The sequence below is a fragment of the Ornithodoros turicata genome, chromosome 3 (genome assembly GCF_037126465.1).
Source record: "Ornithodoros turicata isolate Travis chromosome 3, ASM3712646v1, whole genome shotgun sequence".
Lineage (NCBI taxonomy): Eukaryota > Metazoa > Arthropoda > Arachnida > Ixodida > Argasidae > Ornithodoros > Ornithodoros turicata.
The window spans coordinates 75,081,265-75,203,160 of NC_088203.1; the positions used below are offsets into that span (position 1 = coordinate 75,081,265).

A 121,896-nucleotide genomic window follows, 5' to 3' on the forward strand; every position below is an offset into this window, starting at 1 on the left:
TTCTTACACACATACAAATACAGTAGATGTGAAAATATTTAAAGCGTCAGATACAACTGCGAAAGTTATTTGTGATGTTTTTATAAGAGCGAGTATTCACCAAGCGGTTGAAAATCGCTAGCAGGACATAGAAGTACCAAGAACAGAAATCGTAATAAGCACTTACATGTTGTGAAGGTATTCTGTCAATCATCAACACACACCATAAATCCATCCGCAATGAGAAAGTTCATAGAGATGTATCCCCATGTCCGAACAGTGACGACGAAAAAAAATGGCATCAAGCTCTGTTTCGTAGGAGATTTCTAATGCCCGCCCAGCTTGCCTTTCTTGCGTGAAATTCAAGTCCAGCTTCGTTGAGAATCCGTTTTGTCCACTTGCCAAATGCCGACGCCCCTATGCCAGTCGCGTCGAACGAGGGTAACCTTCAAGTAATAACATTTCGAAAGATAATGCAAAAGCTGCTGGAACAGCCGCATGTCAACGTATGTGAGCATCAAAATATATTACATACCGTTGGACAAAGCGCGTGTGGCAAAACACTGACAGCACGATCAACCGTCAACGGCCGCGGTGCCTGCGAGTGCAAGAGTAAAAACATGCAAAGCGGCGTTGAAAAAAATGGGAATGCTTGGCAAATCGACTACTGACCTTAGAGACGGATAAAATCCTCGAAATCAAGCACGAATGACGCCGAGTGCTTATGTATGAGCGACCGCGCACAGCTGACGCTGCAACATTTCGTGAGAGACTGATCATTGATTCGCCGTTGGCGGTCCAGGCGTCCCCTCGCTTCTGGAGGACGCGTCGACATTCATCCACTGATTCTTGTACAGAATGCATTAAAAATGGCTTATAGCAAGGTACCATGGCACATGTACTTTTGAGGATAATACGTTCACAAACATTTGAAATGACGCGAATTATTTTCAGCTCGCACGAGCCACGATGTGGTGCGCCACGGAAACGTATTTCGACGCACCCTCTTGGCGATATCGCGGCCGACGGTCCATCGCCTACTCGGTCGATTTGTTCGGAATGGTTCGGAATAAATTTTAATTTCAAATTTTCATTTGAATTTCACTTGCAATAATTTTGATACGGTTCGTGTGATGAAATTTCATTTGTTTGAATTGGTTTGAATCAGTTCATCCTCAACACGAATGTACAGCGTTCTTCTTAATCATATATTGTCCTAATCATTTTTTCTTTTTTCTGTCAATAAATTCCCCCAATCATATATTCTTACTTAATTTGAGAGAGATAATGTACCGTTGTACTCGACCTCTCGGTCTTCCACCCTGAACCACTCTGGCCTCAAAGTGGGTACATTTCTGACCACTTTGGCCCCTAAGTGGATCCGTTCTTGACCTCCTTGGCTTCTAAGTGGATCAATTCTTCACCACTTTGACCTCAAAATGGATCTGTCCTTTACCACTTTGGCCTTAAGTGGATCCTTCCTTGGCCATTTTAGCCCCAAAGTGGATCTCTGCTTGACCACCTTGGCCTCTCAGTGGATCTGTCTTAAACCCCTTTGGCCTCCAAGTGGATCCTGCTTAAACCATTTTAGCCTTTAAGCGGATCCACTATAACCCACCTCAGCTTCCACTTTGTTTTTCCAACTGGGTCAAGGTCGCGCTGTTCCGCCCAATGTACGCGCCGTGGTGATCGCCCGTCCCTCTTCTTGTGCGCATGCGCTTTGTTAGCGTTACAAAACATTCCATAGATGACGCAGATGTCAGAAGCGTATCAAGAGCCATTTATAGGGAGAGTTTGGCCATTCTCTGATCTTTTTGCAGCCTCGTGGGTGGAGCCTATTTTGACGTCAGAGTCGTCGTTGCGCCGCCCAAAAAGCTTGAATCCAAGCAGAATCCGCTTACCAGCCACCTGGTGCGCACCATATTGATGCTGATATTAACATTGCCTTGAGTTTGAGGAGAAAACACAGGACGAACACAGGACGAGATGAACAGATAGACTCACGAACCAGCAATGAAGCTTCAATACACAAAGGGCAAAGGAGACAGAGTAAAAAGAAAGTGTACACTCCGGCGTCTCCGCGTAGGTGAATATTGCCACGAATCATCATCGAGAAACTTCCAGGGCAGGCACGAAACGGTGCATCTCATCCAGGCGCATGCTGAAGAAGCCAGACACATCGCCTGCTCTCTGAAAAACGCACGTGCTGTTTCTAGACTTTTCGGCGCGACGCTTAAATGCTTGTGCGCTCCAAGCTGGAGGATTCATTCTTTGGACTCAGTTGTGTTCAGAGAGTTATCACTCTTGTGTTTTGCTACCAAGTAGTCTAATAAACCGTTCGCTGTTTATTCGCCGACTCGCCGACCCATTTCGCTTCGTGACATTTCTGGTGGAGGTGCAGGGCATCCCTTGTCCAACGGCCTGGAAGACCAACTGCGACAAAGCAGAAGACAGCTTGGTCTGCCTGCAGAATTCGGTCCATTAGAACCCCCTAAACGCAAGAAGAAGATGACTGCGGAGACCAGTACCCAAGTGGCGCAACCTGTTGCCACCCCTGCACGGTCGACGAAGACATTCAGCAGGGAGTATTACGACGACGTGGACGATTGGGTCGACCACTACGAGCGCATCGCCAAGTTCAACAACTGGAGTGACGACCAGAAGCTCGTCAACGTCTATTTCTCCCTGGAAGGCACCGCGAAGACATGGTTCGAGAACCGGGAGACTTCGCTCACGTCCTGGGACGTCTTCAAAAGCAAACTCCGCGAGGCGTTCGCTTTTCAACAACGAGCTGAACGCGCTGAACATCTGCTCCAGAGACGGATCCAGCTGAAACGAAAGCGTTACAGGCTTCATCGAAGATGTGTTGCGGCTCTTCCGGCGAGCTGACCCCAACGCATCCGAGGAGAGGAAGGTTCAGCGACTCATGAGGGGCGTAAAAGAAGAAATTTTTCGCGCCCTGTCCCGGGATCTACCCGCCACGACCGACGCTTTTCTGGACGAAGCCGTCCGCATTGAGAGGACCCTGCTCTCTCGCGCTACCGTCGACCAACGACACCAGGGCTACGAGGCTTTCTCCACGACCGCTGGCCTCGACGTCGGATCGCTCAGACAGCTGATTCGAGAGGTGGCACGCGAAGAAGTACGAGCTCTCCTCTGTCCTGAGAAGGCTCAAGACCCCTTGTCTTCGATCGGTGCGATCATCAAGGACGAGGTTCAGCAGGCAATCCAGACATCGTCAACCGCCAACCCCGACGCCGAAGTACCGAGAGCAACCTACGCCGCCGCTCTGAGACAGGTGCCACCTACTCGTCCATGACGATCCAAAACACAGCGCGAGGAGACACGACGGAAGAAGAGAGGACAGGACAGGCGCTGACTCCAACGAACAGTTTAATAACACAAAAACCAGTACGCAGGCGCACAGCCGCCAACCCAGTCACCCCACCTTGGTCCAAAAGCCCAAGTCCAGCCAAAAAGTCCAACTGTTCGTTGGAGTCGGCGCCTGTCCTGTCCTCTCTTCTTCCGTTGTGTCTTCTCGCGCTGTGTTTTGGATCTTCATGTATAGTCACCAACGTGCCCAACAGCGAGTCCTCTTGGACCTACTCGTCCGTCTTACTACGGAAACCGTTGGACGCCTCCTCGGCCTGTCCAACCTACTCCCACCGTCCCGCCACACTCTCAGCCGTTTCGCAAAACGGACGTTTGGCGGACTCCTGACTTCAGACCGCTCTGCTACCACTGCGGAGAGGAGAATGGAGTTATCTCTTTTAAAACGCTGGAAACAGCAGAAGACAAGTGGTGGGCACGAATAACCCCGGAGAAACGCGCAAACACGGACGTAATCGCCGTGACGACTCAGCACGTCAACCTGCCTCCCTTGTCGTCAGTCCTTGTGACCGCTACGTGCGACAGAGCACCGACTGGCTGTTTGTTGGCTGAAGGCAGCACGCAAAACTCCTCCTCGAACGAGGAATTGGGATAGCAAGAGGAATTGTGCCCGTAAGAAACGGAATATTCGAACTCCTGGTCACAAATTTTCGCCCGGAGCCACAACACCTGGCGAACCGCAAGAAGATAGCCGTCATCGTAGACCAATACTCCACCACGTATGTTTGCCTGATGGACACTGCTCGGATCGCATCAGGTGTGTCGCGCACACCTGAATGAAGGAGGTGTTTGTGTTCCTGTAGGATTAGTTTCTTCGTGAAGTCATGTGTTTTCGGCAATATAATTGGCTGGTTTTCTGCTGTATCTCCGTCGCTCTCTTGCAGTCTTCCACGTAGCCGTAGGATGCCGTTCGTGTCTATGTAGGGAGCTAAATTATACAGGGGCGATGCCTCGCTAATTTTTCCGGCATGTCTTGAGAGGACGTCGACCCCTTTCGGGAAGCTTTCACGCTGAACTTGTAGAATCCAGTAACTCTCCGCCTCATTCAGTTCTGTTGTAGTGAGAGGTCCCTGTCGCTTTGCTTCCGTACTTCTGCAGTTCGCTGCAAATCGCTTGATCCGTGCTGCTAGCCGAAATACTCTTACCAGAGTGTTGACGTCCCTGATGTGGAACAACGGTGGTACAACTGCCTCAGCTGCCGCGAGACAGTGTAATACTCCTTTCATCTCTTGCTCGACTGCGTCTGTGGAAGGTTCTGGAGCTCTCTCTTCGAGTACTGACCGCGTTTCATTGCTAGAAGATAACCATTTGGGCCCTCGCCACGGGAATGAGTCGATGATCAGTCGTTCCGGTTGCACTCCACGTGTTGTAAGATCTGCGGGGTTCAAATGTCCAGGGCAGAAGCGCCATCTTGAAGGGTCACAAAGAGTCTGAATTTCTGTCACCCGGTTCGCTACAAAAGTTTTCCAACGACTGGCGCTTCCCTTTGTCCAATAGAGAACGACACTGGAATCACTCCAGAAACACCTGACCTCCTCTTCCAGGTGAAGCGCTCGAACCACGTACGTTGTCAATCGTGCCCCCAATAGCGCACCTAGGAGCTCTAATAGCGGTAGCGTAGCGCGCTTCAAAGGGGCGGTCTCTCGATTTGTCCGTACGAAAGTATACGACGGCTCCGTAAGCACGAATGCTTGCATCACAGAAGCAGTGTACGGACAACACTGATGTCGATTCTTCGGGCATCAGAGCTCTCGGTACGCTTATTTTGGATATGTCAGGCACCGCATTGATCCACCGTGACAATTCAACAGCAATTTCATCCGGCAATGGATCATCCCACCTGACGCCTTGCTCCTTCACCTGCTGGAAGATGATCTTTGCCTTGATAGTGAACGGAGCAAGAAAGCCGAATGAATCAAATATTCTCGCAGTTGCTTGCACCAATGACCGTTTTGTATCTCTCATCAGTAGCAAAAATGCCTGAAGAGACTCCATAGAAACCTGAAGAGTATCTTCCTTCGTGTCTCAACAGAGTCCAAGAACTTTAACCGATTGTTGCTGGTGGCCGCACGAAGTGGGTCTTCCTTGCTATGTTTGAATACTTCCTGCAGAGATCATGGATTCGTTGTCCGCTTCCTTAAGTTCATCCCAGCCGCCGTTAGTATTTCGTTTGCCTCGTTGAAGAAACGTTCGGCTTCAGGTGGTGTAGCCACACGCGTCGCAAGGCCGTCCACATAGGAGCTTTCACCGAGTACCTGTGTTAGAGAAGGGTACCATGCGGACATCCTTTCAAGATGGAAACGAAGCGTCGCTGCCATAACAAAGGGGCTCGATGCTGCTCCGAAAGGGATTCTAGTCATCCTCCAAACTTCGATTCCTGGCAGTGGTTCGTTGCGTTTGGCCCGTGCATCATATACCACAGGAATCTGAAGGCATCATGGTCAGTTTCGTCCAAACAAATTTGAAGAAATGCTTTCTCGATGTCAGCAGCGAGTCCTATACTGCTCTTCTGGAATCTGATAAGCATAGCCAGCAACTCAGGGTTCAAATATGGCCCCTTGTCGAGTAAGAGAAGGGAACCCGGTTGCGCTTGAAGACGCATCAAACACGATCCTTATCTTCGTGCTCTGTCTCTCTTGCTTCAAGACTGCACGGTGCGGCATATAATAAGTGACGCCGTCACTTGGCCTTGATAAGTCGACTTGCTCAGCGTGCCCCTCTCTCACGTACTGTCGGATCGCTTTGTCATACTCGAACATAATCTGATCATTCTTTAAGAGCTTCTTCGTTAACGAACGGAGTCTGTCCTTTGCAATGCTCTCGTTGGAAGGTAAGCTTGATCTAGAGGCCTTCCATTCACCTCTTTCATCGTTGATCTGAACTCCTGGAGAACTGTGTCATCGTCGACTGTGATGTCGCTAAGTTGAATGCCGAGATGTTCTAGCTCCCAAAACTTCTTCACCTCCCTTGACAGATGGTAATCTTGCACTTGCTCTTGGATGCCCCCTGGGTCACACATGACTGTGAGATGTCTCCCTCCATATCTCACGCACCTGAGTCGCGAAGCATTCCTACACTCTCTAGATCGAGGGTACTTTATGCCGCAGCGAAAGCATCGTCTTTCTATTTTCAGCTTTTCTTTATTTTCTTGAATAGACAGAGGTTTTGTACAGCCTTCCAGGTCGTGGTCGTTCGATCCACAGAAAACACAAGTCGGTAGTTCTGCACTCACCATAAGAGCGAGACCTGATGGAGTACTCTTCGGATGTAGTTGCTTATCTAGGGGAGGCCGCGATCATTTGGCCGCGATCCGCAAGGGAGATTGGCCAGGGCTAATTCATTATGACATTATTGTGCTAGAGACACTAAGGGCTAGAACCGGTTGGAGCCGGCAACGAATGAAATGAGATTATCTGCGATGACGGGATTCCATTTGCCGGTATGGGACGCACCGAACGAGAGTAATGCGCGTAATGAGAGAGGCACGCTGAGCCTTACCAGTGGAAGGGTGAGGGACTGCAGGCGAAGGCGGCGGTATGTACTACAGTCGAGAACGAAATGTTGGAGGGTTTCGTCGTGACCGCATTCAGGACACCCTGGGGAAGGTTGCACCCCACCGCGATGGAGGTAAAAGTTAAGCGGGAGGGCAAGACACCGAAGACGCGTCAGACAGACTTCTGCACGTCGAGAGCAGCAATAGCTCGGGTTCCAAGCGAAAGAGAGGTGTTCATAGCAGAGGCGGGGAGGAGGCCGAGCAAGGGAGAGATAGCGTCTGTAACGGGCACGGACAACAGCAGCAACCGGCGGGAGGATAGGAAGCACGGGGCAGGACTGGGCCATCTTCGCCAGGGTGTCAGCAGCCTCGTTGAGCGGGAGCCCAGAATGGCCTGGAACCCAGGTGACAATGAGGTGTGATATGTGAGAGGGGGCGAGTGAGGCCAGGACTGGGAACAGTCACGGGAACGCGACAGTCCAAGGCCGATACCACAGATGAGGAGTCGGAGATGAGAAGTGCATGGGTGCATGGGAGACGAAAAAGCGGGGGCACTTTGAGTAGTGCGAGAACCATTGCCAGGAACTCGCCCTCGTAAACTGGTGTATAGTCGGGCAAGCGGATAGGAAAACGTGCGTCAAGTTGTGGGATGACAATGCCCACACCGGCCCGCTCGTCCGAGACAGATGCATCAGTTGCGATGATGAGGTGATCCGAGAACCGAGAGAAATGGCAATTCAACACTGTCTGGGGATGATTCAAGGAGGTGTGCTTCGCGCCGGGACGAAATATATCGAGAACCTGGACGGAAATTGGTACTGAGGGGGGCATAGGTGGGGCAATGTCTACAAGCAAGACGTCCAACGGAGTCAGCAGAAGCTGAGCAAAGAGGAGTTGAGGGATGTTTGATTTCCGCAATCGTCTACACATCCAGGATCGCATATATTTAAGAGAGTCGTTGTGCTCTAAAGCAAGGGGATTCTGCAACAATGAGAGCAGAGTGTTCACAGTTAGCAGGCGGAAGCGATCTTTCAGCGGCAGGACATGGGACTCAAGATACAGAGAATCGTTGGCAGTGAACCTAGGAAGGCCCAGGCATAAGCGTGTCGTCCTTCCTCTCTAATATAAACAATTTCCTCAGCCGGTAGTCTGGAAGATGGGAGAAGATGACACATCCATACTCCAGTATAGGGCGAACGTAACATTTGTATACATAGAGCAACGCATTCCGATGCATACCCACACGGACGCTAGCGCACCGTTGAAGACAGCCTAAGGCAACAGAGGCCCTCTTACTGATGTAATCAACGTGGTGTCCCCAGGTCAAACGGTCGCCGTACCATACACCTAAGTACTTCAGTGTGGTAGTCTGGTCGATGCTCTGGTTGCCGATCATCAGCTCAAGGTGGGGCGTCGCGCCGTGATAGCCAGGAGGAGGGATCAGGAGCACAGAACAGCCCCTGAGGCACGCCCCTGTGCAGGGGCTGGGACGATGAGACAAGGTGCCGGTCTGAGCACTGAAATGACCTCCCAAAGAGGAAGTTACTGACCCATGAGAAGATATACATCGGGTACCAACAGACGCCAACTTTTGCAGCAGTACACGATGCTCAACGCTGTCGTATGCCTGGGCTATGTCCAATGTTACAAGGGCTGAGAACTCACCCATCTCTTGGGCGAAGCTGGCTCTCAAGGTTTAGATGGGCCATCCATACGGAGCACCGCGACCGGAAACCTATTTGGCTGCAGTTGTAGACGCCTGCAGAGTCCACAAAGTCGGATAGTCTGCGATGTATGACCCGCTCTACAGTTTTGCACAGGACAGACGTCAGTGCTATAGGCCGTATGTTGTCGAGAGCCAAACCCTTCGAGGCCAGCTTTTTAAGCAGAACAACTCTGGCAGCCTCCCATGCAGGAGGTATCCACGAGGACTCTAACGAGGTATTAATAATGTCGAGCATGGCACGTGGGTGGGAAGACCACATGGACTTAATTACGCCAGCTGATACGCCATCCGGATCAGGAGCTGTTGCGGGAAGTGCGCACACTATGCAGTCCAACTCAGCCGATGTAACCGCGACGAAGTCAGGGTGCGACGACCCAGGTGAAGGCGGGGTAGGAGGGAGAGGTACTGTGTTTTGAAATCGTGCGGCTGAACCTATGGCCACGTCTTCAAGCCGGTGATGTGCATCTGTGTCGGACAAAACAGCAAGATCGCTGGGAGAGCAGGAGCGTTGGCCGCGAATAAACGCGATATGGCGATGGAGGGCTTTCCGGTGCCTCGGGTGCGACAGAAAGGAGTTGTGACTGTTATGAAATGCTTGTTTTGCAGCAGAAATGGTTCGTTTCAATGAGGCCTTAACAATCTGGTACTTCTTCCAATTAGTGTAGCAGGTGTTGGATAGCAACTGCTTCCAAGCGGTTTTGCGCCGCCGATAATCCATTGTGCATGCGTCGTTCCACCATGGTGCGCAACTGGATGGCGACCGCTTCGTAATTTGAAAAGAGGACTGCTCCATTGCCTGGGATATTGCCGACGCCGAATCCACAGCACGGTCAACCACACAGAGGCTGGTAGCCGCCTGCAGCAACGTAGCCACTTTCTTCTCACGGAGAACACGGTTGCTACGGGGCACAAGCGAAAGGTGCGTGGTCATCGATGCCACTTCAAAATAGGTGGGGAGATGATCACTAGACGTACCAGAAGTCACCGTCATCCACGATGACGAGCGTACATGTGACGAGCACAACGTGAGGTCGAGTACAGATCGGGTGGTTCCTCGTAAGAACGTTGCCAAACCATCATTGGCTATTGACATGTTGTGGCTGCAAATCCAACCCCAGAGTTCGCACCCATGCGAATCGGTTTTGTGACCCCACATGACGTGATGAGAATTGAGGTCGCCCGCCACTACGTAAGGGCCAGATGATTTAGAGACAATCGTGTCAAAGGTTGAGGCTGATTGAAAGCCAGCCGGGCAATAAACGTTTTGTGAAGCACAAGGGCCGGGTTACTGGCATAGTAGCTTGCACCATTAAGGCTTCACAAGCCGGTGTCATGACCTGATGAATAATGGGATGAGTGCACTAGTCTGGAGGAAATGAGAGTCAGCAAGCCACCACCTTTACCAGCGGATCTGTCCAGACGATATACGTGAAAATTGGGAAAAGAGAAGGTTCGGTAAGACGCGAGCCATGTTTCTTGCAGCAAAATAATGTCAGGGGCCAAAGAGGAAATAAGGGTATGCAGGTCAGGGAGAGCAGAGAGTATCGAGTAGCAATTCCACTGCAGGATTCGGAGGTTACCCATCACTAAGAATGGATTCCGCAACCGCTGCAGCAAGGACATCAGTGACAGTATCAAACTTGTTCATGTTGTTATTGCCCTTCCTGTTGCGTTTTCCACCGGGAGTGCCGTGACCAGGTGATGGCGGGGAGACCCCACGCTTGGGGATGGCAGAAACGGAGTCCATTTCAAGATCAGCAGACTCGGCGTCGGTGAGCTGAGGTTGAGGTTGGCTAGGTGCCGGAAGACGAGATGGAGGTGCGTGAGTGGGCATATGCTCAATAGGTTCAGCCGAGGGAATGCTGGTATTATTAGAGGCATGAGGTGCCTCGGCCTCTTGCAAAGGAGGGAAGAAGGACGCAAGCATTGTAATCATCGGACTGATTTCTTCCCTGAGCTTGGCTACAGCAGCTTCCACGGCAGCAGAGATCATCTTCTCCAGGTCGCCATCGACAGGCCTCTGGGCCTTTCGGGCAAAGCTGGGACCACGACCCCTTAGAGCAGCTAGAGCATCATAACGCAAGCAGTGCCGAGAGTCCATAATTTCCAAAAGTAACACCTCTTGGTCACGGGAGCTACAGGTCTCGCAGTCAGCATAGTGAGGATCCCCACATAGGCGGCATTTCAGCTGGGCACCATCAGGGCACGCTAGCTCTTCATGCTTGTGACCACAACGCCTACAACATACATCCGATTTACAGTTCTTGGTCACATGCCCGAAGCGGAAACAGTGTCTGCACTGTACGACCCTGCGATGGAATGCATCAACACGGAAAATGAGAGGCCACGACTTCACCTCAGAAGGGCAAGTATGACTGGCGAACGTGACGATTACCGACTCGGTGGGGACGCGTTTATCATTGTCCAACCTGCTACAGCGGAAGGCTTCCAGAGCACCAACGGAATCGAATAGCTCGATAAGTTCACACGCAGGCAGTATAACGTCAACGCCACGCACCACCCCCTTAACACAGGCAAGATGATGCGGGACGAAAGCTTCGACGGCCAGGCCACCGAAGGAGCGTGTCGTCAGCAAGGTCTGGACAACTGTCAAGTTGCGGGACCTGCAGACGATGCCGTCCCTCTCATATTGACGTACCTCGGAGATGTCGCGGAAATCAGTGGTAACCTGTTCTAAACAGCGAATAAGGACCTTTTGGTTCTTGGAGCGAATGGACGTGCCATTTGTAGGTCTTATTACTACCGGGAGAGATGGTAGTCCATTATCAATGAAGCGATCTAGAGGATATGACGTGATATCGACAGTTAATGACCAGTAATGGTCAGGGTCGCTAATGGGAGGAGGCATCCCCCCTCCTTGGTACGCACTGGCCGTTCCCCCTTACCTCACGCCTATAGACGGTCGTAGCAGGGGCAGCAGACCAAACGAGAGCTTCAGCACCCTCAGGGTACTCCTCCTTCCTTCCTTCACTCCTTTCCTGTAGTGTTCGAACAGCTGGGTCCGAACAAACGTGCAGCTACGGCTCTTGCTCTGTCTCACCTCTCGATGTCGATCCAAGGTCAATGGTCCTCGTCCACCAAGTCCCGTCTAGTCCTTACTTCCGGCCACTACATCCTTTTTCTCACAACCTTCACTTTGTCATCCCCCAGACAGTCACCAAAAAGAGAATAAAACATTTCTAACAGCATATATTATTACGGCCTCCCATGTTGCTACACCTTGCATCATAAAGGCAGTTTTGCTAACCAAAACATGCACAACCAGCCGTGTGCATCCCATCATGTGTACATTCAACATAAATATGGCCTCATGGATTCAGCCGTATGCACACAAAACTACGTGACAGTGCTTCATGCATCTCTCGTGCATGCTCTTTCTTGATGCATCTCTCGTGAAAAATATTTTATTTCCATACTGTGTCATTTGATATTCGTATCTGTTACATGTATTTGCTCCCAGTATACTACTCATTGATTCTGTAAGCAAACGGCAAATTTATGTCCTTCGGAAATAAAAAAGTACATAAAGTGCTGTAGAAAATGGCATATGCTCTTATGATGGTATCACAAGCCATGTCGCCAGGACGACATTTGTTGTTGCTTATAGAAGTGCATATACAATACAAGGTTTTTTTAATATGAGCGACCATATATAACGCAATTTTTCGCTGAAGGTCCCGATACTAAAGCAGCGGTTCCAGAAGCGTGCGACGTAAAATTTAAAAGTAATGCAATTTAATTACTGAGCGTATGCAAATGAGCCGCTCACCACTCAGTTCACGGCCGATGGGTATTTACCAACAAGAAAGTAATTCGGTGGCCCCACCTGTTTACGAACTATTCAACCTGAAGACCTTCGTGAAACACCCGGTAATAAATGCCATCTTAAAATATACCAAGGAAAACGTCTAAAAACACTGGGTGTGGGGTTTCGATTTCATGGATCTAAAGCGAAACGAAAATATGCCACAAAACTGGCGGAACAAAAATGGACCATTCCACCAGGGAGGCGAAGGACACCCCTTGGACGAGCCTATAAATGGACTGGCCAAGGGGTATCCTTCACGCCCCTGGACGTGTCCACTTCATTTCGGTTACCTTGGTTGATCTTGAACGATCTTGGATGTAATCTATATGTACACTACTTGACCACTAAAACAACTTTTTCATGACCTGACGAGAACGACGATTTCATTCGAATAACGCCAAAAGTTTTTACAACGAGGTTACCTGATTGATCTTGTTTGACCCCTAATATAGCCTTGAATTGACATCCCCGTTAGGGGCTACCTGCGTTTAAAAAAATGCAGAATTTGCTATGCAATGCTTTGCTTCAAGTGTCCGCCAGTTTGGAAGTCAACGTGTTTCGCGAGAGCACTTTAAATCTAATCATCTGCTGTATTATAATTTTAAAATTTATTTTTAATGGTTTGCAAAGAAGTCATCTGAGTGATACGAGCTCCTTCGTGGCATTCTCACACACGCTGAGCAAGGTGTCTTCAACGTCTTGAGGACTCCGTGTCCGCAGTCCCAAAATATTCAACTCGAACAACACTCGTCCACAAATTATTTCAGTTTTATTCAAGGTCCACAAGCAGATACTACAATCGGCACAAAAACTAAGACAGAGAAAGAGAAGACCTTTCCTGCCACAAGACGTGCTTGTTCCGTATGATGTCTTCGCTTTTGCCCATATTCTACAGCAACACGAGCAGGATCGTCTAGAGAATGTCAAGGCTGAATATGTGCTCATTTGTAGACGTTTTATTAGCTCTCTAAAAACGCAAAACGTGATTTCAACGGAACACACGTATGAGTCCTAATTGTGTCGACGGTGTCCCCTTCTCCCTAGATCCCACCGCTTAAGGATCACAGTCATAAGCACGCAATACCAGCACTTCTCGGTAACAGTGAAAGGGCGCAGACCAGCTGGTTCATAATGGCAATGAGGAGACCCGAGGAAAATTAACAGACAACAGACAACAATTTCTCAGACACAGCAACGAGTTTTAATGGCACACCACACTTATACACACAAAAGCCTCCGGAGAGGAGGAATAGGCACAAAGGATGGCTTGCTGACGCAATAGACCTCTCCCCGTTTGTAAACAAATGACGTCCTAGCGTTTGACAGCGCCACCAATTTGGTAGAGTTTAGTTATTTATTTATTTATTTACCCTCAGGGTTCTTCATTACAGAGGGGAGTGGGTACTACACTGAAAATAGGCATACACATATATTATACAGAAAAACAAAACAAGCAATGCAGTTGATTCAAATGCTGGTTTCGTGGACAAATAAGCGTATCGTATGGAACAAAGCACATGTACCAAAGCAGGTATAATCAAATACAATATTCACTAAGTGCATTGTTGAAATGTGTGATAGAGCTGATGTTGCAAACAGAGGAAGGAAGGTGGTTCCACCTACGTGCTGTGCGCGGAGTAAATGAATCTGCCAGTGTGTTAGTTGCAGCTATGGGGAACAAACACTTTGTGAGAATGATCTACTCGCAAGGATATATAATGTGCAGAAGAAAGAAGTCCGTTTTTTAGCGACGTGTTGTGATAAAAATTTTTTTGAAACAGACAAACGCTAGAAAAGTCGCGTCGGGACTGTAATGATAAATGATTCTTCATTAGTGTCACGTTGGATGTTCGATGGTAGTCGCACAGAATGAATCGCGCGGCTCGGTTCTGCACTTGCTCTAATGCGTTAATCAGGGTACGGTTACTAGGGCGGCTCCATACAGCTGATGCGTACTCAAGATGGGGTTGGGTCTAGCCAGCTACTTGTACAAGTTTAGTTCCAGGTTACTAGGGACACGAGAGAAGTTACGTTTAAGGTATCCGAGCGTACGATTGGCCTTATTTATAATGTAGCTAACATGTGGTTTCCATGAGAGGTTCGTAGAGGTTATAAGAAGATACCTGCTCATGTGGCACGTTATCAATGCAGTATGGCTCTGCTGGCGACAGTTTACGGGTTATTCTCATGTGTTTACATTTTGCGATATTTAATTCCACTGACCATTTCTGACAACATAGTGAGATCGTTGTTAAGTCGGTCTGAAGCTGTTCAGTGTCATCGGTTGTTTTGATTTCGCCATACACAACGCAGTCGTCGGCGTTGTTGCAACCGAAGGTCCAAATGGTAGCGTGCAGGCAGGGAACCAGGCAGAAGAACGTCTCGGGTAACAAAACAACGTTTAAGCACATGTTGAGGCGATGATGACAGCAGAATGTACGGGTCCTCTGGATCCCGCGCTTAAATATATTACAATCCGGAAGCTGATGTCACAGTAGCTGATTGTATACAAGTCGAGACGTCACCTCCGGTCCAAATAGTGCCTGGGAAAGGGGCCAAAACTATCGTTGTTTCATGTCGTCGTGTTCTGAAGTCTGTAGGTCACGATGCCACTCTGTTATTGTCCGAGCCTTTAAGTTCCGGTTAGGTCCGGCTGGCCGACGGGATGAATAGGTCGGTTATCCGATGGTGACCCGTTTTCCCTAATTGTTGTGCTGCTAAATGTGGAAACGTGTCCACGTGGCACGGCGAATAGAAGCGAGTCGTAACAGCATCTCCGCCGCCGGGCTGGTCATCGCGAGAGGTGCAGTTCCTGTCGGAAGTCTATCAAAAGGCCGAAAATCATAAGGCCGAAAGTCAAAAGGCCGAAAAATTAGAACGCGGAACTATCATAAGGCCGAAAGCCAGAAGGCCGAAAGCCAAAAGGACGAAAATCAGAACACCGAACCGAACACCGAAATAAAACGGCCAAAGGAACAGAAGACCTAGTGTAAGCATTCCTGTGAATGACCACTGAAAAGGAATTGCTCGTTTCATTAAAAAAAAAAAGCAGCGAATTATAACCTCGTGTTGCCAACCTATAACATGTTTACTACAAAGAGGAAGTGTGTGGTAGGTGAATGCCAGTGAATGACTTGTAGAGGAGATGGTGTTTCTCTACATTTGGTAACCCGAACCTGATTGCCACCGTGTACAGTAAACACACAATAACACAGTGGTTCATATCTCCACTTTTCGTTTTTGTTTTCCCCTAAGTTATCGAAAGTACTTTATTAATGCGATGTTCGACGAAACGATTTATTTGCTGTATTAATTCCCAACAAGTTTATTCTATTTAATCTGTTTGGTTTTTTTTTTTTTTTTTTTTTTGTCACAGTTGGAATACCCGGCCAGTTCTTGTATCCTGGGTTCCTCTGTCGGCGTTTCGATAATTCGGTTGTGTGACTTTTCGGCCTTCTGATTTTTCGGTGTTTTGACTTTTCGGCCTTCTGGCTTTCGGCCTTATGATTGTTCGATGTTTTGATTTTTCGGCCTTTTGAGTTTTGGTCTTTTGATAATTCGGCCTTGTGAGTTTCGGCCTTATGATTGCCACCCGTTCCTGTCGCTGCTCCGCTGAGTCGATGAGTAAAGTTCTCTGGAGCATTCTGTTTCCTGCAGTGGCCTTGTCCAGCAGCTCGCACAAGCTTGCAATCTCCGATGAGTTATCTCTGCTGTGGCTGCCTTTCACTGTCTTTCAGACAAGCATGAAGCAAACAAAAGGAAGCACAACGACAGGACAAACATTCATCAAAACAAAGCCCTAGCACAGACGAGTGCCGGTTCTTCCTGTCGTATACCAGGCTTCATTGATATGTGGCAGTACTCGCCCTATAAAACCGCGCAAATCCCAGAATCGTTAATGATTCCCTTCAGTGGGATGTGCAGCCAAACTACAAAATGAAGCATGTTTCTCACACAGTTATTCATGCCATTCTGTCATATGCGAAAATTTATACGATTAAATACATTTTCATATTTACAAATTTTGGAAGCATAACAAGGACTCATCTGTGAAACTAAAAACAGCGACTGAGCCCGTCTACGTTTCCGTTTACTCTTAGCTTTCCTATTTATTGGCTAGTGCTAGATGACCTGACGTATAGGTCAACGTCTTCCGAACATCCTGGCCAGTAATATCCTTGTGTCAGACGTAGCTTTGTCCTACGAACCCCAAAATGCCCTGCGTTAAGGCCACAGTGAGCTAAATGTAGCTGCTCAGCTCGATACTTTTGCGGGACAACCAGCTGGTCAATTCTCTTCCCCTTTCTGCCTTGAAAGCGCCTGTAGAGCAGGCCGGATTTCACGCAAAACGGAATGTTTTTCGCGACTAACCCGTCGCTAACGCCATTGCGCCAATCTTTGAGGGAGGGGTCACTCATCTGCTCTGATATCAACGTTTCTCTATCTAAGTAGTATGGAGGGGGGTCTTATTAACTTGCGGTCCACTTAGAAACCTGGTCCCCTGGGCCCTGCCCTGAGCCCTGCGCGTATTTTTCCCTGCGCGGCGCGTGTGCGGAGGGTTGTCCACGTGAATATCGGCGGGGGGAGGGCTGCGTGCGCGCTTACCCTCTCACATTTTTCAGCCTGGGACGACTTCTTTCGACATTTTTTAGCATTGGCCGATTTGGTTCGCGTATTTTTTCCCGCACCCGGCGGGCGGCGCTCGGGTGGAGGCGCTTACCGGTGGTACGGCGCGTGGCCGGAGGACTGCGTGCGCGTTTACCCTTCAGCCTGGGCTGCCGACTTTCGTCATTTTTCAGCCTGAGTCGACTTGAATCGTAATTTTTTTCCAGCTACAACAGGTGTGCAGTAGGCTGTTTACATGCAAAGGATAGCCGTACACAAAAGCACAAGTGAAAATATATTTATTAAAATCATTAGTGTCAGGAATTATGTTATGACTCTGCCTGAATGGGAAAAACTTAGCCAAAAATCTGAAATAGAAGGAACACAATACACGTAACAAAGAATATACTTATTACAGGTATGATACATTAGCATTGAATAGGTATCACAAATCAAACACAATATTTTATTAACAGTAATCACAAGTTTTCAATGAATCAGAAGTGATAACACACTTAATCGAAGAAGATATTCTTAATCAATATGATTATAAACAAAATTACAAAATGTATTATAAAATTCTAATATTCCTATACGTGAGAACCATCAGTGCAATAGCGGGAAGTTCTGATAGTTGTATGTAGTTAAATGTGAACAGCACAGACCCTGGAAGACTATAGGACACGAACACAAGAGGAAATAAAATCTATACCACTACATTGATTAATCAAAACAACATAGTAACCTATCATTCAGAAAATCAGAAGAAAAAATCAAACTCATCAGAAAATAGACATGTTAAAAATGAACTTCACCACATAGCACGCTCCTAGCCAAGAAACAGAACAAAGAACGACACGAACACAAGAGGAAATAAAATCTATACCACCACAAAGAAGATATTCCTAATCAAAACAACAGAGTAATCTATCATTCAGAAAATCAGAAGAAAAAATCAAACTCATCAGAAAATAGACATGTTAAACTGAACTTCAACACACAGCACGCTCCTAGCCTTCCAAACAGAACAAAGAATGATGCGAACACAAGAGGAAATAAAATCTATACAACTACATTGATTAATCATAACAACATAGTAATCTAACATTCAGAAAATCAGAAGAAAAATCAAACTCATCAGAAAATAGACATGTTAAAAATGAACTTCACCACATAGCACGCTCCTAGCCAACAAACAGAACAAAGAACGACACGAACACAAGAGGAAATAAAATCTATACCACTACATTGTCAAACTCATCAGAAAATAGACATGTTAAAAATGAACTTCACCACATAGCACGCTCCCAGCCAACAAATAGAACAAAGAACGACACGAACACAAGAGGAAATAAAATCTGTACCACTACATTGTCAAACTCATCAGAAAATAGACATGTTAAAAATTAACTTCACCACATAGCACGCTCCCAGCCAACAAACAGAACACGAACGGCAAGAACACAAGAGGAAATAAAATGTATACCACTACATTGTCAAACTCATCAGAAAATAAACATGTTAAAAATTAACTTCACCACATAGCACGCTCCCAGCCAACAGACAGAACAAAGAGCGACACGAACACAAGAGGAAATAAACTCTATACCACTACAAAGAAAATATTCCTGATCAAAACAACAGAGTAATCTATCATTCAGAAAGTCAGAAGAAAAAATCAAACTCATCAGAAAATAGACATGTTAAAAATGAACTTCACCACATAGCACGCTCCCAGCCAACAAACAGAACACAAACGACAAGAACGCAAGAGGAAATAAAATCTATACCACTACAAAAAAGATATTCCTAATCAATATGATGACAATCAAATTACAAATTGTATTATAAAAAGTCTGAGACGTGAGAACCATCTTTGCAATAGCGTGAATATCTGTCATAACATTTCGAGCGCAATAGGGAATCTCAGTTTCATATTCCAACATTACTCAACTTTTAATTCCTTATTAAGTGAACAGCATAGACGTAAGGAAATAACGAGAAACAACACAATCAACAGCTACAATTAATAGAGAGCCAAACCTGCGCACCATCCAACACATAGAGAAATAATAGCTAATCAATCTATCAAAGGCGAAACAGCACCGACTTAACGCTGAAGAACAGAGGAACACGCGGCGACACGTAAACAACAACAGAGGAAAATAATCTATCATTGAACCATCATAAAATCAACCAATATACAATTTTCATTCTAACAAACACTACAAACCTTGATGGAGGTATTCAAGACGTAGCAAATATGCACTATTTTCACTCTTTTCCTCAAAGCCAGGAGACTTTATGTCTCTATCTATGTGACCATAGCACCACGCATGCTTTATCACTCAAAGGGTTAGGGGCTATATTACTTCGTCCAGCAAACGGGACGCTCTAGAGGTCAGATAAGAGAGTTCAAAGGCGATATATTTTATTGTGCAGCGTAAATAGATGTCGATATCACTCGCTGGGGTCACTATCTTTTCGCATCCTTTCCCTGAAACGGAAATCTTTCGTCAAAGTGGTTGACAAGTCGGCTAAGTTTGTAGAGATGCGATATTGTTATTGAAGATGTAGAGAAAGTCCAAATTATTAATCGGTAGCAATGATTTAATTACATCAATTTTTGTAATATCTTGCAATAGAAATTTCTAATGAACCACACAGAAATATCAACAACAACAACATAGATGAATGGATGATGACGATGTGGGATGTTTCCCTGCGTTGAGTGCAGGACCCTACCCCATTCCAAAAAGGTTCACATGGACCGGTAATCCAGAAATATCAAATGTGAAATGCAACTCAGAGTTATGAGGCATTCCAATCTTAGAGATACTTACTTATGTCAATCGAGTGAACAATTGAAGCAAATGTAAGACAATAATTATTTCAGGCAGTAAGTTCGCAACTCAGAGTATCAGACGAGTGAATACTTGAAACAAAGTCAAAACAATAATTCTCGCGACAGGTGGAGATTATAGCATTCTAAACCAGATAATAAAATTTTAATCAATAAAATAAACATAGATATGCTTTTAATTAAGTGTAGATGTGCACTTGAAAACAGAAGAGACAATTGCTCTACATTGAAAAGATGGACAGATTTTGTACTCGATACCATAAGTCATGGGAAGATGTGATAAAAAACTGCTTCGAAAAGGAGGAGCCACGGAACGATTTCATTATCGCTGCATTTCAATACGTCCTAGACATTCGGGGATATGGTACAAACTACAGAACTAAAGCTGCAAGAATTTATATGCCGAATCTACAATACTTATAAAATATCTGCACATCAACGTCGGAAGGGCCACTAGGATTGATGGCGGAGTTTTTGAGATTTGCTAACGAAGAGTTGAAATACACTAGACCAGATGTAATTGTAATCATTGCAATGGGCATTGCCTTCATCAAGAAAGCAGTCGGATCAAATTATCATACTCAAGCGGTCTATATCGCACGTTTCATTACGGATTTGTTGAAATTACACATATCTGAAATGGAAAGTACATAAATTCTTATCACGTGATATGTTCCAATACCACGGCAACGCAATTATCTTCTTCTTCCAGTCTCTGCAACGATGTCGAATCAACAGAAGTTCAATATTGTCGTGCAAGGTCTGATGTATTATCACCTGTTGAAACTCAACAAACATATCAATTGCGGTGGACCACCGGACGATTTTCATCTAATACGCTCTTGTACGCCATTCAAGAATCTTCATACAAAGAAAGGAAACATCAATAAGAGACTGTGCAAGTTCATCGCGACAAAGTGCAAATTGTTGAAGCAATACAAACACGGCGACAACATAGCGCCTGCATTAATCAACGCTGGATTCAAGCGCCCAATAATATAGCATAAACTATTTAATGTCTTCGGAATTCATCAAAGAAGACAACAAACGATCAAAGTTTGAAATAGAACTGTAATTTATTGAAATAAACAAGTGTATAACTGAAACAATAAATGTAATCTTTGTCATCATGAATTCTGCGCATCACAATGAAAACACCTTATGATTAGATTGAAGATCGCTAAGGAAACGAATATTCCACACTTTGTGTAAGAATTCTCATATGGAATGAGACCCGACCACCAAATCGGTTTTACTCGACTGCTCTCTGTACAAGTTCATCACCCGAAGGATAGAATTGCCGGAGAAGGATCGAACATTGAAATTTAGAGACGTGATACATCAGTCTATGGTTACAAAAAAGGATCACTAATCTCATGTGAAAGCTTATCATATTTCTCAATCAGTTGCACTAGCCTAGACATAGTAAAAGAAGAAGAAAAGGCGTCTTTGACAAGCAACTCGATTGGAGTACGGAACAAATAAATAAATATTTTTGTCAGCACAGTTGTCCATTTGTATGACTGGATAGGAAAAATGAGCCGTCCAAGATATGGCAAAACGGGAAATAAGGCAAGATAACTGATCGCGGCGGGATAACTCAAAGCGTTCGCGACACACAGTCATCGACTTTTACAATCGCATTCGGATTCAGTGCATGGGAGATAATACGAAGCCTTCGCGAAAAGCGAATCTATTATCAGATGCCACAATGCAAACGAAAGATTTTACGAGCATGACGTGCAGGCCAAGTCTACATTTCTAATCATGTAGTCTTCGTAACACACGGCACACAAACGTATATGAAATAATTTCCAATTGGCAATCAGATTTTGGGAGCAGCGGATCACACAACAGCCATCAGAAGTGCTTAACCAATATACAATGAAGATGAGCGTTATGCATAAACACAATGGAAGATATGTTATATTAATTATAATAAGCAGATCAGCACAGGTCACACATAAACGTAGATCCAATTCACAAAATATACTAGAGATTTCCAGTAACCATACAGAAAAACTATCACATTATTTTAGTGTCATAGCATCCGGGCACTACAAATGGAAAGGCTATACTTTAATTTTATAAGTCTTTAGCTCATAACATTTTAAAATGCAAATTCCACACTAAAGATCATTTTCTTCTTTAAATTTTCAAAGTCGAAACTGCACGCTATTTCTCGCATTTTTCTAAAGATATAGATTAAAAAGTTGTGCATATACTCACACATACTATGCAAGATATTTGATTGTGGATTAATTGCTAAAATTTATCGGTTCACATTCAGGAGAAGTGGTGACTACCGCACATCAGTAAGGGTTTAATTACAATTTGAACAGGTATTGCGATTTACGATCAGTGTTGTAGAATGTGTAATTTCACAATACGCAAGCTTTAGGTCGCTCACTTTGACGAGCACTCTTTCACGATGTCAGAGAAGTTATTCGAATGGATTGATATTTTCTGTATACACTATAACATAATGCGAATTCTTTATGTCGTGGATATTAAAAGTTAGAATATTTTTCGAACGAAAATTTACTTAAGACTCGAAGAAAGGCTCACCCGCGTCGTCGAAGACGTTTCGGCAACACGCCGGGCCGCGTTTCCCTAATGCCGTACCCGAAACCGAACGCGATTCTGCGCCCGACGCGTTAACGCGGAACCGCACGCGAGCGTGTTGCCGAAACGGGTTCGTCGACGCGGGTGACCCTTTCTTCGAGTCTTAAGTAAATTTTCGTTCGAAAAATATTCGTAACTTTTAATAAATAAAATTAAAGTATGGCCTTTCCATTTGTAGTGCCCGGATGCTATGACACTAAAATAATGTGATAGTTTTTCTGTATGGTTACTGGAAATCTCTAGTATATTTTGTTAATTGGATCTACGTTTATGTGTGACCTGTGCTGATCTGCTTATTATAATTAGGGTTCGTGGTTTTCGGCATTTTCCGAAAAATGCCGGAAAACACCCCCCGAATGATTTTTTTCAGATTCGGAATATTCCGAAAAAATCCGAATTTCTCGTATCCTGACAGCTGCCATTCCTGGAACGGCAAAGAGAAATCCCCTTGGAATCTCCCTTTGTCGACTATTTCTCGAGCGTAGCATTATCTTCGGGCTGTGTTCTTGTTTCGGTTTGTGTTTGTGTGTGTCGGCCGGTGTGTGTTTGTGCGGTCGGTGACCGCCTTTTGGCAGCACACGTACTTAGTGACACACCTACCTTTAGTAAATTTACTATTCAGAACCTTTGTGGTGTGTTGTTGTCGGGTTAAAAAGAGATCATGAGTGTACGGAGCTCCCAAACGGTTTCAAAAGCCGATCGCTCATCCCCTGCCCTAGCCTTCTAGTTAATTTTTGTGTTTTTTGTATTCCTCTATCTACTCCCCTCCAGTTACTACTTGGAGTGACCCCTGTTTCCGTTCCTGAGGCACTTCAAGGCACTTCACTGTATGAGGACATATTCTTATTTGTTCTACGAGATGAATCTCGTATGGATGATATAAAGCGCGAGTTTTTCGAATATGCTGTATGCCCTGCCCCTCAGGTGGATATATCTCCTATTCAGTTTTGAACGACCCGTTCCAGCACATGGCCTTTGTTATCGCAGTGCGCCTTAAGCATACTGGCTATTCCTGTTTCTAGCGCTAATGTTGAGTGCACGTTCTCTAAACTGCGTGTTATTAATCGCAAGGAGCGAGCCGCTATGACAGATGCGAGCATGATGATGTGCGCTTGCATCTATCACAACAAGAGGTAGTCTCCTTGTTTGCTTGTTTGGCACAGGCAATAAAAGATATTGTTAATGAAGCCATGAATCGATTCACTTCGCGCGCAAAATGCGCAAATGCGACTTCATGCGAAATAAATAGATGCCCGTATTCGGGCATTTATTTTTTGGGAGGAATATAGATGCCGAAAAAATCCGATTTATTGTCCCCCATATAAATGCCGATAAACACCCCCCGAATTGGGTCGAAAATAAATGCCGAAAACCACAAACCCTAATTATAATTAATATAACATATATTCCATTGTGTTTATGCATAACGCTCATCTTCATTGTATATTGGTTCAGCACTTCTGATGGCTGTTGTGTGATCCGGTGCTCCCAAAATCTGATTGCCACTTGGAAATTATTTCATATACGTTTGTGCGCCGTGTGTTACGAAGACTACATGATTAGAAATGTAGACTTGGCCTGCACGTCATGCTCGTAAAATCTTTCGTTTGCATTGTGGCATCTGATAATAGATTCGCTTTTCGCGAAGGCTTCGTATTATCTCCCATGCACTGAACCCGAATGCGATTGTAAAAGTCGATGACTGTGTGTCGCGAACGCTTTTCCCGTTTTGCCATATCTTGGACGGCTCATTTTTCCTATCCAGTCATACAAATGGACAACTGTGCTGACAAAAATATTTATTTATTTGTTCCGTACTCCAATCGAATTGCTTGTCAAAGACGCCTTTTCTTCTTCTTTTACTATGTCTAGGCTAGTGCAACTGAGATTTGCACTGCTAGTGCAACTGAGATGAGTTTTCACATGAGATTAGTGATCCTTTTTCGTAATCATAGACTGATGTATCATGTCTCTAAATTTCAATGACCGATCCTTCTCCGGCAATTCTATCCTTCGGGTGATGAACTTGCACAGAGAGTAGTCGAGTAAAACCTAATTGGTGGTCGGGTCTCATTCCATATGAGAATTCTTACACAAATTGTGGAATATTCGTTTCCTTAGCGATCTTCAATCTAATCATAAGGTGTTTTCATTGTGATGCGCAGAATTCATGATGACAAAGATTACATTTATTGTTTCAGTTATACGCTTGTTTATTTCAATACATTACAGTTCTATCTCAAACTTTGAAGTTTTCGTTTGTTGTCTTCTTTGATGAATTACGAAGACATTAAATAGTTTATTCTGATTATTGGGCGCATTGAATCCAGCGTTGATTAATGCAGGCTCTATGTTGTCGCCGTGTTTGTATTGCTTCAACAATTTGCACTTTGTCGCGATGAACTTGCACAGTCTCTTATTGATGTTTCCTTTCTTTGTATGAAGATTCTTGAATGGCGTACAAGAGAGTATTAGATGAAAATCGTCCGGTGGTCCACCGCAATTGATATGTTTGTTGAGTTTCAACAGGTGATAATACATCAGACCTTGCACGACAATATTGAACTTCTGTTGGTTCGACATCGTTGCAGAGACTGGAAGAAGAAGATAATTGCGTTGCCGTGGTATTGGAACATATCACGTGATAAGAATTTATGTACTTTCCACCTCAGATATGTGTAATTTCAACAAATCCGTAATGAAACGTGCGATATAGACCGCTTGTGTATGATAATTTGATCCGACTGCTTTCTTGATGAAGGCAATGCCCATTGCAATGATTACAATTACATCTGGTCTAGTGTATTTCAACTCTTCGTTAGCAAATCTCAAAAACTCCACCATCAATCCTAGTGGCCCTTCCGACGTCGATGTGCAGATATTTTATAAGTATTGTAGATTCGGCATATAAATTCTTGCAGCTTTAGTTCTGTAGTTTGTACCATATCCCCGAATGTCTAGGACGTATTGAAATGCAGCGATAATGAAATCGTTTCGTGGCTCCTCCTTTTCGAAGCAGTTTTTTATCACATCTTCCCATGACTTATGGTATCGAGTACAAAATCTGTCCATCTTTTCAATGTAGAGCAATTGTCTCTTCTGTTTTCAAGTGCACATCTACACTTAATTAAAAGCATATCTATGTTTATTTTCTTGATTAAAATTTTATTATCTGGATTAGAATGCTATAATCTCCACCTGTCGCGAGAATTATTGTTTTGACTTTGTTTCAAGTATTCACTCGTCTGATACTCTATGAGTTGTGAACTTACTGCCTGAAATAATTATTGTCTTGCATTTGCTTCAATTGTTCACTCGATTGACATAAGTAAGTATCTCTAAGATTGTAATGCCTCATAACTCTGAGTTGCATTTCACATTTGATATTTCTGGATTACCGGTCCGTGTGAACCTTTTTGGAATGGGGTAGGGTCCTGCACTCAACGCAGGGAAACATCCCACATCGTCATCATCCATTCATCTATGTTGTTGTTGTTGTTGTTGATATTTCTGTGTGGTTCATTAGAAATTTCTATTGCAAGATATTACAAAAATTGATGTAATTAAATCATTGCTACCAATTAATAATGTGGACTTTCTCTACATCTTCAATAACAATATCGCATCTCTACAAACTTAGCCGACTTGTCACATCTATTTGCGCTGCACAATAAAATATATCGCCTTTGAACTCTCTTATCTGACCTCTAGAGCGTCCCGTTTGCTGGACGAAGTAATATAGCCCCTAACCCTTTGAGTGATAAAGCATGCGTGGTGCTATGGTCACATAGATAGAGACATAAAGTCTCCTGGCTTTGAGGAAAAGAGTGAAAATAGTGCATATTTGCTACGTCTTGAATACCTCCATCAAGGTTCGTAGTGTTTGTTAGAATGAAAATTGTATATTGGTTGATTTTATGATGGTTCAATGATAGATTATTTTCCTCTGTTGTTGTTTACGTGTCGCCGCGTGTTCCTCTGTTCTTCAGTGTTAAGTCTGTGCTATGTCGCCTTTGATAGATTGATTAGCTATTATTTCTCTATGTGTTGGATGGTGCGCAGGTTTGGCTCTCTATTAATTGTAGCTGTTGATTGTGTTGTTTCTCGTTATTTCCTTACGTCTATGCTGTTCACTTAATAAGAAATTAAAAGTTAAGTAATGTTGGAATATGAAACTGAGATTCCCTATTGCGCTCGAAATGTTATGATAGATATTCACGCTATTGCAAAGATGGTTCTCACGTCTCAGACTTTTTATAATACAATTTGTAATTTGATTGTCATCATATTGATTAAGAATATCTTCTTTGTAGTGGTATAGATTTTATTTCCTCTTGTGTTCTTGTCGTTTGTGTTCTGTTTGTTGGCTGGGAGCGTGCTATGTGGTGAAGTTCATTTTTAACATGTCTATTTTCTGATGAGTTTGATTTTTTCTTCTGATTTTCTGAATGATAGATTACTCTGTTGTTTTGATCAGGAATATTTTCTTTGTAGTGGTATAGATTTTATTTCCTCTTGTGTTCGTGTCGCTCTTTGTTCTGTTTGTTGGCTGGGAGCGTGCTATGTGGTGAAGTTAATTTTTAATTATGTTTATTTTCTGATGAGTTTGACAATGTAGTGGTATAGATTTTATTTCCTCTTGTGTTCTTGTCGTTCGTGTTCTGTTTGTTGGCTGGGAGCGTGCTATGTGGTGAAGTTCATTTTTAACATGTCTATTTTCTGATGAGTTTGACAATGTAGTGGTATAGATTTTATTTCCTTTCGTGTTCGTGTCGTTCTTTGTTCTGTTTGTTGGCTAGGAGCGTGCTATGTGGTGAAGTTCATTTTTAACATGTTTATTTTCTGATGAGTTTGACAATGTAGTGGTATAGATTTTATTTCCTCTTGTGTTCGTGTCGTTCTTTGTTCTGTTTGTTGGCTAGGAGCGTGCTATGTGGTGAAGTTCATTTTTAACATGTCTATTTTCTGATGAGTTTGATTTTTTCTTCTGATTTTCTGAATGATAGATTACTATGTTGTTTTGATTAATCAATGTAGTTGTATAGATTTTATTTCCTCTTGTGTTCACGTCGTTCTTTGTTCTGTTTGTTGGCTAGGATCGTGCTATGTGTTGAAGTTCACTTTAACATGTCTATTTTCTGATGAGTTTGATTTTTTCTTCTGATTTTCTGAATGATAGATTACTCTGTTGTTTTGATTAGGAATATCTTCTTTATGGTGGTATAGATTTTATTTCCTCTTGTGTTCGTGTCCTATAGTCTTCCAGGGTCTGTGCTGTTCACATACAACTATCAGAACTTCCCGTTATTGCACTGATGGTTCTCACGTATAGGAATATTAGAATTTTATAATACATTTTGTAATTTTGTTTATAATCATATTGATTAAGAATATCTTCTTTGATTAAGTGTGTTATCACTTCTGATTCATTGAAAACTGGTGATTACTGTTAATAAAAATATTGTGTTTGATTTGTGATACCTATTCAATGCTAATGTATCATACCTGTAATAAGTATATTCTTTGTTACGTGTATTGTGTTCCTTCTATTTCAGATTTTTGGCTAAGTTTTTCCCATTCACGCAGAGTCAAAACATATTCCTAATGACTTTAATAAATATATTTTCACTTGTACTTTGTGTATGGCTATCCTTTGAATGTAAACAGCCTACTGCACACCTGTTGTAGCTGGAAAAATTACGATTCAAGTCGACTCAGGCTGAAAAATGACGAAAGTTGGCGGTCCAGGCTGAAAAATGACGAAAGTCGGCGCCCCAGGCTGAATGGTAAAAGCGCACGCAGCCCTCCGGCCACGTGATGCCCACAAGAGCAGCCCTCCACTCGAGCGCCGCCCACCTGTCGCGGGAAGGAAGTCGGCCCAAGTAGGAAAATTGTGAAAGAAGTCAGCCCAGGGTGAAGGGTAAGCGCGCACGTAGCCCTCCGGTCACGCTCCCCCCACCACAGCAGCCCTCCACCCGAGCACCGCCCACCTGTCACGGGAAGGAATTCGGCCCAAGTATGAAAATGGTGGAGGAAGTCAGCCCAGGGTGAATGGTAAGCGCGCACGCAGCCCTCCGGTCACGCTCCGCCCACCACAGCAACCCTCCTCCCGAGCACCGCCCTGTTACAGGTGGTGAAGGTTTTTTCGGCTGGGTTTTTCTCCTTCACCTGATTGGCATCACAATTCCTAGCACTATTGGCTTTAATAAATATATCTCAACTTGAATGGTATTAATAAATATATTTTCACTTGTCCTCTTTTGTGTATGACCCTTCTTTGCATGTCTCTGCATGTAAACCGCTCACCTGCTGTATCGGAAAAATATGTGAAGTCGGCCAAAGAAGTCTGCCCAGGCTGAAAAATGTGAGAGGGTAAGCGTGCACGCAGCCCTCCCCCGCCGATAATCACGTGGACAACCCTCCGCACACGCGCCGCGCAGGAAAAAATACGCGCAGGGCTCAGGGCAGGGATCCTGTAGTTTCGCCACCATGTAGCCTGGACCCCACCCCCTACTACTAACGTCTCGGGTAACAAAACAACGTTTAAGCACATGTTGAGGCGATGATGACAGCAGAATGTACGGGTCCTCTGGATCCCGCGCTTAAATGTATTACAATCCGGAAGCTGATGTCACAGTAGCTGATTGTATACAAGTCGAGACGTCACCTCCAGTCCAAATAGTGCCTGGGAAAGAGGCCAAACTTTCGTTGTTTCATGTCGTCGTGTTCTGAAGTCTGTAGGTCACGATGCCACTCTGTTATTGTCTGAGCCTCCAAGTTCCGGTTAGGTCCGGCTGGCCGACGGGATGAATAGGTCGGTTATCCGATGGTGACCCGTTTTCCCTAATTGTTGTGCTGCTAAATGTGGAAACGGGTCCACGTGGCACGGCGAATAGAAGCAAGTCGTAACAGCATACAATCTGAGGGACGATTTGACAACGCTAGGTAGATCGTTAATATAGATTAGGAGTTAACAAAGGATCAAGTACAGAACCCTGCGGCCCGCCAGAGGTAACGGGAAGGCAAGATGAACCATGATCATTGATAGATATAAATTGAACGCGGCAGGAAAGAAACTGTTCAATCCATACTAAGATTTTCTTATCAATGCTAAGTTTGCTTAGTTTGTACAGGAGCGGAGAACCTTATCAAATGCTTTAGCGAAATCTAAAAAGACGCAATCTATCTGGGAGCTGTAGTCAAGGGTAAGGGCAAGGTCATGAGTCAGTGAAACTAGTTGCGTAGCACATGAAAAAAAAATACGAAATCCATGCTGGTGAGGACAAAAAAATGAGTGAAAATCCAAGTGATTGACTAAGTGTGAAAATATTACATGTTCGAGAATTTTACATGGCACACTGGACAATGATATAGGCCTGTAACTCAAGGGTGAACTTCTATCTCCGGATTTGTACAGCGGAATCACCTTCCCAACCTTCCAATCGGATGGAACACAACCTTCTTCAAGTGATTGTTGAAAAAGTGTCGAAAGTACAGCGGCTGATTTAAGTGAAGTTGCTTTAAGAAATTTGCTATTGATTCCATCAACGCCTGCAGAGGATGACAGCTTTAACGAGTCAATCACCTCCATAATCCCAACGATGTCAAACACTACGGGATCCATTGGAAGAAGGTTAACTAATATGCTATATGTAGGGTTTGTGGTTTTCGGCATTTATTTTCAACCCAATTCGGGGGTGTTTATCGGCATTTATATGGGGGACTATAAATCGGATTTTTTCGGCATCTATATTCCGCCCAAAAAATAAATGCCCGAATACGGGCATCTATTAATTTCGCATGAAGGAAAGCCTATTTTGCGCGCGAAGTAACAACGAACCGAAAAGAAGTGAATCGATCCATGGTTTCATTAACAATGTCTTTTATTGCCTGTGCCAAACCAGCAAACAAGGAGACTACCACTTGTTGTAATAGATGCAAGCGTACATCATCATGCTCGCATCTGTCATAGCGGCTCGCTCCCTGCGATTAATAACACGCAGTTTAGAGAACGCGCGCTCAACATTAGCGCTAGAAACAGGAATAGCCAGTATGCTTCCCAGTTCCCACATACAGCGCTTCGCTTTATAGCGCTAGAAAATAGCGCTCAAAATCTGGCGCTGTTTTTCTGGTTGCCGTTCTCACATACTACCGAGCACAGAGCGCTATCCTGCTGCAGTCACGGGAGATCTCGTTGCGACGTGATGCACCGGTACCACCGTGATTGTTTATTGTCCGCGCCGGATATCTGTAGCATGAACGCGGATGACACTTTCGATGCTGTGATCGCGATACCGACCTATAGTAACCAAACAGCCATGAATTGGCAGATGCACGGGCAGACGAAACTCGTGGCCATTTTCACGTCGTCGCCTTCCCGCCTTGCTGCTTCGAGTGATCGGAAGCAAAACAAACCCCAGCTTCCACGACGTCACGGCTGAAAGACGCTCACGATTGGTTAACACAGACTCACCGCTCAATATAGCGCTAGAAAAGTTGACCGGGGTTCTGCTTCGACAAGAGTGGTTTTATGGCGGTTCGCAACAATGCGAGGAGGAAAGTATAGCGAAATTTTCTAGCGCTATGTAGGAAAGCGCTGTATGTGGGAACTGGCCTTAAGGCGCACTGCGATAACAAAGGCCATGTTCTGGAACGGGCCGTCCAAAACTAAATAGGAGATATATCCACCTGAGGGGCAGGGCATACAGCATATTCGAAAAACTCGTGCTTTATATCATCCATACGAGATCCATCTCGTAGAACAAATAAGAATAAGTCCTCATACAGTGAAGTTCCTCGAAGTGCCTTGAAGTGCCTCACGAACGGAAACAAGGGTCACTCCAAGTCGTAACTGGAAGGGAGTAGATAGAGGAATACAAAGAACACAAAAATGAACTAGAAGGCTAGGGCAGGGAATGAGTGATCGGCTTTTGAAACCGTTTGGGAGCTCCGTACACTCGTGATCTCTTTTTAACCGGACAACAACAGACCACAAAGGTTCTGAATAGTAAATTCACTAAAGATAGGTGTGTCACTAAGTACGTGTGCTGCCAAAAGGCGGTCACGGACAGCATAACAGAGCTGAGGTCAGGGCACAGCCCGAAGATAATACCACGCTCGAGAAATAGTCGACAACGGGAGATTCCAAAGGGATTTCCCTTTGCGGTTCCAGGAATGGCAGCTGTCAAGATACGAGAAATTCGGATTTTTTCGGAATATTCCGAATCTGAAAAAAATCATTCGGGGGGTGTTTTCCGGCATTTTTCGGAAAATGCCGAAAACCACGAACCCTCTATATGACATATCTACACATGCAATGCGAGAAAACGACTTAGAAAATTGATCATTTAACACGGAAGTGCACTGATCAGGCGGAATATCATCACCACCTGGTTGTTGCAGCTTAACATCATGTTCGCCCCCATCTCTGAAGACACTCCAAAGCTTCTTGGGATTCTCTTTTAGCATAGTCGGCAGAGTTTGCTCGAAGAAAGTATTCTTTTCGTTTAAAACTTCCTCTGTATATTTTTGCTCAGTGTAGTAGAATACGGCCCAACGTTCTGCGTTTGTCTAGACCGCTTAGCGGCGCGAAATAACCTTTTTTTTTTATTATTTCGCAACCTCTTGCGGTGAGTGTTGAACCATGGGGAGTCAGACCGCGAGAAAATTCTGCGTTGCGGAATGTATTTTTCCATGAGAAATTCCACAAAGTTTCTGAAAGCGTTCCAGTTTTCATGTACTGACCGCGTGGGATATATTCGAAGAAAATCCGACGACCATGCTTCAAGCAAGCTGTTGATAGTTGTGAAATCAGCATTCTTGTAATCCCGAATTAACTTTCTCTGCCTTACTGGACGCTGAGTAGACATGTTAAGCTTAAAGTGGAGGAGTTTGTGATCACTAAGACAAGGTAAGCACGTCATAGATGACCACGACCGTCTCTATAATACACGACCATCACACTCGCACCTAGCCCCAGCGCCACTGATGTAGTTTCGCCAAGCGGCCGCCGCGCGTTTGTGGCGCTGAATACGGGACCCTCGGCAGACGACGCATGCTATGCGGATACCGTTGCTGCCGTCATTCGCGTTTGGTTTTTGCTATTTTTCACGCGGTGGACAGTGTTTGTCTCCAGTGCATGGTTTGTGCATGGTGCAGACGTGATGGTGTAGTGCACCGTTCCGCTTTGCAAGCCGAAGAAAGCAGTGTCGAACATTTCATTCGTCAAGTATTTCATTCCACGAGTTCCGCTCAAATGCTGTCTTACTGGAGAAGTGGCTCGAAATATATCGCGGCGTCCTGACACAAGTACATAACTTCATTGCGAATTGCGATTGTTTCATTTCATATAGGGTGCACTTTTTGGATGGCAGTGTGTACCATAAATAGTTTTATCTAATATAGCTGAGTACCTTTTACGCATCTCTCTCTGAAAAAAAAAAAACGTATGGTTTTTTTTTTTTTTTTTTCAGAAACCGTGCCCTGAAACCGTGACAGACGCCACGGAAATAATGAACCGTGGCCTTCGACCAGGGGTGGACATAAATGCACTTTTTGAGTATTTAAATATAAATACAAAATACTTTGTTGAAAGGGGTGTTTAAATACTCTTCATAAATACTTTTCGATAGGAGTATTTAAATGTAAAATATACAGTATTTAAATGCCGTAACTAGTACCATAAATACTGTGATGAAGATGTCATCTGGAATTACAGAAATAACGATGAACATAACAACAAGTCAGCAAGGAAAAATAGCATTTATTTGTTAGATTATCACGGTAATTTTAATATTCAAATATTCAATCAGATTCACAGAGGAGAACAGCATCTTCGCTGGTGCCGATGAGCAAAGGCTTGCATTAAATTTGATGAAGATGCTTCGTACAACAAAGTAATCAGCCGCGAACATTGTCTGCAACAACAGCGAAGAACTCTCCATCTAAAATCGTTTTTCGCCTGCATGCTAGCTCGAACTCTGCGTGTTCTCGGCATTTTGAGCCCGAAGACTTTAGCATCGGCGCAAGGCGCAAAATTCTCGGACGTGGCACCGTGGCTACGGTACCTACGTTTAGTGATCACGAAGTTTACACAGCCTTGCATCTCCCAGGAGTGCAAAACGAACACGAAAAATGCACCAAAAGGTAGCGTCGCAGAAAAGCCACCATCAAGAAAAATTCTCAGAGTGGCTTCTATCCGAACAGCATAATAAAGGTTAGCAGAGCATTGTAATGGCAAACCGCAAAAGAAGAAAAAAAAAGTGTAAAAGTCAAATAAAAAGGGACCAATAAGCGTAATAAATCAAATAATATAAATATAATAAATAATATAAAAATTAATATAAATAATAATAATAAATAATAAAATAAATATAATAAAAGTAAATAAGTAGGAAAACAAAACAAGCAACTGCTGATTTAAAACTGAAGTGCTTGCTTATACAACAAATTCTGTTGGACGTCGTAACAGGTGTCAGTCACCTCTTTGCCAGGAACAGTTTCTTCTTACGGTCGCATTCACCCATTCTCTGTAACTGCCCTGTATGTTAACAAGGAACGCCTCTCACGTGAAACGTAAAGTCTGAACGCTCTTGCGTCTGACAATCATAAACGCATGATAACTGGCTCAACACACAAGGTGCTGCTGCCAAGTTTATGTGTACGATGTACGGCACATAGTGCGCGAGTTTCACAGTTTTACATGCCACCTGCGCTTCAGAGCTCAGCCTATTTCTGAGTATTTAGTTTCAGCACTCTTAGCTCTACATGAACAGAGAGCTGCGACAATACACAAACATGTACGCACGAAGGGTTAACCACAAGGACCACTCATATTGCACACAGCTGAGCTACAACAAACGCTCTTCTGGGTCCCGCAAGTGGCGCCCCTGGCGGGCGCTCCGCGCGTAAATACGGCACTTCCGCTCCTCGAGGCGCGGACGGAAGTCCCATAGGCGAACGGGCGAGTGTTATGGTCGTGTATTATAGAGATGGTCGTGTAGATGACAAGTAAATTGGCGTTGTAGTAAAGACAAGGTCTAATGTTGATGAAGTGACCTCTGTTACCCTAGTTGACTCTTTTACAAGTTGAGTTATATTATAGTCTTAGTTGAGCTGAACTACGCTCGAAGCTAGGGGGCGAACAAGGTCGCGCCCGACAGCCACGATCTTGAGGGGATCACGATGGTCCCTGAAAGGGACGCGACATTCTGTCCTGGTTTTCTTCCAATAGAGCTGTTGCGCTAAAGTTTGAGGATGGCGACTGGAGCGCCACTCTGACCCCTACCATCGGAATGCTACGACACGCGGTCGCTCTCGCCCCGTATGCATAACTGATAGCAACGGGTAGGACGCGTCAAAGAGTGCGCCGTTTTATTTTTATTTTGTCCGAAATCGAACTCTACTCGAATGGAATCGAACTCTACTAAAAATCGCAAACTGCTGTTGTGTCGTACGCAGAGCAGCAAGAAGATGGCTACGGCAAAAACTTGCCCGCCCAAGAAAAGTCCCCGGAAAAAATGTCCCCGACTGGCAGCACTATTCCGAGTGCTGGCGATATGCAGGCGGCTGTATTATCTTTTGTACTCCAGAAATAGCTAATTCTTAAAATATGAAGCCCTGAAATAATTATTCCTGACTGCTGCCGCCTTTTACCGTTTACAGTCATAGACTTACATTGCGGCTATGTAATATCCACGTATAATTATTATTGTGTAACCTGAAGAAGTGCAGTCTCGTGCACGAAAGTCTTGTTACCACATGTAAATAAATAAGTTGCTCCTACCGTTTAATGTCAATCTTTGATCTACTCATCACCGGCAACTTGACATCGCCTATTTTTCTGCCTTCGTATAATTCTTGCAGTAGACAAATATCGGCATCCGTTCTCATGAAATAGAACACAAAAACTTTGACCAGATATGCTTTTCGTTTTCTTGTATTTGCTTTGCAGTTTTCTGCTTTTTATATTAAAAGTCGACTGTGTAGCCGATGCTTCGGATAATTGTCGCTGTGTGACAGTAAGATCTCGAATCTAGGGACGACGAAAACAGACACACACAGACAGAGTTTGGAGACATCTGTATGTGTCTGTTTTCGTCGTCCCCAGTCTCCGGGACTTACTGTCATGAATTACACTCACCAGCTCACTTGTTTTTATCATGATTCTTTCACTGGGTCGTCGTCAGCAGAAACTCCATATATACGTATACGAGGAAAAAATATAGCCGGAGCTCATTGGAGCTCTTACAAACATATACATATACAATATATAGCCTCGTGTATATGTGCACAACCTTTGTTTCTATACGCACTATGAAAAAGTTTGATGTCTGTTTGAACGAGGCGGACATATGATAGCTGAATCCAAATCTAAATAGTCGAGAAGTTCGCTCAGAGGTCCCAGGAAAGAGCAACTATTTGGGTGTTGAACCACAAAACAGTTTGTGTTTCTTTTAGATGTGCCGTTATTATTGTTCAACTATCTTGAATTATAACGGCGAGCGTTTTGTTAAGTCTCCAGTGAATACGATGAGCCCCCTTCGAATTAATCTTTGCCACGTTCTTGTTAAGCCTCATTTTTCTCAGAATGAAATTTATACTTTGGCACCCCCAATGCACCAGAGAAGCACACAAAACACCCTAACAAACAGCATCATTCGCGACATACACGCGTTTCGGCATATGTACATCGTGCCGCGCATTGTACACATGTTTCAGCGACTTTTTTAGAAAGAATTTGTCGATCCTTGTGACTTTTTTCTATCCGGAAAACATATGATAAACGATAACGCCACAGCAAGTTAGCCAGCGTAGACTGAGTGTCGTCTGCTACACTCTTAACTCGGTACCCTTTAGTAAAGGGTAAAAAATCGCAATATTTTACCCTCTATTTCAGAAGCTACCAGGTACCCTCTGAGCAGTACCTTTTATAAAAGTTACAAGGAAACCCACTAATTAGAGGTTACGGCCTTCAATCCTGCCCGTAAAGGTTGCGCCAACGTGCGGCTTTTTATACAGGATGTTCATTTTTATTCGCAACAGAGTAGCGCTCATTTGGCAGGTGGGTTATGTGAATTTTTGCTAATTAATCGATCCGTAGTTACAAACACATGCGTCAGGAAATGTCGGAAATGTTTGTAACTACGGATGGGTTAATTTGCGAAAATTAACATAACCCACGTGTCAAATGAGCGCTGGTGTGATGCGAATAAAAACAAACACCCTGTGCGTGGGATATGGGCAGACATTTACAGAACACACCAAGGTACCAAAATGAACCAGCAGAAAAGGAGATCTTGAACATATGTATATTACAAAAACAGAAGTCTGTCGAGAGGTGACACATTGTGCACAAGTGCGATTCTGATGTGAGGAGAAACCATGGTCGCTTTACCATGTATGTGGAAAAAAGAACTGTCTTCTAAGTGAGAAGCAATGCATAAAAGTGCGAGGAAGCCAGCGAGTCAAAACAACTGACCTATGTTTGCTAAGCTGAACAGACCCAACGAAATGGAGAATTGCAGCAGAAAAAAATTTATTCCACATTCGTGTTGCAGAGGCGAGCGCAAATGGCAATACAGTATTACATAAAACGCACACAACCTTGAGGAATATGAGTGTACAGTAACGCAGGAGACACTACATTACTGCGTTATCAGCGTTGGAGGCGCTCTGGGACGAGTTTGTGAGGTACTGCATTGCGCTGGTGACAGTATGTGAACCTGCATGTGGGATCCTGGGAACAAAAGTTTGGGCAATGAGAGTAACATTTACGGAACCATTCAAATCTGTACAAAGCACAAGGTACAAAGCAGCATAAATGCGGGAAGGCGTTCACTCCGCGATTGAGTCTTGCTCGCAAAATGCACGCCGGTGTATTGACTTGGCGACCAAGTAAGAGCAGAAAAGTAGCAAGCGTAAGTGGCGTTCATATGCAGGACCGCAAAACGCTTGCCATAATCACAACAAACATGCGCTAAGAGCTCTTGCTATCAAAATAACGCACGTACCTAGCACAAAATGTACACTTACCCAGTGTATGAAGTGTGTGAATTAGGGCTGCGGTGGTGACGTCCGTTTTCGGTTATATATTCTTTGCAATCTTCGCACTCACTACACTTTCCCCTGAGAACACCGAAAATATCCTTGTTTGCAAGCGACATCTAGCTTTTCCGTTGTTCCTGACTATGATAAACGCGAGGAAAACCACTGATTAGAACAGATTACACTTGTTAACGGACGGACGACGAGCGTTAAGCGTTTCAAGGAAACCGCTCTCAGTGTGGATAGACCTAGACCAGGCTCGGCTACGCAGCGAAATCGGAAATCTTGGTGGTTGCGGCATTGACCCTTTCCACCCTTTAGAAAGAAACATACTATCAGTATTCCAGACTGCGAACTTATAATCTGTGTTCATACAGCATTGATAACATGTAGTCGACGTATAAATGACGCTGAAACAGATAAAAAATAACAGCGTAGATTCGCAACTGTTATCTCGAATGGGAAGCTGAAACGCGGCATTACGCTGAAAAACAGAAGGAAAACAAACGATAAGAAACTAACAAAGAAATTATCGTTGGAGATTTCGCTTAGAAGTTACAGTGTCGGAGTATATAGAGGGTACATTTATAAGTTACAACAAGCTATTTTTGTTTTTTCCGAGATGTAACTTCTATTCGTGTTGTAAAGACATGACCTTGGTCGCTTTTAACCTCTAAATATACGTTACAGTGGTGTAACCTATAAGAAATCTCGAAATCTACGTCTATATAGAAGTTACATGTTTCTAAAAGTTACAATAAAAGGTACGGGTTTAAGAGTGTAGGGAGCGGCCGTGTGTTGAAACGGTCGCCACTAGCGGCGCTGACCAGACTTGTGCGTAACGCGTTACTAGTAATTGCGTTACTTGTAATCAATTACCTTTTTGAGTAATTTTTCGAGTAATCAGTTAATTTGCTGTCAAAGTAATTCTTCGAGTAATTAATTGCTTTTCTGAGTAATCGATTACTCAGTAATTGATTACTTTTCCGGCAGAGATTAGCTCATCTTTCAGATGTTCTGCCCCAAGTCAAGCCCCTGGTGCCATCAGCCTTTGTTGGGCTGCTCTACTATAGCAAGCGGAGGTCATTGTAATAACGCTCTGGAATTTCAGAGTCTCTCTCCCTAATCTCTTCCTACACCAGAGTGATCGTACCTGAAGCTTTGGAGGTTTAGTGAGTCATGGGGAAGTTCCACGCAATGCTCTTCCACAATCGGGTCAACGTCTTCCCGGTCGTACAGATCTCCTTGTCCTACGTGTTTTTGTTTGTCTTGTTATTTCAGCTGTTCCGCTGTTGAACCTTTTTTTTTCTTTTTTCTGAGGCACACAAAGACGGTTATTATTTGCGTGAATGCAGAGTAACGACCGAAGTAACGCGTTACTTTTCTACTCGTTACTCAATTACATTTGAAGTCGAGTAATTGGTAATGGTAATCAATTACTTTTTCCGCAGAAGTAACGGTAACGGTAATCAATTACTTTTTTCGAGTAACGGGCACAAGTCTGGCGCTGACACACAAGGTTTGCTGCGCCACCTGGCCCAGCGCAACAGGCCTACAGGAGGCGGCGAACAAGTGCCCGTTCGTGGAACCCAGCCCTCCCCTTCCGATTTGTTTCAGTTTCAGTCTGTCTACCAACGTCATGATGACGTTTCTCGGGTAGAGGTCTATTGCCACGCTTAGCTATCTCCAGGGGCTCCACAAGCAACCTACACCGTAAGTCCCTTTCTTTACATGATACATCAGTTTGAGAGAAAATGGGTTCACAACCGTTACATTCACGCAAATGCGGTACCGATTCACTGAAGATGTGGTTCTTTTAGGTTAGGTACATTTAGGTTATGTTCAAGGACTGAGACATTGTTGTCTGTTAAGTTTCCACTGTCTCGGGTCTCCACATTGTCATTACGCGCACTTCTATTCAGGGTTGGCTACCGGAAACAGAAACGAGAAACGGTAATTACCGAAATTCAACAGGAAACGAAAATGGAAACGGAAACAAAATTGTTTTTGTTTCCACTACCAAAAACAGAAACGGAAACTAAATTCAAAAGTGGTAACGTTAACGGAAACCAAATTCGTAGGACGTTCCCTCAGCGTTTTCGCGTTAATATGAAAATTATATATATCCGCACTATTCTTCCAGTCATCATTCATTCATTCATTCGTTTATTTTCTTTCGTGTTGAGCCCACTGCGCAGCAAGATGGACGCGAAAGTTTTGAATGACGTGTTATTTTTGCGCACGAGCCGAGACTTTTGAGACTTAATCCCTATGGGGGTCGATTTTTTCAGGTTATACCTCCAGCCGTTCCATGCACGGAGCTAAACTGCAGTCAGAATATAAGTATGAATATGACACCATTTTCAATTCCCTGCGCCGTTTGGATGAATTTATAGAAATATTCGTTTCTCTGGGTAGGAATACACGAAGTCCTATGGAGAGAAGAAGTAAAGACACACCAAAGCGCTTCCGTGGCGAATGCCCAGCTTGAAAATGGTGTAAAGTCGTGCGGCTCTTTGTTACGATCCTAGCTCAAGTAATCATTTTAGTGTACCCGGTCAAGCTTTTGCGATAACCTTGATAAAATGCTTCAATTTGTCGTCTGCTAGCAAGTACACTGCACAACCTAGAGAGGCATCTACTTGCGGTGTATAAGATTCGTGACGAACTTTGCATTAAAGTCTTTAGTGTTTGTGTTTGATGTGGCTGTCCTTTTGCATCCATTATGTAACTACTCGTAGAATATCTGACATGAAAAAGCCAAATGCCTAAGAGATTAACGATGAAAGATGAAAGTCACTGAAAATCTTTCATTCGCCACTTGTCTATTGAACAATGTCCGAGAAACGTACTACTTCCCTGACGGCACGTCGCAATAGAAAAAGAGAGATTACAATTGCGGCGGTTCCTGCACACCTGCACAGCTGTTCCTCTGGGTGAAAAAAAGGTTAAGGAGGGAGCATGCGTTGTGACTAAACGCCGAGGCCGTATACGGTTGGAGAAGAAATTGCTGAACGTGGAGCACAATGAGGCATGCTCCATCCAGGGCACCGAGAGGCACTGTTACTTAGAGCCTATATCTTCTGTTCAGGCATATGCAGCAAGAACGTCTACTTCCAGTGAAACAAAGACAGTGCACGTACAGCTATTTTTTTTTCTTCCTTGTTTTACTTTCTGTTGTGAGAGAAGCGTGCGCGCGAGACCATAACAAATGGTTTCCAAAGACTATTACGTCGCGTTCTGACGTGCTGTGAGTCAATAGCTATGGTCAGCTGATGCAGTAAGATCCACAGCAAACAGTGGAAGAAAAATGATGATAATGGTACCCCACAAAGCGGATGCAAATGCGTTGACCAAGTTTTTTGCCATTTAAGAATAAATACGCCAGCAGATTTTTAATATGTTATAGGAGATGGTCTGTTCTTGAAATGGTGTGATTTTTTCACTTTCCAGACGACTTCAGGTGTGTGAAAACAATCATAAATGACGGCGAATCTGTTACGAAGCAGCGACTGTGAGTGTTCAGTTGATAGAACTTGGCAGAACAGCAGAAGGCGAAATTCGTCCGAAGGGTGATAATGGTACCTTACAGACGGGATGCAAGTGCGCTGACGAATCTTGTTTTCTCGCGTAAGAACAAATACATCTGTAGATTTTCAAAATGGTAAAGGAGAGGGTCTCTTTTCACAAAAGAGGGTCACAAAGTTATCACTTTTTACTTCCTAGACGACCTCAACTAACGAATGAGCTGCAACGGAGTATGGGGAGGGAAAAAATTCTTTTTTCTCGTTGAAGGAAAAATACACCTGTAGATTTTCATTACAGGAGACGATTTGTTCTACAAATGGCACGATTTGTTTCACTTCCTAGAAGACCTCATGTATGTGAAAATACTATCTGAAAAGTGTCATTTTTTGCGAATTGTGGATATTCACGGTCACTTAGTTAAACAATGAATATAGATCAGCGTCATATTTTTACGTGAAGCTAACCTCCATACAGTAATTTATGAGCATAAATAATATCGGGATCCTTCGAGAATGCTAACTTGCTGAAAATTAATCGCAAACTTGGCCCAAAACGCGCTCCGTTCTGAAACTCTAACCACATCACCAGATTCGTTCTCGTTCCATATGGACTTCGGTAAGGTAGATCGACCCTTCTCCTCTAACACCAGGCAAAGAAAGCGCAGAAATGTCGTCTGTGTGTGTCAGAAGGACGCGTGGAACGGACCACACTTTTTCATGTTTGGGCCAAGTTCGAGGCGCCCCCAATGCTTAAGAAAACGAAATCTTGAGAAAAAAAGTTTATATCCTACATGCACACCCCTAAAGGAATACACACCTTCTTTTTTTTTTCTTTTTTTGAGCAAAATCTAAGCGAGTCGAGCTACACCTCTGGCTGGTTTTGGCTGGAATGACCTACCTGCCATTTGAATTCAGCATGAAAGAGCCGCGATGATATGGCAAGAAAAAAAATACCTCTTTCCCCTGTTGCACCCTGAGAGGTCACGCTTGACAAAATCGCTTACAAAACGGCACTCGCGAAGGCCAAATGGCCAATTTCATTTACTTCGGCGCTTAACGTCATCTGATATAAAGAAAGATATCGAAGATGTCCTAAGCTGATTTTGTAATATGGATATGTGAAATTAAGATCGCGGAGTTTGAGCCCCGTACCTCTTTCCTTTCTTGCACCCTGAGAGGTCGCGTTTGACAAAATCGCTTCCAAAACGGCACTCATCAGGGCGAAATTGCAAATTGCATCAACTTTTGCGCTTGATATGATGTGAAATAAACATAAAATAAAATACAACATGTCCAAAGCGACCGAAACCACTTGTATTATGGTGCCAAAGAGATATTATCAATGGCTATGCTATGGCTATGTCTTCTACTGGGATTTTAACAGAGGCGACCCCAAAGTTTGGAAAAGGCGGTAGCAGAGCCCTTTGAAACGTGCCAACGCGTACCTGTTTCCCCTGTGGCACCTTGAGGGGCAGCGTATGACAAAACAGCCTCCGTGACATGCACTCTGATCAGTGCCAGCCCTCCCCCAACGTTAAGTTACACATTAGTTTTCCTCCTATTCCCTCCCTAATTACTCGCCGCTTGGACAAGGAAACTTCCCCCATCCCCAAGCGTGGGTCTGGGCCCGCCCCCGACTCTGATGGGTCAAATGGACAATGTTATCAAGTTGTACAGTTTAATATAAAAACTATATAAAATATAAAACGGTTTCACATTTATAGTAAACACACAATGTGGCAAAGTTGTCTATTGTGTGAGCACTTTGGAGCTAATAAAGAATGCCCTTCGACTAAAGAAGTCTCAGCGCATGCGTATTACGATAATACTGGGACTTCGTGGAAGTCCGTGGAGCGCCTAGGAAGGTAGTCGTGTCTGGGTCGCATCTTTGAAGGCTCTGGGTGCATCAGGGTTAACACCTACAGGTCGTGCTCCGGTTGGTATGTGGCCTGGAGGACGTACTCAGTCAAAATAGGAGATGACATTTCAAAAATCTGACTTTCTTTGTCAAAAAATTATAGTCTGAACATGGGCATGTGCAAAAATTGACGAAATCCCCTTAGGCGCAATGCATTAAAATTCATTTGGCTAGGGTGCTCTGTTATCGTCTTTCAAGTTTCCAGGGGTGCTTTACATGGTGTTCTTCCGTGTTAGACCGTGACATCTTAAACTTAAATTCTGTTTCGCTGTTATTTGGCATAAACGCAATTTCCCACTGTAAGGCCGCCTTCCCGCATAGCAGCTGAGCATAGCAGCGGAGCACGCCGGCTGAACGGGTGACCGCGAGTGCTGCAAATGAGCCCAGTCCTGAACTGTGCAGTGCGCACTCCAAACGGATTTTGTGCAGCACATAGGTTACGGCATATAAGCCGGCACCAGAGTTAGCAGTCACTTTGCAGTAAAATTGCGGAAATTTTTCTTAGAGTATTGCGTCCGAATACCCCGTAGCCAGATCCCCGCATGCTCTATACGTTATTCCTCTTGTTCTTGCACCTTGTAGGCAACGTAGAATTTTTTTTTTTTTTACATCTTCCAATGATCGAATGTGAAATAAGTGCTGTATTGGCTTAGGTAGTGCGTGACGAAGGCATTGTCAGGACGAGTCCTCCGTACAAGGTACATGAGGCAGCCTATGAAGTTTTGGTAAGCGATGTTCTGGTGGTCGTTTACTTTTGAGGTTGGAGTATACAGCCTAATTTCTCATCTCGCTGACAGGGTTACAGTGGTGTTTTCGCTGGTTTGCAAGTCCTCCATGTGATAGCGCCGCAGTAAGTCTTCCGAGCACTTGCTTTGGTTAGATGGTGATTCCCTTTTTCTGTTTATCACGTGTTAGTCCGATCCCAACTATGTACTTAGGTTCCCTGAGGTCTTTGAGGACGATTTTTTTTTTCAGTTAGGAGCGGTCACTGCGTTTCTCAGGTCCTCTTTGGTGATCGCCATCAACAGTTTATCATTGACATATACGCCGATGATCACTTTGCGTGACGTCGTATTCAATGTGTGAACGTAGTTATCCGATTCAAGTCTCGTATAACCTTGATTTCTCAGTATGCCATCCAGAGTTGTGTACCAAGTTCGTCCAGCTCGCTTCAGGCCGTAAATGGCCTTGTTCAAGTGGCACACTGTTGAGGCACTATCACTGCTTCCAGGAGGTTGTTCCATATAGACTACTTCTTCAACTGGACGTGTCTTTACATACAGCTGTTTCATTACCATTTGTTCCTCATCTGCTACCGACAGTATAGTGTTAGGAGGCAGGTCGATTTCACTGGCGAAACGTACAAAACTAGTCGAGTCCCTGAATTTGCGACCCAAACGTCCCAGACGACGTCCCAAACGACGACGACTCTCGCTTTAAATTTATCGATCTTGCCAGTTTGCCCGGTTTTAGCGCGTACCACCCATTTTGATCTCACAACTTTCATTCGCGGTGGTCGCCTAACAAGTGTCCAGGTTTCCACTTCACGATGAGAGCGAATTTTGTCCTCCATCCACCTCCACTTGTTCCACTTGTGACCCCCGGGAGAACATTCCCTCGTAAATACGCGGCTCTTAAAGTTGCTCTGTGAGTTGGCAGTTTTCTTCGTTGGAATAACTTTTCTTGCTGGGATCCACTCGATCCGGAGGTCTGCGTAGTCTCATCGACCTGCGAGGTGCCCGCATCTTCATCTCCGGGGTCGGAATTTTCGTAACTTGAATTTCTCGATTCGTCGTTCTCACTTAATCAGTTATCAGGTATTTGAACTTCCTGTCCAGGTTCAGCCTGAATTTGTTCCGTGTCAAGAAAGGCCCGTTCGTGTGACTCCCTGGAAGTGCTTTTCGTTGCCGTCTCCTCTGTTATATCTGAGAATGGTAGTATCTTGCAACACTGGAGTGTTTCGCTAGTTACATCTGGGAATTTTCTTATTCTTATTCCAACGAGTGCGCGCTAGAAATGAGAAACTGCGCAACCTCGCGTTGCGTTTATTCACGCTTAAAAAGGAAGACGAATAAACTAGAAACAAAAAAAATAATAGTTAGCTATAGTTGACAACGTGTTAACCAACAGGAGCTATGACGAACTGTTCGACAAAGCCTCGAGTCCTACAGCTGGCTAACCTTTTCAGTGACTTTCATCTTTCATCCGCATCTGTTTTGCCGCAAGGTGCGTTGGGTTACGTGAAAACAAGTTTCGTATTTTGCTCAAGCAAGCCGTGAAGCTGACTTCTCATGACTTGAGGTTCCGTCACAAGCCGTGCAGCACAACAACGGAGCAGGGCGGATTGTTAATTGTGTCGCATTTTAGAAACCCTGTATCTATTCCGCAGAAGACGAGGCTATATTTCTCGCTGAAACGTAAAATTCGCGCAACTTACTGCGCAGGGTACACGAACTATATTTGCGGATTTCGCAGCACCATCAAAATAAGGTTGATCTTTTCTTTTTCATAAGTTTCATTGTCGATAAGTAGTCGACACCAGACTCAAAAAACTTGTCCAATGGCTTGTCCTAGCATTCCCACGTTGCTCTGTATGTATCACTGCCGACGACAACTCCACAATTGTTATTATTAAAAAAAGGATAAGAATCATACCGACACTGTCACAATTCTTTCTTCGCCAGAAAATGCATGCTTCTTCTGTGTGCTCTTCAAAGTGACCTCGACTACTTGATATTCCTACTACGATCTTTCCTCTCCGAAAATCCCCATAATCCCCTCCATTCGCCAAGTTTTTCCAACAGCGTATCAGCAGAAGCCCATTTGGCACCTCTGCAGCGAGAGAAAAACTACAAGTACATTTCAACGAAATGCCATACAGCGCAATAATTTTTACGGATAAAACGAAAACGGTATTGGACTTTCAATCATTTAATCGTAAACTACCGCGCGAGGCTTTAAAATTTTTGAAAGCGCAGCACCCTATCTTAAAACCAAACCTCGCATACTCTCCACAGGCCCTCGCTTTCTCCCGGGAAAACCTTCCCTCCTTTCTACCACGTGACGTCGCCAGAGAGCACAACAGCGCCACCACCATCTTTCCCCTCTCTCTCTACCTCTCTGCTCTAAAACCTCAATCGAACGAACGAGACTGGAGCTTGAACCCCACGCAACGCGAGAAGGCATCGTCATCACGAACGTTTGTGAGACACGGCTGCGAACTGGTTTCAACGTGGAAGAATCATGAAGACCACAACCATCACGGACATCACCGACCGCCACACCACCGTGCGGAAACGATAGGTAAATTATGTGGGTTTAATTTTCCCATGGTGTCTGCCCGGTGACGCTGATATCGACAGGTGGTTTAAAAACAAGGAAAAAAGAGAATGCGGAGAGTGTGCTTGCAACGATTAAGCGTTGACTAACTCAAAAGTAAGCGGCGTCCTTATTAGAGGTGTGCTTGTAATGTTGCCACGCATAGTGTATGAATGATACGTCCTTACAGTGTTCGTGTCCCACTCCCTTTACAGGTTAACGCATTTTTAAGCGTCGCAGGGTATGCTACAGAAAGTTGGGTCGATGCTAATTTGTATAGCTCTAAGAGTGTAAGCAAGGGATGGCACACGCGGAGTACACAGAAGGTAATATAACTGGACCGCTGCCGTGATACACGTTGGCGTTGTACGCCCTTTTCCGTTAAGTGTTCTATTGTGCAGAGGTCACGCACGGTATTACACGGGAAGGAAGGCTAGACGTCTACCTCGTAAAGAGTCCAGGATGTCCACCACTGCTGGAAGCGAAAGAAAGCCTTCCACTTTTGCTAGCGTATTAAGTTTGCGCTAACGAAGGCACTAAAGTGCGCTAACGAAGGCACTTGCGGAAAGTGATTGGGGCGTGCAGAGCGGTCGGCTTCCATGCTCTGTACAGTGTTCTCCAGTTAGCGAGCAAACAATGCGGACCAGACAGACACTGTAAAACATCCGCATCTCGAGAGACCTGATGTTCTGAGGCTGGAACAACATAGAAAGGACAAACACATACAAAGCCTCGAGTCCTACAGCTGGCTAACCTTTTCAGTGACTTTCATCTTTCATCCGCATCTGTTTTGCCGCAAGGTGCGTTGGGTTACGTGAAAACAAGTTTCGTATTTTGCTCAAGCAAGCCGTGAAGCTGACTTCTCATGACTTGAGGTTCCGTCACAAGCCGTGCAGCACAACAACGGAGCAGGGCGGATCGTTAATTGTGTCGCATTTTAGAAACCCTGTATCTATTCCGCAGAAGACGAGGCTATATTTTTCGCTGAAACGTAAAATTCGCGCAACTTATTGCGCAGGGTACACGAACTATATTTGCGGATTTCGCAGCACCATCAAAATAAGGTTGATCTTTTCTTTTTCGCTGAAAAGAGCCTCAGAACCCTTGCAAACCAGAATGAAATATGAACGCAGGTATTCCCGTATTCGCAGCACTCGTGGAAAGCTGCGACTCGCTCTCACTCACTGTAAATCATACTTCGCCGCCACATAAATCCTACTGCGGGAAAGCTCTCTTTTACAGAAGTTCCAGCTCGGCGTTATTTCTATCTTTTGTTTTGTAGCACGCTTTTCGCTTTATAGACTTTCTAAAATGCCTAATTTAGGATTCCGGCATCCTTATATCTGGCACGTATTCTTCCGAAACAACGAGTCTCACTCGTAAGACGCAGACTAACGATGATTTCCCTTACTGTACTGCTCTGGTTGATACGACGAACAGGGCACGTAGTTTTACACCTGCAGCTATTGATTTTATGTTCCCATATTGGGCGCATGGATGTAATAAACTGGTAGAACAAATAAATCTCGAGTTTCAAAACTCGATAGCTGCGCAGAACGTACCTAGTTACTCCACTTAACTTTCGTCGTTTCATGTTCCTGATTAGGAATGAACGAATACAACTACCTCGGTAATGAATGGCGAAACAGGTTGCGCACATGTAAGGTCAAAGCTCGCTCTCCCCGAATCTCTTACGTTATGGTGATTAGAAAAGGCGTTTCGCCCAATTGGTGTGCAGTTCCGCGCCGACCAATTACAAATGCTCCGTCGTGAAGCAACACGCACTTCATTAACTTCTAAATCGACCTGAGCCGAAGTTCACTGCCTGGGGAACACGTTTTTCCTTAACTTTCAGCGTCGCTGAGAGAGAGGAGCTGATCGATTATTCTGGCTAGAGGAACAGTGATTCACAAAAGCTTAATGGAATATTTCTTTCTGCGGCCTCTCGGATATCATTTCTGACTCATTTACCGCGACCCTTATGGAGACCGTGAACTTGTAGCGTCGTTGACGATTGTTTTCTTCATTGATGTGTGCCGTATGAGAATCGATAGCTGAGTTCGAAAGGAGGGACGTGCAGACATACGTGTTGATCTGGGCGCGTTAGTATAATGCGTCCATGGGAATACAGCGCCGTGTCCTGCGCTTCTCTCTTGTCCGCGTTTTTCGCGCTGTACTCCCATGGACACGTGTAGGCATCCGTAACGTCCGTCTGTGCTTCTTAAAAAGAAATTCAACGTGTAGTATCTTTTATGCAAACGATAACGACTAACGATAAAAGTTGTTATGATGCGAATAGGAAGCGAACAGCTATGCAACCGAAGCGAATAAGTTATACACTCAACCGAATACGACGCAGCGTACGTGTTCGGTTCAATGTAAACTATTCGCTACGGTTTCATAGCTTTTCGCTTCCTACTTGCTGCAGTATACAGGGTGTTTCACCAGGCGTGATCGAAAATCATATTTAAAAATCTACTCGCTTTAACATTATGGCATCAACGCTATTTATCTCGGGTGAGATTTTGCCATTACTTCTGAGCACTTTTATCTAGTTTAATTCGCGACCATCGCAAAATACGTTCCCTACTACTTTGGTTATAGCTGGAAAAAAAATGGCGAAAACCGTTTGTTTAGAGGCGCGCAGATAGTCGGCCGAGCACAGTTCTCCGTCGAGGTGCGGTGGAAGAAAAACGGTCACCTGTTCCCTTCCTGTTTCGTTCTCGCTCTTATTTCAGATAACTTAGCGTTGCAACCATGCTGCGTTGGAAACGCAGAACCAGCAGACCAGCTCTAGCTCTACCAGCAGAAGCATATGGTAAAGGAAAAGTGAAAGGACAGGTACAGTCGAACCTCGTTACTATGGCACTCGTTAAAGGGGCACTAAAATGCAAAAAAAAGTTCACTTGAAAATACGTTACACGCTACGTTAATTTCGTATACTTGTTATCATAATTCAAAACTTTGATTCCGTTACGAAGCTACAATCATAATTATACCGGACTGTTTCTTTTTTGGGCGCTTAGCAGTGAACGACGCTTCAGCTCGTGCATCGGTGTTTTTAGTCCGTACTGCGCGTGCACGCGCGTTCCATGCCATGGAGCAGTACCGGTGAAAAACACGGTGCCCATTGCGAAGTGTACTGGCGCCGCTGTCCGAAGGACTTGAAGATAAACGTTGTCAGCGAAACATTCGCGAGAACTGTTGTGGGCTGCAATTCAATCAATCGGTATTGAAAAATACAGCACCATGCCGCGCGTGTACGGAACACTACCATCGGACCCGTTCCAAATCCACACGCCCACGATAGGTATGCGAGCGCTTCTCAAGCTGTCTCATTGGATGCCGCTAATCTTTGCCTCCTGGGCATCCCATTCGTTGCCGCCAAAGACGGCTCTGTTTTCATTGCGTGTATCTTCTAAACGGTAGTGTTGTGTGAACTGATTCCGTTTGAATTGCACTTACTGAAACACGGCCTTTCATTTGAGATCAAGTTGTTTTTGCATTTTAGTGTCCCTTTAATGCGACATCTCCGCTTTATGAGTGATCCTTTCTCTCAGGAACCGTTCCCCCCTCCCAATGGCCTCCGCATATAACCCTTGTTGGTTAATATGACGTTTCATTTATATAACAATGAGCGGTATTTTCCGCGCAACCAGCGGCGACCACTGTACTTTGCCCTCGTTGCTATCACCACTGGTCACTGAACTGGAGATTCTCCTTACCTATAACGGCCAAAACGTTGGACCGCTTTCGGGGTGACTCGTGATACCCCTCTGTCTGATGTGCTAAAAAGAGCACTGACGTCCTTGGTCATATGGTCATACTGACCTGCTGCAGTCATACGGCATTCATCGAATATGTCTCAGAAGAATAGCGCAAACGAACAGAGCTTCGACTGCCAGAATGAAGAAGTGGATACGCGTTAGATTGAGAATTTCACTAAGCAAACGTATTTATCAGACTCTTTCAAACAAATAATGCGTCATACATTCTTTTAAAATGCCTCATTATTCGTATTCTCTTACCAGCATTACGTAACTTTCTACTTTCCGAAGCTTACGTAAAGGGCATCATAAGACGTAGCGTTGGTTAATTGTATAACAATTCGCTTTTTGACCAAAATCCGCGAGACCGGCTTGATCAGATCAAAGAGTTTCGACTCATCGCGACGCATCTTTCGGAGATCTGAGCAGCTCAAAACTACTGTTCTAACTTTTTTTCTTTTTTTATTACCGTTGTAGTAGTGACTATATTTTGCAACAGAGCGGGGGTTACTCCAACATGTACTTTCTGTTTCTCTCAAAACAATAAAAAACGTGAGGTTGACTTTGCAAGTTTCGAAGTTCAATCGGGAAAATTCGATTTCTCGGGAAATAAATTTTATAAAAATGCTCAGAAGTCATGCCACAATCCCCACTCCCGAGATAAATAGCGTTGATCCCAAAATGTTTCGACAAGTAGGTTCTTTAATACAACTTTTTATCTGGTTAGGTCAAACATCCTGTATACAGCACACTTGTGGAATCCGTCTCCATATTCTTTTTTTCTAATTCAACCGCAATCCGATCCAGTACGACACATAAACTTAACGTACTGCATATGCACACGGATCTTCGTATGACGTAGCACACACTGTTTTACGTCTTCTTTTGTGGTGCTTTTGGGATTACTGTATAGCTTCGGAGCTATTCGAATATGTACTGTGGAGGAGAGATCACTTCGATTCGAGATTCGACTATAGAGTTCGATTTTCCGTTTGGAATTGGAACCGAGTATACAATTATTCGCATCGGTATCCGAAAAATTCGAATATTCGCGCAGCCCTAGTGCTTACCGTTATCATTAGCGCCATATCAATATACTACAGAAACCATAATGGAAACCATAATCATCGGATGGCTGCGGAGAGCTACTGAATAACTTTTTTCCCCTCTCTCTCTCTCTTGCGCAATAACCACTACCGCAGCTGACCTGTATCGCGCGAGATAGTTCTTTTATCTGCACACCCTTTCTCAACCCTCTCCCAGAATCTCTTCAACTGGTTCAGGGTGCTCGTATGGGAATGAGTGATGATGAGTGGGTCATCATTCGGTGACGTCGAAAGTTCGCCTCAAGTTGCGCCGCGCCGAGTCCGAAGCAGACAAATGGACCTTTTTCACGAGGCTTCTGCGCATGCTCTGTGACCGTGACGGCGCCGAAGAAGGTTCACTACATATTCAATAGATGGCGTCAATATGGCCTGGCTCTAGCAGGTCCCCCAAGGTCGCCATTTTCCCATGTATTTGTTCCTATCCCGATGCGTGCAATGCCGGAGGCGGCCCTTAGATACCCCATTGTTACCAGACGCTGGCTTGCGTTGGATTGTAGCGCGCTAAAGATCCAGTTGAAGCACAATCCACGCCAGGCCAAGTCACCGAAGGAGAAATGAACGACTGCGCCTGCGGCGCCTGGTACGACAGGTACGCTATGTGATGCACGCAGCCGTGCACTAGATCCTTCCGATCGCTCAACACGTTTAAAAAAAGTTCCCCCAAAAGTGAAACACGACACAGAAAGTTGTTATACGCGTATTATTTGGACGTATAAAGACTAGATTCATTCGCAGAAACAACAAAAACATTTTGCCGCTAAACTTAGCGCGCTGAAGTGATCCGGAACGGCAACAGTGAGGTATCTAGTGGCGGCCTTCTTCGTTGCACGCTTTTCCGAGGTGAGTTTGGGGGACCTGTGCTCTAGAGTCCTCAATTCGGCTCTGCGATACTCGGCTACTTGCGCCGCGCAAGTATCGAGGCACCCTAGCCGGCTGTGCTGTGGCGCGCGCCGATCGTGTTTCGCTGAACAACCGCTAGGATACGAGACTAGAGTAAAAAAGGTCCATTAACAGTGGCAAATCAGACTCTTTCAGAGAGGCCGAGTAGTGCTGACGTCACTTCTTCACGTGGAGAGTCCGCCGCAAGTAGCGCCGCGCCATGTCTGTGGCAGACGAATTTTCGGGACGAAATGATACATCGCGGCTGTTGGCTTCGGTGATGCTATACGTCAAACAGACCCATACGTGGAGATAGGGCTGGGCTTTCAAGGTCACGCCACGACGCAGTACAGCGAAAATATTGTGCATCCTGCTAGACTGCTTCATGGATGAAGCATGGTTCACGGCAAAGCTATGTTTCACTTCCTTCCCGCTTGGTATTGCCAGGAGCGCACATGAGGCGCTGATATTTACATATCTATTTATCTCTCTTGGAAACCGCTCGTGCGCGATTGCAAGCTCGAGACTGCCTACAAAATCACCGCGAGAGCCCTTTTCTTTTTCCTACATAAAAATGTTCCATGCAGCCTGAGCGCACTCCACGAGAGCGTTATCAGGACTGATCGAGGCGTAGTTCCTCCCCTTCGCTCCTAATCCATGAACTTCAAATGCGCACAGAATTGTGTTTTCGAATGGCCCCCATGGAACAGCTCTGCCGCATAACGAACAGGGGACAGACACTTATGGCGTGCAAGAAACAAAAAGTCGATATATCCTTCACTCTCCTTCATTTGGAACTTCCCCTCTCGCGAAGCAGCTAACGCAAATTACCAAACGAAAGACGTAAAATATCACATCAATTACGGTGTCACGGGCCAACGACAGCTTTTCTTTCTTTTTTCTTTTTTTGCGGAACATCTTTCTCGACAGGAGCAACAAATAGATGGAGAATGCTATCATAATACCGTATAATAAGGACGATAACAGATGTGGATAGATCTCGAAAGCGGCCCAAGCGAATCGATAACGATGATCTTATAAGCTTTGGCAGCTTTGATCGTCCGGATCTGATGCCCTCGATAGGACTATCGCTGTTCGAAGCGTAATGATATTTGAACAGCACACGAGACGGTTTCTATGGCAACCGTTCATCAAGGCTTACTGAGGCTACAATCACTTTGGCGCGTTCAATAGTGCTCGCCAGACAGACCGTGATGTTGACATACGCTAAAACAGTCTGGAGGCATCTGCGGGCACGGTCTAATCGCTGATTGGGAAACGCGTATGTGTAGCGAATGTTTGGCAGCCAATAACATGACGCAGGAATTAAGGGATTCGGTACAGCTCTCGACACGGGTGACAGGATAGCATAATGTCGACTGTTAACGCTAGAGTGTGCCATGATTTTATGTGTGACTAAAATAATAAATCGTGCGTTTCTTTTCTAGCCCGACGGTGGATACGCAGGGCTGTTTATAGCGCCTGTATATTGAATTATAGTTATGCGGTCGTAAAAATATCTAATGTTGTGTTCTAGTTGCTTCTAAATGATGTTATAGGGGGTACAGTTATATTCTTCGAAGTAACAAAATTCTTCAATTCTATGTACTTTCACAAAAATCTAGACCAACACATAGTGGATGCTACAGCATCTTCTCGTTGGTGGTAGCTCCGAGGCCACTTGTGAGTTCGAACGTCGAATAACACCGACGGCTGTGATGTCTGAAGTTTTACGTTCGTTTTCAGGCAGGCATTCCTGAAAGATGTCGGTAAAGTTCATCCTGAGATCGGCCCCGAACGCATACCAATTCCAATGTCTCCCACGCCATCTTTCCACGTGCGGCTGTATCATAGGCGCCGACTGCGGGGGGGGGGGGGGGCTTGCCCTTCTCGGAATATGAACTAGGGGGGGCCGCGCCTCCCCCGGGAAGTCCCGCTAAGAGACTGACACCAACCTTTGGAGCTCGGCGAGCCCGGGTCCAAAGAGCGAAGAGGCACCAACCCCAAAAATGCATCTTGCAATTTGTACAATATGTATCCGCCCACCATACTCATTATCACAGTAGAAGGTGAGGCGAAGAAACACAGAGGATGACACAACACATAGACTCAATTTCGCCCAAAGCAATCAGATCAATGAAACGAAGCAGTCGAAAACGTGCCAGCAGCTGCCAGTAGGATCTTCGGAACGCATATCCGTTGGGAGCGGGTTCAACTCCCGCTGCTCCATTTCATTGACCATGTTCCTTATATTGCGCGCATTTCGGGTCAAACACCGAGGAGTCAATGCATTTTGTTCCTTTTGCACTCAGTTTTCAAAGGCGTAATGCCTTCAGCTGTGCACATGTTCACTGTTTACGTTCTCTCTGTTTCTCTTTTGTTTTGTTTTTTCTGTTCTTCCTTCCTCTTATTTCTATACCAGTTCTACATACATCATAGGATCCCGCCAGAGTGTGTGATTCTTCAGCTTTAGTTTTGTGTTCTTCATTTTTCTTTTCCTTTTCTTTCCTTTTGCTTTCTTCTGTTCTTTGCCTTTTTTTGTCTTCCCCTTCCACTTTTTTTTGGAATAACAAGCCGACATCCATCTGGCTTACCTTTCCTTTTTTTGTGTGTGTTAATAAACATATCCCCCCCCCCCCCCGCCAGAGTACTTACTTCGCGGTGCGCCCTTGCCCCCTCCGGGAAAATGAAAACTCTCCGCCTCTGGGCTGTATACAGAATCGTGATTTCAGTTGCTTCGCGGTGCTAACACAATATTTAAAAAATGACACTGTACGTAGCCGTACCAGTTTATACAGGCTGTCCGCCGTAATTATACAAGTAATACTGAACAGTAGAAAAGTCAATTTTTGCCAGTTTTAACTAAAGGCGATGTACTCTACGCCTACAGACCCACCTTGAAGGAGTACAGAGGGTCATTCAAAAAATTTCAGGTTAAGACGTCTGATGAAAGTATGAGTGTCATTTTACCGAACAGCGTGAAAGGTTTTGATGTGTGCAATTTGTTTCCCAGAAAAAAACTCACATGAACATGGCTCCGTGCGTTTACCCTTTACTCGGCACTGCGTGTATAACGAGAAGGACAAGGTACAATGCCACGTCACCGACGACGTTTCAAGGAGAACTCGTTCTGGTTCGCCGGTCAGTGGGCGTCAGAGCCCTGTCCCTTTGCCGCTGTAAACCAGTTTTGCCAGTTCTCCCGGAGAATTTGGGATAGAAGGAACGGCCGAATCATGACCGAGCCAATAGCAATGCTCTTTCAGAATCCCAAACAACCCAGTAGCAGACGACAGCGGAGTAGCAGGCAACATTTCTCTGGACCAATCAGCGAGCGCGATCCTTGTAGCGTCAGCGCGAGGTCCCAGGCAGATCGCAGACTGGTACTGCTCTCCACCGCCCTTGCGCACGGTCGCTTTTTGTGGCGTACTTAAAATTCAGTTTCTGCGATAATTATGACTCTGTGGTGTGAATTACTTCGCATGGTGCATCATACTGGCCTACTTAACAGTTTTATATGAAGAAAACAGGGTGTTAAAAATGACTTCTGTGCTACTTTAAGAGGACGCAGAAAAGCTTCTGTGTCGATGTATTAATTAACTTTGGCTATTAATCATCAAAGACAGGAGATCGACCCAATGAGAACATCGAATCCCTCGGGGTTACTGGTAACAAAATCGAGACAGTTATAGCGCGAGGAAAGGGCTTAGAAATAAGCCGATTTAGCGGGCTTTTTTCGACGCTCAAGTACAAGCGCTCCCGTTTTCCTTTCCCCTGTACTGAGAGGGAAAACGCTGTCGTAGGGCACCATGCGCAGAGGAGCATTTTTCACTCCCTCGCATACAGAGAAAGATAAACGGGAGTGCTTCTACTTGAGCGTCGAAAAATGACCAGCAGATCGCCTTATTTCTAGGCTTTTCCTCGCGCTATAACTGTCTCGATTTTTGTTCCGAAAACAGTAATGTTACTAGTGACCCCGAGGGATTCGATGTTTTCATTGGGTCAATCTCCTATCTTTGATAATTAAAAATTTAATTAACGAAAGTTAATTAATGCATCGTCACACAAGCTTGCCTGTGTCCTCTTGAGGTGGGCCTTTAAGCGTAGAGTACATCGCCTTTGGTTAAAACTGGGAAAAAGTATTTTTTTTTATTTCTACAAATTACTTCTATAGTCATGGCGGACACCCTGTATACAGGGTGTTTCACGAAAATCCCCCGGCTGAATAATTCGTGAACAGGTGGCGCTATCGACGAAATTTCTTTTTGGTAAAGATCCTTGGGACATCCACAATGAACTGACTAGTAAGCGACTCATTTGCATACGCTCGCTAATTTGATAAACATCTTAACTTTTAACTTTTACTTCGCACGCTTACGGAACATCTGTTTTACGCATCGGGACATTAAGCGAAAAATATTGCAAGAAGAAAACCGCATCGACACTTAGTGATTTTTTAGAGGAATTAATCGATTTCGGTTTACAAATTTCTTGCGCGGAGCAGAGCACCAATGCGCTTTTTGGACCAGCTATCCGCCTGGCTGACACACGGGATTGATGGAAGATAAGGAATAGCCGCAGGAGCGCAGGAGACGCTTTTGGTGTCCCCTCTCCTTCTCTACACTCTTAAAATGAACTTCGCCACATAGCACGATCCTGGCCAACCATCATCCCGGGTGACAACGTTCTCTCCTTGGATTTGATAAGTATGGCAGGCGTACACCTTTCTTATTTCTTTTTTAGTACCAATGATAACGTACATAAGGGCAAAAAGTCTTCAACAAATCGGCCGAGAACGATGTCACTCGGGATGATGGTTGGCTAGGAGCGTGCTATGTGGTGTTCGTCATCACCCATGACAACAGCATGCTATCTCACCTACGGAACTACAGAGCCGGCAGCGCCGCTTACCACACTCTTAAAAATGAACCTCACCGCATAGCACGCTCTCAGCCAACCGTCATATCGAATGATATCGTTATCTGCCATGATTTGTTGAAAACGGGAGGCGTACGCCTTTTTTGAGACACTTATGCTGTTCATAATTGTCACAAAAAAGGCGTACGCCTCCCGTTTTCAACAAATCAGGGCAGATAACGATATCATTCGATATGACGGTTGGCTGAGAGCGTGCTATGCGGTGAAGTTCATTTTTAAGAGTGCGGTCGCTTTGGGAAGGAATATCAAAGCATCTCTTGCGGCTGTTCCTAATCTTCCGTCACCCCCGTGTGTCAACCAGGCGGATGAACACGCAATTGACAGCCGGATTGCTGACCCAAAGAGCGCATTGGTGCACTGCTCCGCGCAAGAAATATGTAAACCGAAATCGATTAATTCCTCTAAAAAATCACTAAGTGTCGATGCGGTTTTTTCCTTGTAATATTTTTCGCTGAAGGTCTCGAGGCGTAAAACAGAGGTTCCGTAAGCGTGCGAAGTAAAAGTTCGAAGTTAAGATGTTTATCTAATTAGTGAGCGTATGCAAATGAGTCGCTCACTACTCAGTTCATGGTGGATGTCCCAAGGATCTTTACCAAAAAGAAATTTCTTCGATAGCGCCACCTGTTCACGAATTTTTCAGCCGGAGGATTTTCGTGAAGCACCCTGTATAGAAGTAGCAACACAGAAAATACAATTTCTTTTTTAAGCTTGGCAATGAAACGGTGTCGTGCGACTAGGCCGCGTTCATATATCTTTCCTCAACCAGCCTATTACAAGAACACTGCCCAAAAAAGCTGCGGGATATAAGGTAACGCTTCAAAGGTATTTCAAAGTGCATTGACATTCTGTTTCTCCATATTGATAGCCTCAAAGCAGCAACGTAGTCAGAAAAATCTTTTTTTTTCTTGGGGGGGGGGGGGGAATTTCGCTATATTTTCCCTTTCCCAAATGTACTACCAAATGATGCATCGTGATCGTGCATGACGTAGGCTTTTGTAGAATCCTATGCTAAAGATAGTGTGGCACATCATCGAGCGGTTCACAGTTAATTTGCACGAGCGAAGCTGCGAGAGTAACGTCACAGTGACCTTGTATGTGGCCCGAACACGTCTCATGCAAAGCCGTTTTGAGAGAATGTTGCTGACTGGCTTTCTTCGTTATCTTGAGCTTCGTTGCCGTACCTGGAGGTAATCGCATTACGTTTCATGAGTCAGCGCGAATAGTTGTGCACAACCTTGCTCTTGTCCTGACCACGCCGTGATTCGTTCCCAACGTGGTTACGGAAGAGTACGGCTCGGAACTAAATTAGATTTATGCCAGGATATAGACAACCTGAGCCCCTATACGTCATTGATTACGTAATGCTACCGCGCAAAGCATGCTGGTGGGCACTATCAGCTTTATGAGCCTATCAGCCGACGCGTTTTCCCCGCTTCTTGCCGACACCACCTAGATAAAGAAAGCCTGCGCGTTGCCTCCTCTCCCTCTTTCAATTAAGGATCAGAATTCGTCCGCTACTACGATTCACCGTTCTGCGAATTCAAGAACCCGCAAATGATTGCAGCTCACCTGGAACCTGCAGACCTAAATATTTAGACAAAAAGTGCAAGACGCTTTCCAGAAAATCAGTTTTGAGAACGATTGAAAGAAAGAGGAAAGCGTTTTGCGCTTTATTTCCACGTTTTCCCATTTAGTAAGCGGGGACGTTGAATCGCACCTCGCAGACGACGGTGGTTCTTCTCCATGGCCACGACCGCTTAAAGCATATTCGTGATTGGCTACGGCCGTTGAAAACACGTTCCTGATTGGCTGACTCTTAATTGTTACGTCACATCGGCGAGCGCGCAGGCTTTCTGTATCTAGGTGTTGTTGTTCTTGCCCACCACATAATATTACCTCGAACCGGTCTTCTAGTGACGTCACATGTTTGTCACTGTAAACAGAGGGTCGCCTATAGAGCGGAGGGAAGCTTCGTATAACGGACGACGCAACCACACAGAGCCTCGAAACACCAAATGAACGAATTCCGCATTGAAGTAGTTCACGAAAAGGCCACTGACCGGTCGCCATCCTGTCATGGCACTCGTTGGCTTTATCGTGAATCGCTGGAAATTACACCAGATTTGTCCCCACACTGTTAAAACAGAACTTCACCGCATAGCACGCTCCTAGCCAACCATCACACCGAATGATATCATTCTCTGTCATGATTTGTTCAAAACAGGGGGAAGGCGCCTTTCTGGGACAAGATAATATGTCCCAGATACGCGCCTCCCCCCATTTTTAACAAATCAATGCACAGAATGATATCAATCGCAATGATGGTTGGCTAGGAGCGTGCTATGTGGTGAAGTTCTGTTTTAACATTGTACACTCTAAAAACAGAACTTCATCTTGCCACGAACGATAGAGTTATCGCTTCTGATTCGAAGAGAGAACGGACGTACGCCTTTTTGTGTCAATTTATAAAGAAATCATAATTGACACAAAAAGGCGTACGCCCCCCCCCCCCCCCTTACTTTTCGAATCAGCAGCGATAACCCTATCATTCGTGGCAATGGTTGGCACACAGCATGCTATGTGGTGAAATTCTATTTTTAGAGACAAACATTGTGTATAAAGGAGGCTTAGAGTATCTGTAACGTACGCTTTGCGTATAATGCAATCTTATTATTCATCGCATCTTCAAGATAGTCTATAGATAGAGTCTGACTTTTCCGGTTTAAGTGCCTTTCCCGGATTTGCGGGCGGGGGGAGGGGCGGGGTCGCGTCGTGCTATTTTCAAATATAAAACTCGGGGTGAAATCAGACGCTTGATGCAACCGGGTGTTATCGGGTTGTTCTCTCTTCTTGTCTGTCCAGCAAGCAGTCCGTATAGAGAGCACATATTGGTCAAACATGCATACCTCGCGAACTATAGTCACAAAGTCCGCACATTGTAACATTAAATGTGATTCGCATAGTTATGTTGCGCTCAAATACTAAATCGTGGTACAGCCGGTGCCGGTGGTATACGTGATGCAGCGTAAACATGTGATTGGAATTCGGAGAGAAATCGGGTTTAACCTGGAAAAGTCAGACCCCACCTGTGGGCCATCACATGGAAGGGAGTGAACATACACGTGCAATTGCTAAAAAATGTGCACACAGTCAATACGCAATGGATAATGTGAAAACGCAAATGCAAGAGACATATAAGTGTAACAACACTCGAGTGACGCCTGCGGTTAGTTCTTTGAAACCCTGGTTTATATTCCCCCAAGTATTTCATTCCGTGGGTGTTGGAAGAGCGATGCCGCCTTAAGATGTTCCTTGTCGGTGTTGGCGACGGATACGATCGTCTAAACGTATTGTGCGAGAAAACGTGGGAACGATCCAAGTGTAATGAACGCGAATGCTTTTTGGGGAGGCGTAACAGCGATACGATTACCGAGATATCTACCTGAGAATGCGATATCATGGTCGTTCTGGGTCGACTTCACAGGGAGCTGTGCCGACATATGAATTACAGAGGAACGGGGAAAACGTCCAAAGAGCACAGCAAGGTGCTTGAATGCGAATCAGGATCACCTCAGGACCCGGCGGAAACGTGGAAGACCACTAAATACAATTTCAGAGGTCACGTGACATCTGTTTGGCTAATGAGAGCGGGACACCTATAGCGAGTTGTAAAGCATCGTACGCTATAGCCTTTGCGTACTTAGGGAATAGCGTTGGTGGTTCGGCGCACTCGCAAACAATAAAGAGAACTACGTGCATTGCGCGCATCCAGCACCAATACCTTATGTACGCAAAATCGATAGCGTACTATGCACTAAAACTGTCTCATGTCGGGAATTTTCTTGTATCGTGAAGAACTGCGTGTCTATGGTTAGACCGGCTGTATTCCACTTGTCACATTTTCGTGTACAGTTTAATCTGACCTATGATAACCGCTATACCCCTGTGGTATCATGCAATACACTTGACCGGAAAAAAAAGGCGGGGAGGCGAATGTACTAACGGCGAATTCTGTTTGTCGTTGAGTGCAGAAAAAGTTAAGTGCATATAAAATGGCCCCTTCGCTCGTTTCTAGGCTGAATCTACACCTGCACAGTACACCGCACTGCACGAAAACGGCCAGCGGAATTCGCCATAAACAGGGGTGATGTCCGTGCACCCACTACTGTGCCCACTTTACAGTGCACTGCCGTCCCACAACTCCGCAGTGTTATGGGTGTCGTAATACAGTATCGTCATAAAATCATAATGTTTGCGATGCAATTTTTTTACTAACAAAACTGTTCAATGTCAATGTGTTATCCCTTTCTTTCTCGGTAACAGGTTGATTCGGAGAGGAGGACGATATCGTCGGATCAAAATGTAAGTAGCAACGAAGAGTATCCGTGAACCGCATTGGTTCTATTGAGGCATTTCTACGAAACAACGGGCGTAATTGAAGAAGTAATTGAGCACAGTCAAAATGCCTTCAGCAATTTTCCATTCTTTTTACCTTTGCCGAATTCGCCACAGCAAGAATCACGATCTGCTGTCCTGAAACTAAGCGCACAACCACATAAATTTGCACTCCCTAAAGTGAGCTTCTCCACAGGGCACAACCGTCACGCGGAGAAAGCGCCATGCGGTCTTTCGAACTCTCTCGCTGTTCCGCAAGAAGCGTACGAGCTATTTGTTAACGAGCAAGGGATAAATTATGCCAGTTTCTTTTATTTCCCCCGCCAATTGATTTCATTATCCTCCTTCTTCTTTCTTTTATTGACAAAGAACAGTCGACGTACAAAAAAAGGTCAAAAGCGTTCCCATTTACGGTACGATCAATCGCCCGATTAATTCCTCGAATAGTTATTGCACCACAGTTTTCTTAGCTGTCACTCGAGATTTCGGATGGCGTTCGATGAGAGGGACATCCCAGTACGACATAGCTGTACAGCGTTCTACCCATGTCCAATTGCGTGGAAGTTCCAATTAACTCCCCAGAGTGGCCTCCCACGCAAACCCAGTCGACGTTCCACTATGAACGACGGTGTCACGCAACGCAAAAAAAAAAAAGGTCCGAGGAACTCCCAGGAAAGGATCGCACCGCCATCTGGACGGGAGAATATCTGCCGTAAAAAACGTGTTACGGCGGCGATCTTGGGTTGGGCCCCTGCTCCACACCATCACAATGCAGAATAAATGGGACAAATCAGACAAAAGAGACCAAGGTCTCCTGTGAATCTTGCGCTTCATTGGGTGAGAAAGTGCGGGATATTTTGGACCAGATTTTCTTAGAACCGTCTCGTAAATGGTTGAATGTGCCCCTCCCCTACTATGTATTCACTTCGCAGGGCACTGAAAGTGTGAGGAGACAGATGGGGGCGTTTAAAATCTGCTTGAGAAGGTGCGCATAAAGAGCTATGCGCCACGCAGAGACAGCTGTAGGAGATAGCTCGAATGTGCTATTTATCTCGGAATAATGGGGTTCGCGGCAAAATCGAGGATGAAGGAGGCCTGGTTGTCGACGAGTAGTACTAAACGGGTAGCTTTATGTAGGGACACGCATAACCTCGAGCTTGAGGAGCAAACAAAACGCTGGTACCATATGTATAAATTTCACGCTCGTACAGGATATTCCTTAAAAGTTAAAAGTACATTCCGCCTCTGCAGCACAAAAAGCGATATACATAATACTCGACGTTTCGGAATCAGACCTGGTTCCGTCATCAGGATGAAATGGTTTGGCTGTGATACTTATCTACTGTAAAAGGCAAATAACATTTCGGTAGGGGGCCTGGATGTTTGTTGATGGAATTCTGTATTTTATAGGTTTTTTTTTTTTATGTTGCAGTGTCGGAGTGTACCTTTAAGGAATAATCATGACTTTCCCCAGCTTTTGGACTATTTTCAAGCTTGTACAGTCTACAAGCCTTGTAGACATCAGACCCTTAGCATTTGCAATTGATTATGATTATTCGAGTTTTTATAGCACAGACGTAGCCAGAGATTTAGTGCGCCAGCATTTGGAATTAAGTAAACAAAATTAATTTTGTCTCTACAGTCTCCAGCGACGTCCATTTCAGCCCATACTCAAACGTTCTATGTGATGATTACGATTATGGGGTTGTAGCTTTCATCTTTGGCACAAAGACACAACCAATATCTTACGCAGGTCTCACGTCCGGCTGTTCCACCGTCGATACCAGACGCGCGAGCAGAGGCTGATCGCTATTCAGCAGGCAGCCATGGCTGCGAGTCGGGGCTACCACTTATCGCGGGACATGAAGACCCTCTTGGCCAATCTGTCTCCTGCAGAGAGACGCCTCGTCGCCATCAAAAACAACCTACAGGTCAAGTACACATTCTGCACTGGCACACAAATTCATTTACGGAAAGTCGACGGGACTTCAGGAGAAGAAATCAACGTGTACTACTCTTGGTGGAGGGGGGGGGGCACGAAAGAAGCAAGTCTTCACCGTTACTCGTGACCAGATGTCAATGTCGAAACTGAATAGGGAAGAAAGTAAGTCATGTCTCGCTTATCCGGAATTCAGGTATCCGCAAAAGTCGTTACCTGGACTACATTACCGGGAACGAACCTGCTATCATTGGCTTTTGTCTCCGTTATCCGGAATTCGTTATCCGCATCCGGACAGCAGGTACGGGGACCAATGTTCCAGAACCTACGTCATTTCGATTCGGTTATCCTTAAACGTGCTAGCAGCCTCTGTCCTTGGCATGTGCTGTGTTCGCATTGTTCCAGAAATGGATATCATATCTCACTGGGGCCTTCTGTACGGTTTGGCTGCCCTTTCCTCAGCGGTCAGATGCGCCGGAGCTAATTTCAAAAACGTGTGCGCAGGACCATCTTTATAAGACGTTACTCTTCTCTAAGCAGCAATGTGATGTAGGCCTTGCATCGGATGTGAGGGGTCCGACCATGGCCCGAGACTGGCTAAGTCGAACTGGCGTTGATCGTCGCGTAAGCAGAGCAGTTTCCATGAGGGCGCGCTCGCGATCGTACTGTCCGCCGACCAGGAGGACGTGATGGGGGTCACCGCGCATACCACACTAATAACAAGCAGCCCACTTTGCAGCCCACTTTGCATAAGATCTCAGTTGTCTCGCGACGTAAACACCCAATTATTATTATTACTTTGCATAACGTTTTGAGGTAAGGCCTCTTCAACATTAAAGTTTCCCTGGAAAATTTCTTGATCCGCTTATCCGGGAATTCGTTATCCGGACGAAAAGGGACGACTCCCGAGGTCTACGGATAAGCGAGACATGACTGTACCTGAAAATGCCTGCCGCAAAGCAGACACGTAGACCATGTCTACTCATACGGCACAAGTAGACAAGGTGTAAAATGTAAAGTAGACATCCCGAGTGCCTACTGTCACTTAGTAACAAGTGGGCATGTCTGCAACGGAAGTCCTTCTGAAAACCTGAGCTTCATTTGCAGGTGACCCCAGGCAGTCCCGTGCCTTATCGCCGCATGCGGTCCCAGTCTGTCGTGTGTCCACCACCGTCACCTGAGCATGTCCAGCGAAAGGTGGAACGTACTCGGTCTCTGTCAGTCAGCGAAACGGGTTCCCGACACGGGCAGCTTGTCAGACAACTTACTGAGCTCGAAGAAGAAGATCGCTTCAGAACATATGCTAACCAGGTACGTATACCACTACTCCGCAATGGAATTACAACACAATGCAACTGAGAATTTCAGCGTTTGCTCGGACGAATAGCGTTCTCTTGGTCGCAGACAAATTTTCTAGTCACGTGACCGACATGCTCTTCGGATTTACAGGAAACCTACGTAAATGTGTACATATTCGTATAAGTTTGTAATAGACTTCGCATAAGCTGATAAACAGTCTCTCTTCGAAAACTACTGCAGCTAAAACGGACTTTTAGCCAGGGGTGCAGTCACAGTGGTATTTCTGTGGTGCACAAGTTTGACAACAAGAGAGTCTTTCCCGCATCCTACTCTGCGAGGAGGAATATACTGGTAGGGTCTGACTTTTTCGAATTAAAGCTGATTCTGCATATTATTCCCTCCCGAATGAGTACAGGACCAATTCGGGATAAACCTGATTTCTTCCCCGAAATCCAATCACGTATCAGGTTTTATCACGTACCACGTCGCGTGCATTATTTACTAGCAAATTATACGAATGTGTGATATAGATATTATTTGAATGCCACAATAAGTATGCGAAGCATATTTGATGTTACAACATGTCGTGCTGGTCCCTACAAACAGCGAGGTATGTGTGAGTGACTGGACAGAATGCAAAAATGACCCCATAACACCCGAATGGAGCAGTAGCACCCGATTTCACCCCGAATTACAGGTTTAACAATAGCACCCGATTTTTCCTACCCGAATCCGGTAAAGGCATGTAACCCGAAAAGGTCATACCCTAAATATACTTATATTATATACAGTGCCCTCTCCCACAGCGCAGGCGTTCCCGTCTCGACATTCCCCCGCACTTGTACTCTCCATTCCCACTGTCCCCGGAGGAGGAGGAGTGTCGTTGGGAGGAACCCGAGAGGTCTGCCTGCCTTTCTCGGGAAGGGAAAGGTGGTGGAGAGGAGGAGAGGAGAGGGTGAAGTGGAAGACCGAGCGGAATCCGCTCGGGGGGAGGATAGCTGCGTCCATGGGACGCACTTCAGGGGAACTGTGCCGGCATACGCCTATTACACATCTGAGGGAAACCCAGGAAAAACCCCAGACGGCACAGCCGGCCCGCGGATTCGAACCGCGGACCTCCCAGTCTCCAAGCGCACGCGTTACCGCTGCGCCACCGGAGCTGGTCCCACTGTCCCCCGTGTGGCGCTCGCTCTCCCACGGGCATCCCACGGGTTCTAATGTGGATGTTCTGCTACGTCACAGCTCACAAGATGCACGTCCACGGGGAGCTTACTTGTTGCGCGCTTCCTCTCAGTGCAGTTATACTGTACATGACAAAAAAAAAAAAAAAACGTCCCGAGGAGTGCCACAATTTTTTTTTCTTAATTTCGTTTTCAATTATTCGTAAGCAATTCAGAAATATGAATTGGTCAATGTACCTGGTATGCGAAGGTGTATTTTCATATTTTTATTGGACTAAAGAAGTTGGCGGAAGAAGTTGGCGAAGTTGAAGAAGTTGGAAGAAGAAGTTGGCGGTTGGTGGAAGAAAGGCGCTGCTAAAGTACCGACCTCTCCTGTAATCTCATCGTCTAATGGCCGCTTATTCAGAGGCCGACATTATTGCTAAATAAATAAAGTGTAAAATGCTTTTCGTGGAGCCACTGTCACTCAAACTGATAGTGATAATTACCAACCACAGTGACTCGATAAAAAGTTCATGGTACTTCGTAAAGTAATTGTATCAGTATATTATCAACATAGCACCAGTAATTGGACAGTTCTCAGTTAGTAGTAATTGAATAGTTCTTAACCCATTTATATATAACTGTAACATCAGACACTTTTTACAAATAACTGCAACAACCATGATTGTTTCGGCCTCTACATGAAAATGTGAATGACACGTGTAAACCACATTCGCCTATCATCCTTCATTGTGATAATGGATGCTTGAGGGTGAACTCCATCCAAAACTGAAAGTTGTTCTACAGGGTGCTTTTTTATTTACGTTGATTTTTTTTAGCAAAAAGCTGAGAGCAGTTATGGACAGGAGTATGAGGACCATGTAACTAGTGGATGGCTAATCATCCAATATTCATTCATTAACTCCTTACTCAGGAACTTTCGAGGAGAGGCAAAACAGCAGAATGGGAGAAACTCCTTGCTGAAAGTAATTCTATCTTTTAAAAATCCTGAAATGACCCCATGGGCTGAAATGTCCATCGCCCAATTCTGCTACACAAATGAGTCGAAACCAAAACTGCGCGCCTCAGGACTGCACGACGTTCGCCATCGATGGCTTATCTGGGCCACAAAGCAGTTGGACCGGCCAGATCAGCACCTGCTCCAATCAGCTCCATCGTTCCAAAGCATGCAGCCCTCAGACGTGGAATGAGAGCTGTCATCCGGGCGCTCTTGACCCGTGTGGCTTCGGTGTCGGCTCATTTCCATAGCAAACTTCAGCGACAAATATTTTAATGCACATGCTAGTTTTGGGATTCTTTTTTTTTTAATGGAATGGCTTTCAACGGGGATTGTCTCAGATTCTGCTGCTCATAGCTTTATTTTTAAAAATCTGTAAGGAATTTAAAAAACACCCTGTATACCTAGTACAAAAGGCATCTATCTGAAATTTCATATTTGTAGCTGTTGTCCAGGCATCCAAATGATACCTTTGTTCCGAGTCACAAGTGTCAGTGTTTCGTCGATTTCTTCACTGCCAGCAGAAAGACGTGTTTCACTCTCTTAACTACAGGCACAATGAACACAAAACCATGAAGCTTTCGGTTTATTCTACACAAGCTTTCATGCAGCAGCCTACATTTCTTCAGGGTGCCTGACGAAATGTAGGCTCCTACACGGAAGCTTGTGCAGAATAAACATTAAGAAAGATTCATTTTTTAATATTCATTATGCCTGTACCATTGAGGACGTAACTTCAGCTTTGACACCCATAGCTGTCTCAACTACGCATAAAACCATTAATTATGTCATTACCTACTTGCTATTCTTGTATTGCATAGACATTAAATGTGTTCCACATGTTTTTTACTAACCAGGTTTACATCCTGTTTGCCGTCCTTGTGGCTGTCGTAGCAGCTGTTGCATTTTACACTTTCATGGGTATTCACCAGAAGCAAATGGACCACGGTGACAAACTTTCCGATGAAAACTGAAACCCTGCAAGACCTGCACAAAGGGGTGAAGAAGATCACTCTGGAACTAGGCTACTAGGTGTGTCTGTGCCACATTTCAACAACAGGCACCTCCTGGACTTCCACCTGGCTCACCATCATCACTTCCAAGATCACCCAAGCGGAGAAGCTTGGTCACTACTCAGGCCTGGCACAGAGCAATGGCAAAGAAAAGAAAGGCAGTACGTTGCAGCCGCAATATAAAATGAGCATGCCCAGATTCAGACGCACGTGTCAGACTGACAGGCGTACTACCCGACACCTCCTTCAGCCCATCGATGTGTGTGAGCACCCACTACACGCCCGTAGAATCTTTCTGCAATCCAGAGTAACACTGTCGTGTACAGGAGTAATGATGCAAAAATATTTACAGTGTGACCTCCCAAGTTTGCGTTGCCATCTGACATACTGTCGGCCACATTTATGATGACAATTGCTCATAGAAAGCTAAGTCTGGTAACACAATCAAAATGATGTTCAGGGTTGATCTTGACACTTGTTATTCTGGTAAGCAGGTTGTCTTGTGGATGACAGCAACAATTATGATGTGTGGGACAGAATTTACAACTCTTATTGAGGAGAGGAGCAACATGTGAATGAATGAAATTGAGGTGCTCTCAGCAAATGGAGAAAGAAGCTAAAGCAAGGCTGAATTAATAAGGTTTACGAAAAGATCTACCTCGCCAAAGTTACTCACGGTAAATACTTTAGAGTCTAAAAAGGTGACTATTGAATACACCATTCACGGTTCACAGTTCCCATAGTGTAGTCGTCAGCAAACCTGATTGTAACCACACATTTTCACTTTTGCAAGTTCATAATTGGCCAGATTTCCTTTCCTTCAGATATCCTTCTTTTTTTTTAATGTATGTACTACTATAATTAAATCTGGTGCTACTGAACAGCAAAAAGACATTTGACGAACGCCCACACCAGGTGCACAGCCAATATCATATTTTCTATGACCTAGAAACTGTATAAATATATGCAAAACAAGCCACCTTCCAGCCTCCAAACTTGTTCAAATGTGCCCTACAAGACAAATGTGCAGACGTGAAAAGCCTGCGCTGTGTTACGCTCAATTTTTGCAAGTGTGTTACATATCCCATTTCTTATGCCAATGCCCCTTTGTGTTATCCTAGCCTTTCTATCGTCCAGCACAGTCGTTTCGGGATAACGGCTGTCGTTACACATTGCAACATGCTAAGCAATACTTTTCAACCTATGTTGGATGACACAAACAAAGATCAGCGTAGGTGATTATCTCTGTGAAGAATCTCCATGGCTCATTATCGACAATGAGGGACCAAAAGCTAATTGATCATTTGTTATGCATTGTACTAGTAATATCTTGCACTGTGGTGGAGAGACAAGTTATGTTCAAGTTAAGTCAATGAAATGGCATCAAATGTGTCCCCCAAGCCCATAGATGAGTAATGTCAGTATGTCGTATTTTTCTAAACTTCTCTCCAGGATTGCATCTATGTTGTTGCTGCGTTTCTGTGTGACTCCCAGCAAATGTAAAGATGATTAAAATATTGAATGTTTTGTTTGTGATGAATGTAATCAGTAGAGCCCAAATTTTTAGGCACGAAAAAACCTTGTTTTAAGCACCTATAAAAGGCGCAAAATTCTGGTTTAGGCACTAAAAACAGCATTACAGGCACTATAAACTGTTAATGCTTTTCACCTGTAGCTCTAAAAGTGCAAAAACAAAGTGAATAAATCAGTCCCATCCCCAAGAACAATACCCTAAACAGGAGCTGTGACTGTTTTTTTTTTATATTTTTGCTGCACGAAAATGCAAAACTTATCCATCGTACTACGGTCACAAGACTTCTAGCCATTGCCACTGGTTGCACGACACTTCTCAGAAATACTTATCACGGCAGCATGCTGACGATATGCGAGATCGGCTTCGAGCACAAAGGCCTTAGTCCATCGGGCAAATTACTTAGTCCGCAAACATTTTAAGCCACCACAAGACTCGCAATAACAGGCAAATATGGGGTATCAAGTCTGCTCACATTCTTCGTGGCATCACTTTTCCTCGTGTACCTGTCGCCCCGACTGCCCACGAGGAAAGTCAGCTTCCTCAGGTTGCCAAACCGTTGGGATTCTACTGGACCTGTACCTCCCTTCGAATGTCACGCACCATCCTCAGCATTTTACCGTGTGTCAAATTCGTTGTACAGCAAAAAGGAAAAGAATAAATTAAAAAAACATTCGGGGACTCTTCTAGGTGTGAACAGGCAATAGTGCTTTGAGTTCTATATTGCTACAAAAGCGTTACGGAATTTGCTGATATTTTATAATAAGGGCCCACGAAACAACTCAACATTGGAAGGGAGAGAAAGAACGAGTAAGTGACTGTACCCGGTAACCAATTTTCAGTTCTCAGCTTACATTCCAGCACCTTTGAGATACTTGCTTCTTTCAAGCAATCAATGGTTTCAAAACGACGTGACCACTGTTAATTTCACATTGACAACAGAGTCTTGTCACCGCTTTAGTGCCACTATAGGCCTTTTTCAATGCTTAATCGGAGTTTTAGGCATCTACCTAAAAATAGGCACTCACGCCGGAATAGCCATATATAGGTACTATCAAATTGATACTGGAGGTTTCCCAGCACGCAGTTCGCGCTCCTGTGTTGAAAAGGCACTATTAGAACCATACGAAAGAAAATAGGCATTTGCCTAGGAATCCGTGCTCTAGTAATCAGAGTACAGACTGCTGCAATTTGAAATTATGACTGAAGGCACCAAAGCTTGTGAGGTCTGGGAGCACTTCGGCGGACGACGTTTTGCATCAATGATGTGAATGGGTGATAAGCTCATACTTTTAACAGGTTGCTTCATTTCTATAACGCAAGTTCTGTAGCACAATTCACACATTATGCAACAGCCTTAAAAGTATGTCAGCATATGTTTAATATAGATTAGATATTAGATAGGCATTACACTCACTCGCAATTAATAACTAACTTTTTAACTTGCAAGCACATCAGTCCCAAAACTGGCAGTCTCTGCTCTGCCGAATGACATCCCGATTTTCCCTTCTTTTCCGTGTCACAGCACTTGCCTCTCCTTTGACAACAAAATGCTTAGATTTTTCCTTTTCCTTACGAATCAATTGCTTCTTCACCCTCTCTTTGATTTCTTCTGGCGCTATCGTGGTACAGCTGGTCATGCTGTACGCTACGGTGCTGCAAGAATCGGCTATATCGCATCTGCTCATCATCTCAGCAACAGGTTCCTCTGCATTAATGCCTCGTGCAGGAACAACATCTTCCTTATGTCCTGGAGCATCACTGCCCATTTGCTCAAAGTCTCTCGACAACCTACAAGTTACACTGCTCTCCTGGCATGTGCTTGGTGTGCATTCATCGTGTCCATCACCAGGGGCATCAGCCAAATGACCAGCTGCATCAACAGCGTGCTGCTCAGTGCTGTCGAGGAAACGTTCTATCATGTAACTTTGCATGGTAGGCTTCTTCGTTTCTGCCTGCTTAGCAGTGCAAGGTTCAATATATTTTGTTTTGCTGTCGCCTTCCTTCTCGCCGTCTGAGCCATTCTCTTCTTCCTCCTGAATGTCTGTCATCTGTCGCATGGCTTCGTTGAGTTCGTCTCGTGACTCTTTCGTGAACCCAGTGGCTGCTGTTTCCAGGTCTAATGTGTCTTCTCTCCTGGGGGCAAAAGCACAAATGGCCAATTTAATTGGTTGCAAACTATCCACATAAAAAGACTGTTTAAAGGGGCGGTCGCATCCGGAAACCAATACCCCTATGTTCGGCCAACAATCTACTTTGCTACCCTTTTCCCGTCTGAGACGTGCTCTGATATTAGAGGAACTGTAAAGTGAATGGCAAACCTGTAGAAACCTTCTGAAAGCTTGTAACTTTTGACACATCAGATACGTAATAGTTCCGCTGTGTATTGAACATTTTTTTCGGCAAGCGAATTTCAAAGATTGCTAGGCAAAGCAAGCTAGCGGACTCTAGAATCGCTCCAACCTTGAGGCGACTCGTGCGCCATCTATTGACAATGCAAGAACCTAGACGACACATCAGACAAGATAGTGCATTTCTCGTGAGTGTATTCTGGAATACAAGCCCGCAAACCACACATTCGTTTATATCACTTGGATGCAACGTTTTGCAAACAGCAACGATACAGCGAGCAGACAACACAGAGATGTGGAGAGAGGGAAAGGCCAACAGGTGGCCCAGATCACCTCGCAGGCGCAGAACTCTGGCGTTACAACCGTCGACAGTTTATACCGAATTCTCAAGAATTGCTGTTGTTCTTCAAAAAAAGCCTAGTGGTAATTAGCAACCTGCCTCAAATGTGTTACGCTTAATGTATTTCAATATCATGTGATGTCTGACAGCCAATCTGGGGCAGACTCCAACTTTGTTCTTTGCGAACGTTGAGGGTCGCCACCTTAGTTTCTAAAAGCTTTCCAAAGTAATTAGTGCGATAAGTACGAAGAACTGAGAGGTGATGACCTGTGCGTATGATCACACAGCTAAGTTCTACATCATGGTACGTTGAAACATTGTGGTTAGATTTCACGGTGCCTTTAAATAAACAAATTTTAAAGATCTGTGCTGCTTCCGCAGCTGCAGAGGCTCCAGCAGCATGACATCACTCCCTAATGCCCCCATAACTCTCTGAGACACTTGCTCTGCTGCAGCATTTCTTTTCTCAAGGTCGTGCCTTTGTTAGTTCTTAGGGAGTGATGTTTTCTTCAGTTAGGGAATAGAGGGTATACAAAACCTAGCACCATCTCGTAGCACTCCCGGAAACCTACTGGCATTCCGCAATGCCTGAGGGACCCTACCTGGCCTGAGCCATGCACACATCTGCCGTACAACAGTTCTATCATGTGTTATGCGTCACACATATGCTGTTCCACTACCTTATTGGCATGACGAGACGAGGGTTTCAAAAAGGAATCCATACCACGTCTGAGAGCTTCAAATGCCTGTATTCCTGCATTGAAAGCACTGATGACGGTGATTTCGATTTTGGACAACAAAGTTACGCTAGCCTAGTGCAACGCTGCTCTGTTATCCCATCCCAAGAGAAATTTATACAGTTTAATACAGCCTATTATCTTAGTAGGTTACTAGCCGATTATCTAGTTAGTGCACTTTACACAGCCGAAATATTTGGCACAAAATAAAAGCTTAGTACGACTGCAGTTATTGCTATGAAAACCGCTGTGATACTCGATCACCATTACACATTGCTATGAAATGTGATTTTTCTCAGTTCAGCGAATCTGAGTATCTTATTCGATCATCTTCCACATAACTGCCACGTTAGGTTGCACTGCATTTTATGTGACTGTTTACCAGACAGATAGTCCACCTCAGATGTGCCCTTCAGACTGTGCACTCCAACTGTTTCTATCGTTTAGTGCAAGGACACTTCCTGCCCGCCTTACAGTCACCTTCCACAGCTTCCCGACACAGAAATGACTGCTGGGCGATTTCATTCAGATTCAGGCAGGGCCCTAACCTTTGGGTCTCCGATTTTTTCCGTTATTTTTTATGAGATAGCCCCACCTGTGGCATGAACACTGGCGTTGGTCCCAGGTTCCGAGACGACGTGGTAGGCGAGATATAAAATCAAGAGCGTCAGGGGTGAAAACAACGGCTGTGCTCCGAAGCGATTTGTGCCCACTTTGAAGCGATCTACTCCGGCGTCTGTAACTACCACAGCCTCCAGTCTTCCGCAACCTATTCATCATGTCATTGGCTCTGGGGCTGATTAATAATTATTGCCTCCGACGAGCGAAACCTTTTGTAAAAAATCCTAGAAAAGCCATCCCTACCGAATTTTACGAATTTTTTGTACCCATATGCCTGCGTTCGTGATTTTAGCAAAACAATGAGCTACAAGTTAAACGAAAGCCTAATTTTCGCTCTGTTCAACGATGTGCAGCACAATTCTCTATCCTGTTTCGTTTCGATAAAATTTGCGCCGCAGCTGTCAGAGGTACGAAATTTTTGTCAAAGTTTGCGAGGCGCGTGCGTAAAAAGGCCATGATGGATTTGTAAAAAAAAAATTCTGGTTCACGACGAATGCCTTAGGTTTCTTTTGACATACAATTCATGGTTGCTAAAAGCTTGGTGACTGAGTTACAGCGCTCACAAACTGCCATACTTCGCCACGCCCGACGGACCGGCGTACATCGCCGTCACTTGCTGTTTTCAAGCATGTGTACTCACCACAAGTTTATAAATGCTGGTGCATGAGTCACAATACACGTACCAGTTCATAACGAATATATATTCGCTTCAGAAGCATTCCACTTTGCAGAAAAATGAAGGAAAACCGGTAAAGAGAGGAACAAGGAATGGCAATGAGATCAACAAGCGCTTCATTTTCCATATTTTATTCAAAGAGAACAGTGCCTTAAAGGTGCATTAAAGCGTGGTCGTCACTTCACGCATTGTTCTCCCAAGGGAAACATCCTCGTGTGCACTTCTGTCGGCTTTGTACCAAACATGACATGAAGGAAGGCCGGGTACTGGCCGCACCGACGACCATTCGGTCTGTTTCGATTCCCTGAATGCTGCCACTTCATCTGAAGGCAGGTGCAAGATATGCGTTGCGTGCCCTCGTTCTGTCAGCACCGAAACGAAGTCCTGAGCCGACCGAATTACGTGCGTTGCTTGAGACCGCATGTTGTACACACTTGCTGCGTGTTCAAGCGAGCCCCCTAGTCCATCACAGGCATTCTTCTCATGTCCACTCGCTGAAAATATCCAGTGTGTCAGCAGAGTGTTACGGCGCATCTCGTGTAACTGACACCTGTTTTTGAAATGCGCCGCTGCACCGTCCGACACATAGACGACGTGTGAGAACACCGGCAGTATGTCATCAAGGGTGTCCAACATTATCTTCAACGCAAAAAGAGCGTGCGCTGTATCATGGCGCAGGTCATCGCTTACCGTTGCCAGGCTAACGGTGTAAGATTTTGCCGTTGCAACGCACGTGAAAAGCGATACTTGGCTTCTCTGCCAATAGTGGCTCTGGACTGCATAAGGCAAATTAATCGTCCAGTTCTCCGCAAAATCGAAGTGAAGGACAGTGTGTCGAAGCCTCAGGAAAGATTTCTCATTCCAAATGGCCTTGCTCTGAATGTTGCGAATGTGGTCGTGCTTTATGAAGAGTGCAACCCCCTTGCGGAGCTCCTTGACGAATGCGCGACCGCTCATCGTTTTTCTTATGAGGTCGCCGGACTCCCACAACGCGAGAACAACTTCATCTTCAGCACTTATTTGTAAAGTCTTCACTGTTAACTTTTTAGCTCCGGCGCATGCTTGGCACTCCTGGAACAGGCATGCTTCACTTGGTGGGTCACATAAACACATTAGTTTAATGCTGTCTTTACACAGATCACGTGCAGAGATTGTGTTCACGGCAATAACGACAAGTTCGAGGTTGGCACAGTACGTGCAAACACACTGAAACTGATGGGGTGTCACTCGAACCCATTTCGGCCGAAGTGTGTAAAACTTCGTGAATCCTAGCTTTATATCCGGGTGGTCGTTTTTGAACATGTGGTACGTTTCTCTTATGGATCTCATCATGAATCGCTTCACAACTGCTTGCTTTTCCCCGTCCTGCCGTATGTGAATGACATCTTTCTTATTCGGGCTTCCTTAAAGCTTGTGCTGCGTGCATCCCAAGACAAAAAACAAAAAGAAAAAAAAAATCAGACACTACGAGCCCGCATACGTGCTCTATTCACCCCATTTGATTTGTTCGTTTCTTTCCCTCCTTTCTTTATTTTATATTGTTTGCAAAGTGGAATGCTTCTGAAGTGAATCTATATTCGTTATGAACTGGTAGGTGTATTGTGGCTCATGCACCAGCTTTTATAAACTTGGGGTGGATGCACATGCTTGAAAACTGCAAGTGACTTCGAAGTACGCCGGTCCGTCGTGCGTGGCGAAGTATGGCAGTTTATGAGCGCTGTAACTCAGTCACCAAGCTTTTAGCAACCATGAATTGTATGTCAAAAGAAAGCTAAGGCATTCGTCGTGAACCAGAATTTTTTTTTTACAAATCTATCATGGCCTTTTTACGCACGCGCCTCGCGAACTTTGACAAAATTTTCGTACCTCTGACAGCTGCGGCGCAAATTTTATCGAAACGAAACAGGATAGGGAATTGTGCTGCACATCGTTGAACAGAGCGAAAATTAGGCTTTCGTTTAACTTGTAGCTCATTGTTTTGCTAAAACCACGAACGCAGATATATGGGAACAAAAAGTGCGTAAAATTGGGTAGGGATGGCTTTTCTAGGATTTTTTACAAAAGGTTTCGCTCGTCGGAGACAAGAGTTATTAATCAGCCCCAGAGCCTATGACATGGTGAATAGGTTGCGGAAGACTGGAGGCTGTGGTCGTTACAGACGCCGGATTAGATCGCTTCAAAGTGGGCGGAAATCGCTTCGGAGCACAGCCGTTGTTTTCACCCCTGACGCTCTTGATTTTATATCTCGCCTACCACGTCGTCTCGGAACCTGGGACCAACGCCAGTGTTCATGCCACAGGTGGGGCTATCCCATAAAAAATGACGGAAAAAATCGGAGACCCAAAGGTTAGGGCCCTGCCTGAATCTGAATGAAATCGCCCTGCTAGCCACCAAGAGAAAAGATAAGTACAACGCTGACACAGCAAGAATGTATTGGCATAACAAAATAGACTGATTTGTCCCAAATGTGCCAAATCGAAGATGGATTGGATTCTCTATGAATTTGGCGGTGCCATCAGTTTTCACATTCAAGAAGAAGAAGCCACAGTGAAAACTACCAAAGGAACGTGTAATAGTGATGCAAAACTATCAATAGGACATCGATACTGCCGAGAAACTATGGATAGTCTTAGAATAATTCACCATCAATACTTGCCGCAACTCAGTGGCGTATCTAGGGTGTGGCAGGTGTGGACAGGTGCCATGGGCGCCAGGTGAACAGGGGCGCCATTATGTGGTCGGGTGTGAATGTGCCAGGTCGGGCACTCAACCTGGCACATTCATAAATGATCTAAAGCAACCGCCATTAGAGAGGTTGTAGTGTGAAACCTAGTGCGGACCACACGAAAACGCATCCCCAAGGACATCATGTTAACCATGTTGCCATGGGCGCAGGTAGCTCTAGATACGCCACTGCCGCAACTGCACTAAGGTTTTATTTTGTACCAAATGTTTCTGCTGTACACACTGCTCTAAATATTTCTTAAATGGACTGTACTAAACTGTCTAAATATCTCATGGGATGAGATAAAAGAGCAGCCATTGCACTAGGTTACTGTAATTATCTCTCCCAAAATCGAAATGACCATGCTCCAATGCTTTCAATGCAATAAGGAATACACAAGCACTCTTATCTTGCTTGCATTCTCTTTTGAACCCCTCGTCTCACCACATGAATAACATAAAGAAACAGCACATGTGTGAGGCAAGACATGTGCTAGAACAGTTGCACGTGAATCGTGTGTATGACTCGGGTCAGGTAGGGAACCTCAAACATGGCGGAATTCCGGACGTTTCCGTGCGTGCTATTGCTATAACAGGGCGCTGGGATTTGCATGTCGTCTATTCCAGAATACTCTCAACGTCCGGCATCTGCTCCGGTCATGTATTCTGTCGAGTAACAATCAAACTATGCAACTATTTCTCACAGAATTTTCTATGTGTTGGTCAGTGGTCTAGGAGGAGTAAAATGAAACTACAGTTTCAAAATTGACTGGAATTAATGCCACCAGCCCTTTGGAGTAGCACTAAATCACAAAAACAACTTGGTTACAAAAGAAATTTTAGTTTCAAGAAGAACTATGCAACCGAAATTATTTTACTGTGTGCTGCTGTTAAAAAAAAAAAGAAAAAGCTCCACTAGCACATCCAGAAAAGCTGTAACGTTAGCACTGGCCAATGGGATACTGAAGAAGAAGAGCCGACAGTCGTCGGCATGCTTGCAACATGCTTGCGAGCACGTTAGATAACCGTGCATTTCGAACATGTAATATAATTGCATATCATTGCACTGCATCATGCACACTGGCACATATTTTCAAAACCACTTACTTAATTGCCACTCTCATTCACCGTATTTTCTGGTGCATAATGTGTATGTTATACATTGTAAAAAGTGTCCAGGAGAGTCAGTACACTTTATCTATCTGTGCATATTACACATTAGAGTTTCTTCCTGGAAGGACCCTTCCTAAGAAGATGCCGTACAACCTCTACCTTTGTCCAGCCACTTGACATGGGCGTAAATCATTCCACTAAGTGCCATGCAGATAGATGTACAAAAAGTACTTACTCTCTACGTCTTATTAGGGCCGGCAACTTCACCCACATAGTATTTTCTTTATATTTATGTCTGTGCTAACGCCACAAAGCAACTTTGACTACAAGCAGAGTACAGACATGGACAGATAGAGAGAGGACAGCAGGAAGGAGTGAGGGTTAGTATGTATATGTCCTGGGCTCACTTCAGAGAGAACTGTGCTTGTCTGCACAGTGCTTGTGAGAACGATTGTCTGCCAGAGAACCCAGGGAAACCTTCAGACAGCACAGCCAGTGGGGTGGGGTGGAAAACGATCATCCTAACCACTACGTCACGGGAGCTGGACAACACATGGTGCCCATTAAACTGATAAGGGTAACAGAGCGTGGCAATGGCAATGATTTAATGACAGAATGATAATGCGCGTGACATGAGTCGTCATGGTCATCGTGACAATACATTGGACATTTTCCAAATTCCGCAAATTTCCGTTACACTCCGGAAAATACGGTAATGAGAAATGTTCTGATGCAACAGACTGTCCTGCTGCCAGTGACAGCACTATTAATGACTGCACCAGTGACTATGATAGAGTGCAACCGCTCCACAATGGCACATCCGGCGATAGTGCAACCTCCAGGTGTGCCAAGTAAATCGATGGCTGTGGGGTGGTACCGAGACACGAAAGAGGTCAGTACAATATCGTTTTTCACTAACTATGTCATGTCACTTCGTATGTCACTTCGTAACTGAATTAAAATTTTTCCACTTAATAACATCAACTACAAAATGAACAAAACTCTTCCAGTAATTTGTTGTATTTATTTAGTGCACCTGTCAGAAGTTTTTTGGCACAATACATAGTAGTGTATACTCTATAGTGATGTTACTACAAAGCTCTGAAAGAATAACCAGGAAGAACTGTATTGCTTACCAGTACAGTACTGCAAATAGGGAAAGTGAAATCTCTCAGACCTTAGGTAGTCAGTTTTTTTTTTTTTTTTTTATGAACCTCTAGGTTGATAAGCATTCTACCCGAACATGACCTTAGGACTGATGTGGAATTAAGTAAAGTTGAGGATTTTGTGTGTTTGCTAAGCTATGTTTTCATAGACTCTACTAAGCAGTAGAACTCTGATGACGTACCGTTTCTTGTTTCATTCTGACGATGATGCCCCAACAGGCATCAAAATGTCATATAAAATTTTGTTTCATCGTTGTGTCAAGCCAGTGTGTGTAAGTTTCCTCATGACGTCCCCCGGTTTCTGGTCTATCTTCAACTCTACTAAGTTTTGGAGAAACATGCTAAGATGGGTGATACTTACTCAATATCAGAAAATTTGGGATGCAGTTCACTTTCATATCCAAATCTTTTCTTGAAGAATTCTCGTACACACTGGACATCACGATCAAAATACCTATTATAGAGAGAGCATTCAAATGAATGTAAGAATAAACTGAATCACCTTGTATAACTTCTCTCATGGAGGTGAAAGTGAACAGCTCACCATTCTGCATTTGGGTGAGAAGTAGACACCATCTGTGGAAAGTCAATCAATGTTGGTTGATCGTTTTCGTCCAACATGATGTTGAACTCGTTGAAATCCCCATGAATGAGACCACAGTTCCCCAGCTGAACTATTAAGTTCATAAGGCGATCATAGAGCTCTGGTGGGTTGGCTACTTCGTGTACTTGGCATCTGAAACAGGTGAGAGTTAACAGTGTCCAGAAGACACATTTCCAGGTCAGGTAAATCAGTCAGCTCTGTGTTGAATTAACCTGTGATAAGATCCCAGAAATGTCATTCTCAGTTCACTAGATTTGCAAAACAAGGCAAGATAAACCATTTTCACTCACAGTGGGTATCCATTTATCAGCTGCATTAAAATGCAGTGTCTGTTGAAGCCAATGGGCTCTGGTACAGGGAAACTTCGTTCGTGGAGAGCCTATCCAATATATAACCATAAGCTTCAAAGCCAAAATAGGCAATATATACTGCAACTACTAAAAAAGCTGTGCGTAATGTGCTGTACATGTTTCCTTTAAGACCACATGAATATAGCAACTTATAATGTGCTCTGCCCAAGCTTTGGAGGATCAAGAGATATGCTACTTGATGTGGTATACCTTCATGAAGGCAAATTCTTTTACCGCAGCCAGTCGAGAGAGGTAAAGCCACGATGTGCGGTTGCGGTGTTTGTGGTAGTCACGCTTTTCTTTCAGCTTGCGGAAAGAGACTCGGCCTAATCTGAAAAATGCATTGTGTCATTCAATTGTGCAATAACAAATAACTGGAATCTAACCAGCACCAAGGCAAAGGTCATCATCAATCACGTGCATTCACTGCACTTTATATCAACTGCAGTTTGATTGTTGTTGACAATGATGGTAGGAAGATGCAAAAAGTTAAGCATATGATACATTCGTTGTATACTAACCTGCTTATTTTTAGTACCATATCTCTACCTTCTTCGTTTGCAGCCACATAAACATCTGAAGTGAAGGAACAGGGTTATGTATTACCCAACAAAACAATGAAAATACGTTCAACACACCAGACTCCTTTCCCACACCAATCTGGTTCCCAACAGAATATACCAAGCCCTTGGATGTTAGCGCTTTGAGGGCAAGGTAGTCGTACCCAGTGTTTGTCAGTCTGTACCCATCATCTGAAACGAAGAAAGATATTGCAATCTGGAGGCACATAAAAACGAGACACAAACCGATCAAAGTAAATGAGTGCCTCACATGCTTTTCCCCGTTCGTATGACAGCAGCCGATGTTTGCAGAGTTCACGAAGATGTTTGTGACATCCACCATGCTTTAGGTTAGCAATTGTCGCGACCAGAGCAGCAGGCACCAGTTCGTGATTCTTCATCCCCATTTCAACCTTACAGAATTGTAAAGAAACATTACAAAGTAAGAATCACCATTGCAATCCAATGAAGCAAACAGTAGGCCACGATGCTACTTACAGATGTCAGCACTCGAAAATCATCTGATGTCATGTATCGGAGTAATGTGATGTTCAACTTTCCCATGATCACACTACTTTTGACACGTAAATGAGCTTTAACGGCAATAAATTACAACGTTTGAGTTGTATGCACGGGGTGCTTGTATGATAACGTGGTGTGCTCGTAACTCCTGAACGGCGCCACGACAGGACGACAGTTTGCCCAATGTTTGCAACACACTCGGCAATAAAGAGCTGGCTCTGGCAAGCCAAGCACGTGAAGTTTCGGTTTCATTTCAAATCTTATGTACGTTTCCTTTTCGTACTCTGAGTCAGTGAGTAGCGTTTCGCGTACATTGGGAAGCCAACCTGGAAATACCTCATTAATCATCTTCAAATATTTTATCACAACGAGGTGAATGTCGTATATCGCCACCGCACGTGCGGCATAGCATGCGGCTCGCTCGGAAGAGAAAATTCGTCATTTGAACCATTCCATCAACCAGCATGCAGCAGGAAAACAAACAAGTGGTCTTCGTATCGCGTCCGGGGGAGACTGGCAAACCCTCGGAGAGCAATTTCGCCGTCGAATCTTGCCCGTACCCGGAACTAACAAGAGATAGGCAAATCATCATTCGTACCATCTACGTCGCAATTGACGCTGCATTACGTTATCGAATGAACGAGTGCACCAAGGAGTACTATCTGAGTACGTGGAAGATCAACAACGTTGTCCCCGGCTTCGCTGGTGTCGGATTGGTCATTGAGTCGCAGTTCCCGAAATTTCACAAAGGCGACTACGTGTACCGTTTCGTTGAGTGGCCATGGAAGATATTTTTTGCAGGAGTCGCTGAATCCCTCCACAAAATCGTTATAGAGGATTTTCTGAACGACCTTACTGCCCCGGTAAATTACTTGGGCGTCAGCGGCTTGTCGGCATTTCTAGGACTTCGCGAGAAAGGCCATATAAAACGGGGTTCCGGACAGACCTGCGTCGTGTCAGCTGCTGCGGGGGCTTGTGGTTCGCTTGCTGGACAGATCGCAAGACTCGAAGGTTGCGAAAGGGTCGTCGGGATATGTGGCAATGATGTAAAGTGCAATTATCTTACGGAGACGCTGAAGTTTGATGCAGCAATCAACTACAGGACTCAAAATGTAGAAGAGAGACTAAAGCAGACTTGTCCAAAGGGAATCCAGGTATGGTATGACCGTGTAACTTAGTAGGGGTGGGAGGGGAGCGTGCGTGTCGTGAGTATCAAAAGGTTTTCATTGTTGAGTGTTCGATAAAAAGACACATGTTAGGCAAAAATCTAAATCATCGACGGATGGTTAGCGAAAGTGCTCAGTTACAGTTCAGTGAACTAGTGAGTTAGTGCTCAGTCCACTAGTAGCACATGCCATGCCAATGGCGCGGGTGAATACGCACGCATCGCTGCGTATGAAAAGCAAAGACAATAAGGGAAGAGGGACAACCCCGGAATTATCTACGTAGTTAACACTTGTCAGTCATTAGTACGAGCCCCTCCACGTGATCACGATTATCTATTCAGGGCCCGCTTGACAAGAAGGTTGCTGGCGACATTCCTTTTTTATACAAGTCCGGTATGCGTAGTGGATGCACTAGACACTGGCATCCAATATTACGCGAGTGTTAAAAACGCAAGATCCTGGTTTCCGAAGACGCGGACAAAATTGCTTCGAGGACAAAGGGCAAATTGCAACTCTTCGGTAGAGAATGTCGTTAGTGGGGTACCACATATTTGTGGCACCACGTGACTTTTATTCGTTACCAAACATTACACCCACAGCAGGTAAACGCGACAAGGACAAGCACGGACAGAAACTGAACGGAACAAACAACAACAACTTGATTACGGGATTAGAAATCTGCCACTAGCGTGATTTCGTCTTTAACGATAGCCAATGCCGCGAGAGGATTCTTTTGTGGGGGCGCATCCTTCAGAGCTAGATCTTTGCGGCCGGGTGAAACTGTGAAAGGTGTTGACAAAGTTTACGCCATCGCTTCCGGTCTTAAGTTCTCGTGTTACCTTAGCTTTCATCCGGCGGTATGCCACAATGCCAGGAAGTTGCAAGTTCGGCGAGCCGTTCTCTCTGCTCGGCGACGTAATGCTCTAAGGTGGTTAATTGCTGGAGAATGACCGACGTGGCCTGTTACCCTTTTAGGCAGGACCACCGCGTCCTGCATGGCGCAGCGAATGCCTTGCGAGAGGGCCTCTGGGGACATACCGGTGTGCACAGACGTTCGGAGGGCGGCACGAAAGAGTCTCCAGTTCGTGAAAGGGATCAGTCCAGCAGTGGGATACAGAGGCAGTGGAACGGAAGAAGTTCTTGTCCGTGTGTCTCTTTGTCGCGTTTACTAGATATACTGTAGAAGTGTTTTTTTTTTTTTTTTCGCACGTAATTATTTTTCGCTCATTCCTCCGAAATCGCGAATTTAAGTTCCCGCGAACAACTCTGGTCATATGAGGGCGAAAATCGTGCGGCGCTCGACGGTATACCGTGACTATCGTGACCCCCCTTTCCGCAGAATACTGTTTTATCCCATCAGGTAAGATGAAAAGAAATTAAAATTGATCTCGCTCTTGTTACTCCTACAAACGCATTCCACTGTACATATACACCACTATACCACGAAGTCGCAACATGCCTTTCGCCGCCTTCTCAACACCAGCTTGTATGATAGTACGACATGTCAACCGAATTGTTCACTGCCCTGAGTGATAATGAATGAGAACTGCTAAAATGAATTTGCTGACCTGCACACGGCCAGTACTATGGCCTCCTGCATGGTCCCTAAAGGCCATTGTACAGGGCTTTTCCTCCCATGTCTATGACGAGAGGAAAGGGATTGACGCCGCCATCCCCATGAACAACTGATGTCTTGGAATTTGCCAAAATGTGCCCGACCCCCCTACACCCCCCTAACAACCCCCCAAAATCTGGAGGAGACCCCCCTAAAATTTTGTGAGATTGCACAATATTTCGTCAAAAGCATATAAATATACCCCCTTGCGGAGCCCCCCCCCCCCCCCCCAAAGACGAAATTCTGGGTAAACCACTGTGCCCGAGTATTGACCGCGGCACGATAGGCAAGAGCAAAGCACTCCCGAAAACCTCTGTCGCGAATTTAAGTTCACGCGAATCACCCCTAAAACCAGCTTTGTTCAAAAACGCGAAGATATTTTCCACGCGGAAAAAAACACTTCTACAGTATACCAACCGGCCCCATATATATTTCATTGCACCTACAGGTCTATTTCGACAATGTGGGAGGCGCCATAAGCGACGAAGTGATCAAGCAGATGACACCGAACGCCAACATCGTTCTCAATGGCCAGATCGCAATGTACAACACGGACACACCCCACCCGACTCCGCTGTCACCTGAGATCCAGACTATCGTGGACACCAAAAACATCAAAAGGGATGGATTTATAGTGATTGAGCATGAGAACAAATTCGAGGCAGCCATGCTGCAGATCAGGACGTGGGTGAAGGATGGAAAACTCATCCCGAAGTGTACCATCGCTGAGGGCATCGAAAGTGCACCTAAAGCGTTCATCAACATGATGAGTGGAGGAAACATCGGCAAGCAGCTGGTGCGGTTCAGCAGTCCATGATTTATTGTCAATAAAGGTGCATTTTTTAAAGATGTTGATGCGCGACGTAGCGCTAAGGGGGAAAAACCCGGTAAGCAGCAGAAACAACACAAGGTTAATTACATCATGGGTGGTGGTGGTGGTGTAACTGCTTGCCGTAGGTGGAGTGCAAAGCGCTTCACTTTGGACGCCAAGCAAGCGCCAAAGACTGGCAAGCTGTAGCGACCTTTCCGAATAAATAGGTAGGGTAATGATCATTTGCGATGTGTTGATGTCCCCCAAACAAACCCATCCAAAAGACTTCCAGTACATCCCGTGAAGAAGCCGTCAGAAGATCAGTGATTTCTGACAGGGGGTAGTGCCCGGGGGAAGGTACAGTGCTGAACAAAAGTTTACGGAACATGCAACGGCGCATTCCTTTTCGGAGTGACACGGTAGCAGCGAGTGGGACCATACGGACTTACAGACAGGTGACTGGCCGACCGAGGCACATGTCTAAGTCCGTACGGTCCCATTCGCTGCTATCGTGTCACTCTGAAAAGGAACGTGCCGGTGCGTGTTCCGTAAACTTTTGTGTAGCATTGTACACGTTTTGTGCGTATTAGTAGCCGAGCTGCACTGGAAAATGTCAAATTTCACTGGACCAACCAAACCCGTGCGCCCCACTCAGGCGCATCTGTTCGAGGGTGAGTGAGGAAGTTTTGCGGAATTTGCGGGGCACTGCATCCCGATAAGCCTAAAGACAATCCTCGCTATTAGCCATAACCGGCAAACATATTTAAGAATATAATTTGGTGTCGTCATCTTGTCATAATCTACTGCCATCTACCTGAATGGAGTTGAAGGTAGCTAGTATATCCTTGAGCATGAACGGCCCGACATGTGTTCTTTCGGCGGCGCTGGAATTCTGTTCAGGCGACCGTTTGTGAAGAGCGACATCCTAATTAATGCACCCGGATTCACGGGGATCTGCGGTTGTTTGTGGTCCGACGAGCACTATCGTAGTTTCGCAGTGCACTTAATCAGTCCCAAAGTGTGTAACGGGAGGCGCGAGAATTCGCCAGACCCAAACTTTCGGGAGGGGGGTGGGGATATACACTAACAGGAAACGCGCTAAACTCGCAAGACGCCATCATTTGGGGCTGTAGAGACACAGGCGAAGACACAGGGATGCTAGGGGCAGTTTGCGAGGTGAGACCGCAGACTTGAGACGGTTGTGGCCTGGGTGCCACTTCGGACCGGCGTGTAAGAACTGTAGGAGGACAAGCGCTATGCACTGAGACAAAACATCGCACCGCTGTTGTGACTGTGTGTTGACAGCGACAAGGTCGAGGGAGCGCCATCAAGTCGTCGCCTCGTAAGACGACCGTTAAGCGCTAGACTTGGAAGAAGGCAACCTCCACCCCCCTCCACACCCCAGAAAAAGAGGTATGTATCGCGCTTGTTTGCTGTTTATATGTTATGTTCACCTGCCTTAGTAAAATATTCGAAATGGTAACTTGATTTCTGGCTCCTCACTCTCCGCCGTGCCAGGGTCCAAAATTACCTGCTGCTGTCATTGATTGCGTCGGCTCTCTTATTGAATCGTCCCAGATTTGACACACCGTCGTAGCCTCTGTACAGTTCGCTCCATAGTAAAACTCCTCTCGTTCCAAATATACTTCACCTGCGAACGACACAACATGAAAACTTTTCGCAGTGCCCTTCACTCGGTGAACCGTCTAAACCCGTAAGAGTAAAAATGAAAACACGATAGCGTGTCGTATATCGCGTCAAGCTCTCACAGCCCTCACCTGCATTGTCGAAAGGGAAACCCAACCCTGCCGATACTATACCTCACGCTCAGTACAGAGCACCTCTCCTCCGCACAAACGTCAACACTCACCGCGATAACAAAAACGCTGAACGGATAAGATAAGTTCCAGACCTCGGCACCTCCTATGCGGTCGCATGTACGGGTGCGCTTCGGCAAGAGAAGTTCCCGGTTAACATTGAGGATACATAATGCTGGTCCATGCGGTTTCAGCGTCATTGGTGCTGGTGTCTTGCATCGTATTTCATTGCATTGGAGCGCAGTCTGATGAGGTATTATCTTTGTATTTCCTTTGTGGTACGATTACTATAGGAGCAATCGCGGAATGGCGCTGTTGAAAGATAGACGTTGTACATGTAAAGAAGATTCGTCCTCGTCACGCCCTTGCGTGCAACGGCGCATTACGCAATCAACCGCTCTTGTGTGAAGTGGGCAGAGGCGCACGCAGGGCGGAGCTGACATATATGTCTTTGGCGATGCTGCATTTCCTTCTGGTTTGAGTTCCCATGGTTTCAGGACAACGCTTAGAAGTTAGAATTACTAAATGAGCTGGACTCGTGTTCTCATATTACGACCAAGTTACTTGGTCCATGGCCAAATCCAGTCTACCAACGCTCTGCCCGAAAGGTACTGCTGACCTTTCTGGACAATGTAGAATTTCTGTCCTCACTGTATAAGGCTTTCCATTATTTTTTTCATCAAATCACTTCGAGTAATGACGCAGAGTATCGCCTGTGGCAATTAAACCCTCCTCTCATCGTCAACAGAATGAAGTTGCTGTGGTTGTTTTTTTTAATTGAAATTTATTACCCACGAACAAGTACGTGCATACACACAGGTCAAGAATTCTGTGATACAGGGTCAATAGCGCGAGCTAGTAAGGATCCCATAACACAGAATAACTTACACAAAATAAAATGTACACGTATGGTCAATTCAAATGTACAGAGGTGCTCATTATATATTTTCTCAACTTTGCCATCAGCCGAGTGACACGTCTCGGTTCGACAGGAGATTAATTCCAGTGTTTGGTACAAAAATTTAAAGGCAATCAGTCGTGTACCATTCACCTTGCTTGGTCGATAAATGTAACACCCCTGTTCATTCCGTTACACCGCTAAAATATGGAATTCTTTCGTGGCAAATCAGTTGTAACGATCCAGTTGATCAGCAGTACACAACGAACGAGATCGGGAAAGAGCAAAATATTCAGTCGATGAAAAAGTTCACCAGAATGCGCCCGGTTGTTAGAGAAGGTAGTGAGTTGCACACACCTTTTCTGTAATTTAAACGAGCATTCGAGGTGCGAGGTACAAGTATTACAAGTAACACTATACATTAAATGTGACTGAACCAGTGAAAAATAAAGTAACAAAAGAAAGTAATAATTAAAATACAGGAACAACAGCGCGCGTTGTGATTCCTTTTGTGCTTCATCAGTGGTTCGAGCGCATCATGTGGAGATCACTCTTTAATATTGCAATTGCAACGCGCTCCCTAAAGTCAATAATTAAAAAAAATTATTAAAATATCTCTGCTAATGAGGTCGCTTGATTGAGAAAAAATATGGTTTCCTAGTTGCAACGCCGTCGACTCTTTCAATCACAAAAGTAAAAGCGCCCTAATGCAGCTCCCCTTTTCTTATGAAAATCTGATGCAGCTGAAAAGAAACACCCTGTATATCAATCTGTGGCTTCGAAGACAGGGAAGAAACTAACATTTGATGCTCTGCACTTGTTCAACAGCATGATCATTGATGGTTATTCTAGTCTACATACCACTTAGCGATGTCTTAGTGAAAACGGTAAACTTGGTTTTACTCATGTTCAAGGATAAACGATTGACGTAAAACCACTCAACAAGTTTATGATCCTGGCTACATATAGTGCACTCTACTTCAGGGGCACTTTCTGGACTAAAAAGGAAGCAGGTGTCAGCTGCATATAGTTGACGGGTACTAGAGGAATATGATTTCTATAAAGAAAAAACAATAAACAACCCAGGACGGAACCCTGTGGTACGCCAACGCAACTATCACCCCGTCCTCGTATATGTATCTTATTGCTGTCGTATACGGTATACTACGTATACCTTGGGTTCTTCATTTGTTTTACCGCTACCGTTGACGTCATCACGACGCAGAAAGTGTGCGATCATAAGCTAAACACAGGACGACGTTTCTTGGGAGAATGCCAAAAGGAAGGAGCTTCGTCATGTTATCAATGAAGTCAGTCAGAGATATTGCAAAAATTACTCTTGGCGGTATTTCTCAATATCAGTCTTCTATCCAGATAACTATGAATACTTTTCAAACATGTCACCCGAAGAAAGAGGCGCTGAAATGTTTTTTTTTTTTCTCTCTTGTACACTCAAACCACCAGTCTCAGTGCGCTTCCTAGCCTCGTTCCCAGCGACGACACAACAGGGGTGGACTGCCAAAATTGTTCTCCACATTGGGATAAATACTGGTGGCCGCCGCCTTTAATGAGTACGACTGACGATAACGTAACACTGTCATCCGGTAAACATCTAGGTAGCGTATCACCGTTCGAAAAAGAAGATTGCTTGCTTCCGCGTACGATATGCAAAGATGTTCACGTGAGGAGTGCTGGCCGATGCGATATCAGTTCTACAGCGGTTCCCGAGCCGGAGAAAATGAACTGGCACGGTATGAACACGAACGGACACGAAAATGAACGAAAACACACACGGGAAAATCTCTGCAAACTCTGCAAACGACAGATCCTGCCAGTTCCTGTGACTACCACGGGGGTGGCAGCACTAATGGCGGCGCCCATTAGCGTTTGTTTCTTTTTCTCTCTCTATTTTTTTTTTTTTTTTGAGATGTCACGGATTTTTGTATTAAAAATCTGTGAGCTGGTCAGATATCATTTTTGCAGTTGAGCTATACGGCCAGACGGACATCCTCTCGAAGAAAGTATGCAACTACAAGATGGTTATAATTACGTAAAATTCATTAATGAACTCTTTAATTAGGGGATTTCGGGCAAAAGCGATATAGCAGAGCCAGAGACTGTCCTGGTTGAAAGTCCACGTCTAACAAATCCTGAAACAAGCACGTGCGTTAAAATTTCCATCCCCGCATTTTGATATGCAATTGAGCCGAAACCGAAACCGCGGCAACTGGGAACGCAGGAAGCACAGCGCTCGTTTCACGTCACAGGGCCACGTATTTTAAGCTATGAAGATGATTGGAGTAGGTGCCGATCTGCTGGCCAGATAAGCCTCCGTTGGCGTAGATGAGGCGCTTTTGGGGCGCGTTTTTTCGGTTTCGGCTCATTTGCATAGGAAAAAAAAAAAAAAAAACTGCTCGTATCTTGAAGCACAGAAACATTTCGAAATCGCTGACAGCTGGAATGGCTTTCGGCTACGACGGTCTTTAGTCTTGCCATCTCAGGTTTTCCTAAAACTCTATAGTTAATAAATTAATTTTCGGATTGTAATTAATTAGACATCGAACGCTCGTGCGACTGGCTTGTAAAGATGTCCGCCAGGCTAGGAATTTTAGACGCCCAAAAGGCGCATCTGAGACTCTCATAGATTTTGAATAAAATATCTGTGGCACCTAAAAAAAAGAAGCCCTCTATATAATAGAGGGCTTAGAAAACGTACAGCTCTATGTGGTCGAAATTATCCGCAGTCCTCTACATGCAGACTGCCTTTAGTCGTGCCTCCGATGGGCACTTTCGACGGCGACCAAAATCGTTCATAAGGCGAATCGTCCATATTATCGAATACCAAGTAAATATCAATACCAATGATGGAGTTGACTAAGGTTCTGAAGCGTGGTATTGGTATAGCCTGGTGTGAAAACACAACGCAGCAGCAGACGAAGACACAAATGATCAAAAACAATACAACTGCGTATTGTTGTGATCCGTTGTGTCTTCGTATGCTGCTGCGTTGTGTTTTCCTACAATGATGGAGGTTTATGGGGAAAAAAAATCCCGAATTAGTGCCTGCTTGCAGGTATACGTGGTTGCACACCGATTTAAGCTTAGCAAAACGTCGGCATCACGTAGAGCCTGCTGCTCATCACCATTGTCTTCAAAGAAATGAATAGCCGTTCGTAGTCCCGCTTAAGCCATGTGACCGTTAGCTTGGTGTTGCTCAAGTTGTCGACACAAGAGCCAGTGGCGGATCCAGCCCCCCGCTCAAAAGAAAAAAAAAAAAACAGCCGCTTATACATTGGACTTCTCTCTCTTCCCTCCCCCACTATGCCTTCTACTACAGCGCTGCCTTCGACGGCAGCGCTGACTGCCGAAACGTCGACCCCTATCCCTATATGTGTTAATAAACTCCCCTTTGTGTTTTCCTGTAAGCTCTTTGTCGTCTTCTGATTTTTCCTGCTTATTTCATTCTCGTGGTCAACCGCCCTCCTAAGCTTCTAATCTCTCTCTCTCTCTCTCTATATATATATATATATATATATATATATATATATATATATATATGTGTGTGTGTGTGTGTGTGTGTGTGTGTGTGTGTGTGTGTGTGTGTGTGTGTGTGTATACAAATATATTTTTGTGTTTAGATTACGTGTGGTTTATGAGACGCTGATAGAGGAAGGAGTGAATGGGAAGCTGAAATAGAGGCAGTCAGACGAAACAAAGTACAAATTTGCACACATTGTACGGGAAGCATGGTTATCCAGGTAATCACCTTTCCCCAAACTGTAGAATTCTGCGTTTTCTAGCCCGGAGATTGCAACATAAGTTCCTCCCTGCGCCAGTGGAAAAAGAAACAGGATGAATTGAGGGATGAAATCTAACACCGACTGTCATTGAAAAAGAAAGCGCTCGTGCGAACAAAACTTGCTGCGGTACAAAGTGTACGCTATTGCACAATGTTCCTCTCTCGCAGAAGCTATCCAGGGTGAGCGTATTGTCGACGCGAACAAACTCTTATCTTATCGGTATCAGAGACTCATTAGACTGACCAAAGAACTTCCGCCCTTTTGAGTGGTAACGCAAACTTAAGAAAATTTTATAATAAATAGTTTTATGAATGGCATTGTAGTCGCAGATATTGCAAAAAAAGTGTTTTCGCAAACTTTTTGGTAGCTCAAATGTATCCCATCTGCTAGTAACATTTGAAAATCCCATATAGGATATTCACATGCCATCGTCACTTTCCATCATTTATTGTTGATGTTGTTGTTGTCAAGCGTGAATGTGTAGTTGGCGTTTAGACTCATTGGAATTCCCAACACATTTTTAAATTCATAAAGCATCGCGAGGAATTGTTCAACTTGTGTAAAAGTATCTTGGCTGGTAAGTATATTTCAAGGTGTGTACCGACCTGGGGTCTTAGATACTCAGCATTTGACGGCGTATAGTATGTTACCTATATAGTAACGCTTGGTGCATGCGTATTCATTTACAAAATAGAGCTCTATATAGTGTCTTGCATATACGCGGAAAGGTTTTGAGAAAATTCCCTATTTTCTGCTTTCAGGTTACAACAGCATCATCTTCGTCTAATACAAGTAAGACCTTGGAAAGTCAACAAACAACAGATTATTATTTACTATTATTATTTTTTGTCGTCAATTTCAAACATCAATAGACACACAAGACCTAAATCTATGGAAATTATTTTTAGGATGGGCTCCATTTTCAAAGCTAGAATTTATTTATTTATTTTTGCTTCTTTATTTTTTCTTACGTTTCATTTCCGCTGTTATTGGACATAATTTATGTGCATCAGCAATGCTACTAACCCAAGCAGCATAATGTACTGAAAGTCGAGTGCAATAGGGGTGGACGGTATGTGTCTTATCGATGTTCCTTAGTTTCACGAGTCTGTTCAAGGCCTCCCACCCACCCGTCCACCCCTATTGCACCCGACTTTCAGTACATTTTGCCGCCTGTGAAGTCGCCCAAGGTATTCGTAAATGGCAAACAGCAGCGGTCATAGCCATGTGCAATGCTGTACAAAGTGTGGCTTTCAACTCTAAAATTACTGTAGTCAGACTAACAAAGTCAGTGTTGAAATGGGAAACAAAACAAAAAACGGAGAAAAAGCACTGTCAAGGAGCCCGTGATGAGGGAATCACAAACGTAACATGAAAACGCTTAGGAACAACTAAGGTTCATTTGAACGAGAACTTTCGTGCAAGAGGCTAAGCAGTGCATGCAGCCTCTTGCACGAAGGTTTCTGTTGCTCGCGCTTCTTGTTGCTGCACGTCTTCACTGAAGAAGTGTAGCCTCTTGCACGAAAGTTCTTGTTCAAATAAACCTTAGTTGCTCGTAACCGTTTTCATGTTACGTTTGTAAGTCAGTGTTCTGAGAATAAGGTCGGGATCCCCCGGATCCCCCGGATTGTCCCCGGTGGGAAGCTAGGTTAGGCTAGTTCATAGGCTTGCTTCTGACGGTTCACAACGCGGTTGGGAGGGGGAGGCACGGCTGGGCACGCGCACAACGCTACGTTATAGCGCCGTATGATAAAAACTACTTTCTTAATTGATACTTTTCTTGCGGGGACGATTACTCCGGGAATATATTTTCCGGGGACGATTTTTCCTACACCCAATAATGTCAGCCACCCGAGGGCACACCGCGTGAGGAAATAACCTATTGGAGACGCGTTAGGAAAAGCAATCCTGCTTCTTGTTTATTCGGAAGAATATATCGCAAGAACATACTAAGGCTTCGTTTCGTTCCTTGGTCGCGGAATAGTTAAAGCTATTATTTCGGGCATATTTACAAAGACACACATCAAGATCTGGTTACTCGCTGTCTCTAGCCCAACGTTCAAGGAAAGTGTCCGCCGTCACTGTAACCAACGTGACAAGTTCCAAGGCCCTCATCAAATGGACGGAGAACGCGACAGTGGTCACGATCAGACTGTGGGAAGATGGTGACACTCGTGCAAGATACTATACGGAAAAATTCAACACCGAGTTGTTAATCGACGACCTCCACCCATGGACACTATACAGAATCGAACTGAGCACTCAAGGAGGTTCCACAAACATCAGCATTGTAGTAGGCGAGCAGTCGTTCAAAACTCTCTGTGCAGGTGAGGACGTTGCTATTCTTGATAGCTTCGGTGAATAGTGAAGATTTTGATTGTCCTTCTCTTTTATCGCTCACGGCATTGCTGATATGTAGGTAGGGTTCCGGGCTTTTGCCTTTTATTCTAGGGAATTCGGCGTATGTTTTTCGGTGATTTTTTTATGTGTACATAGTTACCCTGTAGTTAACGGCGAATATAAATTACAGCGTAGTTTCAAAACTGTGCGTTTCAGCGCAGCCTTCAAACCAAAACCCGATACAAAATTAGCCGACCTCTCTGAGACGTCACTAAGGGAACACTTACTGCTCTACAACGAAGTGGTAGTGCCTAAATCGTGAAAGCTGAGAGTTGTTTCCTTTTCCCTTTAAATTTAACGTGTGTAGCTATTAATCCCCCTAACCTTTCCTCAGGCATTCATTTGTATTCACTGTTTTTCGGTGGAAACGCGGAACCCATATACAGGGGGTCCCAGCTAAATGCGATCATATTTTTTAAAAATATATATATCACTTTTTCCGAGGTGCAATCAATTGCAATATAGCATATGCTGAAGGGCACTCCTTAGGAGGGCATTAACAAACTCCTAAGCCAATGTCTTAATTAACTCTCAATAATTACCTTTTTAATTATAAAAGCTACGAAGTTGTCCCAATGAGAACATCTGTTCCTTTCGGACACCTGACATCGTAGCCGTTTTCAGAACAAAAATCTGTTTGGTAGATCGTCCGCGAAAAATTCGTGAAGCAACACCTTTTTTTTCTTCTTTATTTTGTTCATTGCGCTTCTTAGAAGACGCGTCTTTCCTTCACCCCTAACGTGAGAGAGTCGAAAGAGCACACTATCGCCTCTTGCGTCCTGGAAAAAGATTAACAGAAAACGCAACCCAAGGTAAGGGCAGTTCCGATAGAGTCACCGATGCATTTGATTTTGTTTTTGTTTTGTTTCCACAAGTTAAAGTTCATCTTCGACACATGAGGCGGCACTGTGCTCCTTCACCCTCTCACACTGGGGGTGAAGAAAAGACGCGTCTCCGATGGTGCGCAATGAACAAAATAAAGAGAAAAAAAAACGGTGTTCCTTCACGAATTTTTTGCGGACGATCTACCGAACGGATTTTTGTTCTGAAAACGGCTACGATATCATGTGACCGAAAGAAACAGATGTTCTCATTGGGGCAATTTCGTAGCTTTTATAATTGAAACGTTAATTATTGAAAGTTAATTAAGACATTGTCTTAGCTGTTGGCAAATGTCCTCCTAAGGAGTGCCCTTCACGATATGCTATATTGCAATTGTATTTCATCTAGGAAAAAGTTATATATATATATATATATATTTTTTTTTAAAGATATGTTCGCATTTAGCATGGACACCCTGTATATCATAAACCACGAGAACACTCAGTAACAGTGGGGCGTGTTACCATTATTAAAAATGCTGTATTAATCCGTTTTTAAATCCTTTATCCTGCAAACTATTCAAGTAGCTCCACCCACTTTTTGAGGTGTCTGGTCAGCCACCAATCGAAACATTACTCAGTATTGTTACGGGTTATCCAGAGTTAATCTTTGACCTTTATTTACTGGACGCCACCATGTTGGGGAAACTGCATGGATGGAACTATAGAACTGCTGCTTGGTACACAGACGGTTGCCGATATAAGCTTTTAATTACGTAACAACGGCGGATGAAATCAAACATGGAAAATGTGCATATGTAGATAAAACTCGGCAATACGATGCAAAATTGTATGCGCCTGTGGCGTTTCTTCCTCCGATTTTCTTGGGATGCGGTATTCACGAAGCCTAACATTAGTGACGAAACATATTTTTGCGTAAATGACGATTGTGAAGCGAAAGTTGATGCTGAACTTGTGAATAGTTACAAAAGGATAAACACCAGCGGCATGGTCGAGTGGGCTAAGGCGTCAGCTCGTTGGTGGTAACCAAGGTCGTGCTGAATACTGGGAGGTGGTGGGTTCGAATCCCACCGCCGGCTGTGCTGTCTGAGGTTTTCCCTGGGTTTTCCGAAGACTTTGCAGACGAAAATCGGCACAGTTCCCCCTGAAGTCGGCCCAGGACGCATACTAACCCCACTGTCCCCCACTCCTTCCTGCTATCCTCTCTCCGTCTGCCCACATCTGTACGTCGCTCAATGCCACAGTTGCTTCGCGGCGCTAACACCCAATCAAAAAACAAACAAAAGGATAAACGTATATTCATAGAATGCTTTTTTTTATTTGAAGTAATTTATGCTGATTTCTTCTTTGTATTTTTTCTTTTCTTTCTTTTTTTTTTTTTGTCACGAAATGTCTGCTTTGCCGTTCCAGATATTCTCTCTCTCTCTCTTTCTTTCTTCTTTTCTTTTTTTCTAGCAACACCGTGGGATACAGAATGGACGTAAGCTCTCTCTTTCTCCTCCTAAACAGCACCTTCAACTCCGAGGCACGTGGAAGTTGCCAACGTTACGTCAAGTTCCATCACACTTCGGTGGCAGCCGCCGGAATTTAAAAACGGACCGCTTGAAGGATACAATGTGTTCTTCATGCCAAAGAACGACCACCATCCTGGAAATTCCTTCACGACGAAGGCCACATCGGCAACGGTGGCGTCTCTCATCTACAACACAGAGTATATCGTGCACGTGAAGGCGTACAATAAAGTCAACGGGACTGAACACGGCAGCGAAGCAGTTGGAGTGACAGCTTCTACTGTAATCGAAGGTGAGCAAGTTCAAAAAAAGTCTAAATGGCTTCAGTCACGTACCGTAATACCATGAACTCCGAATAGCATAGCAGAGCTCTCGTCTTTAGACCTTTTTATTTTTTCTCCTAATAGACCTGGACTAGCTTGTCCCGCGGTGAGCTGGCTCACATCTCCATATTTTTTCTTCTACCATGATCATCATTATCCGATCCCTCTCCGGATTCTGAAGCCGAGTCCAGCTTGAACGGGTTCTGACATTTTGGTGTTCATATCATTATGCACACATTTTATTGTCGAGCCTTGTGTATATATATATATATATATATATTCTCTCTGAGTGAGAAGAGGTTTAAGCAGTATCAAGGTGGCATCAGGACTGGTACTTACCTACCCTTCTCTTCTCTACACATGAACATGAGCATTCTCTTTCTCCCGCGAACACATCTCTTCAGGTATGAAAGACACATGCTGTCACATGATGCTGTGCGAGCACAAAGTAAGAGGAGAAACTATAAGGGGAACAATTGGGACGACGAGAGGGACCTGCCATGTGAGTGACCATGCATGCTTGAAGGTCTGGGACACCAACCCAACCAGTGGCCATCGGAGAGGCGTGTCCTCAGTTTCTGTTCTCGGATGTCTGTCTGAGCTCGTGAAAAATGAGTGAAAGTATATATACGTTTTGTTGTAGGAGCACGGATGTTAAGGGAACCTGGACTGATGCTGTGTCCGTAGGGAAGACTTTCCTCAATTTCCTGATCCCCTTCCTTTTTTTTATTTTATTTATTTTTATTTGGTCATACGTTAAAGACCCAAAGGGTACTACATCACTTCACGCCCTTCATCCCTATTCCCACTTATTCCGACTTCTCTCGCTTATTTCTCAGGGTTTCACGTATAACAATCTACATTTCTCCATATCTCTATAAGAAAGCGTGAGCAGAATCAACGCGGAAAGCTTCATTGTTTTTATTCATTGTGCCCGTGTACCATTCAGTGCGTGTCTTCAATTTTGGCATCCCTCTAGGGTTACCTATAATAAAGCAGCAAGTACTATTTCGTGGCTTTTCGTACGATAAGCGCAACACATACAGCATACTGAGCTATATTTTCAGTTTATTTTTCGAGGATGAAAGTTGTCCTTCAGAATACTTTTCGTGCACTGTCCGCAAATATTATGTGGAAAAGCCAATGGATATACGTCGTTCTGTCCTATACGTTCACTAAGGGCAAAAGAGCACATATGTACGCGTTTAGTTTGTGAGAATGTGTAGCGTAATGTTATTTATGTGCTTCACGCCACCTCGTTGGCCACGTTCGGTGTCCACTTGACCTATCCAGAACAAATCCACTGAACCTCGACCTTCAAGCATAGTCACTGGTGTGGCAGGTCCCTCTCCTCCTCCCCCATTTTTCTTCCTTTCTCCTTAGTTTCTGCTCTCATTTTGTGCTCACATGGCAGCTTGTGACTATATAAATGTACAGCACATCTAGAGAAATGCAGTCTACTACACGAAAGCTTGTGTCATTAAGTGTGTTTGATTTTTCCACGGTTTGTGTTTGTGCCTTGCTTTCCATGGACGTTGGCAGGATTCCTTGTGCCGTGAAACGCACGTTATCCAAGGCGAAGGTGTTTTCGCTCCGCAGACTTCTGGACTACGACTAACCACAATGTAATTCATAAATGGCGTCCTTCTATGACGCGACTGGATTCCATCAAATGTGGAAAACGAAAGTTGCCACGTGTGAGAGACCTCTTCGGTCTAACACAATTCCGCTCAGCTGAGCTCAGCAGTTACGAAAATAGTTTGTGCTTCGTGGCGATAGGCTAGCCTATCGCCACGAAGCACCAACTACTTTCGTAACCTGTGTTCTCACAATCTTTCCGCAGCACCGACGAAAGTACGGAAACTACATCTAGTAAGCCGTGGTGACGCATCTGCCGTAGTGGGGTGGAATCCACCCCTCGAATCCAACGGGCCACTAGACGGGTACCGGGTGTTTTGGTGCTTGGGGGTCAACACGACACCCGAAGGTCACCAGCCGAGAGAGTGCAAAACGCAGTGGCTGAAGGGACACGTGACACGCGCGAAAGAAGTGGAACTGCTGTCCAGTGCAAACTACTCCGTTTACGTGTCCCCGTATAATTCCGTCAAAAACGGAACAAATGGAACATTCATGCTCGTTGGCGAAGAGATGAAAATATACGTAGAGACTCTACGAGAAGGTAAGTCTCTCTTACTCTGATTTTGTACTTCCCTTCGTATGGACATAAGTTATAAAGTGGGGAAATGCCTTTCTTTTTCAATTACGGTCTCGCTAGCAACCTCCTGTAGGCGTTTTCCTACTCAATTGTGACTTTTTCATTATTACAGTGCCACTCCGGACTCGGAAAACAGCGTTTATTTTATTTAGTCCATGAAAAGAAGGTGCCTCAATGATTCTATACGCGAAATTTCAATCCTGTTTACGAACGTTGTGCATTTCTGTTAATTTTTGAAGATCTGATCAGCCTCCACAAGTTTCGGTGACGCAAGGAGCGGGTAACGTAATCATAAGCCCATAAATTGCAATAATGTCATGTTCTGGAGAGGGTACTCGTCTCCTAGCAACGACGCCGGCGTCCGGGGAGGGTCACGTGGTGGAGAAGTCACGTGACGCTGATCGAGTGAGGGGAAATAGGAGAGATGTCTTCTCCCTCCTTTGTGTTTCCTCGAAGGTCGGAGCGGTCGCATGATATGTCACGTGGGGCTCCGCTAACGAAGTGCAAAAAGTTGAGCCCCGCGGAAGACGCGAAGGGCAACGACGTTGCCAGATGAGATCCGGGCGCTCCGTCGTAGCCTAACATGACGTCACAGTTCTCAAAAATAAAAATTAATTCCCTCTAGGTTTCGCGTCACGTAGAGCCAAAATATTTTGCGGGAATGTAAAGTGAGACAAGAAGATTTCAGTTACATAACTTTGGTAGGATTCTGAGGACACGAGATTTAGTCCGTAGTGGCACTTTAAGGAAGTTGGGCGTAATTTGTTCTTTCTGGTGATGCAGTTTTCAGAAATGTAATCGAGCTAATACAGCACAAGAAAATCGTCCCTGAAAGAAAGAAAAAAACCTGCAGATTTTGGACATTTTTGTCGCACCCCCAGAAACGCCCTTTCTCGATTGCCCCTAGGGAGAACAAGGGCTGCTGTTTTTGTCGGAATACAATACATATACGTACATCAGAAACACAAACTGAGACGAAGACAAATACATCTGCAACGAAGGGCAGCCACTATGAACTAGATCACGTGTCCTCACAACCCTACCCAATATGTCCTTGCAATTCCCGTGTATCACACTGGATTGTCTCCGTGCGTCGCGGAAGTGCCATAAAATTAATTTAATTTCTAGCGTCGAGAGAAGTATGACGTGATGAGCTGCCCAATTTACCCACGCATATGGCAACATAGCTCGATAGGTCTATTGCCGTATCCTCACCACAGCTGCTGGCAGTAGCACATGGAGCGGAGACGGGCGCTGTCGCTAGGAGCCACATGCCGCAGCTCTCGGTGACGTCATCCATACTCAGGGAGAATCCCAAAAATAATGTTTTTAGTCGGTAGTGGATATTATTGAGCATGTAGGTGTAGAGTTGGAACAATTAACGATACAGCGTTTATTTGACTCAGACATCCGTTACCTGTAGCTCCGCAAGCCGTGGAAAACATCAAGGTCCACGTGGTGAGCCAAACTTCAGCCACAATCTTGTGGGAGGCAGTACCTGAAGCCGACGGCTACATTGTTGAGTGGTGCCAGGACGGAAACTGCACAGAGCAAGCCACCAACGAGACTGAAATTACGATCAAAGATCTTCGCATGGGTACAAGCTACAACGTGTCGGTTGTTGGGTTCCGCACGGATCCCGAGGGAGAAAAACAGACGGGTCCGTTCCGCATAGCCCAAGTTTTGTTCCAGGAGTCGCACGGTCATGCAGGTGAACACGACATACTTTTGCAGCAAAACGGTGCTAAGCGCACCACATACAACAACTTGTGACAGGTACTCGCACCAACTCGGTAGTACAGTGATGTAGAAGGATATAGTGGAATGAACGGAGGAGACTGCGCCTTGGGACGGCTGTCAAGGCTGTCAGAGCGTGGCGAAAATATAGCGGCGGCGCTGCTATCGTTAACTACGGGCCGCGGCCGTGCTTTGCAATGCGTGTCGTCTGCGTCATTTTTGTTTGCTTCCATTCTGTTGAGAACAATGTTTTTGTGATTGTCAATAATTGTAATTGCATTTTTATTCTGCGTCTCCTCCTTACTAACTCTATGGCGCAAATCAAAGAGTGATATTAAACGGTAGGAACAACTTATTTATTTACACATGGTAAACAAGACTTTCGTGCACGAGACTGCACTTCTTCAGGTTACAAAAATGTAAACATGGTACAGGCACATATATACAGTTGAAGGGGAAGTTCTGGCATGAGAGGGTAACAGGTTGATGGAAAGGATGCAAACAGCAGATAAAAATCACAAGAACATAAATACAAAAGCAGGGGTATCAGAAGCGAAACAACGCGAGCCCAAGGGCTTATACACAGGAAACGAGAACACTTGTTGGTGACGTTCGAGGAATTAAGGATAAAAGGGGGGGTTATGGCGACGGAATGAGGACACGGGTGCGGAGTACAAAGGTGACCAGTGGACCGTGAGAAAGTGAAGACGGAGGTGGTCTCAGGAGAGAGACAAACGAAGAAAAATGTGGAAGTTGGAGAGTAGTGTGTGTGTGTTTATCATTATCTTCTTTTATTTGAAAAATTATATTTACGGGTTCAATAATTGTAGTGGGCCTGCGTGGATGTTCAAACCATGAGGCTTCAGAGACTGGAATTTTGCAATTAAAAAGGATTCGCGATTTTTGCGCTTCATGTCGCTGTTATAACCCGATTCAAGGATAACGATTTTGAGGTCTGTACCTAAAGCGTGTCCAGGAAGGTTAAAATGTGTAGAAACGGGTGTAGGATGGTTATTAACAATATCGGATTTATGGCCGTAAAACCTTTCCCTCGTGGTGTTCGAGGTTTCTCCAATATACTGAATACAACATTTCGTGCACATAATGAGGTAACATACGTTAAAAGAGTTGCAGTGCAATCCCTGTCGGATTTCGAAAATAAAAGAGTTTGAGGTGCTCGAGATAAATGTACATGGGCTAATGAAATGACATGTTTGGCAGCGTTTGTTACCACAAGGGGAACACCCAGGATTTGGTCGGGATAGACGGGATGAAACTAGTAAGTTACGAATGTTACGTGATCGACAGAATGTGATATTGGGGGGAGCAGGAAAAATTATTTTAAGTTTTTCGTCGCTGTGAAGTATGTTGAGATGGCGGGTGAAGATGGACCCTGCGCCACTCAGTGCTTTGTTATAGGCGGTAACGAAGGATAAGGGGTTTTGTTGCTGCCGCGGTTCATGTGAAAGTAATTTATCCCGATCTAGAGATTTGCACGCGGAGAGAGCATTGTTTATAAGGTTGGGAGGGTAGTTTCGTTTTCTAAAATCGTTGGACATTTCTTCAGCGCATGCCTCAAAATCTTCTGGGTTAGAGCATATGCGTTTTAGACGTGTAAATTGACCAAAGGGGATGTTCCTCTTCTGAGTATTAGGATGGTAGCTGTTAAAATGAAGGTACTGGCGTTTGTCAGTGGGTTTCTTGTATAGATTCGTGACCAGCTTACCAGACTGTATAGAGACAGTCACGTCTAGAAAATTCACTGATGCGTGGGAAAGATTACACGTGAACTTGATGGCCTGATGTACGGAGTTAAAATGCTCGAAAAACGCAATTAAGGATGGTTCATCACCCGACCATATGATGAAAATGTCGTCAATGTACCTTAAGAAGACTAAAGGTTTGATCGGGAAGGATGCTAATGTTTTTTCTTCGAATTGCCCCATGAAAAGATTCGCATAGTTGGGAGACACGCGTGACCCCATTGCTGCACCTTGAATTTGGACAAAATGTTTTTCGTTAAATATAAAGTTGTTGTACATGAGCACAAGCTCAAGGAGCGAGAGGACAGCTGATGTCTGGAGAAATTCAGACGGGAAAGATTCAAGAAAAACTTTCACCGCATCGAGACCCTCATCGTGTGGTATGTTTGTATAAAGGGATGTAACATCCATAGTAGCCAAGATGACGTTGCCCAAATTGCTGTTCTGCTTATTAATCGAATCGACTTTGAGGAGAAAGTCATTGGTGTCTTTTACGTAAGAGGGCAGAAGCGGAGGAACGTGTTTGATACAATGGTCTAAAAGGAGAGAAATGTTTTCGGTGGGTGTGTTTATTCCTGATATTATAGGCCTGCCGGGGTTATTTTTTTTGTGTACCTTAATCAATAGGTAAAATGAACCTGGAGTAGCATTTTTGGGTCTAATGAACTCCGCAATGTTACGTGGAATAGAATCGTTAGCGATTAGCGCGCTGATCTTTTGGTTAATTGTGCGACAAAATAGCGGGGTGGGGTCAGAGTCAAGAGGCTTGTAGAACCTAGCATCACTGAGGTGCTCATTTGCTTTGCTGACGTAGTCTGAAGTATTCATCACGACAATTCCTCCGCCTTTATCAGCGGGCCTGATTATGATATCATCACGAGACTTGAGATTCCGTAGTGCTATCTAGTGCTTCCGTAGTGCTATCAGCACTCTCGTGATGATATCATAATCAGGCCCGCTGATAAAGGCGGAGGAATTGTCGTGATGAATACTTCAGACTACGTCAGCAAAGCAAATGAGCACCTCAGTGATGCTAGGTTCTACAAGCCTCTTGACTCTGACCCCACCCCACTATTTTGTCGCACAATTAACCAAAAGATCAGCGCGCTAATCGCTAACGATTCTATTCCACGTAACATTGCGGAGTTCATTAGACCCAAAAATGCTACTCCAGGTTCATTTTACCTATTGATTAAGGTACACAAAAAAAATAACCCCGGCAGGCCTATTTTCGAAATCCGACAGGGATTGCACTGCAACTCTTTTAACGTATGTTACCTCATTATGTGCACGAAATGTTGTATTCAGTATATTGGAGAAACCTCGAACACCACGAGGGAAAGGTTTTACGGCCATAAATCCGATATTGTTAATAACCATCCTACACCCGTTTCTACACATTTTAACCTTCCTGGACACGCTTTAGGTACAGACCTCAAAATCGTTATCCTTGAATCGGGTTATAACAGCGACATGAAGCGCAAAAATCGCGAATCCTTTTTAATTGCAAAATTCCAGTCTCTGAAGCCTCATGGTTTGAACATCCACGCAGGCCCACTACAATTATTGAACCCGTAAATATAATTTTTCAAATAAAAGAAGATAATGATAGACACACACACACTACTCTCCAACTTCCACATTTTTCTTCGTTTGTCTCTCTCCTGAGACCACCTCCGTCTTCACTTTCTCACGATCCACTGGTCACCTTTGTACTCCGCACCCGTGTCCTCATTCCGTCGCCATAACCCCCCCTTTTATCCTTAATTCCTCGAACGTCACCAACAAGTGTTCTCGTTTCCTGTGTATAAGCCCTTGGGCTCGCGTTGTTTCGCTTCTGATACCCCTGCTTTTGTATTTATGTTCTTGTGATTTTTATCTGTTGTTTGCATCCTTTCCATCAACCTGTTACCCTCTCATGCCAGAACTTCCCCTTCAACTGTATATATGTGCCTGTACCATGTTTACATTTTTGTAACCTGAAGAAGTGCAGTCTCGTGCACGAAAGTCTTGTTTACCATGTGTAAATAAATAAGTTGTTCCTACCGTTTAATATCACTCTTTGATTTACTCACCACCGGCAACTTGACATCGCCTATTTTTTCTGCCTTCGTATCTTCTAACTCTATGGCGCCTTCATAGTCGTCGACTGCAGCGACGCTGTTCGCTGTGGACGATAGTCACGCGGAGCGCGCGGTCGGTCCACTGCGCTCTTGCAGTTCACTGCACCCCTGTCACACGAGCAGTCTTCGTGATCATTGACACCAATGGCCATTGAAGCAGAGCCGTTTATGGGTAGAGTTTGGCCATTCTTTTATCTTTTGCCGCCCGGAGATGGGAACTCACAGTGACGTCAGACACGTCATCGCTCCGCCCACCTGGCCGGAATGAAAGTCGAGCTACACGTGAAGATTTCAAGGCTATGCTATGCCTCCGCTCCAAAATGGCGCTGTGAAAGGGACGGGGGAGACTGCAAAACAGTAGCTCCGCTTCAAAGTGGGCCTTCACACCGCCCGTCGTGTGACGTCAAATGACGCGCTTTGAAACAGGCTCCCCCCAATGGCCAAAATCTCCTAATAAACAGCTCTGCATTAAAGATGAGCGAAACTTCACCGAACGTGTAATGTGTCAGCTTCGTAACGAGCATTGGATCCAATACTCCCCAACATGCATGTTGACACGTTAGACGTTTGGCAGCGCTACGCTAATCTTCAATGCAGAGCTGCTTCTATATGCAAAGCCGTGCATTAAACGGGAGTCTGGCTATGATCTGGCCATTAATGGATCATGTGTATACCAGAGCCGTGTATTAAAAGGGGAGCATGGAGGAAAGAAGAAAAGGAGGCGCCCCGAGGGGGGGATTTATTGGCAGAAAAAAAAGGAAAGATAAAAGGGGAAAGGTGCGCCCCAACGGCTCTTCGACAGTAGTATGGACAACAGAAGAGAGAAGCGTGGGGCAAGTCACGTGAGGATAGGGGATGAGCCGTAGCTTCTTTGGAGCCAGGCGTGGGTCACGTTACCTGAATAGCCCAATGAGGTCGTCTTGCACACGCCACTTGGGGGGGCCACTTCGGCGCGCTACCACCACACCTCTCCAAGTATTCCGAAACTATGCGTTGGGGGCTCCCATAGAGATGTATGTAACCGAAACCGGTAAGCGAGCGGTGATGTCATTGGAGTGATCCCCAATCTCGGCTTCACTTCTCAGAGCAATAGGGCTCCTCCTCTCTTTCCTTTCTCTATGATTGGGAGGCTATCCAAAAGAGGCTAGACTTGTCAATCACAGTTGTGCGCCTCTCACTGGTGTGCCTTTTACCACGGGAGCCGCAGTGAGACCTGACAGCAACACAAAATGGTGACGAAAACACAAACGGTGAAGCGGGAATTTCTTGACAAAAAACTGCCACAGACCACTCTGATTTTACGCTACAGATGTATATGCTCATATAAGTTTGTCAAAATCAGTTTCAATTGCATGCTCCGCTATGCATATCTAACCGAAAATAATACGTTTTGTCGTCGGTGTTGGGCCTGGTGAACACGGCGATCACGACGAAATAACAAAAACGGCACTGCGCTGTACAATTTTGAATTTAACTGCTGAATCTTATGGCTATACCTGTCAATCACAGTTCCGGGCCTCTGATTGGTTTGCTCTTGGCCACGGGGGTCGCCATGACACCTTACTGCCACCCAAAATGGCGACGAAAACAAACACTATGAAGCGGGAATTTCGTGACAAAGATTTTTCGCAGACTACTCTGAATAGACCTCCCAATGTTTGTAAACAAATGACGTCATAGCGTTCGACAGCGCCACCAATTTGGTAGAGTTGAACTACGCTCCATGCTAGGTGTGAACAAGGTCCCGTGCGAAAGCCACGGTCTCGAGGGGATTAGGGACGGGACCTTCGGTCCTGCTTTCTTGCAATAGGAGGCAGCGAACATCTGGCCATTGGTGGAACCCAGCCCTCCCCTCCCCCGATTTGTTTCGGTTTGAGCCTGTCTACCAACGTCATGATGACGTTTCTCGGGTAGAGGTCTATTACGATGCAGCTGTACATTCTCATATAAGTTTCTCGAAAATATGTTTCAACTGACGCTCTGGTATCGATATCGAACCGAAAATAATACGTTTTCTTGTCGGTGTTGAGCCTATATATAGTGAACACGGCAATCAACAAAAAGGGCGCTGTGCTGTAAAATTTTGTATTTCATTACTGAATATTATGGATATAAACATTCTTACATTTTTATTCGAACTATTCATGTAAATAAGTTAAAAATCGTACCGACGACAGGATGTGCACCAGCAGGTGGTTCTGCCGGCAGCGGTATAACAACGAAACCACACGACAACTCCCGACGTGGCTTGCGCAGCCTAGGTGGCGTTCATCAAATTTGCACAAAAAATTCACTAGTTTGGCACATCGCGAGAGGTATCCATTTCGATCCCATCCCATCCAATCCACTTGCCACCCAAAATGACGCTGCCCATGTTGGATAGGGGGACAAACAGCGAGGATAGGTTGATTGATAGTGCCCCATATTTCAAAACATCATTGGTCAGAAAGCTGAAAAAGTGGGTGGAGCTTCAGGCATATGCATGACCCTTTAATGGCCAGACTCCCTTTTAATACACGGCTCGGTCGTACACCTCAAGCTCCACCCACTTTTTGAGCTGCCTGACCAACGACGTCTTGAAATAATAATTCAGGGCTTTACGTCGCGAGACAACTGTAGCGACGCCACAGTGGTCGGGTCTGTGGATTAATTTTGCCCACCTGGGGGTTGTTTAACGTGAGCCGAAATCTCGACCACCTCCCTTCCACAGAGTTGCCACCGTCCTCGGCCGGGTTTGAATCCGCGATCTCGGGACCAGCCGGTGGACACACTGCCGACTGAGCCACGGAGGGCAGCAATCTTGAAATAGAGGCGCTATCGCTCATCGGATCCTTATATTTCCCCTCATCCTAAATGGGCGGCGCCATTTTCAGTGGCAAGTGGATTGGATAGGATTGAAATGAATACTACTTACAATTCGCAAAACTGTTGTGCTAATTTGATGAACGCCACCTACACAACGCAAGGAACGTCGGGAATAGACCTCTCCCTGTTTGTAAACAAATGACGTCATAGTGTTCGACAGCGCCACCAATTTGGTAGAGTTGAACTACGTTCAAAGATACAGGCGAACAAAGTCGCGCCCGAAAGCCACGTTCCAGAGGGGATTACGATGGTCCCCGAAAGGGACGCGACCTTCGGTCCTACTTTCGGAGGCAGCGAACAAGTGCCCATTCGTGGAACCCAGCACTCCTCTACCGATTTATTTCGGTTTCAGTGTGTCTACCAACGTCATGATGGCGTTTTTCGGGTAACGGTCTATTGTCGTCTGCCATCAGTTGTTCTGCTGCCGGCAGAAACACCTGCTGGAGCTCATCCTGTAGTCAATACAATTTTTTAAATTAAAAAAAGATAAGAATGTGTATATCCACAAAATACACTAATTAAATTCAAAATTGTCCAGCAGAGTGCAGACACTTATATTTCTTATCGTCACAACGCAGACACTTTCTTATATTAAGTCAAAGCAACGATGTGGGCGAGCTGGTAACTGACACAAAAAACAGCGCAGAAACAGATATCGGGATAAAAGGGCCAGGGAAATCTTCGAAGCTGTTCAAATTCATAATAGAGGCGATAACAGTGTGAGCGTCTATTAGCCTCCTTTCCCACGAGATCCGCTATGTCAACCACTAACGTGTTCCTGATGTTTTCATTCCTTCCCAATAAACCGCAGTTGTTAGTGCTTCGTTTGCCTACTTCACGTCCCGTTTCTGCGCTGTTTTTGTGCCTTTCTTATTACTTCGCTGTGATCGCCGTGTTCACTAGACCTAACGATGACGACAAAACGTATTATTTTCAATACCAGAGCATTAACTGAAACTGATATTCGAGAAACTTCTAAGAGGATGTACGTCTGCAGCGTAAACTCAGCAGTCTGTTAAAACATCTTGTCACGAAATTACCTCTTCACAGTGTTTTCGTCGCCATTTTGGGCAGCAGTAAGGTGTCATGGCGGCCCCGGTGGTAAAATGCAAACCAATCAGAGGCGCGGAACTGTGATCACTTTGGGACTCCTCCCAATGGCAGACACCCTTTTAATATACGGTTATGCTTCAATGGTCATTGGTCGTCACCACGGCTAGCTAAAGGCTAGTCCTCTCCTCACTGCGTCGTTCTGACGCATTGGGACTGCGTTGACTCTTATTAAATAGGTATTCCTATGCACAGGACAACCCCGACATTCGAAGTACGTTGCCGGAACCATCGTCTGTTCTTTTCTTGCTGTGCTCCTGGCCATTGCAATCGTGTACGTGTGGAGACGACCGTGGGCGAAGCCGTAAGTCAACCTTATGAGAACATTCAAATGAACATTAGAACAATTCGTGGGCAGTTTGCCGTCGTGCCGATGTTTCCCAGAGGAAAGGTTCTATTGGGGTATCCTATATCGGGGTACATGTGATGTCCGAGTACTGACACAGACATGTTCACCCCTCTGTGAAATCACTTGTTTATCAAACTTATTAATCATCGTGATGTAGCTCGTTATCAGGAACACAATGCCAATACACTAGTCTAAATGTCACACACGTTGCCAAGTCTAATGTCTTATAATTACAGAGGCCCGACGCCATACCAGCGAATGAGTTCCTTGGAGCAAGACGACGACGACATACGTACGTTTCGCAATTAGCACATATTAACGCGTTACCTTAACTCTATTGTTCCACTATACTTGCAGTATTTATGAAGACGGAGCCGACCAAGAGCCTATGAAGCACAACCGAGTTATCCCTTCTCGGACACATGTGATACTCATTTCGGCACTGAGCAATCCTACTTTCGACAGGGTTATACATAATGTTTTATATTCGTGTGTACAGCAGTTGTGCGCACGGTTTCGAAACTGAACAATTCGTGACTTGAAATGAAAGCAGTCAGGCTGTGATCCTCCTAGCCTATTTTCTTCTGGCCCAAGACTTAAGCAAGATGGCGCTCCAGACGGCGATGACCGACATGCAGCCCACGCTGACGATGTAGTAGAGACCATCGTACGATCCGCCACTGTCTTTGAAGTAGCCTGTATATTTGTGGTGTAAAATAAGAGAACCGTATCCTATAGGAGAACATTTTTCACCTCTAGATATTCACTGACCTCGTGGAACATTGGAAAGCATATTGCAAACCATAACGCAGCTAGGTCGGAAGACAAGAAACTAGAAGATTAAGTTCTGGGTGGTCACCCCCCCCCCCCCTCACACACACACAGAAATAGGTAGTGCATTTGGTAGTGTATAGGTAGCGCCCTTTGGTAGTGCAGTTGGGAGAGGGAAACGAGGGGAATCCTAATCCCCATTAGTCCCCATAGAACCCCTCTTGAAACATTCTCTCTACGCCGTTGCCATCTAAACTAAGCAAGGCCTGGTCGCTAGCCAACGTGACGTAGACATTGTGAGTTCTGCCAATCACAGCGTCGCTTTCAGCAGTAGCCGTGGGTGCGAGCCGCATGGGTATCACTTGTAGCCACGGGCTTTCTCTGCTTGAAATCGTCTGCGTCATTTCGCCGAAGCAGACGAGACCGTGACTGTATACAAGCACGCGTAGCTAAGCACAGAGAGAAGGAATCGAGATCGAGATTCTAGAAGGCGTTGTTAGAGGCAGAGATCTCCAATACTTTACAGCAGTGCAGAAATCTTGTAGGGCCGTCGTCTATTAAAAGTGTCCCGTGACCGCGCAACCAAATGCTTCAACCTACTTTAGTTGTATTCGTGAAGCAGACGACGGTGCTACCTGCTTCACCACTGCGACCGGGCCTACTTCCGCTTAGACAACGCGAGTTAGCCAACACCCCGCATGTTCACTTGTGCCTGTTCATCAGTGCGCGAGGCAGCATTTGTATCAAGCAGATTTCGACGCTTATTGCGAGAATGCGAGCTTGCGGCAACCAAGGATCGCCGCATTTTTAAGCTCAAGTACAGCTTCCCATTAATTTCGAGCTAGCAACCTGTCATGCCAAACATATGCAGTGTAACCCAGACTTACAAGAACCAATGCACTCACCGATGAGGACAGGCCTGGCTAACGTGGAGAGTCCAATTGCCATACGATGCACTCCGAAGGCAACCGGAAGGTTATCGATGCCGAGGTGTTCCACGAGAAGCACGGGCAAAATGATAACTGCTCCCCCGCCGCTCAGGCCAAATACAATTGACAACGTTATCATGTTTCCCCTCGTAGTCATCATTGGAAGCACTAGGTAACATATCGACAGCATTGTGAAACTCACAACTAGCATCTGCTTGCGGCTCAGGAACTGATGATCCGTTATGGGACCTGAGACACGAAACATGACCTGCTTTACGCGTCCGTTAGTGGAATAACGAAAAAGTATGTTACAAATTGTCTGAAATCCGGGGTATACAGTGTACCAGAATCGCGTGGAAGCTAGTTACATTCATTCCATGGTTAAGAATGTCTGCAAAGTCGACGAATGTGGCGCATGCACGCCTTCCTTTTGTACCGGTTACTCTGTACCCATTCTATTCCATCATGCTCATACCTTGTTTAGAGAAATTGAATAAGTTACAACAAACGCCAAGAATTCCCCGATATCTAGCAAGATCTCCGGTATCTAGCTCTTTCATGTATCCATTGAAATCATCCCCGGAGAACATATACGTATAGGATCGCGGTAACCCATCCCGGACAGGTGCATGCAGGTACCTGTGCATAGTCGACTGATGAGGTCTGCGAACGACATAGTAGACAATAAAAGCGAAGCCTCCGCGCGGGAAAGGCCATGTCCTACGGCGTGGTCAACGATGGTCAGCAAGTAGGTGGTCAAGGAGAAGTTGTACACCATGCCTGCCAGGGTAATCGGGTAGAAGTATCCATTCTTCAGGAACGATAAAGGCGGCGACACAGTGCGCCATATAACAGACAGAGCTGCAATAACAGAGGCAATCAAGACGCATGCTTTGTTAAAGGAGCACCGAGGTGACCCCAATATTTTTCTTTTTTCATTTTTCGGTGCAGAGTGTTCTCCAACGAATTAAATGAGTTCCTACGGAAGAACTAGAGTCACTAAATAGGGAGCAGAGTAGCGACACTAAGCCGCGCCGGCGAGCGAGACCGCCATCTTGGGTCCGGCGCGGCTGCGTCGCCTAGCAATGGGACGCCAATCTCCCCCTTCTCCGCCGGAGAACAGCGCGGAGTCCAGCCAGCACACAACCGAGGAAACCGGTTTTGGATGGAGGGGACTCAAAATGGACGGCACCTTCTCGGAAGGAAAAACCACGTGACACGACCGGCCCAATCGCGGACACGGAACGGCGGCTCCGGCGCGGAAAAGGAATGCGATACTCTGTACCCCTATTTAGTGACTCGAGGAAGAACGATGCGCGCAGGTGACCTACAGAGCGAGCGCGAGGGCGCGTGAAAAGAGCGCACCGCAGAACGAGAGGACGTCCCGTATGTTACTCCCCTCGAGTGACCAGTGACGCAGAGTGCCACAGCTCAAGCATGTATAAGCGGCGCATGAGCTGCGAAGAAAAAACAAAGAAACAAGGCACAGAGCCTTCATCACGTCATGAGAGCACCTTGTCGGCCGTTCGCGGCTGCTTTCTCAGACTACTTTTTTTTGTAAATTCGATTGCACAGATATAACGCACCGCAGAGCGAAAATATTTTGCATGGTGACTCCTGGTGGACAGCTTGACAGACGAGGCAGGATTCCCAGCGATGTTAAACGTCACCTCATTATGCTCCTTTAATATTGCCTAGCACCCGAACGATAAAGACTGCTTCTCAGACATAAATCCAGGTGACTTCCGTTACATGTGTCTTGTACAGGTAGGACTGGTTCTCGGATATATCAGAAAAACTCCGCTTTTGGGGGTCCCAGTAATTGAGAGCTCAGCAAGAACAGCCATGCCCTGAAGATTGGCTGACGAGGTTCGTTGAAGGTATCAATCCCTGCCTAGAGGCACCTCGACATTGAAGTCACTGAATAGAGCACCCCGTTTAGGGATTCTACTCGGCATGAGGTGAGGGTGAGTCAGTGAAGGCGGTCATTTCAGTCATTGCCAATGTATACTACAGGTCCGGCGTCTACGATATTACTTTTCCCTTCTCTGTAAATCATGCTTCCCCTCAGTGCCGGATTTAAGGGGGGGGGGGCAAACGGGCCACTTGCTTTTGCATGCCTGAAACGCATCCCTTAAATGGAAACTTGGTAAAAATCTGTCCTCCGTTCACGCATACCGACCCCGAACAACACATTGGATAGTCATAGAATACACGAAGGAACCCCCACAGCACAATGCCCCGGGGCCCCACCACTGTAAATCTGGCACTGCTTCCCCTCATCCTCAAAGTGGACAAGAAAGCACAGATGCCACACAAATCGACTTCTTGAAAGGAACATTTAACTGTTGCAACAGAGACTTTTTTCGTGGGATATAAGCGAAAGAGCTCTGTCTTGAGACTGTGTCGAGGGTTATCCGGATTTCCATACCATGTTCACGTCGGTATATAAACGATCGTGATACACGAATGTCAGATGGTACAGACAGCTCGGGCGAATAAAGCAAAGTTTTTGCAAGACAGCTTCGTTCTTTTTGACAGCAATCACTTCTGTTCCGAATTTTGGTACCTTCAGAACGTACTGCAGGCGCCATGCGTTGACTGGTACGATTTAACTCTAGCACAAGTAAATTAGCCTTTTATGGGTTATCGGTTGTCGCTATAGAGAATTCCTGTTCCTTTGCTTACCTCCGTACTTTGGAGTCGATATTGGCTGTAGACTAGCGGGGCTCTTCGCCATCTTGTGCGAACAAGCACAAACAGGGAATCTTGTGGAGGATCTCATGACAAGACCTCCAGCCACGCCGTTCATAATGAGGCCACCGATCAGTAGTGTGGCGCCTCGAAGCCCGTATTTCTCGTTTAGCAGCGTAACGACTGGTGGGAATATGATACTACCAAAGGAGGCACCGGCTAGGGTGATGCCATTGGCGCATGCACGGTTCCGCTTGAAGTAGCGGCTCAATACCACGAAGCATGTCGGTATTGCCAGACCGGAGCCGATTCCTGGGCCATGAACATGTTAAAATTGACTCGCTGTAGCTCTCAAATATCTTCAAAAGTGCCTCAATATTACCGTGTCTGCGTCTATACCATGATCTGTGGTGTATAACGCGCACTCTTCAAGAGCAGCGTAAATAACGCGCAGCACGGTGATTTCGGGCGTGAAGCCTGGCGACATTAAGACGGCACTATACAGACAAGTCATCACGCTCTTTTTGATGCGCATCTCAGTAGCTCATGACCTGTTACTTACCGAAGCAGAATCCCATGAGAACGATGTATCCAACTGGCTCGTTCCACATAAAACAGGCCATGATGCTTAATGAGGCTATAATGCAACCGCTCACGGCGACAAACCTCGAGTCCGTCCATCGGAGCAGGAACCCGGAGAAGACCGCTAGAAAAGTTATCGTAGATTCTCAATGTACCTGGTACAATAAGCGGTCCAAACGAAAGGGACACACAACAAATATTTGTCGGGGCAGGTTTTTGATGTCATTACAGTTTATCATACCCATAATGCAGTTGCAGGACAGGTTGATGACCAGAGGCCAGGAAGCCTGCTGGCGCGGAATTTCAAACGTGGCTACCATGGAGACTAGAAAGACGCCTGCGGACCTATAAATCAACGAGATCCAGATTTGGACCCAGGAGCAGGCAAGGGCAACGATCCAGCTGTGACGGCTGTCCACCAGCTCCGGTCTTTGCTTTGACACATGGTCGTGCACTTTGTACTGAATCCCGCTCAACTCTTCAATGGGCTGGCTCACCTCCATACCCCGCAGAAAAGGCCTGTGGTGGGAAAATCAATTAATATCCACAGCTGGCCCCGAGGGCGAGTTGCAACGTCAGTACTCTGAAGAATAAAATGCCTAAACATGTCCTTTCGCACTCTACAAATGTTTGTTCATTTATTTGTTTTATTTGTAAGTGCTACATATCAGCAAATGGTGCACGACGGGGCAGAATAAAGTAGGGAAATGTTTTTATTACTATAAATAAAATATTCTAAATCAAGTGCGTGACCCTATAGCTGCCTTGGCAACCCCGTGGGGCGTCGCCCTAAGTTTCATTCATGAACTTTTTTTATTTTCATTATGAAATGCAGAAGGTCTGCGTGCTGTTTTAGAGTAATGGCGCCATTGTAGTCTACAGAGGAAAAAAAAAGAAGATGGAGCTAACATAACGCAAGGAAATGGTCCCGGAAATGAAAGCAAATTTGGTGGTCATTCCTTTCGCTCCACCAGAAGCGCGCTTTCTCTCTTGTCCTTAAATGGGCTTCCATAGTGTTCCTTGCAGCGAGGAAAAGGTTTAGCTTTCAGATATCGTAAGACGCTATTCCAATTAAAATCACAGGGTTTGTCATAGGATTTCCACAAAGATTTGAAACCCGAAAATCGCCGAAGCGCGCTTCCCTAGATCCTCCTAGGGAAGCGTACTCCTCTATAGTGTGTGGCGAACAAAGTCAGATCAGTGTCACCCAGAACGCTACGAATTTTTATGCCACATAGCCTATTAACAGAACGTTTTTTTAAGAACGTTTCTAAGAACGTTGCGGCCTCGTGCTGTAGAGGCATCGTGCAATGGTCGGTAATATTGTTCCAGCCTGGACATATCACGTTATCAGACCAAGAATGACACGAATACTTGCCCCTGGGCCAGTGCAAGTCATTTTTAGCTCCAAGACTACAAGCGTTGAGAATATTCTCACCGGAATTCAGAGGAACGGGTCACACGACTGCAAATAGTAAAAAATAACTCACCAAGGTTCAGCGGAGATTCAGGAAATGGCAATGCATCTCCAACAGTCAAACCTCGGTGACAGCATATATGAGCGGTTTATATCTTACAGCATATCTTACAGTGCTCATGTGCTCTGTATGCAATGCCAAATGCAATCGAAGCAAGCCACTAAGATGGTTACAGCGCTGTGGCTGCACGAGTATGGGATACGGGCTCTTAGCTAGCCAACAGCACTGTAGCTTTGGACACATCCACACTATAGATTATCCGCAATCCTACCCTGCGGCACGTACTCACCTCTTACGTGTAAACCTACTACTAATTATTATTAGAGAGTTTTAGCAGACCGTTGATAACGTGGCTTGCGTCGAACCGTATCAACCGGAACCAATCAGTGGGTAAGATTCTGAGTCACGCACCACTGCGATTGGTTCCGATAGGCACGATAACCTTATGAACGGTATACTAAAACTCACTATTATTACGCCCACACTGTACCTTCGGTACACACCCGGGTATGTGTCTTTTTTTTTTATGACAGTGCGTTTGTATTCTGATGTTGCAGAGACGGGCGGCGCTGACCTTCATGGTGGCGCGCCGCACTTATCGAAACTCTGATAAACCTATGATGATAAGCACGAAAGTCCAGAAACTTTCCCTGGCTATCACCCTTTGAGTGCATACGTTTTACTGGTTATAATAAGCCACCTGCCGCGGCACTTCACATCAAGATGTCATGAGATTAGGAAAGAGTGAATCGCTCGCAAAACAAGCTTGTTGTTAGGCAACATTGGCAAGAGGTTGGCGGAGGTATTTGTGCGCTATTTATTTCTTCTTCTTTCTTTTTTGCGTCGGATCACAGATGTATACTGACTGCAAACACTTGCACGCCACTGGCAGCCGACTTGAGCTCCGCAAATCCCCGCTTCACTTACTGGGGTGGAGCTAGGGGAGACTGCTTGGGGCTTGGGTATCCCGTTTGGATATAGGGGTACTGTCATCAACCAGTAGCCTCTATTTACAAACAGGATGGAGCATATACTAAAATGCGAAGTGTTGGGGCATGCTCATTAAGTGTAGCAGTGCGTACAACTATTGCAACGGTGACCAGGATGCGTCCTTCAAGTTAGCCCTTGCATCTGCAAGACTCAAGTGTACTCAACAACATTTTTGGCATCCCTCCCTGTCATATACTGTGTTTTTAATTCAAGCTTTCTTTTGTAAAAGGATTCCCTACTTTTTGGAGCTGTAAAACCGGTAGGTTCCCTCTGTAGGTAAGACTTTTACGCGGTGCAATGTTACTGGAAAGCCAATACACAACGTTCAGGAAACGTAGAGCCACAATGTTCTCCAACGTTGCTCTGCAATATTGCATGAACATTGTTGAATGTCAAGTAACGTTGGTTCACTTCTGACAATGCTGCAGGAACGCTCAGCCCGCAACGTTGCTCAAACGTTGACCTCCCATGTTGCTTGAACATTGCTGAATGTCAAGTAACATTTGTCCACTTCTGACAATGCTGCAGGAACGTTTAGCCCGCAACGTTGCTCAAACGTTGACCTTCCATGTTGCTTGAACATTGCTGAATGTCAAGTAACATTGGTCCACTTCTGACAATGCTGCATGAACGTTCAGCCCGCAACGTTGCTCAAACGTTGACCTTCCATGTTGCTTGAACATTGCTGAATGTCAAGTAACATTGGTCCACTTCTGACAATGCTGCAGGAACGTTCAGCCCGCAACGTTGCTCAAACGTTGACCTTCCATGTTGCTTAAACATTGCTGAATGTCAAGTAACATTGGTCCACTTCTGACAATGCTGCAGGAGCGTTCAGCCCGCAACGTTGCTCAAACGTTGACCTTCCATGTTGCTTGAAGATTGTTGAATGTCAAGTAACGTTGGTCCACTTTTGATAATGTTGCAGGGACGTTGCGAAATGTTGATAAACATTGCCCTACATTGGACAACATTGCTGCAACGTCGAGGCCACAAAATGTGCTACTAGGGAGCGCACGTGGTTGTTGCCGTCGTGTAACTTCGTGGTTTTCGTGTTTTGTGAGGTGAGGTCAGGGTAGTATCTACTTCGCACATGAAGTTTTCCTTCGTATCTCCTTCGCGCAATGGCATCCATAATCGGAAACAACCATCAAAGAAGCTCATGTGATCGGCGGCTGCCAACGCACGTGTCTTTATTTTGCCAACGACAGGTCGCGACATCTGCCGTTGTGACGTAGACTGTTTGCGAACAGCAGGTGGTCTATTAAATACCGCCGCAGCTCCAATAGAAGTAGCCCTGTTGAATCAGGAATAGACCTGGTCAAGCCCTTGCAGAGAATTTTTAACCTATTATACTCTTTTGCTACAGCCCTCGGAGTGCCCTGCAGCACCAAGAATGCCTTGGACATACCGTAGGCTTACCTGGTGATATATTTGGACGCACCGTCTGTCGGCAGTTAAAGATGGTTCGAGAATGTTCCTGGCAGTCATTATCATCATGACAAACGTAGTAAATCTTATCAGGTCAAGCACGGTGGTTGATGTCAGAGACTAGTATAGGAAAGTGAGGGCCTGTTGGAAGGTATTCACGCTGTGAAGTTTCGGAGCCACAGAAACGCAGACGATGGTGAGAAGCAAACGAAAGAATGAAGTGTGTGCTTTTCGTCTGCGTTCCTGTAGCTCCGAAACTTAATTAACGCCATGGTCACTGCATGATGAAAACATGAGCGCGTGGCAATGTTATTTCAAACAAAGATACTTGTGTCTTGCCTGATTTAAGTCATTCCAATCCACGTGCCTCACACTGTCTATTCCCAAAATATATTATCTCTATGTGACCCAGAAGCATCACAAAAATATTTTCCAGCTTAGAGAAGTATGACGTCATGGCATGATGTGCGCTGTGTACCACCCGTCTGGTAACATTGTTCCTCCAATACTGATTTCCGTCTCCTCATCGCCGTCTTCGCCATAGCTGATGGCAGTCTTTCAACATGGTGCGGAAAGCGGAGACCGGGAAGGTGCGGGCGCATTTGGTAGGAGACAGACGCCAGAGCGCGCTCCGTCCACTCTGTCTATGACGCTGTCCTTCTCGCTCCGGAGACATTGGGCGCGTTGCGTAGCTGCTCTCTTAAGCATGGTTCCCACTAGTGCGTTCTGCTGCGTGCGTTGTAAGCAATCCGTTCCGCTGTTCACATACCTGCGTCCGAACGCGTGCGTCACCAAATCGTAAGCCAATGAGCGCCGAGCGGGATTTGCACTCCGGTGGCCGCCACGTTGAAAACAGTCTCGCAGAGAGAAACCTACTGCGCACGCTCGGAAGGCGGCCTCGCGATTCGTTACCCGCTTGCGGGTTGCTGCGTGCGTCGGAAAAAGTTGAGCTCGGGCGAACCCCTTGCGTTCTGCTGCAGGAGGTCGCGCACGTATCTGCTGCCACGGTAACCAACGCCCGCACGCAGCAGAACGCACAAGTGTTAACCATGCTTTACTCTTTCTCTGGTGCCCCGAGTTTCGTGCCCCTGCAGCAGCTATTTAACGGCACTTGGACGCTTAAACACGCTCGCTGTGCTGCCGTTGTTCCCTTTCTCTTTTTTCTACTCTTTCTTCGCTTTCGGGGAGAGGAGGGAAGAGGTCACGTGACGGAGCGTGATAGCCCCTTTTCGTGCACCCTCCAAAAGCAGGTGCGTGAAGAGCGCGCTCGCGTACGAAACTCGGAGTACGAGCGTAACCACTTAACGGTAGGAGTGCCAAACACTCGCACTCCCGAGCAGCCACTTAACGCGCCCACTGCTAAAGAGACCTTAGCGTGCATGTGCACGTGATGTATGCACGTTGCGCGTGCTAAGCGCCTCTAGGCCTCTGTGTGCCACTGAATTTCCTGGAGAGTCTTCCGATCCGGCTGTAATCAAGGTGGACGTGTGTCCAACCGGAGAGGGGGGTGGAGAGCGGGAGAAGCACTCAGACCTGTGTGTATAGGAACGCAGGAGCGCTACACTCCGCAAAAGGATATGTCCCGTTTAGTAAAAAGGAGCTCGCTCCGCGCCAAAAGCTTGATCACTTGAACGACGTGACGAAACAATTAAGAGTCCGCCAATGACGACGTTGCTTTCAGCGGCTGTAGGTATGAAAACTAGCCGCCATCAGCCGCATGGGCAGCCACTGGTAGCCACAGAAAGCCTGGGTTTCCCTATCGTCTGCGGCGATTGGCTGACATCTTGTTTGACTGCTGCAATTGGCGGACTATATGTGTCACGTGCGAAGGAGTGAGAGGAGCAAGTGTATCGCATTCCTTTTCCCCGTGCCGCCGCCGCCTCGCTGATTTGCCGAGGCGAGTCACGTGGTATCCTTTCCTCCTCTTTACTTCCAACCTCCCGCCGGGTCTATACAGGGAACGCAATAGCTGATACGCACGTGTGTGTGTTGGTGTGCCGCTCTTGCTGATTCTTCACGTGAAAAGGATCCACCAGAGATCAGGAACTACGGACAACCATGCCTGGATGTTGTGCCTTCGGGTGCAGCAACCGGACAAGAGTCAAGCAAAGCCTTTTTCTGCATTCCGACGGGCAAAACTCAGAGGACGCGTCGATCACAGTGGCTGCACAGAATCTGCCGCGAGAACTTCGTGCCCAAGGAATACGCGCTTGTGCGAGGTAAGTTCCGTGGCGTGTTTAGCTTCTATTGTGGTGGCATTGCACACAGTATCGAATAACAGTTAAACTGTGCAAAGAACAGGTAATTCCGATCCGCGCGGGCATATCAAAGTAGACTTGCCGTATTTTCCCATTGCGTTCTCTGTTCTGCGGTGCTAACAAAACCTCATTTTCAGAACCACTTCACATGCGACGACTGCACGGGCAAGAGAATCGATGGGAAGAGGAAGCTGAAGTGGACGGCAGTCCCAAGCATTTTCACACTCCAGACACCTATACGGTGGTTTCGGCGCAATATCACCGGGCGCGGCCATGACGCCCCCACAGTGCTGTAATGGCGACCAGGTGACGTCAGGCAAAATTGCTCCTCTGGAGGAAACTGCGGTATTGGTTGCGGCGCATATCAGTGGGAACGGCTATGACGCCCCCACCCTGCCGTAATGGTTGCAGCACATAACTGGGCGCGGTCATGACGCACCCACAGTGCTGTAATGGCGACCGGGTGACGTCAGGCAAAATTGCTCCTCTGGAGGAAACTGCGGTATTCGTTGCGGCGCATATTAGTGGGCACGGCTATGAATCCCCCACCCTGCCGTAATGGTTGCAGCGCATATAACTGGGCGCGGTCATGACGCCCCCACAGTGCTGTAATGGCAACCAGGTGACGTCAAGAAAGATGGCTGCTCTCCAGGAAACTGCCGTATACGAGTCTGAGGAAAGCTGCTTCCCCCCGCTGCAGCTGAGCGGCTGCAGAAGAATCCACAACACTCTAAATGCGCGTCAAAAAGCGTCGGCATGCGCATAGCCATTGAACGAGTGAAATAGAAAATTAATTGTGAACTGATAGAGGTTATTCATGGCAATCTGAAGCTGCACACACCAGCACTGCAGTCCATATGTTCACTGAACTAGTGAAATATATCTTTAAAAAACTGCCCCATGGAGCTAAACGAGACTCGACGGTGTCTTTTAGCGGCGAACACATGATGCAGAATTCTTCTTTTGCAGAATTCCAACAGAGTTCCTCTTTTGACTAAATAATACGACAAATAACACTGCAGTGACGCGTATCTCAGTTAATACTTAATGGAACAGCTGTTCCATTAAGTATTAACTGAGCCCCTCCACAGGAAGTCACAAAAGTTGTTGTGCACAGTCGCGAAATCTACCAATATCAACGAGATGTAACACTGAACTACAGCTATCCCAACGCGCTCCGCGGCGGCTTGGAAGCAATATGGCTAGCGGAGCAGACGACACGGGGTAATTTCTTTATTTTTATTTATGACAAAAAACTGCTACTTAAAAAGTACACAGACTGACGTGACATGTCTGTCTGTGTACTTTTCAAATAAATATTTTGTGCAAAAGAGTCATGTCCTCAAATGTGCAATGATGTTCTCTGGAAGTAATTAAATGTAATTAATATCAATTAAAGCGGAATTGAGACTAATTAAAGCAAATAAAAGCAATTCAACAGAATTATTTGATATTGAAGATTACTTCAGGTAACGTGCGGTTACCTTCGGTAATGGAAGGGTAGTTACAGGGTTACTGAGGCTAAGTACGTAAATGTTAATGAAATGAACTTACATATCGTAATTGAAAATGTCGAACCTGAAGTCAAGTATAGAACGGAGGTGGACAACCGGAAGGCTTAGACCGGAAGTGGATACCGGAAGTCAGCTGTAGACGGAACACGTGGTCAACCGGAAGTCGGGCTTAGACAGGAAGTGGACAATCGGAAGTTTGGTTTAGACCGAAAGCGATTACCCGGAAGTCAAGTAAGGACCGGAAAAGGCGCTTCACGCTAAAGCATTTCCCTCGCATTTACCGCTATGTCGCCATTAACTTTTACCTGTTTTTGATGAGGTGCCTGCTAATCTTACTATATCATTTACGATGATAGCCCAAACGCGCCATGCCAGCATCGGACAGCTGCTTGCATGGCTCTCGTCAGCACTGTAAGGCAGGCAACATTTGAGTGCAACTGCGATCTCTCATATATATGGATCACATATGCGTAAAGTTAATATGATCATCGCCTTTATTCCATAAACAATAGTAACTAATGTAACGTGCCAACGAGGAAGACGAGAGGGCGGGGCCACGAGCAAGAAAGAAGATGGGACTGTTTTAGTGTTGGGTTCCTTCGGGAAGGAACATTACAATAATATCAGTTAATTGCAATTAATAATTCTGATATTTAAATGATATGATATATTCCTAATAATGATTAATAAATAGTATAATTCTGCTCATACAATTAATAATTATGCTATTTAATTATTAGTTAAGTAATTAACAATATTGCATCACATGCGTAAAGT

The 121,896-nt window shown here is 45.2% G+C and overlaps 6 protein-coding genes across 9 annotated transcripts; 3 read left to right on the forward strand and 3 right to left on the reverse strand.

Annotated features, from left to right (window-relative positions):
• Window positions 1-10,164: 10,164 nt before the first annotated feature.
• LOC135389685 (uncharacterized) lies at window positions 10,165-11,457 on the reverse strand. Its single transcript, XM_064619718.1, has one exon. It carries the CDS (start codon window positions 11,455-11,457, stop codon window positions 10,165-10,167), a length of 1,293 nt encoding a protein of 430 aa, XP_064475788.1.
• A 34,689-nt stretch (window positions 11,458-46,146) lies between these two features.
• LOC135387346 (uncharacterized) lies at window positions 46,147-69,284 on the forward strand. 2 transcript variants are annotated; one of them, XM_064616577.1, is made up of 5 exons: window positions 46,147-46,303; window positions 61,329-61,367; window positions 63,154-63,331; window positions 64,447-64,650; window positions 67,677-69,284. In XM_064616577.1, coding segments are annotated over exons 2-5 (501 nt in total). In that variant the 5' UTR covers window positions 46,147-46,303; window positions 61,329-61,365; the 3' UTR covers window positions 67,794-69,284. The 2 variants fall into 2 exon arrangements, with proteins under 2 accessions (XP_064472647.1, XP_064472648.1); XM_064616578.1 differs by having other exon boundaries at window positions 67,752-69,284.
• Window positions 69,285-70,720: 1,436 nt separating this feature from the next.
• On the reverse strand, window positions 70,721-86,558 carry LOC135388613 (serine/threonine-protein kinase RIO2-like). Of its 2 annotated transcripts, XM_064618256.1 has the most exons (10): window positions 86,498-86,558; window positions 86,251-86,370; window positions 80,877-81,018; window positions 80,684-80,797; window positions 80,567-80,621; window positions 80,256-80,376; window positions 79,986-80,074; window positions 79,636-79,827; window positions 79,453-79,545; window positions 70,721-71,499 (listed from the first exon to the last, which is right to left on the reverse strand). In XM_064618256.1, the coding sequence occupies exons 3-10, from the start codon at window positions 81,010-81,012 to the stop codon at window positions 70,818-70,820; spliced, it is 1,482 nt and encodes a 493-aa protein (XP_064474326.1). In that variant the 5' UTR covers window positions 81,013-81,018; window positions 86,251-86,370; window positions 86,498-86,558; the 3' UTR covers window positions 70,721-70,817. The 2 variants fall into 2 exon arrangements, with proteins under 2 accessions (XP_064474326.1, XP_064474325.1); XM_064618255.1 differs by lacking the exons at window positions 86,251-86,370; window positions 86,498-86,558 and adding an exon at window positions 81,104-81,317.
• On the forward strand, window positions 81,484-84,961 carry LOC135388616 (prostaglandin reductase 2-like). The gene is made up of 2 exons (XM_064618260.1): window positions 81,484-82,281; window positions 84,357-84,961. The coding sequence occupies exons 1-2, from the start codon at window positions 81,592-81,594 to the stop codon at window positions 84,723-84,725; spliced, it is 1,059 nt and encodes a 352-aa protein (XP_064474330.1). The 5' UTR covers window positions 81,484-81,591; the 3' UTR covers window positions 84,726-84,961.
• A 26-nt stretch (window positions 86,559-86,584) lies between the features above and the next one.
• On the forward strand, window positions 86,585-109,207 carry LOC135388614 (receptor-type tyrosine-protein phosphatase delta-like). Of its 2 annotated transcripts, XM_064618257.1 has the most exons (9): window positions 86,586-86,789; window positions 91,996-92,026; window positions 93,286-93,561; window positions 95,986-96,279; window positions 98,154-98,489; window positions 99,949-100,236; window positions 108,319-108,427; window positions 108,709-108,764; window positions 108,830-109,207. In XM_064618257.1, exons 1-9 carry the CDS (start codon window positions 86,709-86,711, stop codon window positions 108,862-108,864), a joined length of 1,506 nt encoding a protein of 501 aa, XP_064474327.1. In that variant the 5' UTR covers window positions 86,586-86,708; the 3' UTR covers window positions 108,865-109,207. The 2 variants fall into 2 exon arrangements, with proteins under 2 accessions (XP_064474328.1, XP_064474327.1); XM_064618258.1 differs by lacking the exon at window positions 93,286-93,561 and having other exon boundaries at window positions 86,585-86,789.
• On the reverse strand, window positions 108,865-115,125 carry LOC135388615 (monocarboxylate transporter 12-like). The gene is made up of 6 exons (XM_064618259.1): window positions 114,939-115,125; window positions 113,690-113,967; window positions 113,429-113,572; window positions 112,861-113,178; window positions 110,812-111,033; window positions 108,865-110,421 (listed from the first exon to the last, which is right to left on the reverse strand). Exons 2-6 carry the CDS (start codon window positions 113,949-113,951, stop codon window positions 110,096-110,098), a joined length of 1,272 nt encoding a protein of 423 aa, XP_064474329.1. The 5' UTR covers window positions 113,952-113,967; window positions 114,939-115,125; the 3' UTR covers window positions 108,865-110,095.
• Between the last annotated feature and the right edge of the window lie 6,771 nt (window positions 115,126-121,896).

Excerpts from the sequence above, each read along its gene's own strand:
- LOC135389685 (XM_064619718.1), bottom strand. The coding sequence starts at position 11,457 with ATGCCTCCTCCCATTAGCGACCCTGACCATTACTGGTCATTAACTGTC.
- LOC135387346 (XM_064616577.1), top strand. Across the intron at positions 63,332-64,446 it reads CCATCAAAAACAACCTACAG|GTGACCCCAGGCAGTCCCGT; the intron begins GTCAAGTACACA and ends CTTCATTTGCAG. Across the intron at positions 64,651-67,676 it reads TCAGAACATATGCTAACCAG|GTTTACATCCTGTTTGCCGT; the intron begins GTACGTATACCA and ends TTTACTAACCAG.
- LOC135388613 (XM_064618255.1), bottom strand. The coding sequence starts at position 81,169 with ATGGGAAAGTTGAACATCACATTACTCCGATACATGACATCAGATGAT. Across the intron at positions 81,019-81,103 it reads ATTTTCGAGTGCTGACATCT|GTTGAAATGGGGATGAAGAA; the intron begins GTAAGTAGCATC and ends CAATTCTGTAAG. Across the intron at positions 80,075-80,255 it reads AAGAATTTGCCTTCATGAAG|GCTCTCCACGAACGAAGTTT; the intron begins GTATACCACATC and ends TATATTGGATAG.
- LOC135388616 (XM_064618260.1), top strand. The coding sequence starts at position 81,592 with ATGCAGCAGGAAAACAAACAAGTGGTCTTCGTATCGCGTCCGGGGGAG. Across the intron at positions 82,282-84,356 it reads CTTGTCCAAAGGGAATCCAG|GTCTATTTCGACAATGTGGG; the intron begins GTATGGTATGAC and ends TTGCACCTACAG.
- LOC135388614 (XM_064618257.1), top strand. The coding sequence starts at position 86,709 with ATGCTGGTCCATGCGGTTTCAGCGTCATTGGTGCTGGTGTCTTGCATC. Across the intron at positions 86,790-91,995 it reads TTGGAGCGCAGTCTGATGAG|GTTACAACAGCATCATCTTC; the intron begins GTATTATCTTTG and ends TTCTGCTTTCAG. Across the intron at positions 100,237-108,318 it reads GGAGTCGCACGGTCATGCAG|GACAACCCCGACATTCGAAG; the intron begins GTGAACACGACA and ends TCCTATGCACAG.
- LOC135388615 (XM_064618259.1), bottom strand. The coding sequence starts at position 113,951 with ATGGAGGTGAGCCAGCCCATTGAAGAGTTGAGCGGGATTCAGTACAAA. Across the intron at positions 111,034-112,860 it reads ATCGACTCCAAAGTACGGAG|CTCTGTCTGTTATATGGCGC; the intron begins GTAAGCAAAGGA and ends CTGTTATTGCAG. Across the intron at positions 110,422-110,811 it reads CATCAGTCGACTATGCACAG|GTCCCATAACGGATCATCAG; the intron begins GTACCTGCATGC and ends TTCGTGTCTCAG.